General features: G+C 35.0%; 9 protein-coding genes, 1 long non-coding RNA gene and 1 pseudogene across 15 annotated transcripts; 7 read left to right on the top strand and 4 right to left on the bottom strand.

Moving 5' to 3' along the window:
• The first annotated feature begins 1,350 nt into the window (after positions 1-1,350).
• LOC116130057 (pentatricopeptide repeat-containing protein At3g26782, mitochondrial-like) lies at positions 1,351-3,279 on the top strand. Its single transcript, XM_031415803.1, has one exon. It carries the CDS (start codon positions 1,688-1,690, stop codon positions 3,137-3,139), a length of 1,452 nt encoding a protein of 483 aa, XP_031271663.1. The 5' UTR covers positions 1,351-1,687; the 3' UTR covers positions 3,140-3,279.
• Positions 3,280-3,288: 9 nt separating this feature from the next.
• Positions 3,289-12,606, bottom strand: LOC116130055 (aminodeoxychorismate synthase, chloroplastic). 2 transcript variants are annotated; one of them, XM_031415801.1, is made up of 14 exons: positions 12,502-12,606; positions 11,672-11,991; positions 10,451-10,582; positions 10,076-10,143; positions 9,093-9,157; positions 8,948-9,014; positions 7,468-7,755; positions 7,259-7,385; positions 6,377-6,699; positions 5,787-5,866; positions 5,459-5,561; positions 5,059-5,141; positions 4,244-4,858; positions 3,289-3,948 (listed from the first exon to the last, which is right to left on the bottom strand). In XM_031415801.1, exons 2-14 carry the CDS (start codon positions 11,976-11,978, stop codon positions 3,468-3,470), a joined length of 2,739 nt encoding a protein of 912 aa, XP_031271661.1. In that variant the 5' UTR covers positions 11,979-11,991; positions 12,502-12,606; the 3' UTR covers positions 3,289-3,467. The 2 variants fall into 2 exon arrangements, with proteins under 2 accessions (XP_031271661.1, XP_031271662.1); XM_031415802.1 differs by lacking the exon at positions 11,672-11,991 and having other exon boundaries at positions 12,502-12,588.
• A 17,413-nt stretch (positions 12,607-30,019) lies between these two features.
• Positions 30,020-32,853, top strand: LOC116130059 (serotransferrin-like). 2 transcript variants are annotated; one of them, XR_004127993.1, is made up of 8 exons: positions 30,020-30,184; positions 30,266-30,403; positions 30,510-30,789; positions 31,195-31,794; positions 31,899-31,955; positions 32,049-32,201; positions 32,332-32,458; positions 32,544-32,564. XR_004127993.1 is itself a non-coding variant. In XM_031415806.1 (8 exons), exons 1-8 carry the CDS (start codon positions 30,121-30,123, stop codon positions 32,651-32,653), a joined length of 1,536 nt encoding a protein of 511 aa, XP_031271666.1. In that variant the 5' UTR covers positions 30,020-30,120; the 3' UTR covers positions 32,654-32,853. The 2 variants fall into 2 exon arrangements, 1 of the variants encoding a protein (XP_031271666.1); XM_031415806.1 differs by having other exon boundaries at positions 32,325-32,458; positions 32,544-32,853.
• A 1,207-nt stretch (positions 32,854-34,060) lies between these two features.
• Positions 34,061-38,559, bottom strand: LOC116130060 (chlorophyll a-b binding protein 6A, chloroplastic). Of its 2 annotated transcripts, XM_031415807.1 has the most exons (5): positions 38,397-38,558; positions 35,097-35,215; positions 34,881-34,983; positions 34,439-34,727; positions 34,061-34,338 (listed from the first exon to the last, which is right to left on the bottom strand). In XM_031415807.1, exons 1-5 carry the CDS (start codon positions 38,472-38,474, stop codon positions 34,184-34,186), a joined length of 744 nt encoding a protein of 247 aa, XP_031271667.1. In that variant the 5' UTR covers positions 38,475-38,558; the 3' UTR covers positions 34,061-34,183. The 2 variants fall into 2 exon arrangements, with proteins under 2 accessions (XP_031271667.1, XP_031271668.1); XM_031415808.1 differs by lacking the exons at positions 34,061-34,338; positions 34,439-34,727; positions 34,881-34,983; positions 35,097-35,215 and adding exons at positions 37,242-37,519; positions 37,620-37,908; positions 38,062-38,164 and having other exon boundaries at positions 38,278-38,559.
• LOC116130061 lies at positions 35,252-36,034 on the top strand. The gene is made up of 3 exons (XM_031415809.1): positions 35,252-35,382; positions 35,506-35,639; positions 35,725-36,034. The coding sequence occupies exons 1-3, from the start codon at positions 35,258-35,260 to the stop codon at positions 35,832-35,834; spliced, it is 369 nt and encodes a 122-aa protein (XP_031271669.1). The 5' UTR covers positions 35,252-35,257; the 3' UTR covers positions 35,835-36,034.
• Positions 38,560-40,111: 1,552 nt separating the features above from the next.
• LOC116130058 (uncharacterized protein slr1919) lies at positions 40,112-49,643 on the top strand. The gene is made up of 16 exons (XM_031415804.1): positions 40,112-40,555; positions 41,529-41,704; positions 41,867-42,032; positions 42,225-42,277; positions 42,810-42,953; positions 43,066-43,170; positions 43,254-43,379; positions 43,963-44,151; positions 44,482-44,588; positions 44,670-44,832; positions 45,012-45,077; positions 45,755-45,848; positions 46,456-46,568; positions 47,124-47,194; positions 48,135-48,285; positions 48,725-49,643. Exons 1-16 carry the CDS (start codon positions 40,237-40,239, stop codon positions 49,172-49,174), a joined length of 2,493 nt encoding a protein of 830 aa, XP_031271664.1. The 5' UTR covers positions 40,112-40,236; the 3' UTR covers positions 49,175-49,643.
• Positions 49,644-62,412: 12,769 nt separating this feature from the next.
• LOC116130087 (rhomboid-like protein 19) lies at positions 62,413-65,613 on the top strand. The gene is made up of 8 exons (XM_031415834.1): positions 62,413-62,566; positions 62,659-62,783; positions 63,532-63,592; positions 63,710-63,876; positions 64,320-64,425; positions 64,515-64,717; positions 64,818-64,955; positions 65,282-65,613. The coding sequence occupies exons 1-8, from the start codon at positions 62,552-62,554 to the stop codon at positions 65,385-65,387; spliced, it is 921 nt and encodes a 306-aa protein (XP_031271694.1). The 5' UTR covers positions 62,413-62,551; the 3' UTR covers positions 65,388-65,613.
• Positions 65,614-66,384: 771 nt separating this feature from the next.
• LOC116130111 lies at positions 66,385-70,839 on the top strand. 3 transcript variants are annotated; one of them, XR_004127998.1, is made up of 3 exons: positions 66,385-66,495; positions 66,722-70,028; positions 70,733-70,839. It is a non-coding gene; the product is annotated as an uncharacterized LOC116130111 (long non-coding RNA). The 3 variants fall into 3 exon arrangements; XR_004127996.1 differs by having other exon boundaries at positions 66,385-66,623; XR_004127997.1 differs by having other exon boundaries at positions 66,385-69,302; positions 69,407-70,028.
• Positions 70,840-71,154: 315 nt separating this feature from the next.
• LOC116130080 (E3 ubiquitin-protein ligase MBR2-like) lies at positions 71,155-73,766 on the top strand. The gene is made up of 5 exons (XM_031415828.1): positions 71,155-71,887; positions 71,961-72,349; positions 72,903-73,001; positions 73,084-73,221; positions 73,525-73,766. The coding sequence occupies exons 1-5, from the start codon at positions 71,170-71,172 to the stop codon at positions 73,663-73,665; spliced, it is 1,485 nt and encodes a 494-aa protein (XP_031271688.1). The 5' UTR covers positions 71,155-71,169; the 3' UTR covers positions 73,666-73,766.
• Positions 73,767-74,844: 1,078 nt separating this feature from the next.
• Positions 74,845-77,299, bottom strand: LOC116130084 (probable ubiquitin-conjugating enzyme E2 C). Its single transcript, XM_031415832.1, has 5 exons — positions 77,065-77,299; positions 76,295-76,322; positions 75,786-76,016; positions 75,186-75,249; positions 74,845-75,106 (listed from the first exon to the last, which is right to left on the bottom strand). The coding sequence occupies exons 1-5, from the start codon at positions 77,187-77,189 to the stop codon at positions 74,994-74,996; spliced, it is 561 nt and encodes a 186-aa protein (XP_031271692.1). The 5' UTR covers positions 77,190-77,299; the 3' UTR covers positions 74,845-74,993.
• A 564-nt stretch (positions 77,300-77,863) lies between these two features.
• On the bottom strand, positions 77,864-85,312 carry LOC116130064 (annotated as a pseudogene).
• Between the last annotated feature and the right edge of the window lie 27,690 nt (positions 85,313-113,002).

Here is a 113,002-nt window from a genome sequence, read left to right as displayed (position 1 = left end):
AATATTACGTTTTTTGTATTAAAATAAATAGAAGAATCATTAGTAAATATTCATTAATTTATTCTATTATAAATTTTAATAGTGCAATAACAACATAAGAATTTATTGTATTTTTAAAATTTGGAAAAAAAATTATTATTTAACTACAAACTCAGAAACAGAAGAGTTAACGACTGGTTCCCACCCAAAAAATGACCCATTGACAATTTTATACCCACCCATTTTTTTAAAACCTTTTCACTACCCAAATATTATGTTTTGGGTGGGAAATACAATGATTTACGAAAATATCCTTAGCCTCTTCCATTGCCGGTTGGGAGCTGGGTGTTGCAATTAATCGAGCAAGTGGTGTGCGACATTGGGGCAGCGAGGTTGGCGTGATCTAGGAGAGAACGGTGGCTGGAAAATACACAACACCAACAACCGATCAAAAGCCATTGATCCAGCACCAAAAACACTAACAATTTGCAGAGGAAACCACCGCAAATCGTGACTGTCCCACGATGGAAAGAGCTAGAAATAAGCGGCAAATGGCATGCACAGAGGGTTGGGGGAGGGTGGGTTTTGAAAAGCAGAGGGTAGGGAGTCAAACGGTGGTGGCAGGGGGCATTTTGGGTGACTAAATCGGCTGAAAAGATGGCAAATCGTGCAAAATCTTAGGTGATGATTTCAGGCGATTGGCAGGTGCATTGAGCTCGGGGTGAACGAATTAAGGGTGAGAGAGGCTTCAGGAAGAGAATGGAGGAGGCGGTGAGTTTTAGGGTAGATTTTCGACGCCGGAAACGACAGAAAATCTGGCTGTCGTGTGAATGGAGGTAGTGGTGAGAAATGGTGAGTGATGACGACAAATGGAGACTTAGGCTTCTTAGAGGAAGTGATGAGGATTCTGTCAGTTGTCTTGAAAGTGATTTTAAATGTTGGGATCTGCCAGAAACTGGAAAAAACTGTCGACCCTTCTATTTTCTCTTATCCGGTGACCAAATGTTTGTTGACCATTTTGCCCCTATTAATAACAAACTTTTGACCATTTTACCCTTCCCCACAACAAAATTACTATCCTTATTTCTTTGGACACTAAAAAGGTATTTAAAAAATGGGTGGGTATGAATTTGTCTATGGGCTATTTTTTGGGTGGGAACATGTGGTTAACTTAAAACAGAAATCATAATTTTACATTTTGTAAAAAAACATTTTCACATAAAGTCAATCCAACACGTGTTTCCGGTTTTAAAAAAGTGAGAATATAAAAATTTATTTCCAAAACACATCCGCACGCCAATTTCGAAGTTGAAAATGATTTAGGGTCAACTTTCATAAAATCACTTATACTACATTACTCCACATAAATCAACAGTTTTTCTTGCACTTCACCCTTCAGAAAACTCTGGCGCTCATTCACAGCAAACCTGTGAACAAAACAATCCTAATTATCTCATCTTATTTACAAAGATGCAATTGCCTCAACACACTCAAGAAATCTCACGCAAAGATCTTCACTTACGGCCTTCACAATGACACCAAAACACTAACCCAAATCGCCATTTTATATGTTTCATTCAACCAACTTGATGCTGCAACACTTGTTTTTAAATTTATAGCAAACCCATGTAGCTATCTGTGGAATATTTTGATAAGAGAGTATTCCACTCATGGCAACTTCACCCAAGCTTTGGCTTTGTATACTAAAATGATGCAAAATGGTTTAAAACCTGACAAATTTGCCTTCCCTTTCGCGCTAAAATCTTGTGCTGGTTTGTCTAATTTGTTAGTGGGGAAGTCAATTCACCAACATTTGGTGTGTTGTGGATGTGGGCATAATCCTTTTGTTAGTGCTGCTTTAGTTAATATGTACGCAAAATGTGGCAAAATTGAGGATGCCCGTTTGGTGTTTGACAAAATGTCTGTTAGAGATTTGGTTTCATGGACTTCAATGATTTCGGGGTATGCTCACAATGGATATAATAGCGAGACGTTGGTGTTTTCTTATTTGATGCGTTATTCGGGAGTAAGGGCGAATCGGGTTAGTGTTTTGAGTGTTTTATTAGCTTGTGGTAATCTTGGAGCATTGAGGAAAGGTGAATGGTTTCATAATTATGTGATTCAAACCGGGTTTCATTCTGATGTTTTGGTTGCAACTGCTGTAATGGATATGTATGCTAAGTGCGGGAGTTTGGATTTGGCACGAAAATTGTTTGATCAAACACAAGGGAAAGATGTTGTTTGTTGGAGTGCAATGATTGCTAGCTACGGAATCCATGGCCTTGGAACGCAGGCGATTGATCTTTTTGATAAGATGGTGAATGCAGGGGTTAGGCCAAATTATGTAACATTTACTTGTGTTCTTTCGGCTTGTAGTCATTCGGGGTTGTTGGAAGAAGGGAAGAGGTATTTTGAGTTGATGAGAACTGAGTTTGGAATTGCGCCGAAACTTAACAATTATTCGTGTATGGTGGATCTTCTTGGTCGCGCAGGGCAACTTGGTGAAGCAGAGGAACTTATCGAGAATATGTCGGTGAAACCTGATGCAACTATATGGGGATCTTTGCTTGGTGCTTGCAGAATTTATGGTAATTTAGATTTAGCTGAGAGAATCGCAGATAGAATTTTTCAGCTTGACCCATTTGACACTGGCTATCATGTTCTACTGTCAAACATCTATGCTGCTAAATCAAGATGGAAGGAAGTTGAAAAGGTGAGGTCGATGATGGCGAGAAGAGGAGCTAATAAAGTTCAAGGTTTTAGTTTAATCGAGTTCAACAATACCGTCTACAAGTTTGGTGTAGGAGACAGGTCTCATCCTGAATCTGATGAGATTTATTCAGCACTTGAGGAGTTAGGTGCTTCAATGAAAAGACTGGGTTATGTTCCCATTACAGATTTTGTGCTTCATGATATTGAAGAGGAAGCAAAAGAAGAGGCACTTTCTTACCACAGTGAGAGATTGGCCATTGCTTTTGGCCTCATAAAAACTGCACCTGGGACTACCATTCGGATCACGAAGAATCTGAGGATTTGTGGAGACTGTCACAATGCGATTAAGTTTATATCAAAGATTGTTAATCGGGTCATTATCATACGGGACATGCATAGATTTCACCATTTTGAGAATGGTGTTTGTTCCTGTGGGGATTATTGGTAACTACACAGTTTTGATTCATGACTATGCTTTCATTGTCCACCAAAGTTCATAGCCTTATGCTTAGAGATTAGAGAGCTTTACAGGAAACTTGGAAGATAAACATTGGGAAAATATTACTAATAAAAAAAAAAGCTCTAAAACAGGAACCATGCTTTTGTATGGAAAATAAAATATTTTCCGTTTTGGTAAAACAAATATTAATCAAACAATAAATTGAGCTAAACTACATTTGGTGTTGCAGTTCTCTGCAGCACCACGTATACTGTAAGTGAATATATGTAAAAGTACAACAAAGAATGTTACTACCCTACTCTGTTGGTATTAATCCTCAATCGAATTCCATCACAGCCTTTGCTGGAGCATGTGTTTTCAAAATCATTTCTTCGTATTCATCTTCAGGATTAGATAGAGCAACAATAGCCCCTCCTGCCCCTATAGAAGCTTCACCCTCGTGTATGATGACTGTTCTTATAACTATGTTTAGATCAAATGTCCTATTATATGAGAAAAATCCGATGGAGCCTGAATAGATACCTCGCGAACAACTTTCAATAGAATCAAGAAGTTCCATTGATCTCAACTTTGGTGCACCAGTCATTGAACCTCCTGGAAATGCAGCTCTTACACAGTCAACTGGGCTAACATTTGATAGCTTTTTCCCGCGAATTGTACTCACCATAGTATGAACTGTTGCATAAGATTCCACATCCATGAGACGGGGAACATGTACAGATCCAGGCTCACAGACACGACCAAGGTCATTCCTCAGAAGATCAACAATCATCAAATTTTCAGCCTGATCCTTTTCACTGTTTTGGGAGAGAGAATGTTAGCTTACAGCAAAAGCAATGAAAAATCTCAATATTCTGTAAACTGCCATCACAATTTGATGCCTATGAGAAAGTTTTGGCCAAATTTGCACAATATTCAGTAGTCTACCGTATTTCCTCAACCACAATTCTTTAATCTTACAATGAAAAACATATGTTGAGCAACTTTTATGCAATAAAAACAATATCCTGATACTCAACTATTACATCAAAGAGGAAACGAAGTGCAGATCAAATTTTTTATACTGTAGGAATACTAGTAAATTCAGATTACCTGTACTGCAGCTGCAACTTGAGCTTTTCATCTTCGTCCTGTGAAGAGCCACGTGCAATGGTACCCTTGATGGGCTTCGCCTCTAATATACCATTTTTGTCCAATCGTAGAAACCTCTCAGGTGAAGAACAACAAATGCATAAATCTTCCTTTGAAAAATTAAGCCAGGCAGCATAAGGTGCTGGGTTTTTTTCTCTAAGGTGAAGGTAGAGCCCCAAAGAATCTATTTCCCTAATTGTTTTTCTTAACTGGGTCGTGAGACACAACTCATAGCTTTCTCCATCTTTGATGTAGTTCAGACAGTTCTTAACATCCCTTATATAATGCTCTCTGGATCTGTCGGAAACAAAGGCTGTTTTACACAGAGAAAGTTTTGCAGCTTGTGAAGTCTGCTCAAAATTTCTAATTGAAGAAGTTTTTAAGTTGATAAGCTTTTCTTCTGTATCATCCAACCACGGAGTCATTGCCGTGCTTTCTTCATATAAAGACAATATATAAACATCATCAAGATAATGATCAATAACTACAAGATTATCAGCAAAGAAGAAGCAAGCATCAGGAGTCCTGGATTTGTGACGGTTAAATGACACACCACATTCAACTTTAAGGTTATATCTGCATTACAAGAAACTCAATTTTAGATCCATAACAGAAATAGAAAATAGAACATAGAAAATCTTAGGACTGAATGAAAGCAAGGAAAAAGCAATCCTTTATAATCATTTTCATCAGGTATTAGATGTATGAGGAACTGATAGAAATATATAGAAAAGAATGATTAATGAATTTCCCATTTAAATAAATTTATCACATACCCAATGTAACCAATATATCCACCATGAAAGTCAAATGGCAATCCTTTATAATCATTTTCATCATACCGGAATGACACAAGCTCCTGTTACACAGACCAAACAACAAGAAATGTTCATTGAACTGACCTTTAAACCATAGGAATGAGCTAGAAACAAACTCAGTTCTCAGTATGAATGTTATATCATAGTTGGAGCATACCAAGCAATTATTCTCTAGATAAAAGTTTTCTATGTGACAAAATTGATGAACTTAAATCAACTTCCCGCTGATAAAAATTTATAGTTTGAAGCATGGCAAGCAAGCATGTCAGTTATGTTAATTCCAATCCTCTTTGCTTATAGGTGAAGCTACATCGAAATTTGAGAAGCATATAACAATCAGAGCAATATATATCAATACCTTATTCAAAAAGTCAAAAAAACCTTCTTCCAAAAATGAGTTTTTGGTAGAGCCTCGAGCATCTTCAGTCGATAGATGACCCCCACGTTTAAGATCCATATCACTGACACGAGAATGCAGTATATATCATTTGCAATATGTCAAAGTACTCTTATAGATGTATGAGAACCTTGCAACTAGTAAGTTCAACTTAATAGTAAATAGTATAGGTACTTACGTAACAGCACTCACATGAAAACATAAAGAGAACCCATACATTAAATTTTGAACAGAAATGAGGAAATTTAAAATGTTACTATAAATTTGCAAGGCTAATGTTTATTCAAACCTTGGATCAGACAATCTAAATGTTACTTGCTTCCAGAGAGATCCGCCTTTACCCCCCATGAATGAGAAGCGTGCTCTTCCCTGATAATATAAGAAAAAAAGATAAGGAATTAATGGAAAACCAACAAAACTTGTGTTGCTCAAAACATATATATGACTACATGCATGCAATAAGATCCACCATATTGGCCTTTAAAATTTTGTCTCAAAAGAACTGGAATACTTGCACTGTTACTCAAACTACAATTCAAGTATTGAAAACACAAAATTGTGTAACAGCACCATACAAATTTTACACTAATAGAATACATCAAATGCTGTTGATAATTGATATCTGCTACTTTGAATGTGCCATAATATGGATATTCCCACCAACACATGAAGCTGTTCTACAAAAGCCTTTAACACTCCCATACCCAGTTTGTAATGTTCTTAGTTTAGAGTGTCCAATAATGTATCTTCTAAAATTTTCTAAGTCAATAAAATAAAAACATTCATTTTGGAATTCATATAAATTACAACACTGTAAAATAAAAAGAGCAAGATGCTGAATATTAAAACGACAAATATTAAGAAATTTCATTAAAAAACCTTCTCTATCGATGAACTGTCCAACCAAAAGGTATTTTCAGCCTTATTGTCGCCAAACAATTCACAGAAAACATTTTTTGGCCCACCAACTTGACTTGCCAAACGATCAAATTTTCTCCATTTCAGCTTTAGAAATTTGATTCCACTACTTGGATGTTGAAAATTAACCATATTAAACATTCCAAAACTACTCTCCTCTGCACCGAAGGCTACTTCCCCATGTCGAGGAGCTTGTTTATAAAGTTCATCTGAATGATTCCCAGATTGCCCATTTCTAGGAATTTCTCTGAGCAATTGACTAGAAAGGGGCACCTGCATACATGCTAAAAAAGGTTTACTGCTCAGAGGAAAACGCAGGTAAATAATAAACATATTGAGCAGCAAAAAGATAATCATGCTAACAATTCGAATGTATAAATTATCAAATTATAAGTAATTGACAAGGCAAATCTAAGAAAACGAACAACCAGTGTCGGAAAAAAAAAAGGATAGTAGGGAGCATCCAGAGTACAGGAGGTTGAACCAGCCAGTCAATCCATGTTTACAATGTAATTACGTTTGTCTGCAACTTTAAAGTTTAAATTCTTTTTTTCTCCAATGAACTTTCAGATATGAAAACAAGCATTTTTTTTTTTTTTTAAATTTCAAAATCATTTTAAAAAGGTAGCAATTTCTTAGATTGTCCTTATGCAAAGAATGAGCTATGACCCACCAACAAGAAGCCATGTGTCTATATGTTTGCATGCATGTCGGTGGTGGGGTGTGTTTTGTAGGGGCGGGGGCGGGGAATTGTGTAATACATAAAAGTAAAATAAAATAAAAACATGTTCATTCAACAAGAACAACAGTGCAATGATAATACTTGAAGGAGTTCTTGTTTACCAGTATAGTGAGCATTTCTCTCCATAATGTATGATGACCTCCATCTCAACCAATAATCTTCTGTTATGTCTCTAAAATTTCTAAATATCTTGCTCCCATGACAGGTTGCTATACTCTCTGGATGAAACTGAAGCCCAAAATGAAGTCAAGAAAAGTAACAGCAAAAAAGTAGAGATGATGCAATTACAAATACAGTGACTTGCAACAACCTGCACACCATAATGAGGCCTGGTAGAATGCATGATACCCATGATAACTTTTTTGTTCTGCCTCCCATTAGAATGAATGGAAGGCAGATAACGCCCATTTTTTAACTGTGCTGAAATACCATCAGCAAGGATTTTTTCCCTGGTCTGACTCCCACAAGCATCTGGAATAACACCAAACTTCAGGTTCTCAAAATAAGAAAGATTGTCATCAGAAGTGGTCCAAGCTATAGGTATCAGTTCCTTTGGGAGTGAGTCTGAATCTATTACAAGTGAATGGTATCGAACTACCTGCAATATGTAGTACTCGATGAGCTCAAAAAACCAATGCCACACTCAGCCTTTGGTCAATGAGGCTGTAATCTGCAGAAGTTATTATACTTTAATTCAATGGAAAGATAAATCTTATAGCTTATAAGAGAAGGACCAAAATGTTTTAACTATATTTAACTTGTCTATCATATCACAGTTGCACTATATACAGAAAATTCATTTAACTTTTTAAGGTACCAAAATTTACTTCTGACTACTTGCATTTTGGTTCCAGCCGTGGTCACAATATTGCAAAATATTTGTAAAAAGATTAAAGAATAGAACCATTTGTGTACCACTAAAATTCCTAAATTCCTTTTTCTGAATATGGATATCGTGTAGGAGAAATAATGTTTCAAGCAATGTTTTAAAACCCGGCCCGGCCCGGCCCGGCCTGTTGAACCGGGACCCGAAAGCTTCAAAGGGCCGGGTTTATATTTTTCCTATTCACCCAAAACCCTAGGATTTGGGAGGATGATCGGCGAACAATTGACAGCCGGATTGTTGGGGCTTTTGAAGAGAAGGCTCCGGTGAATGCAATGGTGGTGACGGAGTTGATTTCCGGTGAGTAAATCGACCGAAAATCGAACAAAACTGGCAGCAGCAACAATGGGATTTTGCCAGCGATTGGCGAGGCTAACGAGGGTGGGGTGAGGTGGGTTTTGGTCGGGAGGAAGAGGGGAGTAATTCCTAGGTGATGGGGAGGGTTGCCGGCGTCGATGAGATCTGGCCTGGAATGCCGATGCCGACGTCAGTGAGATCTGGTCGAAATCGAACCTATTTCGACCAGATCTTGGGTATATTTTGATGGAAATGGGGCTCAAGGGACGATTGGGGTTGCATCTGGGGTGTCGTCGCCGCCAATCAGTCGCCAGTCGATTTGCATTTGGGGTGTGTTTGATAAATTTCAAACCTATAGGGACTTAACTGTAATTTTTGGGGGTGTATTTGTTGAATTTTAGAAGTTTTTGTCAACCGGTTTGACCGTTGGGTTTTAAAACATTGGTTTCAAGTAACAATAACAGTTTTTGCAAACAGTTGAAAACAACCAATCATACTCCTCCAATGGCCAAATAACTGAGTGTAGTATTCACAACATACTAAATAGTTCCCAATGGAAGATAAAATGTATCTTAATTCAAATTCCTTCAAAAGATGATGACAGTTTCACCTTAAATCCTGAATTCTGGCCAGAAGGAATATCATGAAATAGTTTGCATCCATTATGCTCAATTTCGCTGCAAGGGATGAAGAAATAAAATGATCAAATGCACAAATGGAAACAACAGATAACCCTGTAATCATATTTCACATACCTCAAGCGTCCATGGACAGGTTCAGGTGCGTGAACAATTTCAGCACCATGCACATAACCTAAGGCCTGCCAAATTTTCAATTATTCATGTCAACTCACGTCTTCCTGTGGTATTTTTATGTAGACAAAAAAACCTTCTTTTAACACACTCTTCGTGTTAAAATCTACTTCCGATTTCTTGGAGATGAGAAAGATATATAAATACTTTAGGTTTGCTATTTCTATTATGTCATTCAAACTATGTGAATATGTAAAATATGAATTCTAGAAAAGTTAAAATATGAATTCTAGAAAAGTTAAAATATATTTCATCATTAAGAATGGTAACCTTAACATAATTGCATGATGAACTATTTCATCTTCTTTCTTAAATATTCCCCTTGTATAATATAACTGCAAGTATTTACATGACTATGTAGCACATATTGGGCAAACATGATAGGTGAAAAGATTAATACTGCTTACAACCTACAATCTACACGAAAACTGGAATGCATATGGCATAGCAGAACCAACCAATATAGATTACTACAATACCACAAAGCAGAAGCTAGTATATGTAATCTAAGTAAATATGTACATTATGTTAACAAGAGTTAAGGAACGTTAACAAATGTGGCAGTGAGATGGCATCAAAACATCTGGTTTATATTTGTATACAAGAGGGAACTCAGGGCTATCATTTCAGGACATTTTTCACAAATTCTATGTTTTCAGCCTCTGAGAAAATATTTTAATCTCCCAAAGATGAACTTGAAACCTTTGATCGGAAACTAAACAAACAGACCTTGGATTGGAAGAAGACAATAGCTCTGGTTGAAGGGTAGCAAAAGTAAATAATACAATCATACAAGTGAACACAATGTCACATGCACATAAGTCATGAAATTAAATAAGCACCAAAAAGGAAACAGTTCATTCAAAAAAAAAAAAAAAAAAAACACATGCACACACGCAGGAAAAGGAGAAGAAAAAAAGAGATACCTGGTGGCCAAGGCAAACACCCAAAATAGGTACATCCCAGCATTCAAGCAGCAGTTGAAGACATATTCCTGAGCATTCAAATGATTTTTCAAAATCTTAATTATAAGAAGCAGACATCCAGATAGCTATATGAACAATCATCTAGAATATATTTACTCATAGAGGGTGTTTGAAACAATGAACGCTATCTAATATGAGGTATAACAATAAAATGCTTCCTCTCTGAGTCTTGGTTCTGGATTCCACATCCTTATGACTGAAAAAGCCTTACAAATATAGCTACCTTAATCCATTAGTACTACACATCCAGTGTGTACTTCTCAAATTATACATCTTGTGCTGCCATGAAAAAAAGAATTAATATACATATCTCACCTATATCTGCTGGGCATGCTGGAGAACCAGGTCCAGGTGATATTACAATGTTATCAAATGCATTCTCTTCATACATGTACTGACAGATGTCTCTCCATGTCCACTCATCATTGCGCACGACAACAGGAGGCACTGTGACAGTAACCCAACAGAAAAATGTCAAAACAATTATCATCCAGTATATATTATCTACTTAGAATTCTAGGATCTATAAACACAGAGTGAAGAAATCATTTTATGGCGTATCAAATATCTTTCCTATTTTACCTGCCACTTTTTTCCCTACTAAAGGAGAAAGAGTGCGAGTCAGAATAGATGAAACATCCTAAAAAGAGAGCCATAGTTCAACACCCAAGTCCACTCACTAGGGTAATTTTGAGGACGCATCTGTTTCTTGCCCAACATCAGATTTTCTGAATCTCAAACAATTCACATATCCATTTTCAACCATCAATATGTCCATATTCTGGAAATATGAACATCACTTTTATGTTTCCTGAAACAGGACGTCTTAAGAAATTCTTCCACAAATAGTTCATAGAAGAGCCTACTAAATGACTTTTTATTTTCAACACTTCCAAGAACAGACATCGGCTAAAAAAATCTACCAAACAGGCCATGCATAACTCTGCTGATTTGACCAATAATGACAGAATCAACTTCCTCGTATAGAATTGTGATGGTAAAAAGAATTCAATCTGGAATCCCCCATAACTATGCACTTAGTCCAACATAACACTATAACAAACGGAAACGAGCTTCTAAAATTGTCTCATGGCACAACTGGTAAACTTATTACGACAGGAACGGATTATTCAGACTGACTTCAACAGAGCATAAACAGACAGAAAATAAAAAATAAAATAAACAACGATTTTCCCTATATCAGTATCTGACTTTCTTTATATGAATAAATTTCTGTACAAAAACAAAAAGAAAGCTTAACACTTATAGCTAAACAAAGGGTGTAACAATTTAAGCTGATTGCAACCTTCATGTGTGCAGGTTACTACATATGAGAATTAAGAATACAAAATTTATAATATTTAATATAAGAAAACAGGAAATGCCACAAATGCATAGATAACATAAGTTGGAAAGCCAAAGGCTGTGAACCATAGGATCCATAAACAATCAATAAGATTATTGCATGTCTTGCTTTTGAAAAACATAAAATTGAATCTCCAAACATGCTCAAATGAAAGAAAGAGCAAAACTTACACCCATTAATGGTGCTAAGCTCTTGGTAGATATTGTAGGTATAACTGTCATAGTTGTCAATCAACAAGGTTCTAACAAATTCAAGCTTCCTGCTGGACTCCTCGAGGCGTTTCTTTCCCATAAACGACCCTTCTAAGTGTCCACGCATTAACTGGCTAGTTACTTGAACATGAACCTTCTTAGAATAACAATCACCTACTCTTACAAAAGGCCTGCACACATCTAAGGTCCCATTTTTACCCCTCAAACCCACAACATAATGGCATGTCAGCTCTGAAGCTGTTGAAGAACACAACGCCATATTCATCCTACCTTTCACTCTGAAAAATAAACATTACAAAAAAATGAACATATAAATTGCAACACTATTACCAGTTAATTCTTCGATAACATAATGATCTCTACCGAACTAATAGCAGTCGCTTACAATGATAAAATATTAACATGAAATAATCAAGTATTATGTATTACTAAAATGATGCTTATGTATAAAATGCACTTCACATGTTGCACATACTTAAACGATGCCGGATTAGCAATTCATCGATAACAAAATGACCGTGTAAATAATATAAACTCAAGGGAACATTATGCTCATTCCTAGCCGCTTGCAACGATAAAAGATAACATATTGGTCACTACTAAGACGTTGCAGTTCCGGTAATGTTACCGCGATTATGTTCCCGGTAAAACAGCAATTCAAACAAAATCAATGAAGTTAAGCAAAAAGTTGAAGATGTGAATTCTGAGTTATACATAAAAAAAACATATATGTATACATATACCGTTTATATAAACAAAAGGATGATAGATACAGATCTGAGACGAACCTTAGAGCATAACTGAGCGGGAGGTATTGTGGCGTTGTGCAAAGCGGCGTCGTCCTGGGGGTATGCGAGTGAGAATGTGAGGTTGAAGATGGGAGAAAGGAGAGCCTTAAGAGCGAGGCAAAGTGGGGTTATAAATTAAAAACTTATACAATAAAGGCTTAAAGAGTCCACATAAGGAATGTGGGATGGGATCCCACCAAATATAGACAGTACAGATTCATTTGTAATTGGACCGTCAAAGCAACGTACTTGTGTCATCTTCAGATAATCTTAGCCGCCTATCACGCCTTCATTTTTCTACCATAACACTGGAGGGAGATCCAAAGTTAGTGACCAAGATCCATCAGTTTACTACAGTAAAATTATAAGAAAATGACTCAATCACCCCTCTAATTTCAATTTGCTTTCCACTGTTTCAAATGCTAAGAAACTATTTCAACCAATATCAGTGCAATATTATACTTACACACTGAGTCATATAAACAGATAAAAAATAAAGACATAAAAATCATTTTACATTAATTAAACCTGTTAACCAAAATTAAAATGACAAAAATACATTTTGTATAATAACTACCACGGGGTGACCTAATGGTAAAAAATGGTCTAACATAGATGTCTAAATTTGAGTCCCCACAAACACTAATAGAGATAGTCACTAAGAGGATTTACGTGGTCATTCACTTCAAGGCCTCGAGGACAATTAACTCTATGCATCAGCTTGATGGTCAGCGCAAATCAGAATTGTGTGGCTAAACATAGAGTCTCGAGCCTAATTCCTCATTTGAGTATCTGTTATTTAAGTGAGAAGTTGTGTCAATGAGTTCCAACTAGCCGGAAACCTTGGTTAAAAAAAAAAAAAAAAACTTTCAACTAAAGTTTTATATTATAATGATATATTTTGTATGACATTCTTAATCTTATAAGACTTGGGATATTTTAGATATTATATATGTTACTATCATGGGTTGAAATAAAAAAGTTCATGATAATATCTAATATTTATCATCATTTTTTATTAATTTATTATTGGGATTTGGTTCAATTTAAATTCAACGAACCGACTTTTGGTCACTCACCAACATTGAACCTCCCACTATGTTAGGTGGAATTGGGTTGGTGACTTATTTTTATATTAAAAAGAAATGGGGTGGTGTGTCTTGAAGTACAACTTACGTTTCCATCTCTAAGAGGATCTTAAAACTTTGTCTCGCTCCTCTTGATATAATGATATCTCCCTACGAATTATTTAAAAAATAATACTACATCAATAATTCTTTCTCACAATTTTAATGTGGTAGTTCATAATTAATTAGTAGGACTCATACAGAATCCATGTAAGACATGTTGTAAATTGACCAATTGTACGCTATCACATCAGAATTATAAGAGAAGATTATTGGTGTAGTATTATTCTTATTTAAATGTAATCTCTTCCTCAAATCATAAATTAATGTTTAAATTTTGAAAAGAGAATTTACAAATACAATTTGGATCAGGCTTTATGAACCAGTTTCCTAAGAGCCCAATTCAATTTTAGGCCCGAAGTTCGAGCCCAATTCTATTCGTTGATCTGTACCTAGCATTGGGTTCAGTAATACACATTTGGTATAACACCCAATGGGCCAATATATATTATCTATTTAATTAATTAGAATTGTTCAGGCTTGTCCTTGTAATTTTTTAGAGCGTTGAAGCATGAACGTTAGGGCGTTAAAANAAGTTCGAGTCCCTATAGACACTAATAAGAATTGTGTGACTAAACACACAGTCTCAAGTCTGATTCCTTATTTGAGTATCTGTTATTTAAGTGAGAAATTGTGACAATGAGTTTCAACTAGCCCGGAAACCTTGGTTAAAAAAAACTTTCAATTAAAGTTTTATATTATAATGATATATTTTGTATGACATTCTTAATCTTATAATACTTAGGATATTTTAGATATTATATATGTTACTATCATGGGTTGAAATAAAAAAGTTCATGATAATATCTAATATTTATCATCATTTTTTATTAATTTATTGTTGGGATTTGGTTCAATTTAAATTCAACGAACCGACTTTTGGTCACTCACCAACATTGAACCTGCCACTATGTTAGGTGGAATTGGGTTGGTGACTTATTTTTATATTAAAAAGAAATGGGGTGTTGTGTCTTGAAGTACAACTTACGTTTCCATCTTTAAGAAGATCTTAAATCTTTGTCTCACTCCTCTTGGATATCATTGGGTATGTTTGGTTTATTATTTTAGATAAAATTTTAGGAATGATATTAGATAATTGGATGGAAGAATATTACGAAGTAAAATTTAAAAATTTCTAAAAAACCCCTTAGGTTTGCTAATTTAATAAACACCCTAATATATAAAAAATTTGTAAAATGATAAAAACACCCCCACCACTTGCAGTGCCAGATTTTGGCTACTACTGTCAGAATCTGATCAAAAAATTGTGTTACAACACAGACCGGTCGGATTTGTGTCGTAACACATAGATATGGCTTTTTCCAGCAAGATCTACCACGGATCTGGCCGAAAAAGACCAGATCTACAGCCAGATGTGGTTGTCGACGGCCGTAAAAGCCCATCGACAACGATGGCCATCACTGACGCCCAGATCGGTGAATTATCGGTAAGTTCTAGTCGAGATGTAAGCCATTGTGACAGATTCTGGCAAACAACCACCGACGGTGGTTGCCGAAATCTGGCAAGAATGGGTGGGTGAGGGTGTTTTTACTAATTTTTAAACTTTTTTTTGGGGGTGTTTAATGAAATTAATAAACTTAAGGGGTCTAAAAATTTAAAAAATATAGTAATATTTCTGGAATAATGTGTCAAACAATATTTGGAAAATAGGATTGGAAATAGGGAATCAAACACACCTATACGAGACTCATGTGAGATCTATCGTGAACTGACCAATTACGAGCTGCACGTGATTCACATCAAGGTTATGAAAAAAAGTTTATGAGAGAGGATTGTTAGTATAGTATTATTCTCATTTAAATGCAATCTCTTCCTCAAATCATAAATTAATGTTTAAATGTTCAGGCTTCTCAAAATATTATTCTATATTATTCAAATTCTTTTAAACCCCCTAAATTTATTAATTTAGCTAAACAACCCCAAATTTAAAAAAAAAAATTGACAAAAACACCCTAACAACCCACATTTACCAGGCCGGAATCTGGTGTAATGGCGCACTACCAGCTGAATATGGCCGATAGTGCACCAATCTAGCATTTTTCGATCAAATCTACGGTGGATCTGGCCAGAAAATGACAGATCTACGGTCAAAGATCTGGCCATCAACGATAAGATCTTTGGCCGTAGACAGTCGTCAATGACGGCCGTATCTTTGGCCGTCATTGACGATCAAATGCGGTCAGATCTGGCCAAATCTTTAGCCGGAAAAGGCCATATCGGCGCACGACTAGCAAGATCCAGCTGATCATGCACTGATACGGTGACTTCGACCATTCTCTGGCGGTGGTGGCCGGCTGTCCGTATTTAATGAGTGGGTTGGGGGTGTTTTTGTTAACTTTTAATATTTTATTATAAGGGTGTTTAGTAAATAAACAAACATTAGGGGTATTTTGTTAATTTTTAAATTTTTCATCGTAATACTTACCCAATTTAACTTTTTTTCAAAATATTATTCTAAAAACTATCAGAATAATTAACCAAACGGACTCTTCAATTTTGAAAAGAGGATTTACAAATACAATGTGGACCGCGCTTTATGAACCAGTTTCCTAAGAGCCCAATTTAATTTTAAGCCCGAAGTTCGAGCCCAATTTAATTTGTTGATCTGTACCTAGCATTGGGTTCAGTAATACAATTTGGTCTAACACCCAATGGACCAATATATATTATCTATTTAATTAATTAGAATTGTTCAGGCTTGTCCTTATAATTTTTTAGAGCGTTGAAGCATGAACGTTAGGGCGTTAAAAAGGTTATCTTAAAGAAAAGAAAAAATAGTTCAAACTGAGGTACTCCAAAATTTTAACTTTCTGGAATTTAAAATTTGAATTTTTTTCTTTCAAATACAAATCACTTTTTAAGAAATTCAGTGGGTGAAATGTATCAGCTCTGGAATGATCAAATTAAACTGTTAAAAAAATAATATTTGTTAATGCAGTGTTTGATTCAAAGTTTCAAATTCACCAATCATACTCTCTATTATAGCCAATAGTCCTCTGAAAAAAAAAAACTATAAGAAATTGTGATATCAACTATCAAGTGCACAAGACTGAAAAAACTCCACGAGGGTGGAGGATCGATATTCAAATAGTCAAAGCAGGAAACTGGATTCTAATTCTTTGGTTCATTTATCAGCCAATTGATTATATATTCCTCAGTGTGAAAGCACTCCGAAAATTAAATTTCAGATAAAAAGTATCTTAAAATATCTGAAACCTAAACTTGCAAGTTATTTTAACTTGCACAATTAAGTTGGAAATACACAAGGAAATGAACTTGGAGCCATAGCAGGCTAACAGTCTACTAATATTTTGACTAATTCCATGGCTGACGAAAATAAAATAAAAAGACTACCTTCAGACCTTGACTGATTTGTTTTTAATTTGAATGGGATTTCTGCAAATAGCTGCCTTGAATTCAGTTCTTCTTATCTTAAGCCACTGGTCAATTTATTACCTTATGCAACTCAATTCCAACTTTTCATTTCTCTAGTTCAATTCTCCAAGATATAATAATAGAGTTACACAAAGTAGTAGATAAAATTAACTCCAACATTTAACAACGATATAGGATTAGATATTAAATTTACTCATATAGTCGTATTAAACTCGAGTGAGATCTCGTATGATCGGTATGCACTGTACTTTCAAAGGTTTTTTTGTATTAATTCTTGTGTCATAGTAGTAGGGTTAAGGATTCCAAATAGAAAAATAAATAATTGAAGTTCGAATTTTTTTTTTTTTTTATGATTGGAGATGTTCAGGCCAGTTTGTCCCATCTAACTGATACCTCGAGACTTAAACTATTAATCGGTAAGAGTTTTAGTAATTTCCCTATTAGTAAGATAAGAACTTAAACTTGGGAGACTATCCAAACTTAAAATTGGTTAGTATTCCTAGAACACTTTTAATTATAAACATAAAGAAAATGATGAATTATTAGAGTAGTCACTGCATATATTATACTAATTAATTATGCTAATAATTTTGGTCTATATTTTTAATGAAAAAGTCATAAGGCATATACGTAAAACCAAACAACTTAAAATACACAACCAGCAGCCAGCCTTCAGCCAATGAATCCATTGAAATGCTTAATCCAACGGTGTTAAACAGATGCAAAGAAATCAATAATGATCTGAGCTGAGCCAAACCAAATTTTAATATGGTTTAGTTTATAATTAAATCAGTATTGATGACTTCACTGATATGTCAAAAGTCGTAATATAAATTAAGCTCCCTGAAAGTCCTGATACTATATAAACTTTAATCTCTGGCACGTACGTGTGATTTATTCTCAAGTCATTTTCTTCTGTTATCTTGGGTTCTCAACATAGTGCAGATTTAATTAACATGAAGTTCGTTCTTTCTTCCATAACTTGCTTCTCTTTTCCATCAGAAATCTCTGCAGAAAGCACCTTATCAGGTAGCTAATTAATTATTATATATATTTGAAGGTTCTTTTTCTTTTTTCCTTTCAGTCCGTCGAATTTGAATCGTATATTTTTTCTGGGTTAAAGGAAGCACACTATGGAAATACAATCAATTTGGTTTCATTTAAAGTAATTACATGAAAGAACTCTAAAATTTCCAATAATCGGATCATATTGATAGAGTTATATGACTAAAAGCAAAATCATATGAAGTTGATTTCGACATTGAACTTGGAGAGCACTGCCTTGTGGAGAAGGTATATAACCATATATGATCAATTTTAATGCATTCTCAGTGAGCTTCTGCTAACTTATTCAAATTTGTTGGATTTGTATTTTATCCCCAAAAAGAGGCAAAGAATATTAAACAAACAATTACTCCAATCTATCGCAATCAATCACTTGTTCCTCAGCCTTTTCCTTTTTATGCTTTCTGGGGATCAATAAAGTGAGTCTTCTTAATTATACAGTAGACAAATGTAAGCTGCATCCGGTTAATTAATACTTTCATACGTAAATTACATATTAATTTAACTATTTGCATGGCGTTTTGCCATTATAATCTGGCCAAATTATTGTAAATTAATTCGCAAATTCACTAAATAAGCAAGACATATGTGCTTTAATGGTGATGGGAAATGTACAAACTGAAATATGAAATCATAAATTGCATCTAAGCAGGCATGGGAAATGTACAAGTCTAACAAGCTTCTGGAAATGATGGATCCAACGCTAAATGGGAATTTCTCAGAAGATGAAGCCATTAGATTCCTCAAGGTTGCCCTACTATGTGTACAAGAAAAATGCAGCCCACGACCTCACATTTCAACGGCAATCAAGATGATGAACGGTGAGACCAACGTTTGTGACATGTCCATATCGCAGCCGGCTCTAATCACCGATTTCATGGACGTTAAAATAGGCCAGAGAAAGCAGAAACCCTCCTTGCAAAGAATCGCCAAATTGTGCAGCCCATGGTTGCACCCTGTATGAGTATAAATCTTGAGTGTAGAATTTTACAACAAATTGTTAATTCTAGAAATGGAAACCCATGCAGTTTTATTTACTCTTTATGAGAGCAGAATAATTGGTGTTCATGTAATTTTGTGATACTAAAATGTATAAATAATCTGGTTAATTATAGATCATTGAGTGGAGGATTTCCTCAAATTTATTCAAAATTCTTCAACCTTGTCAAGAGCATTATCTTTCAAATAGGTCAATATTACTATAAGTCTAAGATAAAAGTAATATTACTCAAAAGGTTTTGAGTTCAAACCCTTTCTCGGTTGCCAATAAAGGTAACCAATTAAACTCTTATCTAACCAATAGTTTTAAGGTATCGAGAGATTGGTTGAAGTACGCGTAGGTATTGAGAGATTGGTTAAAGTGCGTGTAAGTTGATCGGAAGACTTCAATAGTTAAAAAAAAAGATAACAGTAATAAAATAATAATAAGAAAAAGGTTAATTTACGGCATTCCAAGCCAGAGATATAACACAAGAATTTGTTTATTATATTTAGCATTTGTACTGCACATTTCTAACACAAGTATGCTGATATGATGATTATAGATTTAACCGTTGGGAATTTTGAAGAACACCTGACATTTCTCTACTAGAACTCTCAACAAATTAAGATGAAATTAAGTCTCTAAAAGAAACTCAAAAATTTCTCTGATCTTCTATCACCTGTAAGCCTAATTTCTAGAGGCATGCAGATAAAAAAGATTCATTGTTCCCCTATTACGTAGCAAGATCTCCTTTAATTTACATAAAATAGCAGAGAAATTCATGATTAAACTGATAGCTATATCTCAGTTCTTTTCCAGTCTATAGCCTACGATTATACATAAACTAGTGAATTAAAAAAAAAAAAAAACTGTAGCCATGAATGAAGTGGTGGAGAATCAATCATCCCATTAAAAAAAAATCTGAATATCAGAAATAAAATGAGCTTGATCTTTCAACATGACTTGATGAGAAATTTCGCAACAAAAACATATATCTTTTTTACTTTCTGAAAGTACTCATTATTAACTCTCCAGGGTACCTGTAAAAGCGTGAATTAACAGAGAGGAAGCTTGAAGGTAGACCCCCACATACATTTTTCTAACTTTTTGTAAATATTTTTTTACGATTAAGAAAGAGGGGTTAGCCACTGTCAAACCAGAGAGAATGTTCTTCTGTAGATTAAAGGCCGTGGAAAAACAATTAAACCAACCCCATCTTTTCTAAAATATCCAATTTGATTTTTCAGGAGATCTTGAACGTGGTCCCTTTGTGTTATAACTTTGACCTACTTTGACTGTGTGAATCATATTCCCTACTGACCAATCAATGAGATAGAGAGAAATTTATCAGAGTGGTCCACTTCTTTTCTTTCTGCTTTCTGTGAGATTCCCTACCCTAGTAGCTATAATAATAATAATAATAATCATAATCCATCACCGCTGCTCTCAAACTTTACTTTACTTTCCTCAGAATCAATCCCTTAACCTTTTTTCTTTCTCAAATCCCTGGCAAGACGTGTGTGTTTGTGACATTATTTCTTTATATTATATACACAAACCCAAATGAGAGAGAAAGAGTAAGAAAAAGATAAAAAAGAGAGAAAGAGAGAGACTGTTTGTGTAATTGTGTTTCTAATCAGATAACCCTAAACCCATCTAATAACTCTTCATTTTATCTGGCGCTTCAGCTCTCTATGACCTAGCTATTGAAAGCAAGGACAAATCTCCATTAATGGCGCTTAAAAACAACTTGTTTTTGTTTATGAAGGATAATAATAATAATAATAATAATAAAAGAATAAAGAAACCCCATCAATACTCTCCTTTTAGCAGTCTAAAATTTTGCCTTGTTAACAAGATCTTGTCTTGTTAATGAAACAAGAACGATCTTTTTGCATTTGATATGTGTATCGGTTTATGTAGATTTCTCTCTTTGCAAAATAAACCCTTATTCATCTAGATTGATGGGGTTTGTTTGTTTTTGCCTGATTACAAATCTGAGTTTGTGATTTGTAGAAGAACGAAACCAAAAGCCAAAGGGCAAATGAAATGGTTATGACAAGAGAATTCTAAAACAAGATGGATGTAAATAAAACAAAGTGAGTTTCAACTTCTATGGTGTCAGGTTCAGTTGTAATGATTCAGAAAGTAATAATTTGGGGATTCCTATTTACAAGGCGTACTGTAAGTCTGTAACTGATATGATTTAAGTCTCTTTGAAAAAAAATGAGTCAATGGGTTCAAAATTCATTTTGTTTTTGTTATTGCCTTTAGAGATTTTGATAAATCATAAACGTCTCATCATGTAAAGCAACCGTACAAAAGATCAGGAGAATATACAAAAGATTAATTAAGTGTACCTTGCTTCTTTTGCAGAATTATTATATAATGTTGCCTTCTTGAAAGAAAGAGAGACTTCAAACCTGCAAAAAATAATTAAAACCATGGATAATATATGGAATATGCATGGCTCCTCATACGCCATACACGGAGGCCATCGAATTCCGGTGGGCTCTGCAAATGGCATACAGGGAGCCAGGCACATACTTATAAAATATGCATGATCAATCCTATTATTAAAATAAACACTTACATAAAATCATGCATTTACATCAACATATGCATGAAAAAAATGAAGAACTACTTCAAATGTATGCATGAACAATAAGTGTAATATCCAGTGCTTAAAGATAGGTTTCTTCATGGTCTTCTCAAATGATAATTAAGGAAGAATTAGAAGAAAGAGAGATCTGAGGGGAAAAAACAGGAACTGGGTCATAATCAAATGAGGATTAAAACTTAAAATTCATCAAGTTTTAAAGCCCCACAAGCCCTTTGAATTGGCATAAAACAAGCGAACCAGTGGCTAAACATGAGGCGATTGGGGGGGGGGGGGGGAAGAATATTTTTGGTGAGGAAAAAGAAGGAGAATTGTGGGTTGAAATTGCACCTCAAGGTTTGCACTAAATATAGACAGCACCACAAGAGAGAGAAATGGTGAAAGGAAAGGAGAGAGAAAATAGTGAGTTGGGTTAGTAACCACGCAGTTTCCTATGCTAAACTTATGGTGGTTTGAAATCTCCTTTTCTAGGTCGTAAAGCAAACGTTGCTTTTCACTTCTCTGAACCTCATTTTGTCTGTAGCGTTTGGAAAGACATGGATTCTCTCTCTCATTTCTTTTATTATAAAGAAGAATTCGATATTCATAATTTATGATTTGATTCCCTTTTAGTCCCTATAGTTTCAGTTTAACGTTTAGGGATAATGGTTTCAAATACAAATTTTGGTCCTTCTTTTTTCAAAATAACGGTTATAGTCTTTTAACTTAATAAAAGGTTGATCCATTGTTAAGTTTATAATAAAATATTAAAAGACCCCTTTAGAAAAGCAAAAAAAAAAAAGAAATTACTTACACATAATAACATTTTAAATAAACACATTACAAATGACAAATTCAATTAAATAAACACATTATAGATTGTAATTCATCACATTTATAAAATTTTGATTTTCCAATGTGTATGTGTAATATATATATAAATTTCAATACACATTTTTTTAAAAATTCATTCTTATATTAATGTCTAATAAAAAATTTATAACTTTAAAGAGGATATTTTGTCATTTCAATATAATTTAATAGTCAATTAACTTTTATTAAGCTTAATATGTTGCCCCCGTGAGAGGGTTGTGAGTAAAGCGGCAGAGCTATTTACGAAAACTATTAAAGAAGCCCCTGCCGTTAAGCCGCCGTTCGCGTAGGTCAATCAAACAAATAAATGACCTTTTTACCCTTTGACTGAAGATTTTAAATCAATATAATTTTATTGGACAATATCTGATTGGCGCCTAAGATAGAAATATACCGGCCCCTGTAGATTTGAAAACCTGCAAAGAAACGCCTGCATGCATTACTCGACACAGTCTGCAGGTTTGCAAAACTGCAAACAGACCCCTACGATCTGGGTTTCTTCCTCTTGTTCTTTGAACAGCTCACCCATTACCTCCATAACACAACCAAAATCAACTCACGAATTTTCCCCACAAACTAAATCAACCCAACTAAGGAAAGAGAAAGGAGGGAGAAGGAGAAGAGGATAGTGGGAAAAGAGATAGGGAAAGGAGAGAGAGTTTGTTATTAGGGCTGGATCATGTAAAGACCATTTTGCCCTTTACAGTTAAGTTTAACGAATTTTTTTGTAACGGCAGGCTTATGCGCTTGGATACTTACACATCTTTCGGGGGCAAAGACTAAACCCCTTTTATTGAGTGAAACTGCAAAGGACTAATACAGTAGTATTTTAAAAACAATAAGGACCGACATTAATTATTTGAAACGATTGTCCTTCAAAAATAGAACAACAGGGACAAAGATTAAGTCCGTAATTTATCATCTTTTCACTTTCTTTTTCTTTTACTTTTTATCACTTCTTTTTTATTTTCTCCTCCCCTTCTGTTCCTTTTTATCTATTCTAATCTGTCATATATTATTATTACTAATTTAATTAATTACTATTTTGTTAAGTTAATTAACTGAGATTCTTCATTTCATCTTCTTCTGTTTAGATTTTTTAATAATCCATACTGCTTTTGCTACCTAATTCACCTGCATTTCTGTCCATTCACCAACTGCCCACAGTACCACTTATCTTCATGCTATGCGTGTTTAATTAATTAATTTTAACTATAATTAATTATCTTTATTCATTATTTAATTATATTCTCCACCCACACATGCAATTACCATACACCAATCATTTTGTCTGATAGTTTGACTTGAGAATCAATTTCTTTATAACCCCATTTTGTTTTCAGCCTTCTATAATATTATTCGAATTATTCTACTCCATTTGAAATTAATTAATTAAACAATTTATGTTCCAACATACAATAATTCAATTAAGACTACTGTTAAATCTTTTTTTTTTTTTTAATGACTAAGGGTATTTGTGCAGCTGTACACCTCAACAAGTCCATCGGGACCCTGAAACTATCTATCCGGGGATAGAGTTCTAGTGACTACCTCTATCAAACCGCTCAGCTACTTAAAGGTAGTTAAATCTGTGTTTTTTTTTTTTTTTTTTTTTTTTAATGATCGGGGGTACCTCAACAAATCTCCTTGGACCTTGGAACTATCAATCGGGTGAAAGTTTCAATAACTATCCCTATTAGTACCTGAGAAGAGATTTAAACTCAAGACCTCTTTAATAATATACCCAAGAGCCACAAGTTAAATATGGGTTTTATTAACTAAACTTGTTGTTAACTTGTTATCGTCAGTTCATTTGATAAAAAATTAGGTTTTGTGTTAGATCCTTAAAATCACGAGCTCAGATATATTCTCAACTCTCAAGTACTTGTTGAATTCATTTGATGATACAATTAATTAGGTTTTCTGCTAAAAGCTTTAAGTTGTTCAAGTTTATAGTTCTTAAATTAACCTCCTTAATCATTTGATTAAACTGTACGCTGGATCTGGACTTAGCTTGAAGACAAGCAATCATATCAAGTACCGAATACTTGTGTTATTTCTTGATGGATGTTCTTAAAATTTTGTTCTTTCTCGACGGTAAGGTTAACATTTCTTACTGAATAAGGCTTCAATTATTAGAAGCTAACCGGAAGAAGAAGGAGAATACTGATTACCCCCATTTGAACACGACGTAATCACAAAAGAGTTCCAATAATACTTGTAACTTTATTCGATTGTTCTACGATTAGTCAATTTCTTTATAAGAATCTTTAGCTAGCTGTCCAAATACGGCCACCAACAGAATTTTAGGGTTGACATCAAAACAACAGGGTGTCAGCTTCGTCTTTTATTGTATATATATTTTTTTCACTATTTTTTCGTTTTTCTGATACATTTCTATCTCTATTTTACTGTTAAAAAGTATTATTACCTGCCAAATATTTTTCGTTTTTCTGATAGCACTGCATGTGATAACGTATATCTTTTGAACTGAGAATATTCAGATTTCTTTGGATCCATTCTTTAACATTTTGTGTAATTAAAATTATTCTGAGAACTGTAATCATATAAGCATAAAAAAAAGCTAGAGTTAATGAAAGAGAAAATAAAGTTTCAAAAGAAACGAACAAGAAATATATATGATGAGCGTATTAAAATGGAAATGGACGCAATAGAGAAACTTAAATCTATTTCATTTTCTGAAGGAGACGAGTAACATAATATGATTAATATCCAAAAAGTACTTTAAAAAATTAAACCTTTATTCAAATATGGAAAAATCCAAGGGCCTATTGCCCTAACTCCTTGCCAAAAGGCATGAGAAATTCAAAAGAGCCACTGTTGTCTGTTAGGGAAGGGCAAGCGAATCTCTTTCCATGCCAAAGACTTAAGGAATAAGTCTCCCTTAATTATCTCCTGAGAAATTAAAAAAAAAAATCTCTTAAAAGAGCTTTTTTTTTTTGGTTCATAATTCTGATATATATGGAGTTCAAATTAAAGCTTTGAACATCGATCATTAATGGCGGATCCAGCCAGAACTGGTTTTAATATATATCGCTAGTACTACAGTTAATTATTGTCCTAAGTTACACTGTTTGTATGCGTGCTCAATAACTTTGTTTACTGCTAATCAGAATCTAATCTATTTATTGGTGAATGCAACTAGTCAAGCACAATCTGACATACTCAAAAGGACATTTCAATTCAGAAAAACAGAAAGGAAAAGAAAGAAGAAAAACTCAACCTAAACTCTACTGCTTGTAAAATATTGAATCCTTTGATATGAGTGGTAGCTCTAGTTTGTAGGGTTTTTAAAAGTTTCCACCATATTTAATTAATTCTACTAATTAATCAAAAAGCTCAACTTCAGGTACTTCATTATAAAACAAAATATTTGTTTAGTAATCAAAGTTAAATAGATGCTAAAATGGGATAGAAACAGCCTTTTCATATACTACTTCTACACATAAAACCATCACAAAAGTTAAAAACTTCTGTATGCCCTATGGACAAATTATATATGGGTCGAAGAAGAAAGCTATTAAAAAAGCCTCATCAGGGAAATGAAATTATGAAACAAACCTTGAGTAAAAGAATGCAAACCATTAAATAATACTTTAACAATATGGGTTGGTTGATGAAAATGAAAGCTAGTGCATGGGATTAGGGTTAGGGTTAGGACAGAGATATTTCCATTCACCCCCTGGGGTTTGGGATCTACAGATCTACTTGTCAAGACTCAAGATCTACAGTTTAAACTACTAGATAGATCCTAACTCCAACACCCTCTAATTCTAGCAATTCACTTTTTTTTTTCTTTTTTTTTTTTGTTTCAAAGTTAGGAATTGATTAACAATTATTAGTTTGACGAGGGGGTTTTTTCTAGTATTTGAAAGGTCATTAGGGCACAATGAAAAAAACCCTAATAGGGAAATGAAACAAAGCTTGAGTGAAAGAAATCAAAAGCATGGTGCTGTGTAAATAATATTTTTTCAATATTCGAAATGGTATAGAGTGGTAGGGTAGAGAATAACAATGCAAAAATGCCCCCTTGAAATGAAACACAATGAAAATGAATATCTTACTATATAGAAAAGAGAGAGAGTTAGAGAGAGAGAGAGAAGTAGTGTGTGTGTATCGAGGGCGATGGATCTTCCATGTCTAGAAAAAGCTGCAAAGGAAAAAAAAATTCTCCTTTCCTTATATGTGTAAAATGGCAAATGTTCAAAGAGAGAAAACAAAAAAAAAAAAAAAGAAAAAGAAAAAAAAAAGAGAGAAACAAGGTATTAAAAATGGAAAAAGTTTCAATGATATTCATCGTGTAGAGTGCTGGAAGGAACAAGTGTGGGAATCCTGGTGTCAGAATAACATCATGGGGTCTCTTCTCTTTAGGTGTTTGTTTCCAAGTGAATGTCTCACGGTTAGATTCTTCTCCAACTCCCACCTTCATCTTCATCTTCGTTTTCAATGCTTCATCTTCCTTTAATATTAATCTTTTATTAATTTATCTTCTAACTTTGCTGATAATTCAAAATTTTATTTTAAAATTCATATATTTATTAACAAACCCTTCTTCTATTTCTTCCACGGCTTCTGTTCTTCTATAATGCCTCGAACTGCACACAGAAACACGTTGACGCAAGTATCTATTAGAATTATGATGATGATGAGAAGCTGCAGACAGTCATGTGCTCTCCAGTATTTTTACTCTTTTTCTCTTTCTATTGCTTTTATAAAATTATTATATAATTTTAATATATGTTTATGTTAAGTGTTTTATGCCTTCTTCCTCGAATTTAACCCAATCAACACGCATGTACTACAGTCCCCATCCCCAAACATATGCAGTATGAAATTCACTGCTCAAAAAAATAGTGTGAACCAGTCCATTATTGTTATTGGATTTAACCCATATTTAATGAAAACCATAAATCTTATGATATTAGTAACAAATTTATATTGGTTTTAGGATGATAGCCTCATGCTGGTTATAAAATAAATAAATAAATTAGTGGAAATCTAAACTTTTCCCAGAACAAGTGAACAATAGATTAAGTTTGACATCACAAAATGAAAAAAAAAAAAAAAAAATCATATTATGATAGAAATGATGTGGAGTATTGTATATTTCGTGTATGGATCTCATACTCTTAGTCCATATAAACTTAACAACAACAAAGAATACATATAATTATTAGTATACAATGAGTCCGATCAATAAATCTTTTATCAATTATAATATTTTTCCCAAATTTTATTTTAAATTCCATATCTTAATAATGTTATCATATGTGGTATTAACATGTCTAAAAAAGTAAGCAGAGGTTCTTCACTTGATGTTCACCAACTTTATATCGGATTCACTAAAGTAAAATTTTGTGTAAATAAAGTGATGATGTATTGAATAATATGATAATATTTATATAGCGACATATTATTTGGAATATGAAATTTAGAATAAACGTATAGTGTGAATAATATTATCAATTTTATATTATATTAATTATCTTTAAATTTATTTTGTTAGTTATGTTATTCAATTATTAGTAAAAACATATTATAAATATCCATTTTACAATTATTATTAGAAAATTTTTAAAGTTGCATGTTATACTAGTACTAGAACCATCTTCTCTTTGTAAGTTTATGTTTGAGGAAACCCTAGACGAAATTTAAAAAAAAAAAAAAAAAGGGAAGATATTTGATGAAGAAATAGTAATGATAAAATGGCAATTTGGAAATTAACAAAAGGGAACAAGAAACAACTCCTGGGCACCAATAAATTTGATATATCGAGAAAGAAAATTAACGTGAAGCCCAGCTGTCAATTGTTCAGGTGGGGCACATCATTATGTCCATAAATTTTGTTGCTATTCTACCCAATTAAAAGTACAAGGAATAAATTAATTAGGCACTTGTTAATAGTAATTAATTATTTTTATATTTTTTGACAAGCTGTATTAATTAGGCACAAGCTGTATTAGTACATGCCTAGTACAGTAGTACTGTTTCTATTTCTTACCAGTCAAATCATGATTAGTGGGTTTGATAATTACGTTGTACTACATTTTAAAGTTTGGCCACAAAATAAGTTTTTCGATATTCGTTACATTTTACTTTATTGGATGTAAATAATCTAACATATATAATAATGTTTAATCATATTATTATGTAAGTAACAGGGAATTTAAATTCATTTGCTATGTAACTGAAATTTAAAGTAGGATTATACTTATCGATTTTGTATACTGATTTTTTATCTCGATTGATGTGGAGTGAAACTTAATTGTGCTAAGACTATATTCCATGTCAATTGGGATGAGAGAATTGGTATACAGAATCGGTAAGTATAGTATTTTCCTTCATTTTAATGTCTTTCTTACATTTTCTAAAGATATAACCGATTAAATTAGTTTTGTGATTATTTAGTATGTAAAAGATTAATTTTAGCATCTCTCTTTTGTTGTCTTATATGAGACAAGCTGCTGGATGTTTCAACAAAGACTGTGGGCTAAAAAAAAACTTTAAAATGACCTTGGGCTTCATCGTATGGGCCCGATCGCGTTCCAAACTGCCATTGATGGGCCGGAGCAAAGTTAGAACTGATGCTGGACTCATTTAGTCAAACGGAGAAGTCAAAACTCGCCATTGGCCCGTTGCTTCTTTGACGTAAATATCTGTTCCCCCCATAGTCATGTTGAAGGTTCGAGGTTTTTTTTTTTTTTTTAATTTATTTATTTAAGAAAAGAATGGGATTCTAAATTTCTAATCACGCCGATAATTTTGAAAAATCATTTTCTTGATTTTTCTTTTAAATTAGACAAATTAATGGCATATATTCCAGTGAAAACTTAAGTAATTTTCTATTAATTACCTTTCGATAATCGAGTGATTCGAAACTCAGTTTCTCCTTCGTTGTTAATAAGATAGTCACTGGAGTTTTTACTTTACAAGTAGTTTCAAGATCCCAGAGAATTAGTTGAGATACACATAAATTGATCCAAATATTCTATCATAAAAAAAAAAAGATTACTATATCAATATAAATAATTTTAAAAGAAATATCTACCTAAAATGTTTGTTGATTTATTAATCAAATAATGTGAAATCTGATTATGTTATAGAGAGTCTCCTCTAGATGTAAAATGATATTTAATTTATTTCTTTATCTTTCGATTGGTGTAATCCAGCTTCTTGAATCTTGACCCACACCACATGATGTGGTAGCTCATTGCTTGCGTGACAAAGAACGTAAAGTTGCCGCAAAATTCATTATTGTAACAATAAGTTAATAACAATCACTTTTGATCTTACACGTACACGCCCTTAACCATTTCTTCCTCTTAACGTTAACTTCCCAATCACATTCACATGAAATCAACCCAAAACCATGCACACTTCACAATGCCCTCTCTCTTCACTTCATCACTACCACCTCCAAATCAACGACTCACAACAAACGATATTCCTCCTCCTCCTCCTCCTCATCTCCGATCATGCAGATCTCAGCCGCTCTTCTTTTCTTTCTATCATCATCGTTATTTCTCGCTACAGTTCATGGTGCACATATCAATTTTTTAATTAATTTTCATTTTATAATTTGTTCAATTTCTTTAATTTTCATACTCATTCTTTTCTCAGGTTCCGCCCCGTCGCCGTCTCCCATATCCAACACGATATCTTTTTCGTCTGTCCAAAACTATCCTTTCTCACCAGAATCGTCCTTTGATTATATAGCGCCAGTGCCGGTCACAGAAAACAAAGAAAGTTCAAAATCCGGTGAGATTTTCTTCTATTTTTATGGGAAGTCATTGGATAGAAATGGATGGCGTGATGTATTATTCTCTTATTATATACTTTTTTTCTTTAATTTTTAACTCGGTAGGTTTGGCGCCATCTCCAGCCCCTCAACTGGACAAAAGTTTCTCCTCAGCGCATAACTTTATTCCCTCGCCAGCACCGTCATTTGACTCTTCGGTGCCGGTTCCGGTGCCGGTGACGGAGGAGGAGGAGGAGGAGGAGGAAGAAAGCGGGAAATCAGGTGATGATGCTGTGGCGGGATCGGAGACATTGAATTTGAGGTGGTGTACTGTGAGGGAAGAGTTTGAGGAATGTCAATATATCGTCAGTGTCTTTGACCAATCCGATGACTACACGTGGAAATGGTAATTTATTTTTGGATTTTTAGAGAAAATGTTAACCGTGTGTTAAATCTTGAATCGTAGTTAATTGAATCTGTAAACTTATATAGAATTTTCTATGCAAAGACTAAAACACCCTCATCCATATTAAAAAATATTAATAATTAAATTTAAAATTAAAATTTATGTATAAATCACCATTATTCATATTTCCTCAGTAATTAATTATAATTTGAATCTAAATTTTCATTTCTTCAAAAGATATATACTGTTATGATGAATCTAAATTCAATTATTTGCCCATTAATAAAATAAATGAATTGAAAAATCTAAAAAGAAATTATATTTTATTAGATTATATTGTAAATGTGTTTCAATATTTTCAATTGTATTTTATGTTTAGAGTTTAGACATTACTATACATTGCAGTGTCAAAAGAGGCACAACTCAGGATTGTCTAGACTCAATAAACAAAGGGGAAGCAGATATAATAAATCTAGAAGCAGGGCTAGCTTACACTGCCTTCCTGAACTACTCCATGAAAGCAATTGCAAATGAAGTTTACTGTGGACATGCTCAAACTTATGATGCTGTTGCAGTAGTAAACAGAAAATCTTGCCAGGAGAAAGAGGGCATCAACTTGATTTCTTTCCAGGGCCATAAATCTTGCCATGGAAGTTACTCCACAGCAGCCGGTTGGAACTACCCCATCAACCAAATCAAACAATCATTATTTGATTCAGGAAAAACGATCAATGACCATGAAATCGCATCGAGTTTCTTCTCCAAGGTTTGCGCGCCTTCTGAATTGGAAGGAGTTGATGATGGTCTGTGTAGTGGATGCGGAAATGAAAATGGTACTACATGCCATGATACAAATAGTTTGTATTCTGGAGAAGCGGGAGCGTTTAGATGCCTGGTGGAGGGACTTGGAGATATTGCATTTCTGAAAGGAGATACTGCATTGTTGTTCTCCAGGGAGGGGCCGAATAATCAGTCTTGGTCGACAAAGTCACTTAGAGATTTCATGTATGTTTATATTAATGTTTCCAGTTTGAATGGTGCTTGATTAATTGTTGCCTCGGGAAAATTTAGTTCCCTGAAGAATGTTTTCTTTGTTTTATGAAATGCAGGTATCTTTGTCCGCAAGGGGGTTGCAGAGAAATCAATGGTTATCCTGGATCTTGCTCGTAAGTCCTGCAATTTGAAACTTATAAAAGAAAAGCAGAGTTCTAATTTCCTAAGTCAAATATGATTCTGAAGTTGTGTACATTTCAAATCAGATTCGGAGCTGTTCCCGCGAATGTGATTATGGCGAGCAACTCTATCCCAAACAAGAAGAGATTGTTCGTTCTGCAAACATTGACAAATGCTACTAAGATCAATGCTCTTTATGAAGGAAACAGCGGCCGTTTTACCCAGCTCCTTAGTCCAAGGTAATAGACTTCAATATTTCTGGTCACAATTTTTGTTTTTCCTTCAACTCGTTAATCCTGATTTATGCTTACTAGAAAGAAAATTCAATTATACACTAAGGCAAACTCTTGACTCTATTGTAGTACTCAGGAATTTCTAGCCGTCAAGAAACTCACAAGATCTTACCTTGGAAAATCAGCTTCCATTTCACAGAGAATACAAGAACTAAATAATCCAGAACCTGAGGTCACCCCATCTACTCTAAATCCAATACAAGGTAATCCTTTTTTTTTTTTTTTTTTCCAAAGTTCTCTTTTTCCAGTTCACGAGAGATTAATGTTTTTCTTCCTTCTTCTTCACAGTCACAGATGTATCTTCTTCCTCGCCACGCCTGCATAATTCACTAGTAATCACGTTCTTTTCGATCCTAATTATAGAACTCTTGTTACATACATTATGTACACAAAAATAGAGAAGAGGTCTCTATGAGATATGAGGTTTGGCGACAAATCTTGTAACATTACACAGGATATGAGATATGTTTGCATTCAGATAAAGTTGAATATACAATATTTTTCATTTTTGTAGTAATTAAGGGATGAGAGTCCTAAGATATATAAACAGAAAGACAGTCTATGCAATAATTATTTTAATTTTATTCCTTTTGGTTAATGGACTTACAATCAATAGTAGTATATATTTTAGGGATTATGGAAGCAAATGCAAAGGTTTCCAAAAATTGTAGGCCTGCACTGTGCTTGAATAAGTTTGTTCTTATATGCATTATAACACATTAGGAAGCAGTCAGGTTGCTTGCATTCCACCACTATGCGAGTTGCTTCCGCTGGCTTTGGTCCACTGGCCATGGAAATCAACATCACCAGAGCTAAGATCAAACTCACTCGCATGGCTACTCTCCCTGCTTCCATTGCAAACAAAAAAATTACTTCCGTTTTTTTTTCTTTTAAGAATAGAAATGGTTTTGTTTTCTGGGATTCCCATCAGGTTTTTATAGGCAACAACCGGAGTCCGGGTAGACCCATGGGGTCTAGACCCGGATCGGATGTACACCCGAGAAATAACTCTGGGGACCGGGTTATCTAGAAAAGTGTTGCCTAGAAAAATGTTTGTTATCTAGAGTATCTAGAAAAGTATTTTCTCAAATGGTATAAAATTTTAAAGATCTCACTTGATGTTTATAAAAGGTAATTTATAAAGGAAAATGTAGTATTAAGATTGCTTTGGGTTGCTTATTAATTACCAATATCTCTGAGGATATTAACCAACAACTGAAAAGCTAGATTTCGAAGATACTAATAAACAAGATATCCTTGACATATAAAGCACAGACCAATTTTTATATAAACCCAAATCCTTGAAACTTTTACGTAAAAACTCAGTCTCACACAAGGTAGCTTGTTTTTGTTTTCGATGGAGCAAAGAAGAGTCTCATTGGCTGTGATCACTCTTGTTTTTGGCTTGTTGGCCTTGACATTCTTGATTTCAGAGGCTGTCAATCCTGCCGCCGTTCATCCTGATCATCTTCGTGTGTTAACAGATATTGCAGATGATCCAAGTGTCCCATGCACTGAAGATACTTGCACTGAAATTTGCAAGCAGGAAATGCAGGATAAGTTCAATGGTGCCAAATGCTCCGATGGGGGTTTCTGTACTTGCTTATAGATTGATGAACACAATTGTCCTGTCAAAGTTGATAGTTAATCCATTAATAAAATCTAATTTCATATTTTTGCTTTAGGTATAATACAACGTTTCATATTCAGGGAGGTTTATGAGGACTTTTGATTTGATTTATGCGATTTTCGACCGAATTGTTGAAGGTGAATGATACTAATCCATAAACCATAATAGTTAGTAGTAATTTCCACAGTATTCTCATATATTACAAGTGATTGGTAGAGAATTACTTCTAATCTTAAGAGTCAAAATACAAGAAAATTGTTTCATTACATGAAATTTTACAGTGGACATGGATCAAAGATTAGTTAGGCAAAAGCCCTCTGGGGATGATAACGTCTCCAATGTTGTTGTGCCATGGATCAGCCAAGTGAGTTGCCAGGTTCTCCAATGGCCCTGTGCCTGGATAAGCCGATTGTTGAACGCAGAACCCAACGAATGCCAACAATGCCAGCCGACCTACACATCAAATTAACACACCAAATTACATATGATTCAATTAATCTTTATGAGTGATCTTAACATGTGCCATAAGAACGGTCACGCGGCTACTACTAACCGTTTTTGATCTCTTTAACTTTGTACTCCTCAAACTTCTGGGGGTCCTTGGAGAATCCCAAGGGGTCAAAAGCACCTCCGGGATACTTCTTCTTCTCGGTGTCTTTCTCCATGCTGCGTTGATGCTCAACAAAGGCAATGGAGAGGAATTCAATGACCAAAATGGTGGGGAGAGTGCCCCATGGAACTGGGTTTCCTAAGTAAGTTGCTTGTCCACCGGGAACTGCAGCCCACTCTTGAGCCTTTACCCAGTTGCCTAATCCCAACGCCTCTGGCACCAGCATCCCTGGCTGCAAAAATTTTAAGGAATCAATCAAATTGGAACGGATCAGCACTTAGAATCAGTTGATTTCATGTAAATTCAGATACTTTGTGTTTGGTTTTCGAATGTTTACACATATACCATGAATCAAAACCTTTTAAGATAAAAGATGGAAACTTACAACAGCAAGCATAGCCCATCTGCAGTGAATGAGTTCAGACTCCTTATATCTTTCAAGATTCTCAGGAACCTCACCGAGCCGAAGTGGGTCAAATCCAAAGTCACTGAAACACAAAAGTCAAGAAAAACCCCACACAAAAATGTTAACAATAATAATAATCATAATAAAAGACCATAAAGTTCAAACACTCAAACCATCTCGAGCTAATCTTATTACCCAGGAGCTGAACCATCGAGGTAAGGCGGGCGGGGTTGGCCGGGCATCCAGTCTGCAGACATGGAGAAGCGTGAAGTAGCATTGGCACTAGAACTAGGAAGTGAGACGGCAGTGGCAAACTTATTCAAATCAGATTCGGAACTGTTCCTGCGAATGTGATTATGGCGAGCAACTCTATCCCAAACAAGAAGAGATTGTTCGTTCTGCAAACATTGACAAATGCTACTAAGATCAATGCTCTTTATGAAGGAAACAGCGGCCGTTTTACCCAGCTCCTTAGTCCAAGGTAATAGACTTCAATATTTCTGGTCACAATTTTTGTTTTTCCTTCAACTCGTTAATCCTGATTTATGCTTACTAGAAAGAAAATTCAATTATACACTAAGGCAAACTCTTGACTCTATTGTAGTACTCAGGAATTTCTAGCCGTCAAGAAACTCACAAGATCTTACCTTGGAAAATCAGCTTCCATTTCACAGAGAATACAAGAACTAAATAATCCAGAACCTGAGGTCACCCCATCTACTCTAAATCCAATACAAGGTAATCCTTTTTTTTTTTTTTTTTTCCAAAGTTCTCTTTTTCCAGTTCACGAGAGATTAATGTTTTTCTTCCTTCTTCTTCACAGTCACAGATGTATCTTCTTCCTCGCCACGCCTGCATAATTCACTAGTAATCACGTTCTTTTCGATCCTAATTATAGAACTCTTGTTACATACATTATGTACACAAAAATAGAGAAGAGGTCTCTATGAGATATGAGGTTTGGCGACAAATCTTGTAACATTACACAGGATATGAGATATGTTTGCATTCAGATAAAGTTGAATATACAATATTTTTCATTTTTGTAGTAATTAAGGGATGAGAGTCCTAAGATATATAAACAGAAAGACAGTCTATGCAATAATTATTTTAATTTTATTCCTTTTGGTTAATGGACTTACAATCAATAGTAGTATATATTTTAGGGATTATGGAAGCAAATGCAAAGGTTTCCAAAAATTGTAGGCCTGCACTGTGCTTGAATAAGTTTGTTCTTATATGCATTATAACACATTAGGAAGCAGTCAGGTTGCTTGCATTCCACCACTATGCGAGTTGCTTCCGCTGGCTTTGGTCCACTGGCCATGGAAATCAACATCACCAGAGCTAAGATCAAACTCACTCGCATGGCTACTCTCCCTGCTTCCATTGCAAACAAAAAAATTACTTCCGTTTTTTTTTCTTTTAAGAATAGAAATGGTTTTGTTTTCTGGGATTCCCATCAGGTTTTTATAGGCAACAACCGGAGTCCGGGTAGACCCATGGGGTCTAGACCCGGATCGGATGTACACCCGAGAAATAACTCTGGGGACCGGGTTATCTAGAAAAGTGTTGCCTAGAAAAATGTTTGTTATCTAGAGTATCTAGAAAAGTATTTTCTCAAATGGTATAAAATTTTAAAGATCTCACTTGATGTTTATAAAAGGTAATTTATAAAGGAAAATGTAGTATTAAGATTGCTTTGGGTTGCTTATTAATTACCAATATCTCTGAGGATATTAACCAACAACTGAAAAGCTAGATTTCGAAGATACTAATAAACAAGATATCCTTGACATATAAAGCACAGACCAATTTTTATATAAACCCAAATCCTTGAAACTTTTACGTAAAAACTCAGTCTCACACAAGGTAGCTTGTTTTTGTTTTCGATGGAGCAAAGAAGAGTCTCATTGGCTGTGATCACTCTTGTTTTTGGCTTGTTGGCCTTGACATTCTTGATTTCAGAGGCTGTCAATCCTGCCGCCGTTCATCCTGATCATCTTCGTGTGTTAACAGATATTGCAGATGATCCAAGTGTCCCATGCACTGAAGATACTTGCACTGAAATTTGCAAGCAGGAAATGCAGGATAAGTTCAATGGTGCCAAATGCTCCGATGGGGGTTTCTGTACTTGCTTATAGATTGATGAACACAATTGTCCTGTCAAAGTTGATAGTTAATCCATTAATAAAATCTAATTTCATATTTTTGCTTTAGGTATAATACAACGTTTCATATTCAGGGAGGTTTATGAGGACTTTTGATTTGATTTATGCGATTTTCGACCGAATTGTTGAAGGTGAATGATACTAATCCATAAACCATAATAGTTAGTAGTAATTTCCACAGTATTCTCATATATTACAAGTGATTGGTAGAGAATTACTTCTAATCTTAAGAGTCAAAATACAAGAAAATTGTTTCATTACATGAAATTTTACAGTGGACATGGATCAAAGATTAGTTAGGCAAAAGCCCTCTGGGGATGATAACGTCTCCAATGTTGTTGTGCCATGGATCAGCCAAGTGAGTTGCCAGGTTCTCCAATGGCCCTGTGCCTGGATAAGCCGATTGTTGAACGCAGAACCCAACGAATGCCAACAATGCCAGCCGACCTACACATCAAATTAACACACCAAATTACATATGATTCAATTAATCTTTATGAGTGATCTTAACATGTGCCATAAGAACGGTCACGCGGCTACTACTAACCGTTTTTGATCTCTTTAACTTTGTACTCCTCAAACTTCTGGGGGTCCTTGGAGAATCCCAAGGGGTCAAAAGCACCTCCGGGATACTTCTTCTTCTCGGTGTCTTTCTCCATGCTGCGTTGATGCTCAACAAAGGCAATGGAGAGGAATTCAATGACCAAAATGGTGGGGAGAGTGCCCCATGGAACTGGGTTTCCTAAGTAAGTTGCTTGTCCACCGGGAACTGCAGCCCACTCTTGAGCCTTTACCCAGTTGCCTAATCCCAACGCCTCTGGCACCAGCATCCCTGGCTGCAAAAATTTTAAGGAATCAATCAAATTGGAACGGATCAGCACTTAGAATCAGTTGATTTCATGTAAATTCAGATACTTTGTGTTTGGTTTTCGAATGTTTACACATATACCATGAATCAAAACCTTTTAAGATAAAAGATGGAAACTTACAACAGCAAGCATAGCCCATCTGCAGTGAATGAGTTCAGACTCCTTATATCTTTCAAGATTCTCAGGAACCTCACCGAGCCGAAATGGGTCAAATCCAAAGTCACTGAAACACAAAAGTCAAGAAAAACCCCACACAAAAATGTTAAGACTAATAATAATAATAATAAAAGACCATAAAGTTCAAATAATCAAACCATCTAGAGCTAATCTTATTACCCAGGAGCTGAACCGTCGAGGTAAGGCGGGCGGGGTTGGCCGGGCATCCAGTCTGCAGACATGGAGAAGCGTGAAGTAGCATTGGCACTAGAACTAGGAAGTGAGACGGCAGTGGCAAACTTAGATTTAGAAGAGGAGAGGACTGAAGGAAAGGCGGTGGTGGCAATGCCACAGCTCATTAATGTATTGGAAGCCATTCTCAGAACTTGAAAGTAGAGTCTTTTTGTTGATTTTCTGAGAGTGGTGATGATGGAAATGGAGAAAGGGAGGGAGTTAAAGAATGGATGAGTTGCAGAAGAAGTAAAGTGTGGTGGGATATTGGCAAATCTGAAAGTGGATTGTCATTGGCTGAGGATTTGTGATTGTGATTTGTAATTGGGCCACGTAGGATTGTTAATCCAGTTTGTGCCCATGTTGGATATCATGTGGGTTTGTGGTGGAGGATGAGTGACACTGCCAGATAGGCAAATATCACAAAAATATTAATTACTTTGAAAAATATAAAAGGGACAAGTAAGTAATATTGGGCGTCCATTGCCATTTGAAAATGTAATTTGCAAGGATATAAACCATAATCTTCTTTCTTCCTACAACAATAAGAGAGAAATCCACCAGGATGCTCTCTGTATATAAGCTTTTTACCTATTAAATTGCCTGAAAGACATTTATGATCTTAGTTTTTACCTGAATAAATATAATCTTGTGAAGAAAATGTTGAGAGGAGGAGGGAGAAGAAAAGAGAGAAAACGGAGATAAAAGAGAACAAGAGAACAAGGGAGAAGAAAATGCCTTATTAACATTTAGCATTAACATATGTCAAGCACGGGTAAGCTCTAGAGCTGCTCGAGTCAAGTATTGGGAAGTTCAAACTCGGCACATGAACCATAATATTATTGTGATAGATGATCCAAGATTTGAACCTAGTAATTCAAGGAAGTGAGCAAACCTTCTTGACGGTTAAACCAACCCTTTAAGTTTTATCCATCATTTACTTGTGTCTTTCAAACCAAGGATTTATATACAGTAGTATCTTCGTGTGGAACCTTAAACCAAAGAACAAACGCTTATTAATAATTAAAAGAATGTAAATGAAATAATGATAGCAAGATCAACAATAGCCTGTAATGTAAATAGTGTGTTAGTTCACTAGTACCAATTCTAACCTCCCCCACAACTCTAGCACATTTTTTTGCAAGGTTTCCAAGATGAAAGGCCTAACTCATGGATTACAAATCTCTGTGCAAAATTCAAAAAAAAAAAAAAATAACACTGTGATCAATATGTTAACAAAAAAAAAAAATCTTAATTTAAAAAGAAATATCATAATTTCTTTAAACGAGTAAATTTAGAATGTAAAAAACATTTTAGATTGTGGTTTATGAAACTTTTTGGAGTTGATTTGAATAATTTAACCCAAATAATTAAAGAAAATGATATGTAAAAAAATTTGAAGTTAGTAATTTTAATTTTTATAAAGAAAATATTTAATTTATTAGTTAAGTATCTAATATTTACATCTAAATTCTCATTGATTTGCTAGAGATAGATTTTTAATTTAGGCTAGCTTATTTTGATGCTGATGTAGATATTGTACTGTGATTACGAATCTCTGATGTTACATGCACAAAACATTTCATTTGGATGTTTCAGGAAGAAAAAGGTGCATGTTCAACAATCTTATAGAGTCTCATCAAACGGTCCAGATAGCGAAGCGGTAAAACCCATCTACTATACTCCAATTCACATTTTTCACGCGAAAACACTATGAAGCGGTGGACTCTTTCAACGCTTTCCTTCCCCTCTCACCAATCACCATAGCCACACAACAACTTCACGCGTCACACTAGTCCACGCCACTTGCCTTTTCTCCTTCTTCCTTCCTTCTTCTTCTCCGAAACCACAACCAATCGCATAAATAAATAATAATATTTCGAATCAATACAGCAGCCATTTTTTGAAATGGCTTTGGCATTTGCGTCAGCTTCGACGTCTCTAACGGCACTGCGCTCTCCGCGAGCTGCAAAAACGACGCCGAAGAGGAGCAAGGTGCGGAAACAAGTGAGAGTGATTGGGAATTTTAGTCACTTTGGTGAAGTAGTTCGCAAGGACTTGCAGTTCTTGAAGAAAGGAATCAGTAGAGGAATTGAGTGGGCAAATGAGGCATTTCACATTCCTCAAGTTTCAAAAACTCTAGACGATGTTCTCTGGCTTCGGAATCTCGAGGATTCTCAAGCAGCTCCGGTGGAGCCTTGTGATTGGCCAAAGCCTTCCTATCCAGGTCTAGCTTCATTATGTGAAAATGATTACCAAATGTTCCAATACAATAGATGGCTAGATATATTGATGAACAGTATAATATTGTCAAGGTAGTTCAATCCAATGCAAAATTCAAAATTTACTAAGTAGTACTAGTATTATTGTTAGATATCTAGATTTTTTGGTGGCTGATGTAGCCGGCCTTATAATGAGTTTGCTATATTTAATGTAGTTTGACGTGGCCGCTCCCCATAGACTTAATGCCCGGTTTAGGTGCTGTTGTATTAGGCTTAGGTAGTTATACATCGTAAAGTGGTGAAAATACACTGTATTAAGAGTTTACTTGTGGCCGGATGGCTACTTTTGCTCACTCTAAGATGAACAACTTTACTTCCTATAATGACTTTATTATTGTGTACACGGGAGTTTTTAACATATTGGGAGGCATTGGTACTGATATGTGGTCTGTTCATTTCTTTTTAGTTGGAGATTGTTGAAAATTAATTTAAAGGTTGTGAACTGACACAAAGAAAAGTTCTCTTATGGAGCAAAGTGAGAGTCTTATTTAATTTGTCACATATTTGAGGAATAAACATGAGAATTGATTTATTTCTTCAAATTCAAATGTAGCTCTTGAGAAATATTTTCGGCAGAAAATCAAATTTAGTGCTAGAGTATTGATTTGCAAATCCGATTAGGGTACAGAACAATCATCAAGGATGTCATAGCTTTTAAAGTTTTAGCAAGATTTTATGGAACTGGATTAATATAATACTTTGTTATTTTATAGATATTGCATGATAGCTATATGAAACTTGTCTAAAAGCCTTGTTTGAGTTGAAATTTATTGGGCATTCTCAACCTAAGAAAAATCCTGAGGGCTGGCATTAGTCGATATGTCTGATGCTGTATATAAAATATATATGAAAAACTGGTAGGTGTTTTGCATGTAGCCAAAAGTGATTTGTGTGTCGCATTATTGAACATCTTGACAGGACTCTCTGGTGTGGATTTGTTCATGGCTGATCTTAAAGCATTGGAAGCATATGCAAGTTATTTCTACTATCTGTCCAAGATTTGGTCAAAACCACTTCCAGAAGTCTACAATCCACAGGATGTTGTTGATTATTTCAGTTGCAGGCCTCATATAGTGGCCCTTCGACTTCTTGAGGTTATTAAAACATTTTAATGTTTTACTAACATATTGTAATAATGATATTGGTGTGCCTTTTTTCTCTAGTTCTTTGATAATACTGTAAGGTATTAACTATTAGGTTGCAGTTTTTTTTGTGAAGTAGATACTTATGACATTGACATTATTCTGTTCTGGAAGGTTGGTGTTTGCTTCTTATCTGCTGCAATCAGAATTCGAACCTCAGGAATGAGAAAGTTTTTGAGATCAAATGCAGAGAAGGACATTGATGGAAAGCTTTCACAATACAATTTTGGGATGGTGTTGAAAGAAACAATGCTAAATCTGGGTCCTACTTTTATCAAAGGTCAGGAATGTGATATGCTTGAACAATTTAAAAAAAACTAAGTTGCAGTTCTTATTTTTTTGATGCGTTTTTGTTTTAATTTCTCCTACTTCCCCACATTTCTCTTTCAATTATATGCTCGGTATTTTATTTTTCTCCTGCAGTCACAAGATTACCAACATGCTAGTTACATGCCTTTGCTTGGTAATGCAGTTGGTCAGTCTCTTTCTACAAGGCCAGATATTATCGGCTCTGATATTTCCAAGGTTCAGTGAAAGACATTTTTCTTCTTACTATGCATGTCTGTTTCTTCTTTCAATAATATTCAAGTGTTTCGGCTCTTAGATATTTATGAAGATGTAATCTGTCATGGGTCCTGGAAATGAACAAAAGCTAATTGTTCTTTTCCTTTTCACCTCTTTGGTACACTTCTATATATTTCTATGTAATTCTCATCTGGTCAAATGACTAGTTATCTTTTTAATTTGAGTTGTAATAAGAACAATCTTCGAATTAAGTTGTCTTATTGTATGTGGACAAAATGTATTTTCTGGGAGTCTCAGCTGTTTCACTGTTTTGCATTGATGCGTATGGCTAGAATCTGATATGTTGTTACTTACGTGTAGACTAGATGTATGCCAGTCTTCTTAAGTGCTTGGCATTAATAATTGTACTTCAATAATAGTTCTAGATATATTATTGTACTTGAATCATGGTTAATTTAACCTTTTCCATATTTAGTGTTACTGTATGATGAATTTCAACTCATAGATTGTTTTTAATTTTTTTTTTTTGCAGGCATTATCTGAACTGCATGATCAAATCCCTCCTTTCCCCAGAGCTATAGCAATGAAAATAATCGAGGAAGAATTAGGTTCTCCAGTTGAATTATTCTTTAGCTACATCTCTGAAGAACCAGTGGCAGCGGCTTCCTTTGGTCAGGTGGGTTTCTAATCAACTAATGTACATTAATATCATATATGCAAAAATGTGGATCTGGTTGGAACTTTTTAATTTCTGGTTGGTTCTTATTATTATATGGAACTTGTATTAGGTCTATCGTGGAAGCACTCTTGAAGGTTTAAGTGTAGCCGTGAAAGTTCAACGTCCTAATTTACGACATGTTGTCGTTCGAGATGTTTATATTCTTCGCCTCGGGGTTTGTTCTGAACACTACTAATCTTATTTCTCTTAATGCTTTAATACTAACATCTTAAATAATTTCCTGGTCATGTTTTGCAGCTTGGGTTAGTGCAAAAGATAGCAAAGAGGAAAAGTGATCTTCGCCTATATGCTGATGAGCTTGGAAAAGGCTTAGTTGGGGAGTTGGATTACACATTAGAGGCTGAAAATGCTTCTGAGTTTCAGGTATTCATTTCAAAGTCCATAATTGCTTGTTTGTATTGATAGATGATAAAAAAGGTTTAATAATGTTACTCATATTTCATAATAATTCAGTCTTCCTCTACTGTCTACTATTTATGGCACTATGGAGGTGGATTTATGTGTGGAATTTGGTAAGGCATCTATTAATTAGTCTTATACTACACCGGCCCTTTTTTGTCTCTATTTTTTTGAAAAGCTTTTGATCAATAAAAGCTGTTTCAGAGTTAAGATCTCAGTGATGTTTTGATGTGGGGCAAGCTGAGTAGAATGATCTTCTCTGCTGGGTTTGGCATGAAATGGTTATGTTTTCACTTAGAAAACTGACATTGTCTTAAATGCTCATTATTTTAAATTCAGCCAAAGTAGATAGTTTTGATTTAACTGAAAGAAAGAATTCATCTGTTTTTTTTTTTTTAATAATCATAAAGCTATCTCATTTGTAAAGAGACATAATTATTTGCCAAAGAAAAGAAGGCATATAACAGTTCTTTATATGTCCAGGGAATTCCTGGATATGTTGCTCTTGAATTCTTGTTTTTCACAACTGTTTAATAATTGTCTACAGGTAGCTCATTCCTCTTTTCCGTTTATTCGTGTACCAAAAGTTTTTCCACATTTGACTAGAAAGAGGGTTTTAACAATGGAGTGGATGGTTGGTGAGAGTCCAACTGATTTACTCTCTATATCTACTGGTGATAGTTCAACATATTCTGAGAGGCAGAAATTGGAGGCAAAAAGGCGTCTTCTTGATCTGGTATGTAGAATTAAGCTACATTGCCAACATGATATCTTTTCTTCTCTAAAATTTTATGGTAATTTCTGGATGGTAAAATTTCAAGCAAGATTTGTGCAGCTGACCCAAATTAGTTCATATGAGGCTATGACCCAAAAGCGAGTTCAATTGTGTGATTGTTGAAAATGTAATTTTTTTTTATCATTGAATTTGTGGTTTTGACGATATCATGTGGTCTTTTAATTTTTATGGTCTTATCGAAAAAAAAGTTAGTTTTTGTGGTCAGGGGTATAACGTAGCCATATTTAATTCGCAATTCATTAATTGATCCCTGTAATTCAATTTTTCTAGGTTAACAAAGGAGTGGAGGCATCTCTTGTTCAACTCCTTGAAACTGGCTTATTGCATGCTGATCCACATCCTGGAAACTTGCGTTACATTTCATCTGGACAAATGGGGTACTGCTATTTTCCTACCTTCCATAACTGATTTTTTTTCATGCCTGCTTAAGTTATCAGTTATTTCCTGATATGTGACAGATTTTTGGATTTTGGTTTGCTTTGTCGGATGGAAAAGAAGCATCAGTTTGCCATGCTTGCTTCCATAGTACATATAGTAAATGGAGATTGGCAATCCCTGGTTCTTGCTCTGACTGAAATGGATGTTGTAAGGCCAGGGTCTAATATAAGACGCATTACCATGGTATTTTTATCTTCTCTTATAATTTAATTTTGTTACATATTGTGACCCATTGCAAATTTTAGCAGACAATCATTTGCTTAATATTAAATACTGTCATGCAAAGTGTGTATTATTGTTTCTTAGGTTAGAACTTTTGAGATTTAATGAATCTAAATGTTTGAGATTTGAAAATATTTCAGGACCTGGAAGATTCTTTGGAAGAGGTAGAATTTAATGATGGAATTCCTGATGTCAAGTTCAGTAGGGTGAGAATTATTTCTGAGAATATTGATTGTTTGTAGCACTCATGTCTTGTTGACAACCTTAATGCCAGTTTCAATATCAGAGTCACAGAAAGTTCTGTAATGGTGTAATGGGTGCAACTTTTTTTTGGCTTTGTTGGTTTTATGTATTAGTCAGGAGAGAGGTCCACTTTGACCTAAATTTTCCTGAAATATAGTCTATCTGCTCTTTAGGGTACCCTCTACCACCCCAACTCCCAAACACACACACATGTTCTTACATAATTACATGATTATGAAAATCAATATTCTTGTTATTAGGCATGGCAGTAAGATTATTGAGAATTTTAATAATATGTAATCCGTGCGCTGAGCTTCCAATTGTGTTGACTTTCTTTCTAGACCTTTTGTACTTGGTCCATTCAGTTTTATTCTAAACCTCATTTTTTGTGCTTTTGAGTTTTAGAAGCAGCAGCACATCTGTGTTTTTCTTCTTTTAATGCATCCATGTAACTTTGAAATTTTGAATATATCATTCAAGAGGAGGGATCTGAATTTAAAGCAGGCAAACGTTATGGACATTTCAATCTAACACCCTAATAAACAAGAATTATGTTTGAGGATAAGTGTTATGTATGAACTCTCATTGTGCTTATCTATGCAAGTATCTGAGATTTACGGACAAATTCTTGTTTTTGAAGGTTCTGAGTAAAATATGGTCTGTAGCCCTCAAGTATCAGTTCCGCATGCCTCCATACTATACGCTTGTCCTGCGCTCACTTGCTTCCTTGGAAGGTAAGTTTATCAGTGGTCAGATTCTTTCATTCCCATTTGCTTCTGATTTCTAATATTTGTAGGATCCAATTTCTATTGTAATAATTTTCCTTTCATTTGGTTATGGAATTATAGAAGTCATAAGCATTTGCATGAAAGTGAGGGTGGTTTAAAAAACAGTAAGGGTGACAAGAAGCAGTTTCAATAAAAACTTATAAAGTATGTGACATAACTTTATGATGATGTGCAATCAGCTTTCTTTATTAGTAAATATGATAGAAACTATTATTATCTTGTTCACTATTATCATCAAAGGAATCTCCTATGGAAGGGCCAAGGTTGGTGATAGAAGGTGGATGAATCTTAAGAACAAACCAGACAATGAAGAATTAACTGTATTTCTTTGTGATACCTTTATCCTATTACATGAATCCAGTTTTCATTTTCATCCATGAAAAAGGGAACTTCTTTTGCAAACGTAATTTGAAGCAGCACTGTCCTGTTTGACAAACAAATTTGAGCTGGTGGTTCTTGGCCATCTCTGGCAATAAATCAACAATTCGAAGAGCCTTTTTTTTTTTTTTTTTACTTTAAATAATAATTCAAATTTTCCATCTTTTCCTCTCAGGTTTGGCAGTAGCCGCAGATCCAAATTTCAAGACATTTGAAGCTGCCTACCCTTTTGTTATTCAGAAATTACTCACTGAAAATTCTGCTGATACAAGAAAAATCTTACATTCGGTAACAAACTCTGTTAGTACATTGGTTTCTCAGTAGATATATTACATTATTCTGCATTAATATGACTTCAGTATTTGATGCTAGTTACTATAACTATTAGCAATAAAAACTGATAAGAAGAGAAAATTTAGCTTCATTTAGGAGGATAGAGGTGATGGGCCTGTGGGAAGCTAAAGCTTTCTGTTGGATGGGTCTCAAAGAGCTGTCACCCAAAATGTTTGCACTGAGACTTTTCTGCTTGAGAATCTCTAGCATAGAGGAGGCTATTCAGTGATCTTCCAGCCTAAGTAATTTCTTGGTGGGTTTCAGATGCACAAGCATTATGGAATTTATTTATGGAAGGCGAAATGTATCGATGCAGAATTTATTTTGTGGAGGGTGAAATGTATTGATGCTGAATTTATACTGTTGGAAGTACATCCTACATTCACTTTTTTGATTGTGCTAGCTTTTTAGAATACCAATGTTCTCGCTGCCGTTGAAGTTTTGAGGAAAAGTCCGAAGTCAAGTTTTGAGTTCTTTTATTGTTTGTTTATGTTATTTGTGTCTGTACAGGTGGTTTTTAACAAAAGGAAGGAATTCCAGTGGCAGAGGCTTGCCCTTTTCTTGAGAGTAGGTGCAACAAGGTATGCAGATAGTCTCTTGTGGGGTTCAATCCTCCTTCGTAGAAATTATCTATAAATATCAGAGCTCTAATTTCCTTAGATGGCGATTTTCTTGTTCTGAACCATTTTCTTATTGAAGATGGGAGTTGGCATAGTTTTTTATGATTTGATATTCTTGCTAGAAGTCCCATTCTAAGACACTTATATATCATTGTTAGTTTAGATATTTTATCTTTGACGCTGGTTAACAATCGTTCTATCCTGGTCAACAACAGAATGCCTTGTTAAATAATTAGTTTGGAAGGGAAAGCACCAATGTTTTTGACATGCCAACTTCCTTGAAGCTATATTTACAGCTAGAGCAGCACATATGATTGCCTGCAAGTTTCTGTGCAATTCATTTTTGGCTTTTATATCCCTGAAACTTGTACTAGCTCACATCTTCTCTGAAAAATGATTATTGATACATTTCAAACAATATTGAAGTTATTTTAGTTTTGTCCATATTCAACATACGGTCACTTCTGGGACAAATTTACAATGTACCTACTTTTTATACTTTTCTTTCATCCTCAACTTTCTAAGCATCCACGACTCCACTATTTATAGCAAATAGTTTCAGAAAGCCCGTAGCTTAGGCAATGTCAGCTTATAAATAGTTTTCATTTTGCACTGCTTTAGACAGCTGAGCTAGCAAATGGTGTGATTGGAGGGATATTTTTTACTTCCAGTCTCAAAATTAAGAAGACCATACATATTACATAACTCTTCAGAGTTCTTTTTTTTTTTAATTTTCAAGTCTTTTCTTGTAATATCTTCCCTATTCCTTAATCGTTATTATTATCGTCCTTCATGTTTAACAACTGCAAGCTGGCCTTGTCTCTCATGAATTTCCCTGTCTTGTTAAGTGTATTATTCTGCATAAACAAGTTAGCACTTAAACTGTGATATATTTGTGCAGGAAAGCCTTGCAACAGGTAGTAGCATCAAATGATGAAACTTCTCTTGATTATTTACCAAATAGAGCTGGTGTTTCTGATGTTGCGAATTTGGTCCTGAAGCTTTTACCATCTAAAGATGGCGTTGTGCTAAGAAGACTCATAATGACTGCAGTGAGTTAACTTTCAGCTGGGATTTTTGTCTTTAATTAATGTTTATTTTCACCATATGCTTCTGAGCACCGTATCTTTTTTCTTGGTGATGGAAATATATGTATCACGGAAACTGGATTTCAGATCACCCTGTTAATCATATTACTGTTTCTTTAAATGATCCTGCTGGCAAGAAAAAGACATGAGCTCATGATTTTTGGAAATCTATCGTCTGATAATATGTATATGGCTTAGAAGTTTGGGGATTGGATAATTTCATCTGAATGCCACTTTTCCAATTCTATTTCCGTGCCTGGACCTATGATTACAATGTAGGTGATGAATGAAGGTTGAATGGGAATGAAGCACAATACTGTAGTCAATTGGTGGAAGTGGAACGAACCACTTTCATGGATCATGCATTTTGTAGTTCTAATTCAGTTTGCATTTTGATTTACAGGATGGAGCTTCATTGATTCGAGCAATGGTTTCCAAAGAAGCAAGTTTCTTTCGCCAGCAAATTGGCAGGGTTATTGCCAACATACTGTACCAATGGATGATTGAGTCTCTTGGATCAAGGGTTTCTGTAACTCAGAATAATTCCCAACTGACATTGGCACATGGGGCTGATAATGGAGATTTAGGGTCATCTTCCAGATTATCAACACCTAACTATGACTATCAATCCTTTTTGAGAGATAAACGGCTCAAAGTTATTTTTCTAAAGGTACTTGACCCTGTGAGGAGAGATCCAGTATTGATGCTGAGGCTTTGCTGGAGTTCCTTTGTTATGTTTGTCACGGCTTCAGCTCTGGCTTTTCACCGGCTTTTAGTTTCTCTATCCAAAGCCTATCTAGGCTCAATTTCATTATCTCCCAAGCGATTTGCAATCAGTGCTTCAAATTCTTAGTTCCCTACAGGTAGAACAGATACAAGCATTTCTGATGAAGTCTTAAGTTGAAGTAAAAGATTATTAAAGAAATTTCTGAAAGAAATACGGCCTTAATTGAGTTTCATGTTACCGGAGATAAGGTAGTACCCGTGTTGGTAAAAATGCTAACCCGTGGATTCAAGTTAAGATCCTAAGCTTGTCAACGGTTCTAGATATCTACAGAGGTAAGCAACATGAACATCGACGTGCACAAAGTTGCAAGGCGTGGAAGGATGGATCAAGAATTTAGGTAGAAGGCTGTGGAGAGGTACATGCATGAATGTTCTGTATATACAGAGTCACATATATTATGTATAGCCTGATGCATGCTTGGAAGAAGTCATGCTTTTGATTTATTCCCGTTCTATATATCATATTGACATATTACGATGATAGTAAATTATCAAAGGTTTCTTTGTCAATGCCAAGTAAGCATCATTTTGTTAGATCTTTTGACCATTACATCGTTTTTTCAGCATTCCTTTCTCTGGGTGTCGTTTTTTTATTTATGTTGTATGAAAATTGTTTTTATTCAAGTTGCGAAAGCTTTTCCAGGAAGTGCTTCCTATGAGAATGCGCCGTGCAGAAGCACAAGCGCCCTAAACAAGTAACTTTCCAGAAAACATGTCAAGCTTTTTTCCCTTTGAACTTCAAAAGCTCATTTTATTATTATTATTATTATTATTATTATTATTATTATCAAGGTTCTGAAACCCGACCAGAGGTGTCACCTGGCCAAGGGGTCGGGTACCAGGTTGGCCGGTCTGACCTGTAGTTGATCCTGTGATCCAGCAAGTTTAAAATCTTACAAACATACCCCTGAAAATTACAATGCAGTCCCTATAAGTTTGAAATCAAATATACCCTTGTAATTCGACCTTAAATTGATTTTTCCGACCAAATTCCGGTTGATTCTAGAGGCCAAAATTCAATCCAACACCACCACTTAAACCACAATCCTCCACTCTACAAAACCCCTTTAACCTCAAAACTTGGTAACTCTTAGTTCGCTGGTCGAACTTGTGAATATCGTCGCGATTGGGTTGATTTTTTTGGCTGATTTCGACGTTCAAAATTCAATCCAACACCACCACTAGAACTATCAAACTCTACTTCATAAAACCCATCTAACCCTAGTATTTGGTCGCCCCGCCTTCGCCAGCGGTGACTCGCATATTAGGTTGATTTTTCTAATCAAATTTCGGCTGATTCAGGTGTCCAAAATTCAATCCGACACCACCCTTGAACCATCGACCTCCACTCTACAATACCCCTCTAACTACGACGCTTAGTAGTCCCTCGTTTGTCGATGACTACATTGGGGATTTTGTGAACAGCTGAAAAGGGTAATCCAAACTAGAGAGGGCGTTGGTCACCGATCGAATCGGTTTGAGTGCAAGTCCGACCGGTCGGTTTGATCCGGTTTTCAGAAAATTGATTATTATTTTTTTGTTTCATTTGAAATTGAAATAGACTTTGTTACTAGAAGGTAACCAGTGTTATAAGAACAAAGGAAAGTGAGGAAAGGAGTATTATTTCCAGTAAATTTGTAATATGATTCATATAATAGAACAGTAAATTTATGACAATTATTGTTTTAATGCTTGCAAATTTCACATATGAAGTAGCGATCAACATTATAGTCAAGTTCTCACGATTATTAATAGGGATGATCACTAAAACTCGTATCTGATCAGTATTTTTGGGGTTTGAAGAGATTAATTGAGGTATGCGTAAGTTAATCCAGATATCTTTGGTAAAAAAAAAAAAAAAAAATTAATAGGGATGATCACTAAAACTCGTATCTGATCAGTATTTTTGGGGTTTGAAGAGATTAATTGAGGTATGCGTAAGTTAATCCAGATATCTTTGGTATAAAAAAAAAAAAAAAAAAAAAAATTGTAGCCAAGTCCTTGTTTAGAAATTTAGTTCGTAGTTGATACGCTTTCGATTTGACATTAAATAAGAAAGGGATAGGACGGAGGCAACAGATAAAACGATGCCCTCAATGCTTCTTTTACTTGGTTTTCTTTTGATATCATGAACACGTTAAGTTAGACGTAAGAGTGGGGGAGAAATGATCTAGTGGATAATTTATATTAAAAAAAAAGGAATATTTTAGATATAGCATCATCATTTCATACTTTTTTCTTTTAATCTAAGGAAACAACCAGAATGATAAAACCTCATAATCGATCTTATATTTTGTGTCATTATCGAAAATTATTATAAATAGATTTTAATTAAAAGGTAAAGGATGTGTACATCAAACCCATAGATTTTAGATAGACATTCATTCATCTTTTGGCTATTACGCTGAAGAAGACTCCAATTTACGGAGTCAACGTTTTAAAATATATACTTTAACATTTATTAGAAATAATTTCTTTACAATTTATCAAGCATTTTCAGAAGCCACCTATGTTTTAAAATTGTCAGCATAGGTGGTCAGAGCTTAAGAAGGTTTTGCAATTGCTTAGATATAGTTACGTCGTATGATGAGGTGAGTGACATGCTCCTGCTAGTATAGTGGGTGTACGCTAGGTTGGCGAATGGTTGGAAAAGGTCCACGTGTCCAATCTCTGCACAAGTCGAGAAAATCACTCGGGCAGGTGAGCAATGGGATGCAGAGAAGGATTTGTACGGCATCTATCCCACTCGCAGATTTAGTAATCATTACCTTGATTCATCCCATTATAAATAAATGACTTCTCTCCCATTTGTGGGATTGACTAATTTCACTCTGGAATAGCACACACACACACTCTCTCTCTCTCTCTCTCTCGTATTCTCTAAGCTGTAATTCAGCTCACTGAATGCGACCTGATTTTACTCATTAATACAATATCAGTGGACGTATGATTCGCCTTATGAGCATCCGAACCACTTTAAACATTGTTCTTCACCCTTTATTAAGCTAAATACTTCCATAATCACGTGGGACTTCTGAGCCCGTTTATCATTTCTCACATGCGATTAGTTGGTGTCAAAATCAAGGATCAATAGTTTGACATTAGAAGGAAGGCCTGATTTAGTACCTGTTCTTCATCAAGAGAATTTCTGACTAATCGGTCCCACTATAGCAAATGACTTGCGGTTTCGAATATGAGCGAACCAATTATGGTAATGAAGAGATCCCCCAGGTACAGGAGGACACTTCTCCCGAAGTACCCCCAGCTCAGCAAGATATTGTGGGGGATATCCCTTCAAGCTCACGGCTTGATCCAGCCGTCATGAGTTACCTGAAGAGGTTCAATAATACTCTCCAAATGGTCAACCAAAGGCTAGACCGATTGGATCGGGTCGCGCCACCCAAATCAAATGAGGCAGTGCCACCGCCGAAAACGCCTGTAGGTCACGTGAAAACGCGAAAAAAAGGCAAAAGCCCATACCACGCGCACTGCAGCGAGTCAGAGAAAGGGAAAGCAAATGGCGTGCAGCGGACCCAAAGGCTCCGAGGGACCAGCGAACACCGATCATGCCTCGCGTAGAATACCCGTGGCATTGTGACTCGGTGACATGTCGCAGCCTGAGCCATCCCGTGCCACGTCGCACGAGCACTCCCACAAAAGTGTAGGGCGGGGAGATTCCCATTATCGCCAAAATGACGACTTTGATCGTCGTAGTGCGGGATATTCCCACCGTTCGCAGGTCGGTTCGTACCACCGTGGAGGTCGAGAAGGATCCTCGAACCATTCAATGCCATCACATGACTCTAGCCAGCGTGTGTCGAGATTGACCGGAACTGCCGGCCGAGGCAAGGAGGAATTTGACTTATAGTCTTTCCTCAACCGCAACCGTGAGGGTCGAACCCATATTACGGAAAATGATCCCCAGATAGCTCTGCTGCCTCAGATTGAAGAGCTACAGTGAGCTCTGGATCAGCTAAATGCTCAACGAAATGAGCAAGGGCAGGTCGCAAAGGTGTGTCCATTTTCTCCGATAGTATTAGCTGCTCCTTTCCCATCTAGATTCAGAATGCCCAACATGCAAGCATTCGATGAGAATTCTGATCCGCAGGATCATCTGTACGAGTTCAACAACCTTATAGAACTCCACCAAGTCTTTGACTTGGAAAAATGCCGTTACTTGACATTAACTCTTACCTCCTATGCCAAACGATGATTAAGGTCGCTTCCAACAGGATCAGTCAGCTCGTGGCCTCAAGCGAGGTCGACGTTTCTAAGACACTTCTAGGCGAACAGGAAGTTCTCGATGCCCCTAAGCTACTTGAGCAACATAAGGCAAGAGAGGGATGAGCCCCTCTAATCTTATATTGACAGGTTCCACAAAGAGCCCCACAAAGTAGCTCACACTCTCGAAGAGTCTGTTCGGACTCTCATTATCGTGGGAGTTCGAGACGAATTTGTGAAAGGAGCTACAATCTGAGGACGATGTTTCCTTCACCCGCTTCTACAACCTTATGAAAAAGTACCTCCGTATTAAAAACTCCGTGGCGGCGCTCAACCGCCATAACCTTGGTCCTTCAGGCAGTGCTCCCGATCGGGGGGGGGGGGGGGGGGGGGGGGGGGGTTCAGAGGGTTGATCGCCATTGGGCTAATGACGATCAGCGAAAAGGAAAGAAGCAGCGATATGAGCCCAAGAAATCATACGCCCCAGTTCCTCATCGCGATCGCGACAAGAGTCAATACACGCCTCTGAATGCCTCAGTATCGGCTATTCTTAATAAGTCAGAAGATGCCGGTTTGCTCGGAGAGCCCGAGCCCATGAAAAATCCCTTTACAGCCAGAAACAATAAAAAATACTGTCGCTATCAACGAGATAATGGGCATCACACCGATGAGTGTCGAGCCCTCAAGCAGGCAATTGAAGACTTCGTTGAGCAAGGACACTTCAAAGAGTATGTCGATGATTCTGCTCCCGCTCGGGAGAAAAATCAAGAGGAATCGAGCAAGAAGCGTCATGGTCGCAAAAGTTTCTATAATGTAGGGATCATCTTTGGGGGACCACACCTCGTAGGGAATTCGTGAGGTGCCCATGAAAGGTATGCTCGCGCAGCCCATCATGACCCCATAAGTGTGATGAGCATGACACCGCGACCAGTAAAGGTTCGCAGAGAGGAGAAAATCACTTTCTCTGAGAAAGATGCAATACGATTGCATCATCCCCACGACGATGCTCTCGTCATCACGCCTGAAATAGGGCAGTGCGAGGTTCACAGAATGCTAGTGGACAATGGAAGCGCCGTGAACATCTTATTCAGCAAGCTTTCAAAAGGATGAAACTGGATGAGGCCGATATGAAGCCTGCCTCCATCCCTCTATATGGTTTCAACGGGGTTCACTTGATCCCCAAAGGGACGATCTTACTCCTGGTCACATTAGGTGACACCAACGAGGTGACCAAACTTACTGAGTTCCTAGTAGTGGATTGTCCGTCCGCTTTCAATGACATCCTGGGATGACCTCTACTAAGAAACTTCAAAGCAGTCACCTCGATCTATCATCTAAAGATGAAGTTCACCACCCCAATAGGGATAGGGGAAGTAAGCGGATCTCAACTCGCATCTCGCGACTACTATGTAAGGGCAGTCCAGATGGCGTGCAAGGGAAAAGGCACTCCACTTGGCATCCCTGAATAGGCAATGATAATCAGCAGGATCGAACCACAGCCTAGCCCAGCCAAGGATAACATAAATCCTCGTATCCAGGAATGCCCTTGCAGTGGGCTGGTTGAGGACCTATCTGAAGTATCGGTTGATTAAAGTGAGCTGAGTCGAGTGTTGAGAATTGGAAGTAATCTCAACCCCCAGCTCGCTAGCGACTTGACCAGCTTCCTTAGGGAAAATATTGACGTGTTCGCATGGACTCATGCCGACATGGTCGGGATCAGCCCGAATATCATATGCCATGCCTTGAATATCGATAGTGAGGTCAGGCCAATCCACCAAAAAAGAAGAGTAATGGATCCGGAATGATATGCGGCCTTGAAAGTTGAGGTAGAAAATCTCCTCCTAAACGAATTCATCCGGGAGGCAATCTACCCGAGCTAGGTTGCCAACATGGTTTTGGTAAAGAAGTCTAACGGCAAATGGCAAACCTGCATTGACTTCATCGACCTCAACAAAGCCTATCCGAAGGACAGCTTTCCCTTGCCAAGAATTGACCAGCTCGTTGATGCCACCTTCGAGCACGAGCTGTTGAGTTTTATGGATGCTTACTCGGGATACAATTAGATTCTGATGTACGCATTGGACGAAGAACATACCTCATTTGTTACAGATCGAGGGTTTTATTGCTACAAGGTTATGCCCTTCGACCTAAAGAACGCTGGGGTGACTTATCAGCGACTGGTTGATCGGATGTTTTCCGAGCAGATCAGAAAATCAATGGAAGTATATGTTGATGACATACTGGTCAAACACATGTCGCTTAAGATCACATAGCGTATCTCGCTGAGATGTTCGGTATACTCCGGAGATACATAATGAAGCTCAATCCTTTCAAGTGTTCGTTCGGAGTATCCTCGGGAAAATTCCTGGGGTACATGGTTAACCAGAGGGGAATAAAGATCAATCCTGAAAAGATCCAAGCTCTCCTTGATATGAAAAGTCCGACCAACCGAAAGCAAGTTCAGAGTCTCAAGGGCGAATAGCGGTACTCAGTCGCTTCATATCAAAGGCAACAGATCGCTACTTACCATTCTTTAATATACTCAAGGCCAACAAGAAATTCGAATGGACTCCTGAGTGCGAACAAGCATTCTCGAGCATTAAATAACACCTCGGAAAGCCACCTCTTCTGTCCAAACCTCTCCTTCAAGAAATTCTTCTTCTGTATCTGTCCATCTCTCAGTATGCTATCAGTGCAGCTCTAATCCGGGAGGAAGAAAGGGTCCAATGGCCAGTATATTAAGCAAGTAGGTGTTTTGTTGGATGCCGAAATGCGGTACCCAGAAATGAAGCGATTATCTTATGCCCTGCTGATCGCCTCCAGGAAGTTGCGACCTTATTTTCACGCCTACTCAATCCATGTATTGACCAACTATCCGCTCAAGCAAGTCCTCAAGAAACCGTAGGCTTCAGGTACATTGCTCAAGTGGGCCATGGAACTAAGTCAGTTCGATCTGCAGTACAAACCGAAAGCAACCATAAAAGGGCAGGCTGTTGCCGATCATCTCGAAACTCTCATATCAATTGGTTAAGGAATTCGAGCAACAAGCCAATGAAGTCACCCCGGAAATCGTCCAGAATCTGTCGACCTGGAGCCTCTATGTCGATGGATCCTCGAACAAGAAAAAGGTCTGGGCATGTATTCTCCTCCTTATTTTCGAAGAAACTCGCATTCATGACATTCTTTGATTTGAGTTCAAAGCGACCAACAACGAGGTTGAGTATGAAGCTTTGCTCGCTGGTCTGTAGTTGGCGAGAGAAATGTGATCAATCGCGATCAACATCCATAACGACTCCATGTGGGTTGTTAACCAGATCTTGAGGGAATATCACGCCAAGGAAGAAAACATGATCAGCTATCTGAAGAAAGATAAGGTCGTGCTCGAGCCATTCAAGCACGTCACGATCACGCAGATCCCTAGAGACAGTAATTCTGTCGCGAATGCCTTGGTAAAGATAACCTCATCGCTAGACTCAGATGCACCAGAAAGTATTCCTATTCAATTCATAGAGATCCTTAGTATCAGCTCGCCCGAACAGGCCGTGAATGTGACCGAGTCAGTTTCCTAGATGACCCCGATTATCCAGTATCTCTGAGATGAGACCTTGCCAAACGACAAGATCGAAGCGAGAACCATGGGAACTAGAACTGCTCGTTACACGCTTATAGGAGATCAATTGTATAAACGCGAGGGTTTAGCGCCCCTCTCCTCCGATGTGTAACTGATGAGGAAGCAGACAATATCATAAGGGAGATACATGAAGGGATATGCGGTAATCACACTGCCGCGCAATCCCTCGCTAACAAAGTTGTTCGTCAAGGGTATTACTGACCCCTACTCCAAGATGATACCTACAACTTCGTAAAAAAGTATGACAAGTGCTAGCGATTCGCGAACATACCGCGAGCTCCTTCCCACCAGCTGATAACTATGACCAACCCCTAGTCATTTTCTATGTGGGGAATCGATCTTATTGGACCCATGCCAGTTGGTAAGGGAGGGGTTAAGTATGCGGTGGTCGCGGTGGATTACTTCACCAAGTGGGCCTTGGCTGAACCCTTGGTCGCGATCACTACCAAAAAGCTTAAGGACTTTGTCTTCAAAAGCATAGTGTGTCGCTGTGGAATTCCTCATACACTTATCTCTGACAATGGGAAGCAGTTTGATAACGAGGAATTCAAGCAGTTTTGCGATGAGTTGGGAATCCACAAAAAGTTCGCCTCAGTCACAAGATCACAAGCAAATGGCCAAGTTGAAGCTGTCAACAAAACCATCAAGCATACTTTGAAAGCCAAACTTGGTGCTGCCTAAGGTAATTAGGCCGATGACCTCCCTAAAGTCCTATGGGCATATAAGACAACTCCGAGAACCTCTACTTCAGAAACATCTTTCTTGCTAGCATATGACTATGAGACGATGATCCCTATGGAGGTAGGAACTAGTTCACTTTGGAGAGACCTGTTCAATGAAATAGAAAATGAGGCGTTTATCCACGCAAGTTTGGATTTAGTTGAAGAGCATCGTAGCAAGACTCAGCTGAGGATAGCAGCCTACCAATAGCGCGCAAAAAGATTCTTCGCCTCTAAGGTTAGAAGAAGAGACTTCCAAATCGGTGACCTTATTCTGAAAGAAGTTCTTCTCGGTACAAGAGAACTAATTACGGGAGTATTTGGTCTGAATTGGGAAGGCCCATACCGCATCGCTAAAGTGATAAGACCAGGGATTTATCATCTTAAAAGGCTGAATGGTTCCGAAGTACCGTGAGCTTGGAATACTGAACATCTTCGCCCATATTATCAGTAATTCCGAACTCATTTTCTAATTTTCTTGTAAAGACTTTTTTTTTTAAAGTCTTGTAAATAAGATAAGTTCTTTCGTAATATCGTTTTTGGCATGTGTGCCAATTCTATTCGCATATATCATTTGTACAAATACTATTGTAAATGGTTAGAAAGCGACCTCGTGTCCACATGTGTAACGTTTGTGAGGTATGAAAAATTATAAGTACTCATGAATGGTTAAGGAAATAATTTCTTTATTAATTGAAAATTAAAAAAGCAAGTACAAATTCGCGAGCACGAAAACAACAATGAAAAGCAGAAACCATCACTGGCCTTCATCCCCAAGCCCCGGAGGTGCGACCTCAGTATCTCTAGGTTGGTCGCCAATCACCTGGTCAGCCGCTGGATCCTACGGGACGTACTCCTCTGAATGCTTGTCCTCCGAATTAGGCCCTTGACCTTCCTCCTCATCATCGGCTTGCGCCATGGAAGCGATGATCCTCTGATAGTCGTCCAGGAGGTCAGTGAGGTCTATATTGGGATTCTTTGGCCAAAGGGCATAGATGGACTAGATCGACTAGTCGACAACCTTCCTCTCAATCTCCAGCTCTTGTCACTTCATCTCTTCGGTTAGCGAAGCGACACGACCCTGAGACAATTGAAGTTCTGCCTTGAGTGCCCACCTCTGCTTCTCGGTGGCTTCCCATAGCTGTGCTTTGTCCTGTTCTGCTCGCAAGGCCCGCTCGGAGTTCTCTCGTAGCTCCAGCTCTTTCTCGCCAGCCTCCTTGGTAGGTCTAGCCGCTGTCCTTTGGAGCTCTTTAACCTCCTCTCCCCTCTTCTCCAACTCGGCCTTCTGGAAATCCACCGTGCGAAGCACATCATTCCTCTCAAACAGATATTGGTTCGTCTGAACGGTGGATAAGTTCTTCTCTACCTGTATGGCTTCCAAGTCCTGCTTCAGCCACACGTTCTCTTCTCTCAGCTCGACAAGCCCCTCAGCGGCCCCCGACTGAGTCTTCTGTTTAGCCAGGTGCATGGCGAGCAGGGACTACGTAGCGAAGAGAGCAAGGGGTTAAATTCCTTTTCATTAAAAAAAAGTAAGGAAATGTAAGAAAGTCCTCGACGAGGACAAACCCTTTTTTACCTGGCTTTAATGCTGAAACGCCATGGTCATCAGGTTTATGGGGTTAGAGGCCACGAACTACTCAAATGCCTCTGCGAGCTGGCACTCTAGCAGGGTAAACATCACTAGCTGCAAATGTTTCGGGAGTTACCCCATAGAGTCTAGCACGGGTGTACCCGTGCCCGCAACAGGTAGCGTCTCACCCGCTGATTCCTTGCCCACTCCCCTCCCAGGATCCGCGACCTCCCCTTACTCCCTTTGTGGATCCTTAGCAGCAATGAAAATGTCGGTCGTGCCCTTCTGAGCGAAAGGCCTGGTAAGGCTACAACCTTCCGGGCTGAATGCCCAAGCCCTTTGACTCGGACTTTGACTGCTCGACCCAAAGCTGCTTCCTCTTCTTCGATTTCTGGGCCACGATTTTCTGCTTAGGTCAGGTAGTCGCAGGTTGCGGAGCATCTGCTACTCGAGCCGGCACCCCCGCTGACGTTCCTCCGACGGGGGGACCGATGGGGGCTGCCCCAGCTGGTCTCATGGCACCGACCCAGGAAAAGGCAAACTGCCTGGCTCTCAGCGACTTGGGTACCTTCGGTGGCATGGTTGCTGCATGTGAACATCGTTAGCAAAACAGTTCGCTGTATGCAAACAAAAAAGTTGGCTAAGGATACGGATACTTACTCAGTAAGGATTCTAAGGTCGCTTTGGGGTTGAAGAAGTCGTATTTTCGCAAGTTTGCGGTTGTCACAAGCAGCCTCGCGTCACGACTCTGTTCGGGTAGAAGACCAAAGGCAGTTATTCGATTGAAGTCAGTGAGAGCCAACAACCTGGTCGTCTTATTTACTACAAAGAATCAAAAAAGTTCATTAGCAAAGATTCAAAGAAGGAAAATTCGCCAAGTAAAAGAAAGGAAGACATGCTTGGCTCCCTAAACTGGCAAATGCCATCGTAATGAAAAAAGAAAAATTTCATCTCATACGCCTCGACGTTGCTGGGGTAACTGTGCATCCCTCCCTCGATCGTTGATCGCTTCGAGAGGTAAAAAGAGTATTTGTCTTTACTCTTCTTCAAGTAATACGAGCAGCCAAGCTCTAGCACGATCAGCTCGCCGAGACCGTTCTCGCCGCATGCGATATACATAGCCACGACTGTCATATACGCATTTGGCGTCAGTTGTAACGGTGCGACCCCGAAGTGATCGATGACCGACCTTATGAAGGGATGGAAGGGAATCAACGCTCTGCATTTGAATATGTTCTCGGAGATCGCAGCCATTCCCTCTGGCGGATTCCGAGTTGTATAGGTCCTATGTTGGTAGACATCTACACTAATTGCGTATTGGTCTACCACTTTTTGAATTTCCTCTGTTGTGGCTATTGACAAGATTTCTTGTGAGGGACCTGCTGGGGCGTCTTGCACCGGCGAGCTCGTTCCCTTGTCTGTCTGGGTCGCTGAAGGGTCGATTTCTTTTGCGATCTAAAAAAGAGCGACACGCAGGGATCACTCAATCGTCATACAAATTTTTGTACTATGACATGGAAGAAACGATAAATATTGTCTTCCTTGAACCCTAGAAAACCCTAAGAAACCTAGGGGAATCACCCCTAAAGAGTCGAACCTTAGGGGAAAGCTTACTCTCCGATCAAACCACCTGCAAACGCCCACCGTTATCGCATGGTTATCGTCAACACATAAAAAGGAAAATAACAAAACTGAATATAAAGATTGAACTTCCTGCTGTGAAACGTCAAGTGCGCACCAATCTGAGAGATGGACAATTTGGTCTCACGAAAGCTTCTTGCTCTTTCTAAAAAAGTGAGTATTGTGAGATTGCTTGAGGAGAGCTTGAGATTTTATAGTGAAGGAAATGACACTTAGTTTTCCCGAAACCAAGCGACATTTGGACGGAAATCATCTCTCGCCATTGATCGCGACCACGTGTCATCAATCAACGAGAAAGAGTAACCGTCATGCTTCGAGAAATCAAATCGTCACTTCCTTCTGTTGAAATAATTGAGCGACGGCTCGTTTCCCTCCTCCACATTAAATGTGCTCTCATCCGCATTTAATGCTCTGATAAGGAATGTCGTTTCCGCATGACTTACATTTAATGCGCATGGCTGACATTTATTGCGCATAAGACACATCTGTCAGAGCAAAAGGTATTTCATTAATAGACTAGCTGCCGAAGCACAACGGATAACATCTGAAGAGGTCGTTAGATAAAACACTCTTCGTCGCATGACTGTTGCAAAGCAATGCAACAATCAAGATAAAAGGCGCATTAATATAAACACTGAATGAGGTCTGGTTCAAGTCATAGACCTTGCGGAAGGAGACCATTTTAGGTCGTCTATATGGAAATGTTTTGTGAGCTCCTTGCAGCCAGGTCGGATCGATCGGGCGTCATTCAGAACATGTCAAATCAAGGCATATTTATGAAATTCTTAAGGTTCGATTCTCAAACCTTAAAAACTATGGGACTTTTGTTATGCATGGGGCTGACGTAGAGTTTTATCAGCATGGGTGGTCAGAGTTTAAGAAGGTTCTGCAACCGCTCAGATGCAGCCACGTCGCGTGTGTAGTGGGTGTATGCCAGGTTGGCAAATGGTTGGAAAAGGTCCACGTGTCCAATCCTTGCATAAGTTGAGGAAATTACTCGGGCAGATGAGCAATAGGACACAAGGAAGGATTTGCGTGGCATCTATCCCACTCGCAGATTTAGTAATCATTACCTTGATTCATCCCACTATAAATAGAAGACTTCTTTCCCATTTGTGGGATTGGCTAATTTCACTCTGGAATAGTACTCTCTCTCTCTCTCTCTCTCTTGTATTCTCTAAGCTGTAATTCAGCTCACTGAAGGCGACTTGATTTTACTCATTAATACAATATCAATGGACGTAGGATTCGCCTTATGAGCATCCAAACCACTTTTAACATTGCTCTTCACCCTTTATTAAGCTAAATACTTTCATAATCACGTGGGACTTCTGAGTCCGCTTAGCATTTCTCATGTGTGATTAGTTATTGTCAAAATCAAGTATTAGTAAAAGTTAAAGGAAAAAAATCGCATTAGATAAAATTAAAAAAAGAAAGTTTTAAGTCAAACGACGACGTAAAAGACAAGGCGTTTATATTACATTATTATCACAAATATACCTTACTCTCTCCGCCCAGCCCTCTGCGATCTGAAAAAACCGTACAACGACCTTCCCTTCCCCTTAAGTTATTTAAATATACGAAAATAAGAAAGAAATTCAAACTAATCGAACTCGTTAGATCAACGCCGTATACTTCCGAATTAACGCCCACCGTTCAATCATGAGTTCTCCGGCAGTAAGTTCCGCTCCAATCAGATCTCAAAATTTTTTTTGGGAATGAAATTGTTTTGTTATTGATTTTCCAAGTGTTTTGCTTTAATGTTGCAGAGCGCGGGCTTGTTCACTGGATTTACTAAGCTTTGCAAGGGAATAGCGGTGGTGCTTGTCTGCGGCCACATTTTAGTTCAGGTTTTACCTGCGGCGGTTTCTGTTCTTGCTCTGATTCCTGCTAGGTAAGCTCATTTTGGATCTGTTTGTGAAGTTTTGAATTAGGTTTTTAGTAAATCTTAATCTGATTATGAATTCGAATTGAAGTGATTGTCAGTTGTTAAAGGTAACGAGCATTGATGATAAATTTATGTTATTATAAGTTAAAGTATAGCTAGTTGTGCTAGCTTATATTTTAAAGATGTGCAACGCTTCTTCGTTTAATTGATTCTGTTGTAATTTTATTAGCTGCTGGAGAGAACTTCATAGAAGTCAATATATGAAGAAAAGTCAGCTTGTAGTGAACTTGCTTGGTTTGAAATACAGGCAGAAAGTGGAGGTCTTTAATAAATTTTAGGATAGTAATTGATAAAGAAATGTTTTTAAAGATTGATTTCTGAGGTTTTGGACTCAATGCCAATCTTAATTAGAAGGGATGCTTATGTCTAATACATGAGAAAATAAGAATCAACTTATGTAATATGATTCCTGTTTGTATGGTTGATCGTGATGTAAATTCATGATTTCCTGGGTAAAGGATGTCAGACTCTTATGGTTTTTTCCTTGGAAATCTTTTTCTGTTGTAATTTGTTGAGGAGGAATGGTTTTGCAAATTAACTACCCTTTTCTTTCGGTGATGTGATATATGTAACCCAAAGGAGAATAGATCTACAGTTGATTATCCCATACCCTCCTTTGGAAATAAGGAGGAGAATGATATCAATTGCAGCGCTTTAGGTTTCAAGTAATCAATGACTAAATGTTTATTTGCAGGACAATTCCCTTTGCTTGGAATCTCTTAACAGCTGGTTACATTGAGCAAACAGTGCATGGGGTATGCCATTCTTTTGCTGTAAAATATTTACCTGGTCTGCTTAATTTTACTTTCCCAAATGTCTCTTTTCTTCTTATTATCTATATAAAGTGATAATAATGGTCATTGGTTTTCTAGGTGGTGGTCAGCACCCTTGGTCTCCTCTTCATGGGGAAGTTGCTTGAACCTGTGTGGGGTTCTAAGGAGTTCCTGAAGTTCATCTTCATAGTTAACTTTCTAACTTCTGTATGTGTTTTCATTACTGCAATCGCCTTGTACTACATAACAAGGGAGGAGAGTTACCTGTACGTACTATGTTAGCCTTTTCCATTCAATAATTACCTTTTCTGTCTTCCTCTGTGTTTTAATGTTATTTTCTGGCATATCTAACCAATCTTTTACTCCATATGGTGGCATAGAGATAGAAGAAACAAGATATTGAATTTGACTATTGATGTTTCTTTGCCTCTGACGTGCAGACTGGCAATAAATGTTGCAGTTTGTTTCTTTTAAATTGTAATACAATAATTTGCCTAAGGATAAACCTAGATCAATCTACAAAAATCAATCTGCACTCCTGCATAATTTTATCAATTGCGTGTTATTTGATGTTTTGAGGATTCAAACTATTGATGTTTTGAGGATTCAAACTAGTAATAATATTTTATACCTGGACTATTTTATATTTTATTTTCTGGTGTCCTTTTTCTGGATTTGTAATTGCTTATTCTCTTTATTCTTTGTGAAGCTACATGCCTGTTTCTGGCTTCCATGGGATTCTTGCTGGGTTTTTGGTTGGCATCAAGCAGATCATACCTGACCAGGAGCTGTCTCTATTGAAAATAAAAGCAAAGGTGCACAATTTTTTAACAGATAGGAATTTCTGCAAGTTAAAGAGATGCCTCTCACATTCTCATCCTGATCCTCTTTCCATATTTTGCAGTGGTTGCCATCTCTTATGCTTCTGCTATCCATTGTTATTAGCTTCTTGACAGCAGAGTCAGCGGCATATCTTCCAACCTTAATATTTGGCACATATATCGGCTGGATTTACCTGAGATACATGCAGGGAAAACCAGAAACAAAACTTAGGGGTGATCCAAGTGATGATTTTGCATTCTCTTCTTTCTTCCCTGAATTTCTTAGGTATGCGTGTTCTTTCCTGTTTGTATCTTTATCTCATGACAATTCGCTTTAAGTCTTTAATCCATGTCACTCTTTAATGTTCCTTTCTACTTCCAAGCAGACCAGTTATCGATCCCATTGCATCAATATTTCATCGGATGCTCTGTGGAAGATCTGAAAATTCTAGTGATGGTCATGGTCATACCTTGGGAGGTGCCCCTTTGCCTGGTTCTGACCCTATTGAGGCATCAAGGAGAAGGTAACGTTTCTGGTGTCTTGGAGCTATGATAAATACGTCAATTTCATTTGGAAACTATACAAAATGTTACACAATCCGATTTGTGTGCATAAAAGGACATATATATATAAAAAGTAGGTTTTTGACCTGGTTGGAGAGTGCTTGTGAAAAATTACTACAAATACAACGAATTTTATAGAAAACAACTAGCTGCTTACTGCTTAGAACAGAACTACAGTACTGTTTGCCCAACCTAAAAAGTTAGGTAATTCTACCTAAAGATAGTTTTTGGGAGGGAAAGCGATGGACTTTGTAGTTTCTGATTTCGCATTGACATTCGCTTGCAGAGAAAGAGGGGCTAGAGCACTGGAGGAAAGATTGGCAACTGAGAAGTTAGCCACCGCACGGAGCATAGAGGAGTCCAAAAAGGATGATGCTTCGGAGAATGTCTGAGAGCGTGAGAACTGACGATTAAAGCTAAATGACCAATGCAAAAGTGTTCATACCTTGACAAACCTCAGATGTTGTGCGGTGTTCGGAGATAAATCTTTCTTTCTAGATTCTGGTGGACAGTTTTGTTTTGCAATTTGCCGTGGACTATGGCCCTCATAGTACAAATGTTGCCACTTTATAAGTCGTGGTATCTCGCAATGAATCTCATCTGTGCCCTTGCTCAATATTTATAGAATAGAACCGAAAAAAGTGCCCTTAGATATGTCTATTATCTGTTTTTTTTTTTTTTTTTTTTTTTTCTCTTTTATTTTTTTTTTTTTTGGTTTTGTTTGAGGCCGTTGACACCGCATACTTGTGTGAACATCTCTTTGAACAAATGAAATTGAATTTACCTTCGGGGCAGTCAATGGTAATAGTCTAAGATTTTAATAACAGCCATTCTATGGAATATGGACAAAATGCTTATTGAATTAAATCTCTATATATTTCTAAAAATTTCTATTTATTTTTTTTCCATAAATTTAATCTCTGTGTTCCCATACTTTAGATACATACAATAACATTGCTTTTTCTAAAATTTATAATTTTATATTTTGAACAGTATTATCTTATTCGAAAAAATAAAAAAATTACATAATATATATTTTCGTACATTCTTTGACCGCGAATCAAGACAGACACGTATTAGTACCCGGAGTTCGGGAGTTGCTTTCCAAGTTTTCCTTCATTTAAAACACGAATAAAGAAATCTGCTGTGCAGCCTGCACACAATTCAACAACGTCCTTTAAGTACAGCGCATCACCTTGTCCTCAAATACCTAAAGCACCCTCGCGTACTTAGATTTGATCGAAATCAACAGCCTTCAAATCAAAATCTAACGGCCTATAGTTTAGGCTCATACATTCTTTCCGTATCCGACTTTAACGACCCGCCTATTCAAAATTTTATATTCAATATAAAAGGCCCCACTATCTATCCTGTTCTTCATCGGAAAATCAAAAAGCCACTTGTAATTGTATTTTTCATCCTTCTCCTCTGGTCTCCGCTGTCGGATCTTCTGACCGTCTCGTGTCAAAGTTGAATCAAATAGTCAAGGTTTGCTTCCAGGTAAAAACTCTCACAATTTTGATGATCAAAACGAATGGCAGATCAATCGATCTCTGTTAACACAAAATTTCAGATTTTTCTCAATTTGATCGGTAATATTTGTTTTATATTTTGAAGATTACGTCCACGTGAGTACGATAAATTCTTTTATTTCGCGCGGAATTGTTTTTTATTTTGTGATTGACCTTTTGATTTTGGTGTTCTTCACGTTTTACGTGATATACAGGCAATAGTTTTAAGGTGTTGTATGTGTATGTGAGAAATGAGGCGGAGACGTCATATCTTAACCTAAAATTTCAGAACAGGTCTTTCACATTGTTAAGGTTTACGATGATTTTCATTATTTCGAAGGAGATTTCTGATGATTTTTTGAAGTAATGGAGTCCTCTTGTTTTAGAATTTGGTATATAAACAGAGAAAACTGTTGTTGTGGATGTCAATTTTATGTTACGTGCACAGTTATGCAACATAATGTGTATCATGATGCTCTCCGTGACTATTTTTATATATACACATCTTGTGTTTGAAAATAAGGTAAGGAATACCGAGTGCACAATCTGTTGTAATCGATCTTATTATGGTGATTGTTGAACCAGTTTTTATTTATGATTGTAAATTTTTTTGCTTGAGAGTTGGAATTTTACGATTTGATATAAATGCTCACTGCTTTTCTTTTTTCTTTTTTCGGTTCTTTTGGAAGGATAATTTTTTGGCAATTCAAGACGTTATTAAGTTGCATGAAAGTCAAAGGTTGACAAAGGTTTCTGGGTTCTGATATGATATGATGAGTTAGACAAGCTTGTTAATTTCTGTATGATTGATCAATTTATTGCACTCCTGTAGTGAGAATTGGGAAGATAAGTTGAGATAGCTGTTTATTATAATGAGATTCTGACGGAAAAGCATACACACTTGACTAGCTGCCAAGGTTGAAGTATTAAGGTTTGAGCTAGATTGTTGCATTATTGTGGGATTTGCTAGGTACAGACCACATAACATCGTGAACGAAACTTCTCATTTAAGTTAACGAATGCAAAACGTTCATTAAGCGTTGTTAAGGCTGTGCTGTTTGTGGCATGTAAAATTTCTTGGACTTCCTTTGCATGTTTGCTGGTGCCAAATTCCTAACCTGGGCCTCGCAAAGTTGGTGCTTAGTATAAAGAGAAGAAACTTGTTCCTATTTTTTTTTTTTTTTTATCTTCTTTAGTTTTACAGGTCCTGGTGGACTCTTCAAAATTGTTATTTATAGAATTTGATTTGAGGACCTTGAGAGGCTGTTTAAAATTAGGGTAGAGGGGAATGATACAGTTGTCAGTTAGATCTTCCTAAGGCCTTTGAAATGATGATTATAGATGTTGATGGATTTTCAAGACCATGTGGGGAATTTGGGGTTTCTTTCTTAATTGTCTTTGGTATACATGCTGTTCAGAATCGACTGTTTTTCCTCATTCCTCATTGAAAGAGGTTTGTAACGCAAAATTATTAAATAAAAGCTTCACTGTGTGTGTAATTTTTCTTCCGGAGGACATGTTTTCCTCACTTATTGTAAATGTACTTTTTTTGATTCTAATAAAAGTCCCTTTTCTCTAAAAGATTGTTCAGACTTGTCCAGCTTTTGGATAAAGAATTGTCTTGCGTTGACTGTTGTATGTGCTAATTGCGTAAAGTAAATCAATTCTCTACATATAACAGTTGCTTTGTTAGCCAAAAAAAGTAAAAAAGTGGGAGGGGAGAGGGCAAAGCTTGGTTTTGCATATCTGTCATCGTGAAAAGATTTTTAGTGAAGCTAAAGATGAAGGTAAAACAGGAATGGAGATGGTCTCAAGAGTTACACTATTTTGATTTAATGCTCCAGAGGCTATACAACTCAGATATTTCACAGAAATGGAGACTAATATAGGTTTACATTGCAGAAAATGCAACCCATTGTGTCTTCATATCAGGTCTCAGTACAATTATGCTGAGTAGTTTTCATAGTTTTGATTTTATAAATGTACCTTTGGGAAATGATAGATTTGCAACCACATTACTGCGCTGTGGTGACCACAACTTATTCTTGACATAGTTAGCTGATTACATGGCAAATCATGCTTAATAGTAGAATTTGGATGATAGCTGATTTTTTGTAGTGAACTAATAATGTGCTTCGAGATTGGTAAAATTGCTGTGAGGAACAAAGCTATTTCTAAAGTTGTGATGATTTTTCTGCAAATAAAGAAAAGAAAATACTGTCAGTTAGCTATGGGAATAGGTAATTATTTATTGAAAGGAAATCATGTCAACAGAACAAGTCTGAGGGAGTGGAAAATAAATCATTCATAAGATGACATTATTTTTGTCACTTGTATGGATTTCTTAAATTAATTAGGATGTGAAATTGGCTTTCTTAGAACAAAGTTATGAGAGGTCTTGCATTTCATGTGTAAATTATGCCTGTCATTTCCTTGGAACCATGAGACTCTTTGCTGTAACAAACTATGTGATATTCATAATAATTTTGTCTGGAGTTTTTTGTGATCATGGTTTTTCAGTATCATTAACTTGCTAATTTTGAGGGCTTCATGAAGACATACATGTTGTTCATAATTTTCTTACGTTCTCTAGGATTTCTTTACCCTTTTGTAGATTTAGGCAGCCGACTTAGTACCTGTTCATGTATGGCGTTGCTATACCCTTTTTGATAGTGTTGTTTCTTGAATGGGTTTAACTGAAACATCATTTGGTTTTCAAGTTTTTTGTTTATCTGCAGACTCAGGTGAAGGAGGAATTGGCTTCCGACTAGACTCTCTTGCCCTGCATTCTATAGAGTATGTTAAACTAAACAGTTTTTTTTTAAGATGTAGCATAGAACTACTGGCAATTTTTTGGCAACTCTGCTTTATTCTGTTGTCTAATTATTTGTTTACTGTAGGAACAAGATTTCTGGACATTGTAACACATGCTCAAATAATTAGGATATGTTGACTCACTGGCTCTTTCTGTAGTTTTATAATTTTTTATTTCCAATAATTCCTGTGAAGGGACACAGTGTTTCTATTCATTCACATATTTTCTGGTGAGAATTAGTTGGTTACCAACTACCAGAAGGGTTACCCATTATTTGGCAGATTGATAGTTTTACCTTTCATCTTTGTAGCATGTATCTGAATTACAAAATTGGTGTTTAACAGCAGGCGCTTTTGCCTTACCGCTCAGTGGAGGAACATATTTTGAATTTCCTATCTTGTGTTCATGTCAAGATTATTTGAATATACTAATGCAATAGCATGCTTAAAACCAATATTTTCACTTGGTGAGCATAGCGGTTTCTAGAAATATGTTACCTTAATATGAAGGAAAATCATGGAATCTCTTTTTGCACTGTGACAACAAATCAAACATGTATCTTGCTACCTTGGAGATTTTAGCCATATTTATGTCGTTAAGTTGCATTATGACTAAGGTGAATCCAACATTACTCTTTGCGCCAAGGTGCATGTCATTTGCGGTGGTGAATATTCTAGGATGCAGTATTGTGAGAAGGCTGTGGTCAGGTTATTGTTCTCTTGACAGTAATCTCTTACTGAGATGATTATTTTAACATGATATAATGTTCTGTTTTCCCCTGCGTTTGAAGCGAATATACTCTCTGATCTCTTGATATTTACTGACATTGTTTTTTTCTATGGCCTGGATTTCTCATTATTCTGTTTTTAATTGATAAGATTTGTCCAAAATTTATCTCAAACCCCTATCACTAGCCACTTAAGCTTGAGTGTGGGGCATCTGCTTTAGTATTATGATATAGATGTTTATTTTTTCCGTGTTTGTTAAGTTAAGCTGCTTCAGTCAACCTCTTCAAGAGAAAGAAAGTAAAAGTTTAATTGATATGCTTTTTAAAGCTTAACCTTTATCAATGTTCCTTTCTTTTAATAAATGCATGCTTTCTAAATTTCAGACAATCTGCAGTACAAATGTTGAACTTCATGTTATGTGATTTTATTTTGTCTATTGTCTTACATATCCTTTCATACATCTGTTTATAGTGGTCATCAAAGTCTGCTCTTCTAATTATTTGGGTGATTTTTAAAAAAAAAAATTCATTTCTCCATTCACGATAGTCTTCTATAACATGTTTTCATAGTGGTCTCTTTCTTTCTTTCTTTCTTTCTTTTTTATATATTTTTTACTGGTCTTATGAGTATCAATTAAGGTTACAGCTGGGGCTAATGTCCAAGGATGGTTTTCGCTTGTGCAGTTTGGTGAGCTCTTACTCTGGATTGACAACCTGAAGCTTGTACCATAAAGGGCTATGGAACGTAGACATCAATCTAACATATCACAAGCTTTTGAGAAAGGCCATCATCAGCCCCAAAGTGGTAAAATAGCCTAATGTTCTCAACTTCTCATATGCATCTGGAGACTTGAATTTTTGATTGATTTTGTTTGTACTTAGTTCACTAAATGATCTTTTTTTCCTTTGGTGATTTGTCAAATTTACTGATTATGGTGCTCTCAGCTTTTGGTGTCAATATGATGAACTTGAGAATTTTACTTGTGGTCCATATGAAATTTGAACTATATTTTCAAATTTTAGCATTAGCATTTACTAAATCTCCACATGTTATTGGTGTCTCTGAATCATTTTATGATTATTATAGCTACTGAAGGACTGTTTTTTATTCTGTATGTGGCATGGCAGGAAGAGCTGCTGCTCCAGAAATTGGTTCTATTTATCCGATGGAAAATATTCAAACACATGGACCATACTCTGCCTCACAGCGAGACTTGGAATTCAGGCCATTTGTGCATTCTTCATCCAGTCTTATATTTGAGGGTCCAAATCAGCATGCTCCTCTTTCATGCCAATCTTATGATTTTTCCTCACAATTTCCAGCTTGTGGGAGGTTTTATCCAGCAGCAGAAACTGCTTTCCAGATTTATTCTGATCGCTCCAACTTGCACACTTCGCATAAAGTTGTGAGTGGTACACTTGATCACACTGGTGCCACTGGAAGAGGACCACTGAAAAGAAGAAGGCATGAAACGTATATGGCCTGTGAGAGAGGCAGCACAAGCAGACACTATTATGGTGCAGGAAGTTCCTCTAACCGTTTTGAGTTTCAGCCTGAGCAACCAAGTTCAAGTTATCAAAATTATCCTTTCAGTTCCATGGGCTTACCTCAAGATAGGGGTCTCAGCCTCTCAATTCACAATGACGACCCTTGCAGGAATGTGAGAAGGCGATATGGACCTGATTTGGAAGTCGATCCAAGGAGAACATACCAATCAGAATGTTTTTATCATCATTATTATTCAAGACCTCTTTATTATTCAAATGCAGATGCAACTGCCTACAATCAGAACCATTTTGCTGCATTTTCTGCTGCACATGGAAGTTTTCAAACTTTGGGTCAGTGCAAATTGTCCTGATTCTTATATATACATTTTGTTTGCTATATCTAAGAAACTTGAAAAAAATGCAGGAAGCTCTGCCGTCAGACCTTGGATCAATCATAATTCTGCCAGAGGAATTGCTGGGTACAGCCATGATTCCAATTCAAACAGAAATCCGCTTTTTCCCCCAAGTCAACTTCTTGGTCTCCATGCCCAGGCTGTAAGGCAGGACTGCAATAGTTACCCACAAACTATTCCTTCATATGGAACTGGTCTAAGTACCGCTCATTGGGGACAAGGAACAGCTCCCTCAGAAAATGGTCTGCAGTATCTCCTGGAATCTTATTCTTCTCATTGTGCACCATTTTCTGCTGGAGGCCGGCATAGTAATCACTGGGACATACGGTCAAGGGTAGCTTTGGAGAGTGTTCAACCTTTGCCAAATGCAGCACATGCACATCACCAAGTGGGGTCTGAGGTAAGTTGCCTTTTATTTATATATTTGTTGATTGCATGAGATGTGTGCTCATGGGAATATAATGGAGCCTCGAGCTTCATGATTTTAGCATCTTATTATTTATGTGTCCCTGATGTAATAGGCCTTGCAGATAAGTATCTAATTGTTATACATGCTCCTACATAATTTAGCAGTTGAAGTGCTATATACATTTGTAGCCTTTATCTCTATACTATAAATAAAATACACATTTATCCAGACTTCTTTTCCAGATATGTTGATAATAAGAATCATGCTAGGATACATGATGTATGGCATTGTTGGAATGCCATTTTGTTTGGGCCAACAGTTTCATAAATCTATTTATGTATTTTCATTTGATAAAACATACTCCAGTAGCAGTGGCATTTGAATGGGCTCAAGGGAGTTGAGGCATGCCAAACATATTTGGGAATTGCCATTTCAGAGATACTAGATGCTGATGACGATGTTATCATGTTATTTGATATGTGTAGTAATTATGCTTTGCATGCTTTTTGTTTGTTATTGACATACTTGTCTTATATCTTTGCAGAACCAAATAATGGTGAATTACTCATCCTTATATACTACGAGAAATATGTTTGACCAGTATAGGGACATGAGGCTAGACATAGACAACATGAGTTACGAGGTAACTTTGATCTGATTGATATTACACTGTTCTCTGTTATTGTTCAATTATTTTATCCAGACTGATCACTGGCTGCATGCAGGAACTACTAGCTCTCGGAGAAAGGATAGGGAATGTGAGCACTGGATTGTCCAAATATGGAATTTCAAAGTGCTTAGCAAAGACATCATACTCTAATCTGGATGAAAACAAAAAGGAAGGAACCTGTGCCATCTGCCTGGTAAGAAATAATTTCCCTGCCCTCATTACCGAGAAAATGATCGGATTAGCTTTTGAGATTCAAAAGCATAATATCTACAGGTGTTATAAGATAGTTATGACTTGTGAAGCTTCTAACACAATTTATTTGGATGCTTAAATATGATTAGAATTATCATATGATTGTCGATGCAATTTTGTGATAAGAGACACTACATATGCAAATTGTTTTTAACTAGGCTTCTCTTATGGTTAGGATCTTGTAGATGCTTTTTCTTAATTCATTTTGATCTATATTAACATTGCTTTCTATTTTGTTTCACAGGAAGACTACAATGACAATTATGAGATCGGAACAGTGAAGAACTGTCTTCATGATTACCATGTAGAATGCATCGAGAAATGGCTGTCAATGAAGAACGCCTGCCCTATTTGCCAGGTGCCTGTACTTGCACACATAGTTTGATAGACACTTCTACTTTTCGTTCTTGTAAATTCTTTATGGAGAAAATCTGGTGGTGTTTAAAAGAAAAGTTGGGTTGGGAAAATTTATCAAGCTTTTAAACTTCTTGCATGTATCAATCTTTTTAGGATTGCCAATTCGAGAAAAGATTTCGAATTATTAAAAATAGGTCCCTTGGGACTAGTTGAAAGACAATATTGAAGGAACGATACTAATTCGAAAGATAACCAGAATAGTTTTAGGAGAGTCTTATTCAATTGCATTTTAATTCTCATCAAGTGAATCAGAACATGAAATATTCAATTTCTAATTTTTAGGAATAGAGCAAGGCCGTAGTATTGTCATATTTATCTTTGTGAAATGTCCTGCTCTATACTGTCGTTTCAGGGCGTAGTTAATTTTTCATGCTTTTGGCTTAGTTATTATATCATTTATAATATTATTTATTGACCAAATTGATCAAATTGTCTTCCTATCATTTAAAAGAAGATAAACTAAAGCTTAAGGAAAATATAATGTAATGTAATAAATAACATAAAAATGTGGGTTGCATCAACGGGGTTACAATAAATACACACTTGACTTTGGTGGCACAATAAGTCACCGTGGTGGGAGAGAATAACCATTTACAATTTCTAAAAATTATCAAATGCTAACAATTTTTAAATGTGCCCGATATCATACGAAACAAGAAGCCCCATTAAATTAATTTGCGACATTATGTAGACTTTATTTTGCAATTACAAAAGGAAAATATTCACTCATTGATAAATAGAAAGAGCGATATAATTTCCCTTGTGTAATTGAATATGTACCATTTAACAATGATGTGAATTCATAGGTCGATATTCTTGAGACATGGGTACCAAATGCCAAATGGAATCAAACCCTTACTTGAGCTTTACACAGACGCTGCATGGCTATTTAAATCTACATTCCTTGTCCTTCCGCCGTTCGGATTAGCTCTCAATTATTTCTCCACATAATACTGTTTGTGAACCATTTTTCTATATCTGCCAGAAAAAAAATAATAAATAGAATAAATAAAGAGGAAAACCGAGAAAATTAAAAAAAAAAAAAAATTGAAAAAATGTATATAACATAGATACTTTTTATTACCTAATGCAAACTCATGAAAAAAAAAAGGCAAACCAAAAGTAGGTTCTGATTTGCACACAAAAACCTTAAAAATTCTCCAAGCGTTTAATAACACAGAATCTACATACACTAAATGATTAGGAGGTTTGGAAATTTGAAGTTTATTTGATTGATCCAAAAAGAACAAGAAAATGTTCTTAAAGCTCATTTCCGTTTAAAATGCTATATTTAAATTAAAAAAATACCCCTAAAATATACAAGATGATGAAGATAAAAAATGTACCAACTTCCTTGTTGCCCCAAAGAGCTGCGGCGTAGCTGTTGAGAGGACTCTCTGGGTTAGGCTCTGCAAGTGAGAACTAATGGTTAGGCAAGACAAGAACATCAGTTATGTGATGAAAACATGTAGGGAAGAGCAAGCAAACCTCCTAATAGACTTTGAATGGACAAAAGAATAGTTCTGCAATCATAAGCCGAAGACCACTTGTCCTATGACAACATATAAAGATAATTTAATTAACTTCACAGAGAAAAATGTTTAAAACAGAACATAAAGAATCCAATGCCATACAATAAAACATATGCAAAACTAAGAAAGTACAGTGAACAAATGGTGGTACCATCTCCTACAATATACTAGTGTTAAATTGGATAGTATGCCACTTCAAAAGATACTAAACTTCCACAACATTCCAGGAATTCAACATGTTTTTTGGGTTTGGACAACACCATAGAAATATCTCCTTGAACTTTCACCCGAGATGGAAGTGAAACTCTTTAAATACTTTGATCTCTTACACAAAGATTGACTGAAACACTTCTATGTCATAAGTTTTATATACAAATCAATGATTGTTGTGTCCAACCGATATTATCTCAATCAGGATACAGAAGTCCATAAGATCATCAAAGATAATCTGCCCAAAATTCCTGAAACAGATTAAGGCATTTATTTTCTCTCATTTTCATGGAGTTTATTAGCACATAGTTTCAACAAGAACCTTTTTTATAAAGGTGAATAATACCTGGAGGATGTCAAGGCATATGTTGCCAAACTGATCAACATTTGGATGGAAGCACATAGTCTCAAATTTGACCTGGGGTGGCTTGAAAGGGTAGTCCAAGGGAAACCGCAAAGAAAGTTTGTATGACAAACCCTCATACATGGTTCCTTTCCCGCCTTCAATTGTGCCAATCCAAGTGAAAATGCTCTCGGCTTCAGGAAAAGCTGAGACTCCAAGGTCTCCTCCACTCATCTGCACGTATAAAGAACATTAGAAACTAAATGAAATGATGACAGCAGACATAATCGCCAGGTTTCTTGTCAGATCAAGAAAGAGATGCTTCTGTTACAAAACTCACAACCAAATTCAAAATGACAGTAAATTAAATATATTTTAAGAATGAAGTATATATATCAATCAAGGTTACAAACCAGAAATTAAAACAGGTAAATCACTTCTAGATTTGTCTCACAACATTACACACAACGCAAGTAACAAAAAAAAAAAAAAAAAAAAAAAAAAAGACATACCATTAGCGACATCAATTCCTTCTGCAGCCTGCAAAAAGTATAGATAAAAACCATGAAATAGTATAATTGAGCTACAAACAAGTTATAAAAAAGAAACACCACTGACTAAACCTCAATATTTCTTCTTAATTTCCTTTTTTTTTCTTTTTCTTTTTATGAGAAAGAGCAGTAAAGCCAAGAAAAAAAAATATCAATACACAAAAATCACACGCTTAGTATCTTTTCAATAATTTCTCGAGAACCAACAGAGACAAGATTAGTACTTACCGTCACTATTTCAACCAGTTAAAAAAATAAAAATAAGATAATCATGATTGTCTTCTGCAATCTCTTACTTCCAAAATTTTCCTAAGCTTTCTCAGGAATAAACAGAAAATTAGCAACTAACTAACTAACCAACAACTCGTCCAACAACTAAACCATAAGATATAGAATTTCCTTTTCTTTTTTTTTCTTTTTTCCTTTCCTAGTTTTCGTGCGAAACAAAGAGCTCAGAAATTTTCCGCGAACAAAACAGAAAATTCAGTAAAGAACTAACTCACTAACTAATAATCCGGAAACCAAAACACAAGATATATAATTTTCTTTTTTCCTAGTTTTCTCGCGAACCAAACGGAAAATTCAGTAAAGAACTAACTCACTAACTAATTATCCGGAAACAAAAACACAAGATATATAATTTTCTTTTTCCTAGTTTTCTCGCGAACCAAACAAAGAGCTGAGAAAATTCTTGGTAAATTGATGGAAAATTCAGTGAAGAAAGAAATAACCTCTGAGAAACGGATGTTGAATCGACAGTGTTCGGAGCAGCTACAGGCTGCTTGGATGCAGCGGCAGGTACATGTCGCTGATGGATCGATGAATCATAGACCGTCTGATTTGGACGCACCTCCATGATCACGATTACGATCACCAATCAAACGGTGGATGATTATTGTCGTTAATGATGACGAGTTATATTGTTGTTTGGTTTAGTTTTAAAGAGAGAGACCAGCAAATTTTAGGACTTACCTATCTTATATTATTGATGGCATTTGTTTTAATATTCTCAAAATTTAATTCTATTTTATTTAATTTTTAAATATTAATAATTATTTTTTTATTGATCAGTGGCGGTGAGTGTTAGTCAGCATATTTTAATTATTTATTTATTTATTAATTAATTAAGTAAATAACGTAATACAGTCACGACTCACGACGTGATCTGTTGTTAGTTGAAAGGGAAACAAGATAAGATAATAATAATAAAGAAGCAATTATCATAAGTTTTTTTAAAAAGATAATTATGTATTTAATCAATATTATAATTATTTAATGATATTTGGTATAGTTTTTAAAATATTTTTAATAAATTTTATAATATAAAGTTGTATTTCGTGTTATAGTTGAGAAAAAAATAACATGATATAATATAAACATATCAAAACCATTAAATTGAATAATATACTTTTATTTCAATTTTCTTTTTACTGTATATGATTTTACATGTGCTTTCCCAGATCTCATCAAAATTAAAGTGATATTTAACCCAATATTGAAATGTCTGATGAAGACAAAGGCCAAAGCAAATTTACAATATGTAAATCAGAAAAGTTTAATTAAAAGAACTATTAACTGAAAAATGCACAAAATGAAAATAACAGTTTAGGTTATTTTTATGCAGGCTCTAGGCTCCGAGTTATGTCATGTACAAGAAATGAACACATGATAATGACTATCAACTTGGGACCTGTAAATCCAAATCTATCTTATCAGCTAAATCACTTCGCGAATGAAAATTCCGATCGACCCACACTGATTTCGTGTTGCGTCCGAATAGGGCCAGGTCCCGGAGGCAATTGCATTGAGCTTGGTTTTGGCATGACCACCATTTCTTGTTCACGGCACCTGAATCTCCATGGTGGTGAAACACTTGATTTCATTGGTTAGGGGAATGCGAATGGAGGCTCTCGGGGTCCCATCGTTCGTTATCGAAGTGGAAGGTCTCGGGGGCGAAGGATGGTAGCTGCCACGCTGCGGTTAGGATAGTTATGCAGAGATGAACTGGGGACATTCCATGAGTTGGAGTTTGTGGCCTGCTGGAAAAGGGTGTTGTCGCCGCAGAATGTTTGCCAGTTTTGTGTTTCTTTTTGCGGTGTGATGCCAGTTTTTTAGTGCTGCTGCTACTCGATCGTTGAAGATAGTCGGTCTCATTGAAGTACCCATCTGCAGAATCAATAAAACAACATAAGTTGATTGATAGATCAGAAACTGGCTACTTTTCCTAATGAAAATCTTTTTTTTTTTTTTCTCACCTGTGTCACTAAAGCATAGAGTGCAGTGTCACATAACTGCAGACAATGTGTATAAGCACCCTGAAGGCATAAACCACTTTGTGTTAGAAAAATTACAGAAATTTGTGAAATGGCCTAAACTAGCTGCATAATTTCTTTGTCATTTTAATGAAACTCACCCCATTGGATTCTGATGACAAATTCCTCTTTCTGTGTGGAAGCAAGATTTTATGGTAAATTCATACTGCAAAATAAATCAAATGTTTAGGAGAAAATATATATACGTATATATCAAAGCCCTCATTTTTTCTGAACAATGCTTACCGACTCCATATGAAGAAGGCGAGCTGAAATGCATTCTGAAAGAGAACCAAGTGAATGAGAAAGAGGATGAAAGTGGGCGTCCAAACAGAAAAGATCGTCGCCTGGCTTCACCACCGGCGCACCCTTCACCACATCGCCTCTCTCTTGAATCCGTAGCCCCAGTTAGTTATTACTTGTAGCTTCGCACCACCCACAGGATTATCTGCAAATTTCCAGTTCAGATTAATATCCTCTAAGTAACATAAATTTTTTAATAATAATTGAATATGGATAATTGTGTTTGGTGCTTACAATTAGGGGATAAAAGGTAACCAAAGATACGCAAACCATCCTGTTCACAAAAGAAAGAGCATTTATGTCAAATCTCTTAGAAAAGTATAAAAATCATTAGCAAATTGAAATTTGATCAAAATTACCATTGTGTTGGTGAGCAGGAACAACGTTGAAACAAACCAAGAATAGGACTGCAAAAACAAAACAAAAGTTAGAAATTTGCAGAAAAAAACAAAATATATAAAGAGATGTATTTATAGGCTTAACATTTTGAGACAGTAGTACCAACCTGATCCCCACCACAACTATGAAATCTCTTCAAGTGATCGCTTGATGTATTTATTAAAATCAAATTTTTCACTTCCAGGAGCCAAATGTGCCTGCAATTATTTAACATAAAAAATTGAGCTCCATTTTGGAAATTAATTGAGAAATTATTAATAAATAAATTAAAAAATGGTCTTTTATGTTACCATGATAATCCATGTCTCAATGTGAGGTAATCAACTTTGGAACAGATCCAAAGAATTGTCTGAAGAAGCAAACCTGATGAAACAGGAGATTGGATAATATTTTTTTTATTTGATATAATAGAAAAATAAAAATTTATTAATAGTTGGTACTTACAATCCACAGGCTAAATGATGACTCGCTCCACATAGTCAAAGTCTACGCCCGAATGAGTGTCTTGCAAATCTAAACCTCTCTGGATCTGTAATAAACAAGTCAACAAATTAAATTTTAATTAATATATGATTTTTAATCAAAATAATTGCGCAAGGTTCCGCAGGACTAACTCCACCTAATTATTTAACATACATAAAGTCAACACAAAACCCAGCAAAAATAATTTAAGTTTATTACAAATTTCCCCACAAGTATCATAAACTAAAAAATCTTCCCTCAGGTTTCTGAAATAACGATTTTCCCTATAGTCACTGTTTGTTAGTGTTTTGTTATCTGAGGAACACATTTCATTCAATCCGTTAAGTTAAACTCTCAAATCTAACGAAACACGACGGCAGTGGATAAATTGTTATTTATGATACCAAAGATAATTGGAGCCGGACCACCTCCTTATATTTCACCTAATTAATATGTCCACATCTCTTCAAAGAATCAGCTTTTAAACTAAAAGAAAGCGACTTCATATCTAACTGTTAATCTTATTTCAGTAGAATAAATTAATAAATTTAATTACTCAGCTAAAAACATTGAACACCCAGTAACATAATTTATAGTATGATTTTTAATTTTGATGGACAATTAATTATTACCATTATAGTCGTACTCAAGTCTTTGTTCATCTTCCCAGACTTTCCTTTTCATCTGTAATATTAAAAACATTCAGAGATATGAGAGAGAAAAAAAAAAAAAAAAAAAAAAAGAAGACATAATTAGGGAGAAAAAGGAGAGAAAGAGAAAGCAAATTTTACCTTGGTTCTTCCCAAGCCAAGATGGTGATGCAGTAGACAATATGAAAAATAGCCTATAAAGATGAAAATGTGTAGTGATGATACCATATGCAGATACCAAGCAACTTTGTCGCCCTGCAACATGTAACTTACATTCAATTTCACCATAAAAGACTGAAACTTTATCTAAAAAGATAATTACTATGTGAACAAGATCAAAGATAAAAGAAACAATTTTTTTCTTGCTTTGCGCGCAGCTTTGTCATCGTTTTTGCCGTCCTTTATTTATTCCATCTCTTCGCTGCAGGGATGCCAAGTGTTCCGACGCTCGTTGGAACACAAATTTCAGAAATCGGTCCTTGTAGAACCGTTAACAGGAAGGATAAAAATCCCATGAGCATGAGTTCTGCACGAAGAAACAAACAAATTCAATAAACTAAACCGAAAAAAAAAAAAAAAAAAAAAAGGAAATTTTCTAGTCTAGGACGTCCTGATATTAATTCTACCAGGATCACGTTACACTGAAATGAACACAAAAACTGGAAAGACGTGCAGGCACAGATGGTTAATTACCTGCTTTGACTTTCTCGAGTGCTTCATAAAGGGCTCGTTTGTGTTTATCAACCACTGAGAAAAGAGTGAAAGAAATTATCCAGTTTTTATGTTATATTGAATTCAGTTTTTTTTTTTTTTTTTAAAAAAAAAAAAAGTAATCCACCACTTGGAATATGGTAAAATGAATCAAGAATAACTGGTAATTTTCTTCACCTTTCCCACCATGTGAATGAGATGTTTCAATGAAGATCGATATAGCAATCAGGGCAAAGCACACCACGGCAAGAGCCCACGTCGGAGTTTCCTCCAACGTACGCTCTTTAACAGCTTCTTCAGCCATTGACGATCAACTGTTTCGTTTTTCCTCTACAAACACAGTCGTAAAGGACTTTCAAAAAGGGATGAAAGTCTCCAAAAGTGGCTGGAAAAAGTTGAGGAAATGAAACAAAGGAGAGGATATTAGCAGAGTAATATTGGTGATGATTTGCAACAAGCAAGTTTCTTTCTATCTGCATTATATAGAGTGTTTGTTTCTTGTGTTATTGAGAGCAGGGAGGACATCGCGAGGCAGCTACTGCGACGACTTTGACCAGTTCAAAGAAGAAGAAAGGCTCCACTTGTTCTTAGTAAATCAGACTTGTATAAATGATAAAATTCAATCCATATACAGTATAAACTAAATTAAAATTTAATATAATTATATCAACATGAAGGTTGACTACGTGGTTAATATCTGTCTCATTTTATATTTTTTTAACTTTTTTGTCACCGATTATAATTTTAAAGGCTGAATAGCATTTTTACCCTCAATCTATCCCAAAAGGACAATACCCTTGGTTTCCAAAACACCCATTGTTACTTTTATTTTTCCGAATTCAAACGTTGATCTTAATCATAAAAGGGCAATTTATCAATTCACCTCATATATATAAGTTATGATTTTTTTTTTCCAATGACCAATGTCTTCAGACCAGCTTATTTTTATTTCGACTAATCTTCAGAATTCATTGAATATCTTACAAATCTAATATTATAAGGTAAGTCATAAATATGGTAGGTAGTACTAAAGTTTGAAACCAATAAGTCAATAAAGGAAACAAACCTTCTTGCCGGTTAGATCAACCACTTGGAGTTTAAGTTTATGATTCTAGAAGAACATTTTAGGATTAATTTTTTATATTTGATCATTTTCTTAATTTGTTGTTAAATGTTATTTTCCATCAATTTATTAGTAATTATATTTAAAAATATTTATTCTTCCAATACTGAAAACAAGTGAAAAACTAGAATTTTTAGTAGTCAAAGTTGGTCAAACAGAAAATGAGACGTTGTTCGGCCTAATTTTGAATTGTGTCGCTTGTACAGGAACTTGAATAGGTTTTCTTAAGTTTTGGGAGATTAGACTTGGCAAGCGATCAATATTTATTTTTTCAATAAAAACGACACGGCGTACGTTCTTAAACTTTTGTTCTTGGATTTTCTTACTCCATAAATGCTTTCGCTGCAGCTCAGTCTTTCCCTTAATCCCTTCCTTGACCCGCACTTAGTTTTTATTTATTTTAATATTTGGATTAAAAGGGGGATTGCTGATTAGGCTCTTTATTTATACTAAACATTATACTTTATTGTATAATTATAGTATATAGTTCGGTTAGTTATCTAGTTTATTTATTTGGTCAAAACATAATGATTTTGTTTAGGCAATTCTATCAACATTTCCGTTATTGTTGTCGCAACTCGCAAGAAGGAAAAAAAGAACATTATAAGTCCATAATTGAAGGAAGTAAGAGAGATACAGAAAAAATAAATCAAATATTAAATATATTCGGTCTACTATTTATGGTTGACTTGACCAAAGAAACATAACACTTTATTTGGGCAAGTAAAAAGAATATATATATTATATTTATGTATTTTTTAATTAACATAAACTCAATTAACAGTTAACTAATACACAACTAACTGAAAAATGCACAAAACGAAATAACAGGTATCTACCGGACTTATATATTTAGGGTTGTTTGTCTGAGCTTATGAAAATTAATTTATAAATAATAAGTACTTATAAGTTAATTTTAGCTTTAAACATTTGAAATTTTAAGCAATTATGTGTTTGGTAAAATATGATTTATAAGTACGTTTTATTATAAAATGACTAAAAAGGGTATTACATTAAACAAAGATATACTATAGAATTTTAAAATTAAACAAAGATAATGTGATAATATACTTAGCCAAACTACCTTATAAGCAAAAAAGAAAAAAAAATAAAAAATATCTTCCCCCAACTTATTTATATATTTGCTTATCAGATCAAAAAAGTTATAATCAAACTGATACTTAATTTTAAAATTTATAAACTAGTTTTACTTACACAAACACCCCCTTATACCCAGTAATCCCTAAATGTTATTTTTATGCAGGCTCCAGGCTCCAGGTTATGTCATGTACAGAAGTGAACACGTGATAATGACTATCAACTTGGGACCTGTAAATCCAAATCTAATCTTATCAGCTCAATCGTTTCGCGAACGAAAATTCCGATCGACCCATATTGATTTCTTGTTGCGTCCGAACGGGGCGAGGTCCCGGAGGCAATTGCATTGAGCTTGTTTCTGGCACTGCCACCATTTCTTGTTCACTGGCACCTGAATCACCATGGTGGTGAGACTCACTGATTTCATAGTGGTTAGGGGAATGCAAGTGGAGGCTCTCGGGGTCCCATCGTTCGTTATCGAAGTTGGAAGGTCTCGGGGGCGAAGGATGGTAGCTGTCAGCGCTGCGGTTAGGATAGTTATGCAAGAGATCAACTGGGGACATTCCATGAGTTGGAGTTTGTGGCCTGCTTGAAAAGGGCGTTGTCGTCTCAGAATGTTTGCCATGTTTTGTTTGTTTTTTTGCCGTGTGATGCCAGCTTTTTAGCGCTTCTGCTACTCGATCGTTGAAGATAGTCGATCTCATTGAAGTACCCATCTGCGGAATCAAATAAAACAACATAAGTTGATTGATAGATCAGAAACTGGCTACTTTTCCAAATGAAAATCTTTTTTTCTTTTTTCTCACCTGTGTCACTAAAGCATAGAGTGGCAGTGTCACATAACTGCAGAGAATGTGTGTAAGCACCCTGAAGGCATAAACAACTTTGTGTTAGAAAAATTACCAGAAATTTTATGGTAAAGATGAAAAATAGCCAATATAAAGATGAAAATGTGTAGCTCATGAATACCATATGCAGATACGAATGCAACTTTACCGCCCTGCAACATATTAACTTCACATTCAATTTCACCATTGAAAGACTGAAACTTTATCTAAAAAGATAATTACTATGTGAACAAGATTCAAAGAAATAAAAGAAACAATTTTGTTCTTGCCTTTTCCGCGCATTTATCATAATTTTTTCCTTCCTTTACTTTATCTTTCATCTCTTCGCTGCAGGGTTGCCAACTGTCTGCGACGCTCTTTGGAACACAAATTTGAGAAATCGTGTCTTGTAGAACCATTAACAGGAAGGATAAAAATCCCATGAGCATGAGTTCTGCACAAACAAACAAACAAAAAAATTCAATAAACTAAACCAAAAAAATAAAGGAAATTTTCTAGTCAGGACGTGCTGAAGTTAATTTTACCAGGATCATATTTAAATATCGTTAGTCACTCGTTACATACTGAAATGAACATTAAAACTGGAAAGAAGTGCAGGCTCAGATGGTTAATTACCTGCTTTGACTTTCTCGAGTGCTTCATAAAGAGCTCGTTTGTGTTTCTTTTTCAACCACTGAGAAAAGAGTGAAAGAATTTAATTCAGTTTTTTATGCTATATTGAATTCATTTTAAACAAAAACAATAATCTAACCACTTGGAATTATGGAACTCGTTTTCTTCTCACCTTTCCCACCATGTGAATGAGATGTTCGATGAAGATTGATATAGCAATCAGGACAAAGCACACCACGGCAAGAGCCCACGTCGGAGTTTTCTCCAACGTACGCTCTTTAACAAGTTCCTTATCCATTGAAGATCAACTGTTTAGTTTTCCTCTACAAAAACAGCCGTAAAGGACTTTCAATAAGGGATATATTAAATTTTCCAAAAGTGGCCGAAAAAAGTGGAGGAAATGAAGCAAAGGAGCGGAGATTAGCAGAGTGATAATTGTGATGATTTGCAAGAAGTAAGTTTCTTTCTATCTGCATTATATAGAGTGTTTGTTTCTTGTATTACCGAGAGATGGGAGGTCATCGCGAGGCAGCTACACCGCGATGACTTTGACCAGTTCAAACTTAAAAGAAAGAGAAAGCACTAAACTTGTTCTTTGTAAATCAGACTTGGGATTTAGGATCGACTAATCCATGTATTTTTCGCATAGATTGGGGGTCAAAATGTTATTCGGCCTGATTTTGAATTGTGTTCCTCGTACAAGAATCAGAATAGGAATTGATAATTTAATGGAATAGTATGAGAATGTGAATAGGTTTTGGTCAATGATCAAATATTTATTTCTCAATAAAAACGACACCGCGTTCTTAATTTTTTGTTCTTTGATTTCCTTCCTTGACCCGCACTTGGTTTTTTTTTTTTTTCCATTTTTAATTTTCATATTTGGATTAAAAGGGGGATTGCTGATTAGCTCTTTATTTATACTAAACATTATACTTTATTGTATAATTATAGTATATAGTTCAGTTAGTTATCTAATTTATTTATTTTGGTCAAAACATAATGATCTGTTTAATCATCATTTGTTTAAGCAATTCTATAATGAAACTACAATGAGTAGATTTAGAAGGTTCTCTAGAGTTTAACATGACAATTACTTTTCACCTAAAACAGTTTAAAAATTGCATTTGCGTAATCAATTAGAATCATGCAAGTAATACATCAAGAATATATGTAACCAGCCTTATTTATATGGCTTTGTATTAGACTATCTTATTACATCACTAATTATTTGTCTTATTGACTTGGCCACTCCCATTAATATTCTTCCATAGGACTGTGAAATCGTAATCACACTATATTATTTTATTTTTATGTAAGTTAAATATAATTATATTATTTGGATAATTTAAATTAAAATGAGAATAATGGACGTGGTGAGGAGTCAATAGAAAATAATGAATTGAGAAAAGTCCAAAGTCCGTCTAATTATTCAAAATTAATTAAGTCGCATTTTTAGTTACAAAAATTTGTTTTCTACGATGGAAGCTTGGCGTAGTTGATGAGTAAACCTTTGAGATTTTGTTTTATTAAAATACAAAAGGCTAAACTTGAGACATGTGCAGGAGTAAGGACTACAAATACGTTGCAGTGAGCCAAGTCTTTATCTCCATACTTATTATACTATAATAATAATTTTTTATTTTATTTTAATGATGGAGGATGTCTAAATCCATCGAGAACCCTGAAACTACCGACTGGGTAAGAGCTCCAATGACTAGTCCTATTAGCAACCGAGGAAGGATTCGAACTCAAGACCTTTTAAGTAATACACTCAAAAGCTCTCATCGAGCCACTTGGTTACCTAGAGATAATTCTTATAATTCAACGTTTCATTTTCAATAATTAATACTTGAAATAAACGGAAAGTATATCTTTAAAAACAATGCAAAACCCCTTTTCTAAACTCATTTTAAAATAGCCAACGACATCAAACACCAAATAGATTGAGAAGATTATAATTTGTTTATCAACTCATTTTACATTTTTTATTTTTTCTCTCTTGTAAAATCTCTAATCACTGGTGTTTAAATATAAATTTATCATTTTTTGTTGTCACAAAATAGAGAGTTTTACCATCGGTTGAGGGAAAATACTCATTAATAAACATCAAATAGATTGAGAAGATTATTATTTTTTATTGGTTATGTAGATGATAAATTTCCCCTTTTTTTGTGTTTTCAAAAAACCATGTTATACATGTTTTTATATTTTTCGTATTTTTCAATCATTTTTAAATATTTCCAAAAATTAGGAAAAAAATAATCATAAACGAAGCCACGTGGTAATTTCAATTTTTGGACTTTGAAATTATAATTTTGATCTCTTTACCAAGTCTTGCAATTTGACTTTTTGACATAATTTTATGATGGCAAGAAGCCTCCCGAGCTTGACGGGAGAAGATTGAGAAGCGCCAAAAAATATTGTGGAAGTGGACATTTCTGGCTGCTCCAATGAACAAATTTGAAGCATATTTGATTGAATAGTAAGAGAGGTAGGGCTGTTGAAACTTCAAAGTTGATTAATCTAAATTGATGCTTGGTTTATCTTTTGAAAAATCAGGATGATATGACCAGTTCGATAGTAAATTGATTTATGTTGTGATAAAATTGAGGATCAGTTTCATTCATCTCCTTATTATTTGGAGAAAATTGACATTTCAATTTAGAAAATAATAGAGAGGCCCTTAGTAAATGGGCGGTCTTGATGTGGCAATTTCTATAATATCAGAAGAGTGTAGAGAAATTTGATATAATTGTGAGTAAAGTGAAATATTGATGAAAATTGAGTGTCCGAAGAGGGAAGAAAATAAGCAAGAGAAGAGAGAAAAGTTTAATTACCTCTTATGCCCGAATGATTCGATAGAAACTCTTAAGTGTATAACTTAAAAAATCTTGAATTCAAATCCCTCTTCAGGTACTAATAGAGGTAGCCACATAAGCTTTTATTTAATCGGTAGTTACAAAATCCTAAGAGATTAGGTCGTCCAAAGTCTGTTACGTCACCCAAGACAAAAAGAATACAGCAATCAACAACCCAACCGATTCAAGTTTTATTTGTGTATGAATTTGGTTCACACACCTGTCCAAACCCCATTTTATTTCCTAAGTTATCAACCAATGGGACACAAGGAAAGATTTGCACGACATCTACTCATTTGCAGATTTATAATCATTACCTTGAACTCAGCAGGTATAAATAAACAGTTCTCTCTAACAAAATCGAAATCAAGTACTCAGAATTCAACAAAGAAAATAGCAAAGACACCCTACGAGAAAGAGATTGACTTAATATTCTCTCAGAAAACCAAGCATTTATAATTCAGTTTGCAGTTCGCGACTTTTTGTAAACTTCGCTTTTCACCGATAACACTTATATAATTTTTAGGAGTGTTTTTGTTGGATTAATGTCAATGGTTTAATCCAACAAAAACGCCATTGCATCATTATACTAAACATTATACTTTATTGTATAATTATAGTATATAGTTCGGTTAGTTATCTTGTTTATTTATTTGGTCAAAACATAATGATTTTGTTATCAACATTTCCGTTATCGTTGTCGCAAGAAGAAGGAAAAAAAAAAAAACGTTATAAGTCAATAATAGAAGGAAGTAAGAGAGATACAGAAAAAATAAATTAAATATTAAATATATTCATTCTACTATTTATGGTTGACTATGGTTGACTTGACCAAAAAAACATAACACTTTATTTGGGCAAGTAAAAAGAATATGTATATTATATTTATGTATTTTTCAATTAACATAAACTCAATTAACAGTTAACTAATAAACTACTATCTGAAAAATGCACAAAATGAAAATAACAGTATCTACCGGACCTATATATTTATACCCAGTAATCCCTGCAGGTTATTTTTATGCAGGCTCCGGACTCCAGGCTCCAGGTTATGTCATGTACAAGAAGTGAACACATGATAATGACTATCAACTTGGGACCTGTAAATCCAAATCTAATCTTATCAGCTAGATCGTTTCCCGAACGAAAATTCCGATCGACCCATATTGATTTCGTGTTGCGTCCGAACGGGGCGAGGTCTCGGAGGCAATTGCATTGAGCTTGTTTCTGGCACTGCCACCATTTCTTGTTCACTGGCAGTTGAATCACCATGTTGGTGATACTCATTGATTTCATAGTGCTCGGGGGAATGCAAATGGAGGCTTTCGGGGTCCCATCGTTCGTTATCGAAGTTGGAAGGTCTCGGGGGCGAAGGATGGTAGCTGTCAGCGCTGCGGTTAGGATAGTTATGCAAGAGATGAACTGGGGACATTCCATGAGTTGGAGTTTGTGGCCTGCTGAAAAGGGCCTTGTCAACTCAGATAATGTTTGCCATGTTTTGTGTGGCTTTTTGCCGTGTGATGCCAGTTTTTTAGCGCTGCTGCTACTCGATCGTTGAAGATAGTCGGTTTCATTGAAGTACCCATCTGCAGAATCAAATAAACAACATAAGTTGATGATAGGTCAGAAACTGGCTACTTCTCCTAATGAAAATCTTTTTTTTCTTTTTTCTCACCTGGGTCACTAAAGCATAGAGTGGCAGTGTCACATAACTGCAGAGAATGTGTGGTAAGCACCCTGAAGGCATAAACAACTTTGTGTTAGAAAAATTACCAGAAATTTGTGAAATGACTAAAACTAGCTGCATAAATTTTTGTCATGTTTTTTATGAAACTCACCCACCCATTGAGATTCTGATGACAATATCCTCTGTTCTGTGGTGGAAGCAAGATTTATGGTATATTTATACTGCAAATAAATCAAATGTATTAGGAGAAAATATATATATATCAAAGCCCTCACTTTTTTCTTTTGGACAGGCCCTGGAATGACTGCATGGAGTTGAAGTATAAACAATGCTTACCGTACTCCATATGAAGAAGGCGAGCTGAATGCATTCTGAAGAGAACCGAAGTGATAGAAAGAGGAGTGGCAACGCGTGGCTCGCCCCTGGCTTCACCACCGGCTCTCTCCCTTACCACTTTGCCTGTATCTTGAAACCGTGCCCAGTTTAGTTATGACACTTAGCTTCGTACCACCAGCAGGATATCTGCAAATTTTTAGTTTCAGATTACTATATTTCTCTAAGTCTATAAAAGTAATAATTGTAATGGATAGTTGTTGGTTTGGTGTCTTACAATTAAGGATAAGGTAACCAAAGATACGCAAACCATCCTGTTCACAAAGAAAGAAGCATTTATTGTCAGTAATCTCTTAGAAAACGTATAAATCATTAGCAAATTGAAATTTGATCAAAATTACCATTTGTGTGTGAGCAGGAACACGTTGAAACAAACCACAGAATAGGACTGCAAAAACAAAACCAAAGTTAGAAATTTTGCAGAAAAACAAAACATTATATAAAGATATGTATTTATATGGCTTTACATTTTGAGAGCAGTAGCACCAACCGATCCCCACCACAACTATGAAATCTTCTCAGTATGATCGGCTGGATGTATTTATTAAAATCAAATTTGTTTCACTTCCAGGAGCCGTGTGCCTGCAATTATTTAACTAAAAAAAATTGAACTATTTTTGAAATTAATTAGAAATTATTAATAAATAAATTTAAATAAAAGGTCTTTTTAGTTACCATGATAAATCCATGTCTCAATTGAGGTAATCAACTTGGTAACAGCTCCAAAATTGCCTGAAGAAGCAAACTGATAAAACAGGAAGATTGGATAAATATTTTATTTTTATTGATATTAATAGAAATAATAAAAATTTATTTAATATTTTGGTACTTACAATCCATAGACTAATGATGACTCGCTCCACATAGTCAATGTCTACGCCCGAATGATGTGTCTCTTGCAAATCTAAACCTCTCTGGATCTGTAACACACAAGTAAATAAATTAAACTTTATCCCATACAAGAAAATCAGTAAATTGAATTTAATTAAAAATATAATTCAATTATTAATATATGATTTTAAATCAAATATAGGCACAAGGGCTCCGGCATTAACTAACTCCACGAACTATTTAATATACAAAGCCAATAAATAAATAATAGCCTGATTAGTTTAGAGCTTGAAATGTATATAACGTCAACATCAAAACCCAAAAAATAATGTAAAACTTCATTACTTTTACCTCCTTCCCATTATGTCTCACGTTGTCTGTTACTGAATAACACATTTTACATTCAATTCGTTAAGTTAAACCCACAATCTAACGAAATACTAACGGCAGTGGGGTCAATTGTTATTTAGGAACTAAACGGGCGGCTGGGTTACTTATGATCCCCAAGGGGCACATAGAAGTCTAAAATTAGAAATTAATGTTTGGCCCCACAAAACTCCCAACTTGTTTGTAAACTTTTTATAACGTGCCAAAATAATTGCATGGTCGGACCACCTCCTGTATATCACCTCTCTTACTAAATATTCTCCATCGTCTCTTCATCGAATCACACTTTAAATAATATGAAAGCTGACTTTAATACTAACCTTTAATCTTATTTCAGTAGAATAAATTAAAAAAATTGTAAGTATCCAGCTAAAAACATTAAACACCCAGTTAACATAATATTTTATAGTATAATTTTCAATTTATATATATGGACAATTAAATCTTATTACCATTATAGTACTGGTACTCATTGTCTTTGTCCATCTTCCCAGACTCTCCATCTCTCATCTGTAATAGTAACAACATTGACAGAGATATGAGGAAAAAAAAAAAACAAAACACAAAAAAAAAGACACAATTACAGAGAAAAGAGGAGAAAGAGAAAGCAAATATTTACCTTGTTCTGCCCAAGGCCAAATTTGCGGTAGATAATATGAAAGAAGCCATAAAAGATGAAAATTGTAGCTCATGATACCATATGCGGATACGAATGCAACTTACGCGCCTACTGCAACATATTAACTCACATTCAATTTCACCATTGAAGACTGAAACTTTATCTAAAACGATATTACTGTGAACAAGATTCAAGAAATAAAAGAAACAATTTTGTTCTTGCCTTTTCCGCGCATTTGTCATAGTTTTTGTCCGTTTTACTTTATCTTTCATCTCTTCGCTGCAGGGTTGCCAACTGTCTGCGACGCTCTTTGGAACACAATTTGAGAAATCGTCTTGTCTATGTAACCATTAACAGGAAGGATAAATCCATGAGCATGAGTTCTGCACAAACAAACAAACAAAAAAATTCAATAACTAAACCAAAAAAACAAAGGAAATTTTCTATCAGGACGTCGCTGACGTTATTTACCAGGATCATATTTAAATATCGTTAGTCACTCGTTTCATACTGAAATGAACATAAACTGGAAAGAAGTGCAGGCTCAGATGGTTAATTACCTGCTTTGACTTTCTCGGTGCTTCATAAAGAGCTCGTTTGTGTTTCTTTTTCAACCACTGAGAAAGAGTGAAAGAATTTAATTCAGTTTTTTATGCTATATTGAATTCATTTTAAACAAAACAATAATCTAACCACTTGGAATTATGGAACTCGTTTTCTTCTCACCTTCCCACCATGTGAATGAGATGTTCGATGAAGTTGATATAGCAATCAGGACAAGCACCACGGCAAGAGCCCACGTCGGAGTTTTCTCCAACGTACGCTCTTAACAAGTTCCTTATCCATTGAGATCAATCGTTTAGTTTTCCTCTACAAAAACAGCCGTAAGGACTTTCATAAGGGATATATTAAATTTTCCAAAAGTGGCCGAAAAAATGGAGGAAATGAAGCAAAGGAGCGGAGATTAGCAGAGTGATAATTGTGATGATTTGCAAAAGTAAGTTTCTTTCTATCTGCATATATAGAGTGTTTGTTTCTTGTATTGACCTATACAGAGATGAGAGAGCGGTGACTCACGACGTTGATGTCGCTTACGCAGAGTGTCGCTATGTTACGAGGCTCATTGATGTGTGTATCTTGTGTGGACTGTTGTCGACTATCCATATGTATTTCGCATAGATTGGGGGTCAAAATGTTATTCGGCCTGATTTTGAATTGTGTTCCTCGTACAAGAATCAGAATAGAATTGATAATTTAATGGAATAGTATGAGAATGTGAATAGGTTTTGGTCAATGATCAAATATTTATTCTCAATAAAAACGACACCGCGTCTTAATTTTTTGTTCTTTGATTTCCTTCCTTGACCCGCACTTGGTTTTTTTTTTTTTTTTTTTTTTTTTTGCATTTTAATTTTCATATTGGATTAAAAGGGGATTGCTGATTAGGCTCTTTTGTTATACTAAACATTATACTTATTGTATAATTTAGTATTAGTTCAGTTAGTACTAGTTTATTTCTTGGTCAAAACATAATGATCTGTGTAATCATCATTTGTTTAAGCAATTCTATAATGAAACTACAATGAAGTAGTTAGAAGGTTCTCTGGAGTTTAACAGAATAATTCCTTTTCAACTAAAACAGTTAAAAATGCATTTGCGATCAATAGAATCATGCAAGTAATTACATCAAGATATATGTACCAGCGCTTATTTATATGGCTTTGTATTAGACTATCTTATTAATCACTAATTATTTGTCTTATTGACTTGGCCACTCCCATTAATATTCTTCCATAGGACTGTGAAATCGTAACACACTATAATTTATTTATTTATGTAAGTTAAATAATTAATTATATTATTTGATAATTTAAATTAAAATGGAAGAATATGGACGTGTGGAAGGAGTCAATAGAAAATAATGAATTGAGAAAATCAAAGTCCGTCTAATTATTCAAAATTAATTAGTCACATTTTTAGTTACAAAAATCGTTTTCTACGATGGAAGCTTGGAGTAGTTTGATAAACCTTAGTCTTTGAAGATTTTTGTTTTATCAAAACACAAAGGCTAAGACTTGGACATGTGCAAGGAGAAGTTGACTACAAATACGTTGCTGTGAGCAAGGTCTTTTATCTCCAACCACAAATCAGGTTGCTCTTGCCGTAGCCAAGCCCAGTCCCATTTATCTACTCTCAAAATAATAATTTTTTTTTTTGTTTAATGACGGAGGATTCCAGCCAGTTTACGCATACTTTTAACTAAGTCAGCGGATCCTAAAACGACCAATGGGGTAAGAACTCCAATGACTAGTGCCATAGCAACCGAGGAAGGATTTCAACACGTACAAACTACGCTCACAAAACTCTCATCGAACCACTTGGCTACCCGAGAGTATCTCTATATAATTACGTAATGGCATGAATTATACTTAAAACGAATATATCGTTAACAACATGCAAACCCCATTCTCTAAATCGGTTTTAAAATAGCGAAAGACATCAACACCAAATAGAGAGGTGGTGACAACTCTCACCAACGTCGTCTCTGTAAATCTCTAATCACGGGTGTTCGAGATATAAATTATCATTTTTTATGTGTCACAATAGAGGGTTTGACCATCAGGAGGGAAAATTCAGTAATAAACCAAATAGATCGAGAAGATTATTATTTTTTATTGATTAGTAAGGATAAATTTCCCCTTTTTTTAAATTTTCCAAAAATTAGGAAAAAAAACAAACGAAGCCACGGGTAAGTTTCAGGTTTTGGACTTTGAAATTATAATTTTGAGCTCTTGACCAAGGCGGGCAGATGACGGTTTGACAAGTAATTGTATGATGGCAGAAGCTCCCAGCTGGACGGAGAAGATTGAGAAGTGCCAAAAAATATTGTGGAAGTGGACATTTCTGGCTGCTCCAATGAACAAAGTTGAAGCATATTTGATTGAATAGTAAGAGAGGTAGGGCTGTTGAAACTTCAAAGTTGATTAATCTAAATTGATGCTTGGTTTATCTTTTGAAAAATCAGCATGATATGACCAGTTCGATAGTAAATTGATTTATTTTGTGATAAAATTGAGGATAAGTTTCATTCATCTCCTTATTATTTGGAGAAAATTGACATTTCAATTTAGAAAATAATAGTGAGGCCCTTAGTATATGGGCGGTCTTGATGTGGCAATTTCTATAATATCAGAAGAGTGAAGAGAAATTTGATATAATTGTGAGTAAAGTGAAATATTGATGAAAATTGAGTGTCGGCAGAGGGAAGAAAATAAGCAAGAGAAGGGAGAAAAGTTTAATTACCTCTTATGCCCGAACGATAGAAACTCTTAGGTGTATAACTCAGTAAATCTTGAGTTCAAATCTCTCTTTAGGTGTTAATAAAGGTAATCACATAAGTTTTTACCTAGTCGATAGTTCTAAAATCCTAAGAGATTATGTCATCTAAAGTCTATCACATCACTCAAGACAAAAAGAATATAACAATCAACAACTTAACCAACTCAAGTTTTATCTGTGTGCGAACTTGGTTCGCACATCTGTCAAAGCCTCATTTAATTTCCTAAGTTATCAACCAATAGGACGCAATAAATGATTTGCACGATACCTATTCATTTGTAGACTTATAATCATTATCTTGAACTTAGCGGATATAAATAAACAACTCTCCCTCATAAAATCGAGATCAGACACTCTGAATTCAACAAAGAAAATAGCAAAGATATTGTACGAGAAAAAGACTGACTTAATATTCTCTCAAAAAGCCAAATATTTGTAATTCAATTCGCAGTTCGTAACCTTTTATAAACTTGACTAATCATCAATAATACTCATATAAAAGAAAATAATAGATGTAAAAATCATTTTATACATCTGAATTATTATAAAATTTTTATCGTCTCATTTACTTTTAAGTCTTTATATACAATTATGATACCAATATCCTTTAATCAACTTTCTATTAATTACATGTGATTTCTAGTAATCTCTTAATATTGCATACGTGCGAAGTCATTGTTATCAGAATTAATAAGTAGTTATTTTCTATTAAAATTATTTATTATAAATCCAATAATCAATTAAGTGTCACTTTAATCCAACAAATATAGTCGTAATATACAATGAATTTGGATTTATACCGAATGAAGACAGCCAGCAAGTGGTATCGCTCATTTAATGATGAATGGCCGTGGTCACCCTCGATCAATACGTCGCAAATTTCAATGGTGAGATATTTAATTATTGTTTAAAGCGAGAAATAGGTACCACTTTCAAGTTTCCGCTCAACAGTCAACATCACAATAAATTCACCCATTAAATATTCAACAAATATCTTTCCACATCATCAAGACAGCCTGTAGATGCCTGCATCCTATTTCAAAAAAGTCGTTAACCCTTAATCAAGGGGCCGTTTTTTCTTGAAATAGAAATGAGTCATGCACTTGTTCTTATCAACTATCATTCAGGATTGTCTCATGACTCTACACAAGAGTTACTTTTAAAACCTTCTAATAATATAAATATATATTTAAAAAAATTATTTTAAATTTATTTTCATAGAGATGTTAAATCACTAAGAGAAATAGATGATGATCGACAGACTAACTGATAGGGGCAGATCCAACCTATTTTTGGGTGGACCACTCAATTTTTTTTAAATATTAATATATATAATTTTTAGATTTTAGCCTACCTTAACAAAAATATTAATGGACAAAAATATTAATATGTAATTAGTTTTTATTTTGGCCCATCCTAAAAAAATTTTCTAGATCCGCCACTGGGTCAAGTTGGTGGGGGGCTTTGGAGAGCAGATGTTAGAGAAGCGATGGATGGTGAAATAGGTAATTTTCAATGCCCGGATTGGCTAGAAAAGGCTTGAGAAGTCATAGCCTAAAAGGTATCGGTGGTCGGCAATTGACGAAATAAACGGATAAGGTATGATAGGGATTTTGGTGAGAGGGTTGAGAGGAAGAAGATGGTGGTGTCAGGGAAGGCCCACAACGTCGAGTACATGCTAAAAATGCCAGAAATGGCTGTCGTGCGCGGAGGAGTTGGGTTGTGAGATTCGCAAAAAATTGGTCAAATCAAGGGTTATCAAGGCTGGAAAAACACTTGGGAAATGATAAAGTGATGATTCCGGTCAATTTTGGTGAGAAAATTGATGGGAATCAGCTCCAAATGGCTGATGGCAAAAGAGGGACGAAGATGATTTATGTGAATGTCAAATTTTGAGATGGAATTGGGATTGAGTAATTTGAGAAATGTAAAGGACTATTTTAGCCTTTTATTGTTAAAAGAAATTCAATGTGTTAATTTAGGAGTGTAAATTAGAATATATGAAACTAGAGGTACAAATTACTATTTCATCAAACTTTAGGTAAGAATATATGTAAAAAGTTTATAATAAATTTAGGTCTTTTTGACTTATTTTTTATTTTTTTTACCCTTTAACCTAGATAAAAAATTATACACTATTTTTATTTTATAAATATATTATAAAAAATTTGGCACTTATTTTTGGGGGGCCCTAGGCAGGTGCCTACCCCTTGACCCGGGTCTGCTACCATTATTTGCCTTGTCATCAAGATGCCAAGTCATTTTCTCATATTCATTTGCAGCGAAAACGAGAGAGTCGTAATCAAGAAGCGAAGGTAGTGGCGCACTTCATCACAAGTGTTTTTTAGAGTCACTTCTACCCTCTATTTCATAATAATACGTAGTTGTTTGGATAACGCAACTGTAACACAGACCGTTTTTATATCGAACGACGTCGATGTAAATCTCGGCCAAGTTGTTAGCGCTTTTACCAAGTGGTTTTGATTTTGTCATTCTGATTTGAGGCTGCTGGTGAAGACAATCCAAGAGTCAATAAAAGCTCATCCAATATTCCAATAATCACAAGAGACAAGACTACCACCTAATCACAACACAATAATGTTGACTAGCTTGTAAATAAGTAACCCCCTTAAGCTTGTTGTAATTACAAATCCACCCCTAACATTAGTGACCATTAATGGGTCATTCGAGCATACACTATTATCAGTTTATAAATATTTACAGATTTGTCTTCTTGATATTTATTTTATCACTTAAAGCCTAATAAACAAAAACCATTATTGGGTGGCTTGATAGTAAAAGAATAAAAGATGATCTAACATGATCTCCTGAGTTCGAGTTTTTACGATCCTTAATAAGGGTAGTCACTGAAACTCTTATCCAATCGATAGTTCCAGGGTCTTATAGACTAATTGAGATATCTGCGAACTGATCCAAACACCTTTGATCATTAAAAAAATAAAAATAAAAAAATACTTAACAAACGGACTACTTCTATTATTTTAAAAACCTTAATGTGACTTTTTGTTATTCAATAAAACCTGAGAGGATTAATGTATTAATTCTATTTATAATTTACAAGTCCTAATTAACTGGAACTCTGAATTTATGAACCTTGCTCTTGTTTTTTCTTAATTTAGGGATCCCACCACCGTAATATTAGAATTAAGTAATTAACCACTCCTCTTCTTATCAAAACAAAATTTAGGATTAAATATTAAACAGAATGATTAATCAACAACCGATAAATATGTGAAGATTATGTGTAGAGCTTGCAGACCGATTTTAAATGTATAGAAGATTAAACCTCGTCACTTGATTTGATAATCCAATTAAATCTGAAAATCCTCTTGACCTTTTTTGCTCTCAAAAATAAAATAGTGGACAATATAGATTTATTTAACATAATGATTGGCTCTTTTCATGTAGTTAGTCAAGTCAAGTCAACAAGTCTCATAAATATTTTTTTAATTATTTAAAATTTGTCTATTTTCTTTTTCAATTTAATAACACAGAAATTTCAAATTAGGGATTTTGTTATCTTCTCTAGAAGCCTTCGGTCTCATGTGATCTTATAGAGATTTTACTAATAGTCCAATAATTTTTTTTAATTATTCAAGGGTCTCAATCTCATATATGCTATTTGTATATTTTTTATCATGTGAATTGCACCAACAAGAAGCACGTAAAATCTGTGATGAAACCTACGTAAAGAATTGTATGAAATCTGTTATCTGATGTGAGATCAATGAATGAATCCAAAAACACACACAACAAAGAATTTTTAAAATGGTTTGGATGCTAAGCACAAATCTTATGTCCTTGTTTTTTTTTTTTTATATTGCTTTCTCCCCCGTTTTTTTTTCTGTGTACATATGGTGGTTCCATGAATAATCAGATGGACATCAAAAAAATATTCTCTAATTTAGGTAAAAGTCAATTATATAAATGACCACATGACATGTATGTTCTCCCACAATAATTTGATTTTAAATTGTTATGGATCGGTGGGTGTCTCAAGATTTTTTTTTTTTTTTTTCCCGTACGTTTGACAAAAATGCTTCTGCAAGAATTTGTAGAAATTACAGTTCAATATTTTAATATTTAAATTTTTTTAGAGGGTTTTAGGTTGTATATTCCCTTTCGCATAAATTAAAATACATTATCCAAAAAATAATTAAAATAGGAAAAGAATTTAAGAAAATTTTTTTTATATATTTTTATACGAAGATATTATATCTGTGTTCATTGATATTCAACTTATTATATTGCCAAAGTCTTTCCCCATGCCCTGATAGGAAATAATTAAGCGCCGAACTAAGCACGTCAGCTGAGATTGTGTACTCAATAATTATTTTTTATTCAATTATTAATCCATGATTAATAAATCCTAATTAAATATTAATGAAACCGGCTATTATGACTTGGATCAACTAAACAGCATAAAGAGAAGTTTGAAGCCTTTAATATTTCCACAAAACGAAGACTTGTTTGGTGCTTACTTTATATGTGCCCATAACGTGGGGTTACTTCCTTCTTATAAGAGGGAAAATAGTAAGTTCGTCTCGAGATTTTACTTAAACAACTTAAACCCCCTTTAGTCTTGTAGAAATTATCAATAACGTTTAGTTTGTTGGTGACGGTTTTGGTCGCTGTCTTTGGCAAACCTCGAGGACTATAAATTGTCATTATGGATTGATACCATGGAGACCAAAATGTTACTAACATTTACGAGACTAAATGTAGTTCAAGCAAACGTTTAGGGACAAAATTATAATTTATCCCTATTAAGAAGACTTGCCTTTGGTCCCCAGGGGACCAATCCTGGCTGGTTTTAGGTACTGCTTTATTTGACCCTATCCAAGATGACCTTGACCTTCTTTTCCTTTTTTTTTTTAAATTCTTTTTGGGGAAAATTTTTACAAAGCATTAAATAATTTTTTTTTTAATTTATGATCCAAGGTGTTTAGACCCGCTTACACGCACCTGAACTAATATCTAAGATCCTGAAATTACCAGTCAAATAAGATTCAATGACTATCCTACTAGCATTAAGGAGAGACTCGAATTTAGGATCTCTTGAATAATACACTTAAGAGTTCTTATCGAACTATTTGAATTAATAAAACGAGATGTCATTTTCTCAATTTATTTGCAGCAGAAAACGAGAAAGTCGGTAATCAAGAAGCGAAGGTAGTGGCCGCACTTACATCACAAGTGTTTTTAGAGGAATAATACTGTGTATACTACAGATTTTACTAATCAATTGTACTAACCTTTGTTAAAATCACACATAGTACCACTACCTATGCGCATGATACACGTACAATACTTTAAGTTAGTACACTAGTTTGTAGAATCTATTAGGACCCATAGCATTACCCGTTTTTAGGTCCCTTCTACCCTCTATTTCATAATAATACGAGTTGTGTTGGATAACGCAACTGTAACACAGACGGTTTTATATCGAACGACGTCGATGTAAATCTCGGCCAAGCTGTTAGCGCTTTTACCAAGTGGTTTTGATTTTGTCATTCTGATTTGAGGTTGCTGGTGAAGCAATCAGAGTCAATAAAATCTCACCCAATATCTCCATATCACAGAGACAAGACTACCACCTAATCACAACACAATAATGTTGACTAGCTTGTAAAAAGTAACCCCCTTAAGCTTGTTGTAATTACAAATCCACCCCTAACATTAGTGACCATTAATGGGTCATTCGAGCATACACTATTATCAGTTTTAAATATTTACAGATTTGTCTTCTTGATATTTATTTTATCACTTAAGCCTAATAAACAAAACCATTTGGTGGCTTGATAGTAAAAGAATAAAGATGATCTAACATAGATCTCCGAGTTCGAGTTTTTACGATCCTTAATAGGTAGTCACTGAAACTCTTATCCGATCGGTAGTTCCGGTCTTATAGACTATGGAGATATCTGCGAACTGATCCAAACCGTTTGATCATTAAAAAATAAAAATAAAAAAAATACTTAACAACGGACTGCTTCTATTATTTTAAAAACCTATATGATTTTTTGTTATTCAATAAAACCTGAGAGGATTAATGTATTAATTCTATTTAGAATTACAAGTCTATGTATTAACAGGAACTCGAATTTCTGAACCTTGCTCTTGTTTTTTCTTAATTTAGGGATCCCACCACCGTACTATTAGAATTAAGTAATTAACCACTCCTCTTCTTATCAAAACAATTAATAATGTTAAATTTAAGATTAAATATTAAACAGAATGATTAATCAACACACCGATAAATATGTGAGATTGTGACTAGAGCTCAGAAGCTAAAGTCGTCACTTGATTTGATAATCCAATTAAATCTGAAAATCCTCTTGACCTTTTTGCTCTCAAAATAAAATAGTGGACAATATAGATTTATTAAATATATAATTGGCTCTTTTCATGTAGCTAGTCAAGTCAAGTCAACAGTCTCATAATATTTTTTTATTATTTAAAATTTGTCTATTTTCTTTTTCAATTTAATAACACAGAAATTTCAAATTAGGGATTTTATTATCTTCTCTAGAAGCCTTCGGTCTCATGTGATCTTATAGAGATTTTCTAATAGTCCAATAATTTTTTTTAATTATTCAAGGGTCCATCTCATATATGCTATTTGTATATTTTGATCCTGTGAATTGCACCACAAAAAGCATGTAAATCCATGATGAAACCTACGTAAAAAATGTATGAAATCTATTATCAGATGGGATCAAAAATGAATCCAAAAACACACACAACAAAGTATTTTTAAAGTGGTTCGATGTTAAGCCAAATCTTATGTCCACTGTTTATATTGTTTCCTTCGTTTTTCTGTGGTACAATTGTGATTTCAATGAATAATGGATGAGACGTCAAAGAATATTGCCTAATTTGGGTAAAAGTCAACTTTATACTGTTACAAATAGTAAACTTGTAATTGTAAATATTCTAAGTAGGGAAGTACACGTGACGTGAATCCGTGCTCAGGGGATTTGACCACACAACATGTATGTTCTCCACAATGATTTTGATTTTTTAAATTGTTATAGATCGTGGATATTAATTTATTCCTTAAAACAATACAATATATATATTTGAATTATAAAATAGTGTTAAACGGTGTCTGAAGATTATTTTTTTCTTTTTCCGTAAGTTGACAAAAATGCTTTCCAAGAATTTGCAGAGAAGTTATAGTTCAATATTTTTAATAATTAAAATTTTTTTAGGGGTTTTTAGTTTTATATTCCCTGCGCATAATTAAAATACATTATCCAAAAATAATAAATCGGAAAAGAATTTGAGAAGAATTTTTTATATATATTTTTTATACGAGAATATTTAGATATCGTGTTCATTTGTATATTATATTCACTTATTATATTGCCAAAGTCTTTCCCCATGCCCTGATAGGAAATAATTAAGCTGCCGAACTAGCACGTCAGCTGAGATTTGTACTCATAATTATTTTTTATTCAATTATTAATCCAATGATTAATAAAATCCTAATTAAATATTAATGAAACCGTCTATTAACTTGGATCACTACAACAGCATAAAGAAAGTTTGAAGCCTTTAATATTTCGATTTGTTTGTGCTCTTTATATGTGCCCATAACGTGGGGTTACTCCTTCTTATAGGAGGGAACATCCAAGTTCGTCTCTGAATTTGACTTAAACACTTAAAACACCCTTTATCTTGTAGAAATTATTAATACGTTTTAGTTTGTTGTGACGTTTTTGGTCGCTGTCATGGCAAACCTCGAGGACTAAATTGTCAATTATGGATTGATACCATGGAGACCAACTGTACTAACAAATTTTACGAGACTAAAATGGTGGTTGAAGCAAACTTTAGGGACAAAAAAAACATTTATCCCTTATTAAGAGGACTTCTTTGGTCCCCAGGGGCCAATCTGGCTGGTTTAGGTACTGCTTTATTTGACCCTATCCAAAATGACCTTGACCTTCTTGTCCATTATTTTTTAAAATTTTCTTTTGGGGAAAATTTTACAAGCATAAATAATTTTTTTTTTTTTTTTTTAATTTATGATCCAAGGTGTTTAGACCCGCTTACACGCACCTGAACTAATATCTAAGATCCTGAAACTACCAGTCAAATAAGAGTTCAAATGACTATCCCTGCTAGCAATTAAGGAGAGACTCGAATTTAGGATCTCTTGAATAATACACTTAAGAGTTCTTATCGAACTATTCGAATTAAATAAAACGAGATGTCATTTTCTCATATTTATTTGCAGCGAAAACGAGAAAGTCGTAATCAAGAAGCGAAGGTAGTGGCGCACTTCATCACAAGTGTTTTTAGAGGAATAATACTGTGTATACTAACGGATTTTACTAATCAATGTACTAACCTTTGTTAAAATCACACATAGTATCCATACTATGCGCATTATACCCGTACAATACTTTAAGTTAGTACACTAGTTTGTAGAATCTATTAGGACCCATAGCATTACCCGTTTTTAGAGTCACTTCTACCCTCTATTTCATAATAATACGTAGTTGTTTGGATAACGCAACTGTAACACAGACGGTTTTTATATCGAACGACGTCGATGTAAATCTCGGCCAAGCTGTTAGCGCTTTTACCAAGTGGTTTTGATTTTGTCATTCTGATTTGAGGTTGCTTGTGAAGTCAATCCAAGAGTCAATAAAAGCTCATCCAATATTCCAATAATCACAAGAGACAAGACTACCACCTAATCACAACACAATAATGTTGACTAGCTTGTAAATAAGTAACCCCCTTAAGCTTGTTGTAATTACAAATCCACCCCTAACATTAGTGACCATTAATGGGTCATTCGAGCATACACTATTATCAGTTTATAAATATTTACAGATTTGTCTTCTTGATATTTATTTTATCACTTAAAGCCTAATAAACAAAAACCATTATTGGGTGGCTTGATAGTAAAAGAATAAAAGATGATCTAACATGATCTCCTGAGTTCGAGTTTTTACGATCCTTAATAAGGGTAGTCACTGAAACTCTTATCCAATCGATAGTTCCAGGGTCTTATAGACTAATTGAGATATCTGCGAACTGATCCAAACACTTTTGATCATTAAAAAAATAAAAATTAAAAAATTTTTTATTAACGGACTTCTTCTATTATTTTAAAAACCTTAATTTGATTTTTTGTTATTCAATAAAACCTGAGAGGATTAATGTATTAATTCTATTTATAATTTACAAGTCCTAATTAACTGGAACTCTGAATTTATGAACCTTGCTCTTGTTTTTTCTTAATTTAGGGATCCCACCACCGTAATATTAGAATTAAGTAATTAACCACTCCTCTTCTTATCAAAACAAAATTTAGGATTAAATATTAAACAGAATGATTAATCAACAACCGATAAATATGTGAAGATTATGTGTAGAGCTTGCAGACCGATTTTAAATGTATAGAAGATTAAACCTCGTCACTTGATTTGATAATCCAATTAAATCTGAAAATCCTCTTGACCTTTTTTGCTCTCAAAAATAAAATAGTGGACAATATAGATTTATTTAACATAATGATTGGCTCTTTTCATGTAGTTAGTCAAGTCAAGTCAACAAGTCTCATAAATATTTTTTTAATTATTTAAAATTTGTCTATTTTCTTTTTCAATTTAATAACACAGAAATTTCAAATTAGGGATTTTGTTATCTTCTCTAGAAGCCTTCGGTCTCATGTGATCTTATAGAGATTTTACTAATAGTCCAATAATTTTTTTTAATTATTCAAGGGTCTCAATCTCATATATGCTATTTGTATATTTTTTATCATGTGAATTGCACCAACAAGAAGCACGTAAAATCTGTGATGAAACCTACGTAAAGAATTGTATGAAATCTGTTATCTGATGTGAGATCAATGAATGAATCCAAAAACACACACAACAAAGAATTTTTAAAATGGTTTGGATGNGCAATCCAAGAGTCAATAAAAGCTCATCCAATATTCCAATAATCACAAGAGACAAGACTACCACCTAATCACAACACAATAATGTTGACTAGCTTGTAAATAAGTAACCCCCTTAAGCTTGTTGTAATTACAAATCCACCCCTAACATTAGTGACCATTAATGGGTCATTCGAGCATACACTATTATCAGTTTATAAATATTTACAGATTTGTCTTCTTGATATTTATTTTATCACTTAAAGCCTAATAAACAAAAACCATTATTGGGTGGCTTGATAGTAAAAGAATAAAAGATGATCTAACATGATCTCCTGAGTTCGAGTTTTTACGATCCTTAATAAGGGTAGTCACTGAAACTCTTATCCAATCGATAGTTCCAGGGTCTTATAGACTAATTGAGATATCTGCGAACTGATCCAAACACCTTTGATCATTAAAAAAATAAAAATAAAAAAATACTTAACAAACGGACTACTTCTATTATTTTAAAAACCTTAATATGATTTTTTGTTATTCAATAAAACCTGAGAGGATTAATGTATTAATTCTATTTATAATTTACAAGTCTATGTATTAACAGGAACTCTGAATTTCTGAACCTTGCTCTTGTTTTTTCTTAATTTAGGGATCCCACCACCGTACTATTAGAATTAAGTAATTAACCACTCCTCTTCTTATCAAAACAACTATAATTAATAATGTTAAATTTAAGATTAAATATTAAACGGAATGATTAATCAACAACCGATAAATATGTGAAGATTGTGACTAGAGCTCAGAAGACTAAAGCTCGTCACTTGATTTGATAATCCAATTAAATCTGAAAATCCTCTTGACCTTTTTTGCTCTCAAAAATAAAATAGTGGACAATATAGATTTATTTAACATAATAATTGGCTCTTTTCATGTAGTTAGTCAAGTCAAGTCAACAAGTCTCATAAATATTTTTTTAATTATTTAAAATTTGTCTATTTTCTTTTTCAATTTAATAACACAGAAATTTCAAATTAGGGATTTTGTTATCTTCTCTAGAAGCCTTCGGTCTCATGTGATCTTATAGAGATTTTACTAATAGTCCAATAATTTTTTTTAATTATTCAAGGGTCTCAATCTCATATATGCTATTTGTATATTTTTGATCCTGTGAATTGCACCAACAAAAAGCATGTAAAATCCATGATGAAACCTACGTAAAAAATTGTATGAAATCTATTATCAGATGTGGGATCAATAAATGAATCCAAAAACACACACAACAAAGTATTTTTAAAGTGGTTCGGATGTTAAGCACAAATCTTATGTCCACTGTTTTTATATTGTTTTCTTCGTTTTTCTGTGTACAATTGTGATTTCAATGAATAATGGATGAGACGTCAAAAGAATATTGCCTAATTTGGGTAAAAAGTCAACTTATATACTGTTACAATAGTAAACTTGTAATTTGTAAATATTCTAAGATGGAATGACACGTGACGTGAATCCGTGCTCAGGGGATTGACCACACAACATGTATGTTCTCCACAATGATTTTGATTTTTTAAATTGTTATAGATCGTGGATATTAATTAATTCCTTAAAACAATACAATATATATATTTGAATTATAAAAATAGTGTTAAACGGTGTCTTGAAGATTTATTTTTTCTTTTTCCGTAAGTTTGACAAAAATGCTTCTCAAGAATTTGCAGAGAAGTTATAGTTCAATATTTTAATAATTTAAATTTTTTTAGAGGGTTTTTAGTTGTATATTTCCCTGCGCATAAATTAAAATACATTATCCAAAAAATAATAAAATCGGAAAAGAATTTGAGAAAGAATTTTTTTATATATATTTTTATACGAAGAATATTTTAGATATCTGTGTTCATTTGATAATTGATATTCAACTTATTATATTGCCAAAGTCTTTCCCCATGCCCTGATAGGAAATAATTAAGCTGCCGAACTAAGCACGTCAGCTGAGATTTGTACTCATAATTATTTTTTATTCAATTATTAATCCAATGATTAATAAAATCCTAATTAAATATTAATGAAACCGGCTATTATGACTTGGATCAACTACAACAGCATAAAGAAGAAGTTTGAAGCCTTTAATATTTCCACAAAACGAAGACTTGTTTTGTGCTTACTTTATATGTGCCCATAACGTGGGGTTACTTCCTTCTTATAAGAGGGAAAATAGCAAGTTCGTCTCTGAGATTTGACTTAAACAACTTAAAACACCCTTTAGTCTTGTAGAAATTATTAATAACGTTTTAGTTTGTTGGTGACGTTTTTGGTCGCTGTCATTGGCAAACCTCGAGGACTAAATTGTCATTATGGATTGATACCATGGAGACCAAAATGTTACTAACAAATTTTACGAGACTAAAATGGTGGTTGAAGCAAACTTTAGGGACAAAATTATAATTTATCCCTTATTAAGAAGACTTGCCTTTGGTCCCCAGGGGACCAATCCTGGCTGGTTTTAGGTACTGCTTTATTTGACCCTATCCAAAGATGACCTTGACCTTCTTTTCCATTTTTTTTTTTAAATTTTCTTTTGGGGAAAATTTTACAAAGCATTAAATAATTTTTTTTTTTTAATTTATGATCCAAGGTGTTTAGACCCGCTTACACGCACCTGAACTAATATCTAAGATCCTGAAATTACCAGTCAAATAAGAGTTCAAATGACTATCCCTACTAGCAATTAAGGAGAGACTCGAATTTAGGATCTCTTGAATAATACACTTAAGAGTTCTTATCGAACTATTTGAATTAAATAAAACGAGATGTCATTTTCTCATATTTATTTGCAGCGAAAACGAGAAAGTCGTAATCAAGAAGCGAAGGTAGTGGCGCACTTCATCACAAGTGTTTTTAGAGGAATAATACTGTGTATACTAACGGATTTTACTAATCAATGTACTAACCTTTGTTAAAATCACACATAGTATCCATACTATGCGCATAATACCCGTACAATACTTTAAGTTAGTACACTAGTTTGTAGAATCTATTAGGACCCATAGCATTACCCGTTTTTAGAGTCACTTCTACCCTCTATTTCATAATAATACGTAGTTGTTTGGATAACGCAACTGTAACACAGACGGTTTTTATATCGAACGACGTCGATGTAAATCTCGGCCAAGCTGTTAGCGCTTTTACCAAGTGGTTTTGATTTTGTCATTCTGATTTGAGGTTGCTGGTGAAGGCAATCCAAGAGTCAATAAAAGCTCATCCAATATTCCAATAATCACAAGAGACAAGACTACCACCTAATCACAACACAATAATGTTGACTAGCTTGTAAATAAGTAACCCCCTTAAGCTTGTTGTAATTACAAATCCACCCCTAACATTAGTGACCATTAATGGGTCATTCGAGCATACACTATTATCAGTTTATAAATATTTACAGATTTGTCTTCTTGATATTTATTTTATCACTTAAAGCCTAATAAACAAAAACCATTATTGGGTGGCTTGATAGTAAAAGAATAAAAGATGATCTAACATGATCTCCTGAGTTCGAGTTTTTACGATCCTTAATAAGGGTAGTCACTGAAACTCTTATCCAATCGATAGTTCCAGGGTCTTATAGACTAATTGAGATATCTGCGAACTGATCCAAACACCTTTGATCATTAAAAAAATAAAAATAAAAAAATACTTAACAAACGGACTACTTCTATTATTTTAAAAACCTTAATGTGACTTTTTGTTATTCAATAAAACCTGAGAGGATTAATGTATTAATTCTATTTATAATTTACAAGTCCTAATTAACTGGAACTCTGAATTTATGAACCTTGCTCTTGTTTTTTCTTAATTTAGGGATCCCACCACCGTAATATTAGAATTAAGTAATTAACCACTCCTCTTCTTATCAAAACAAAATTTAGGATTAAATATTAAACAGAATGATTAATCAACAACCGATAAATATGTGAAGATTATGTGTAGAGCTTGCAGACCGATTTTAAATGTATAGAAGATTAAACCTCGTCACTTGATTTGATAATCCAATTAAATCTGAAAATCCTCTTGACCTTTTTTGCTCTCAAAAATAAAATAGTGGACAATATAGATTTATTTAACATAATGATTGGCTCTTTTCATGTAGTTAGTCAAGTCAAGTCAACAAGTCTCATAAATATTTTTTTAATTATTTAAAATTTGTCTATTTTCTTTTTCAATTTAATAACACAGAAATTTCAAATTAGGGATTTTGTTATCTTCTCTAGAAGCCTTCGGTCTCATGTGATCTTATAGAGATTTTACTAATAGTCCAATAATTTTTTTTAATTATTCAAGGGTCTCAATCTCATATATGCTATTTGTATATTTTTTATCATGTGAATTGCACCAACAAGAAGCACGTAAAATCTGTGATGAAACCTACGTAAAGAATTGTATGAAATCTGTTATCTGATGTGAGATCAATGAATGAATCCAAAAACACACACAACAAAGAATTTTTAAAATGGTTTGGATGCTAAGCACAAATCTTATGTCNAAAGAGAAAAGGAAAATGAAAAAATCAATACAAACAAATCGTAATTGTTTCCTGATAGATGTGCATTCGACCAATTATAAAGTATATTTATTTCACGCACATTGACATGATAATTTATTATTGGTTGGATTTATATACATCTGATTCACAAGAAAGGTGAGATTAGATTTTACCTGGGTCGTCCTTTGTGCTGAAGTTGGTGCACAAGGAGGTGGCACAGCCAAGCTTGCAAAAGTATTGGGGGTCTTTGAGTTTAAGAGATTTAGAAGGGCCAGGAAAGAGGCAGCTGGTGATGCACTTAGTTGCACATGTAGGCACGTCATTTCCAGGAGTTAAAACACAACTTACGAAACACACCGCAAAACATTGCGTAAAAGGTTGTGTAGATTGCCCAGCTGAATCCCCAACAAGAACCCCCATCACCAAACAAATCATCAGAACACCCCCAACTTTGCTTCTCTCCATCTTCTAATTATTTTTCTGCAACAAGTAGAAGAAGAAAAAGAAGAAGAAGAAGAAGATAGATGACGAGCTAAGTTTTGATAGCAATTAAGCTGCCTACAAGATTGCTTTATATAATGGTGAATAGTACTAATACTGTTGTTTCTGAAATACACTATTATATAGTATAAAGAAACCATTTACTTTTAACCAAAAACGTTTTTAAGAATAAATATGATGATGATGATGGGAGTATACAGCCCAGAAGAGTTTCTTGTATGGATATTTTTTTTTAAGCTGAATGTTTTTTAAAACACATTAAGTGACTTAAAGGTTGTTTTTGAGATGACTAATAACTTTTAGCAACTTAATTAAATTAATCTTTAACGTTTTATTTATATATAAAAACAAGGCATCAAGTTGAGTATTGACCCGACCCGACCCGACAATCTTCCACTACGTCACAATTTACAATTACCAAATTTGAGTATTATCAATGAATCATGAATGGATATTGAATTAAATGAAAGCATGGAAATGCCAAGACTGAAATTAATTAGGGATTTACATATCAACGAGGAGTTTACTAGACTTAAATATTAACATTGGATTCTTACCTAAAAGCTTAAGTTTTTAGGTCAAATGACTTAGAAGCCTTTCAAGTTATATTTTACGGAAATATATTTTTATTAAAACACCAATTATCATGTCCGATGATTTTATTCAACTTTATCTTTGTTAGACACTCTTGTTAGTCATATACATGATCTATTATGTGTTTTACGAGGAGAATTGGTAGAGATAAATGAAAATCACTTAATACTAATTAGGATTTTAGATACAAAACACTAATGCCCAATTGGCATATGGATGATATAGAATTAAGGTTTCAATATAAATTTGTACTGCTAAATTTCTTTTGTAATAAGATCTGTAAAATACATGTCCAGGTACTATTTCCATTTATAGCATACCACTACTAAATAAAAATGCCCAAATATGAAGACTATACATAAAACCTTAAAAGACTTGCAACTACGCAAAAAGAAGAAATTACAAAAACCAATGAAGAAGATGAAGCAAAGAGAGGTTATTTTTGTTGGTGTTAGGGATTTTCGCTGAGCAAACCACGCCTTCGTGAAGTCCATTAATTCGTCGTTGCATGGGGGCTTGTTTGTTTGATTGCTTCTGTGTCTACCACAATCCCATGCCTACTTATTGCTCGTAAATCCCTCAAAACTCTTGAATTCTCTTGATATTTTATCATTATCACGTTATTAATCTTAATTTGTTTTGTTGTTCAAATTGTTGAAACCATAGCGAAAAACACACAATAAAGAAAAACAGAAAAGTAAAGAGAACACACGATTTATCCTAGTTTGTTCCAACAAAGAAATTACGTTCAACATACAAATAGAGAATTTTATTGAGTATCAGAAATTTGTAACAAATACAAAGTAGATGACGACAATTTACTCTCACTCTCTATTATTTTACACTCTAGGTTTTTCACTATTACAGAATGCATATAATAAAAAACCTAATTCTATTTGGGTTTACCTGAATCTAACCCGATCCAAACCTAAATATTAATAAGTCGATAATCTGTCAAAGCTAAGAGAAATATAAGTCATATCCACTACAGCAAGGACGAGGGAAGGGGGGGGGGGGGGGGGGGGGTCAAGGAGGCCTTAAGTTTTTTTTTTTTTAATTATTAATAATAATTTGGTAAAGTTAGTGTTCATGTGAAAGGTAAATAATAAATCAAAATTGAAAGCATATTCTGACAAGTATTTTTCATATAGTCATAAGTTGAATGATAGGTTGTGGATATGTTTATCTTATGTTCACTCTTACATAAGGTTGAGATTGAAGGCAGGTTGGGGCCCCATTTTCAAAATCTATAATATTTAAGCTTTTGAGACACCTGGTTATTTCTCGGGATCCCGCCAATTTGGTCGTTGATTTGGATTTCAATTCTTAATCATTACCGTTCAAATTTTAACATTACAACCGCTTGTTATTTGATTTTGATTTGATATTGTGTTTATTTATTTATAGGATTGTGAAAATAAGGATGACAACATTTATGAACCATTGAATTGACATATAAATTCCGACCCCACACTCTCTTGCTCCTCGTGAATTTCATGTTTTTATTAACACAATTACGGGTTTTTTTTTTTTGTGGAGGGAGGGGGTTCAAGGAGGGTCAGTTGACTTTGAAATAGTATCAAATATATTTATGAAATTAACTTTTATATTCATCAATTATATCAAATTAAGTACTTAGTTTTTACAAAAAAAAATCTCACAAATACATTTGATAAATTATATAATGAATTTTATATCTATTATTTAATTGTACAAAGAACAAAATAAAGAAAGTTTGTATATCTTTTCATATATTTATAAAATAAATAAATTTATAAAATTTATTTGTTAAATTAAACTACTGTCAATTGTTTTGTGTTTCAATAATTCTTACTTAAAAAAAAATCATACATATATATAGAAAGACTAGTTTACAACTCACCGCCATAGTCCCCTATTTAATTATAGATACTTAGATGAATAATCGAACTTGAGACTATGTGCTTTTTTACACTATTCCCAATTGGTTCTAACCACCTAGACTACCCAAAAATAGGTCATATCAAAATATTGAAATTAAGAAAAAAGATAAATATAAAAAATTTGTATTTTGATGCATTATTTTAAAGGGTCGAAAAATAAAAGTGAAATTACAACAAAAGTTATAATATTTTTCTATAAAAGCTAGATAAATCTTTGAATATTTTATTAATAGAAATTTTATTATAATTTAATGTGGAGGTGTTGTTATTTGTGTTGGTTTAATAGCTTATTCATTAGTAAATTTTCTTGGTTTTGTTTTACACTCGATAAAGTATTATAAATTTATTTCATATATTCAAATACAATCATAAATATATTAATTATAAAAAACATTATAAATAAATATTCATATTTTTGTATAACTTATACCCAATCTATTATTTATTAATTATAAGTTTATTTACAATTGTATTATTAAGTTTAATTAACATCTTGACCTCCCTAGAATGAGTTCCTAGCTACGTCCTTGACAATTACCACTCCTAAATTATTTCTACATT

This window comes from Pistacia vera, unplaced genomic scaffold, assembly GCF_008641045.1.
Source record: "Pistacia vera cultivar Batoury unplaced genomic scaffold, PisVer_v2 Contig217, whole genome shotgun sequence".
In the NCBI taxonomy this organism is placed as follows: domain Eukaryota; kingdom Viridiplantae; phylum Streptophyta; class Magnoliopsida; order Sapindales; family Anacardiaceae; genus Pistacia; species Pistacia vera.
Note: the sequence above shows the minus strand (reverse complement) of the source record. Positions and strands in the feature narration are given on the sequence as shown.

What these genes read in the sequence shown, in the direction of transcription:
- LOC116130059 (XM_031415806.1), top strand. Translation starts at nt 30,121, where the DNA reads ATGCAGATCTCAGCCGCTCTTCTTTTCTTTCTATCATCATCGTTATTT. An exon ending in GATGACTACACGTGGAAATG is followed by an intron (nt 30,790 to 31,194) that starts GTAATTTATTTT and finishes TATACATTGCAG; the next exon opens with TGTCAAAAGAGGCACAACTC. An exon ending in TACTCTAAATCCAATACAAG is followed by an intron (nt 32,459 to 32,543) that starts GTAATCCTTTTT and finishes TCTTCTTCACAG; the next exon opens with TCACAGATGTATCTTCTTCC.
- LOC116130080 (XM_031415828.1), top strand. Translation starts at nt 71,170, where the DNA reads ATGGCAGGAAGAGCTGCTGCTCCAGAAATTGGTTCTATTTATCCGATG. An exon ending in ATCACCAAGTGGGGTCTGAG is followed by an intron (nt 72,350 to 72,902) that starts GTAAGTTGCCTT and finishes ATATCTTTGCAG; the next exon opens with AACCAAATAATGGTGAATTA. An exon ending in TAGACAACATGAGTTACGAG is followed by an intron (nt 73,002 to 73,083) that starts GTAACTTTGATC and finishes GGCTGCATGCAG; the next exon opens with GAACTACTAGCTCTCGGAGA.
- LOC116130058 (XM_031415804.1), top strand. Translation starts at nt 40,237, where the DNA reads ATGGCTTTGGCATTTGCGTCAGCTTCGACGTCTCTAACGGCACTGCGC. An exon ending in TGGCCCTTCGACTTCTTGAG is followed by an intron (nt 41,705 to 41,866) that starts GTTATTAAAACA and finishes CTGTTCTGGAAG; the next exon opens with GTTGGTGTTTGCTTCTTATC. An exon ending in TCGGCTCTGATATTTCCAAG is followed by an intron (nt 42,278 to 42,809) that starts GTTCAGTGAAAG and finishes TTTTTTTTGCAG; the next exon opens with GCATTATCTGAACTGCATGA.
- LOC116130084 (XM_031415832.1), bottom strand. Translation starts at nt 77,189, where the DNA reads ATGGAGGTGCGTCCAAATCAGACGGTCTATGATTCATCGATCCATCAG. An exon ending in TCAACATCCGTTTCTCAGAG is followed by an intron (nt 76,323 to 77,064) that starts GTTATTTCTTTC and finishes TACTTTTTGCAG; the next exon opens with GCTGCAGAAGGAATTGATGT. An exon ending in TATGCCTTGACATCCTCCAG is followed by an intron (nt 75,250 to 75,785) that starts GTATTATTCACC and finishes ATGTTGTCATAG; the next exon opens with GACAAGTGGTCTTCGGCTTA.
- LOC116130087 (XM_031415834.1), top strand. An exon ending in TTGAGCAAACAGTGCATGGG is followed by an intron (nt 63,593 to 63,709) that starts GTATGCCATTCT and finishes TTGGTTTTCTAG; the next exon opens with GTGGTGGTCAGCACCCTTGG. An exon ending in TATTGAAAATAAAAGCAAAG is followed by an intron (nt 64,426 to 64,514) that starts GTGCACAATTTT and finishes CATATTTTGCAG; the next exon opens with TGGTTGCCATCTCTTATGCT.
- LOC116130060 (XM_031415808.1), bottom strand. Translation starts at nt 38,474, where the DNA reads ATGGCTTCCAATACATTAATGAGCTGTGGCATTGCCACCACCGCCTTT. An exon ending in GATGGGCTATGCTTGCTGTT is followed by an intron (nt 37,909 to 38,061) that starts GTAAGTTTCCAT and finishes AAATTTTTGCAG; the next exon opens with CCAGGGATGCTGGTGCCAGA. An exon ending in AGTTAAAGAGATCAAAAACG is followed by an intron (nt 37,520 to 37,619) that starts GTTAGTAGTAGC and finishes TTTGATGTGTAG; the next exon opens with GTCGGCTGGCATTGTTGGCA.
- LOC116130061 (XM_031415809.1), top strand. Translation starts at nt 35,258, where the DNA reads ATGGCGAGCAACTCTATCCCAAACAAGAAGAGATTGTTCGTTCTGCAA. An exon ending in ACCCAGCTCCTTAGTCCAAG is followed by an intron (nt 35,383 to 35,505) that starts GTAATAGACTTC and finishes ACTCTATTGTAG; the next exon opens with TACTCAGGAATTTCTAGCCG. An exon ending in TACTCTAAATCCAATACAAG is followed by an intron (nt 35,640 to 35,724) that starts GTAATCCTTTTT and finishes TCTTCTTCACAG; the next exon opens with TCACAGATGTATCTTCTTCC.
- LOC116130057 (XM_031415803.1), top strand. Translation starts at nt 1,688, where the DNA reads ATGATGCAAAATGGTTTAAAACCTGACAAATTTGCCTTCCCTTTCGCG.
- LOC116130055 (XM_031415801.1), bottom strand. Translation starts at nt 11,978, where the DNA reads ATGAATATGGCGTTGTGTTCTTCAACAGCTTCAGAGCTGACATGCCAT. An exon ending in GTGTTTGCCTTGGCCACCAG is followed by an intron (nt 9,158 to 10,075) that starts GTATCTCTTTTT and finishes AAAATTTGGCAG; the next exon opens with GCCTTAGGTTATGTGCATGG. An exon ending in GCCAGAATTCAGGATTTAAG is followed by an intron (nt 7,756 to 8,947) that starts GTGAAACTGTCA and finishes TACATATTGCAG; the next exon opens with GTAGTTCGATACCATTCACT.